The sequence below is a fragment of the Micropterus salmoides genome, unplaced genomic scaffold (assembly GCF_014851395.1).
Source record: "Micropterus salmoides isolate LMB-PRFRI ecotype aquatic unplaced genomic scaffold, ASM1485139v1 Ms_hic_scaffold_19, whole genome shotgun sequence".
Lineage (NCBI taxonomy): Eukaryota > Metazoa > Chordata > Actinopteri > Centrarchiformes > Centrarchidae > Micropterus > Micropterus salmoides.
In genome coordinates, this window is record NW_024041039.1 from 18,757,123 (window position 1) to 18,899,749 (window position 142,627).

General features: G+C 41.9%; 8 protein-coding genes across 15 annotated transcripts in view; 5 read left to right on the forward strand and 3 right to left on the reverse strand.

Moving 5' to 3' along the window:
* Positions 1-5,796: 5,796 nt before the first annotated feature.
* On the reverse strand, positions 5,797-27,535 carry aspg (asparaginase homolog (S. cerevisiae)). Of its 4 annotated transcripts, XM_038728445.1 has the most exons (18): positions 27,050-27,535; positions 24,590-24,716; positions 23,750-23,785; positions 21,813-21,924; positions 21,482-21,607; positions 21,288-21,371; positions 20,342-20,468; positions 20,143-20,255; positions 16,670-16,855; positions 16,466-16,579; positions 16,009-16,128; positions 12,265-12,360; positions 10,378-10,541; positions 8,925-9,011; positions 8,308-8,407; positions 8,159-8,224; positions 7,972-8,022; positions 5,797-7,045 (listed from the first exon to the last, which is right to left on the reverse strand). In XM_038728445.1, exons 1-18 carry the CDS (start codon positions 27,297-27,299, stop codon positions 7,001-7,003), a joined length of 2,004 nt encoding a protein of 667 aa, XP_038584373.1. In that variant the 5' UTR covers positions 27,300-27,535; the 3' UTR covers positions 5,797-7,000. The 4 variants fall into 4 exon arrangements, with proteins under 4 accessions (XP_038584373.1, XP_038584376.1, XP_038584374.1 ...); XM_038728448.1 differs by lacking the exon at positions 7,972-8,022; XM_038728446.1 differs by lacking the exon at positions 23,750-23,785 and having other exon boundaries at positions 5,797-7,047; positions 7,971-8,022; positions 27,050-27,534.
* Positions 27,536-33,443: 5,908 nt separating this feature from the next.
* arf6b (ADP-ribosylation factor 6b) lies at positions 33,444-36,060 on the forward strand. The gene is made up of 2 exons (XM_038728521.1): positions 33,444-33,586; positions 33,847-36,060. Exon 2 carries the CDS (start codon positions 34,518-34,520, stop codon positions 35,043-35,045), a length of 528 nt encoding a protein of 175 aa, XP_038584449.1. The 5' UTR covers positions 33,444-33,586; positions 33,847-34,517; the 3' UTR covers positions 35,046-36,060.
* A 7,561-nt stretch (positions 36,061-43,621) lies between these two features.
* Positions 43,622-45,911, reverse strand: vcpkmt (valosin containing protein lysine (K) methyltransferase). Its single transcript, XM_038728522.1, has 5 exons — positions 45,620-45,911; positions 45,318-45,431; positions 45,122-45,194; positions 44,862-44,981; positions 43,622-44,746 (listed from the first exon to the last, which is right to left on the reverse strand). Exons 1-5 carry the CDS (start codon positions 45,874-45,876, stop codon positions 44,645-44,647), a joined length of 666 nt encoding a protein of 221 aa, XP_038584450.1. The 5' UTR covers positions 45,877-45,911; the 3' UTR covers positions 43,622-44,644.
* A 369-nt stretch (positions 45,912-46,280) lies between these two features.
* On the forward strand, positions 46,281-53,314 carry msh4 (mutS homolog 4). 2 transcript variants are annotated; one of them, XM_038728519.1, is made up of 20 exons: positions 46,281-46,386; positions 47,270-47,425; positions 47,511-47,674; positions 47,793-47,903; positions 48,091-48,206; positions 48,293-48,466; positions 48,558-48,730; positions 48,839-48,906; positions 49,085-49,159; positions 49,259-49,323; positions 49,415-49,584; positions 49,667-49,803; positions 49,992-50,095; positions 50,664-50,788; positions 51,467-51,667; positions 51,764-51,882; positions 51,966-52,094; positions 52,316-52,490; positions 52,579-52,667; positions 52,957-53,314. In XM_038728519.1, the coding sequence occupies exons 1-20, from the start codon at positions 46,296-46,298 to the stop codon at positions 53,152-53,154; spliced, it is 2,640 nt and encodes an 879-aa protein (XP_038584447.1). In that variant the 5' UTR covers positions 46,281-46,295; the 3' UTR covers positions 53,155-53,314. The 2 variants fall into 2 exon arrangements, with proteins under 2 accessions (XP_038584447.1, XP_038584446.1); XM_038728518.1 differs by lacking the exon at positions 46,281-46,386 and adding an exon at positions 46,627-46,987.
* Positions 53,315-53,714: 400 nt separating this feature from the next.
* ktn1 (kinectin 1) lies at positions 53,715-73,922 on the forward strand. Of its 4 annotated transcripts, none has more exons than XM_038728523.1 (36): positions 53,715-53,871; positions 57,680-58,359; positions 58,481-58,639; positions 58,767-58,871; positions 58,956-59,086; positions 59,229-59,333; positions 59,466-59,606; positions 59,816-59,922; positions 61,948-62,092; positions 62,808-62,904; positions 63,031-63,215; positions 63,418-63,486; positions 63,592-63,629; positions 64,087-64,177; positions 64,475-64,543; positions 64,655-64,692; positions 64,815-64,905; positions 65,094-65,162; positions 65,262-65,299; positions 65,680-65,770; positions 65,892-66,004; positions 66,097-66,193; positions 66,940-66,980; positions 67,098-67,188; positions 67,979-68,065; positions 69,564-69,653; positions 69,784-69,870; positions 69,955-70,044; positions 70,136-70,228; positions 70,347-70,415; positions 70,511-70,594; positions 70,956-71,039; positions 72,024-72,107; positions 72,188-72,283; positions 72,668-72,778; positions 72,907-73,922. In XM_038728523.1, the coding sequence occupies exons 2-36, from the start codon at positions 57,681-57,683 to the stop codon at positions 72,934-72,936; spliced, it is 3,795 nt and encodes a 1,264-aa protein (XP_038584451.1). In that variant the 5' UTR covers positions 53,715-53,871; position 57,680; the 3' UTR covers positions 72,937-73,922. The 4 variants fall into 4 exon arrangements, with proteins under 4 accessions (XP_038584451.1, XP_038584452.1, XP_038584454.1 ...); XM_038728524.1 differs by having other exon boundaries at positions 66,943-66,980; XM_038728526.1 differs by lacking the exon at positions 67,979-68,065.
* A 3,024-nt stretch (positions 73,923-76,946) lies between these two features.
* peli2 (pellino E3 ubiquitin protein ligase family member 2) lies at positions 76,947-88,703 on the forward strand. Its single transcript, XM_038728253.1, has 6 exons — positions 76,947-77,267; positions 81,927-82,056; positions 84,196-84,297; positions 85,017-85,214; positions 85,421-85,609; positions 85,757-88,703. Exons 1-6 carry the CDS (start codon positions 77,164-77,166, stop codon positions 86,333-86,335), a joined length of 1,302 nt encoding a protein of 433 aa, XP_038584181.1. The 5' UTR covers positions 76,947-77,163; the 3' UTR covers positions 86,336-88,703.
* A 9,736-nt stretch (positions 88,704-98,439) lies between these two features.
* tmem260 (transmembrane protein 260) lies at positions 98,440-126,992 on the forward strand. The gene is made up of 16 exons (XM_038728252.1): positions 98,440-98,823; positions 102,273-102,304; positions 103,893-104,044; positions 113,320-113,497; positions 113,621-113,734; positions 114,179-114,358; positions 114,493-114,533; positions 116,244-116,330; positions 117,456-117,564; positions 117,921-118,093; positions 119,264-119,435; positions 120,175-120,314; positions 120,926-121,102; positions 122,303-122,356; positions 122,626-122,710; positions 122,886-126,992. Exons 1-16 carry the CDS (start codon positions 98,715-98,717, stop codon positions 123,144-123,146), a joined length of 2,064 nt encoding a protein of 687 aa, XP_038584180.1. The 5' UTR covers positions 98,440-98,714; the 3' UTR covers positions 123,147-126,992.
* Positions 126,993-141,098: 14,106 nt separating this feature from the next.
* otx2b (orthodenticle homeobox 2b) overlaps positions 141,099-142,627 on the reverse strand; it is a 7,388-nt gene continuing 5,859 nt past the window's right edge. The window contains exon 4 of the mRNA XM_038728105.1: positions 141,099-142,627. This exon is cut by the window's right edge and continues 1,806 nt beyond it. The gene's annotated coding sequence lies outside the window, so the exon portion shown is untranslated.

The window sequence follows — 142,627 nt, forward strand, 5'->3', positions numbered from 1 at the left end:
TACTCTTTTATTTACTTATGTAATGAAATGTATGAAATGAATTGTTCTTTTGTAATTCATTAGGAGCTTTGGCAATATTGTTGTTTCACATTCATCCCAATAAAGCTGAATTGAACTGACACGCAAATATGTAGGTTATGTTAGGAAACAGAAAACTAAGACATTAGCCATTATAAATTCTAGTCCGCAAACGATTCCACAATAAGTTATCAATCGCATTTATCGGCTATCGTGGGCGACTTCTAATTCATTTATGTAATTTCTGTCAAATCTTTAGGAGGTATTTTGGCCATTAGCACTACGCCGAGTAATAGGATAAGAGATTAAAAGTTAATCCGTGCCAAAGACACGTTAGTTTGCAGTTATGCAAAAGTGTTCAACAAGACAAACTGATGAAGAGTGAGATCCAAGGATGAAGTTTGAGAGCAAGAGATGGGATTGAAGATGCTGCGAGGTGCTGTTCAGGGTCCTGAATACCGGACAGGAGCCGTCACATCAGTTGTCTGCCTAGTCACTATTCACCATGTATTTTATACGTGAGAAGAACACAAGCATGATATCATCCATCAAATGTAAAGTTTAAATAACCTGTGTTCCATCCCTTCGTGACACTCTTACCTTTGTTTTTCTCTTTAGCAGGTGACTTGTAAACCCAAATATGATGTCGGAGTCAACGAGGATTGTACCCAGGTCTATGACGCTGGGGTTAGGCTTCCCAGCTCCGGGAGACCCCGATGAGTTTGGCAAAGCCATGTGGGCTGCGAGTGTAGCCTAGAAAAGATTCCACTCTTCGGGGCACCTATATGATTTGTATATCCATTTAATACTTTTTTCTCGTACCCTCCAAAAAGATCCACAAGGTTTTTTAATCCGGACATCCAGTGACTCACGGTGAGCGCTGACACGCGTGCGTAAAATAACCTCTCAGATTTCCAGTAGTCCGAGAAGACAATAAAGCAGTACAATCCATCAGGCGTGCAAAAAAAGGTTTACATCCAGAGAAATACTTTTTAAGCCACCATGAGGCTGCTTGTGCCAGATCTTTGAGCGCTGCAGATCTGAGAGTGAAGGAGCACCTTGTGCGTCTGCTGCTCTCTGTTCTCCAGCTCCCCCCCCCCCCTCTCCCATCTCTCTTTCTCTCTCAGTCACTCACTCGGTCATCCTCTCTCTCTCAGTCCCCCTGACAGTGATGACCCGCTCTCCCACCCGATTTACTGGTGCGTCTTTGTCAGTCCCCACACGAAGATGTAAAACACAATGACAATCCTGGTCATAACCCCCAACGACAGACCCCCTGTAATGTTCCTGTAATATTCATATAGGGACTTACACTGTATCTGTGGCACGCATTAATGACCTCATCATAGCTATGGCATTTCCTACGCCTATGTACTGCAGTACATTATGGTTATAGTGTTGCTGTACACTTTCATTGTATTTTCACAAAAGAAATAGGAGACACTTCATTTCTTAACTACTTGGTCCGATGATGGTCCGATGATGAAGCTCACCTGTGGTCTTTTTCTCTTCAAATTAAAGTAAAGCTAATTTGATTTTGATTTATTTTAATGGACTTTATTGCACACTGTATCAAAATCAAATCAATCAAAACATTTGCTTTGAAATAATCAACTAACACTGACAAAAACTCTGACATCTGAGCAAGTTATTTATTATTCGTGCTACTGATGCTAAATACATCTGCTGTCTAACATTAAGTAAGATCTCATGATCGCTAATCGATATTCAATGAAAGCCTTCACCATTTCTTGCAGGCTGAGGCTAGTTATCCTACAGATTGAATGGTTGAGGCAAGTAGGTGGTTGCATGTGATTCAGGGGGGCAATTAGGCTAGTCTGAGGTGCAGTATTAAAAAAATGTGAATAATGGTAAGACTCTGCTTTTAATGGGAAAACTCAAAATAAAACAGAATTCACAGAGCAGTTTGCCAGCTCAGTTTTAATTTATGTATTTGAAGCAGTTTCTCCGGAAGCCCAACTGCACAGAGACAGACTGTAGTGATGATGTCATCCACATGGAGCTGCTCCACAGACGGTGAACAGTGGGACATGGTATGACAGCACCCGTGGTGATTTTACTGAGACGTGGGTATATTTTCTGAGTCACAGCTGGAAGTTGCATTCAAATAAGGCTAATTTTAAACAGAAACGGTATGAATCAGTGTCTAGCTCGGTGTTTTTGGTTTTAAGGGGGTATTTCTGTGATTTAGTATTGCACTCTGATAATGTTGCAAGACTCCCAAGAGATTTTATAAAAACGGTCAAAATCTAGGCAGCAGATGCTGAGGTATACTGACTTTTAGTCCCTAGTTTGGGGTAAGCTGCAAAAATAAGGGATCCTGTATTCTCCACAGTGCAACAGGCTTCCCCTACTTATGGTGCTCCATTTGACATGGGAAATCGGAATTTCCGAGTTCTAAGTTATAAATTTGAACTGGAACGCCCGCTTACGTCGGGATTTCTGACTGGGAAAGTGGAGACAACCTCACCCACCCCTACCTCAAAATCCAAGATGGCTGCAACCAGAATAAACAGTGAAAGTTGTATTAATATACTGTTCATTGCACTTCTGTATAATTTGTGTCTCATTAAATCAATAATACACACAGTCCTGTCCAACTTATATCGGTAGACATGTTGCTAAGGTGTTGCATGTGCAAAATACCACATAAGGCGTTGTTATCAGCTGATATTTTTAACAATGGCCAGATGCATCAATCTTGGTTTTCCAACTTAAATCTGTTGTTACTGGAAAGTCATCCACTCGGGTGTGACATCATATCAAGTTACGAACTCAGACTTCCGAGGTAAATTAAAAACGCCATAATAGTGTATGTAATGTAGTAGCCCATATGACCACATATTTCAAACTCCATGCCATCCATTTGCAGGCTTTCTGTTTAAAAATATATGACCTCCTAGTCCAAACCAAGATAACCCAATGATATAACTATGACATATAAGTGTAGGCTCTTTTTTTTTTAGATTTTTAAAAAAAAAATGGCTCCAAAGTCACAGAAGACATTATATCCATCTGTCTTCACATGTTGACTTTTAGTAATTATGACGAGTAAGGTGATCTTGAAGTGTGAAATAAATGCTACTTTAAGTGAAGAAAATACAGTAGAATAGCACAAGGGAAATTATATTTGTGGTAGATTTTGCCTTGATTCTGATTCAGCCTGTTGGTTCAGAGGCTGATTCCAGATTGTTTTCAACAAAACTTTCAGATTTTGCTAAAATACTGTTTGCAGTAGGTGAGAGTGAGTAACATATTTAATCAGATCAATCTATCCTTCAAAGAAAATGTTTGGGGGGGCTTTCCCAAGTATTTTTTTTTATTATTCAGCAGGTCAGAGATGATTAAACATCAAGATTTAGACTCTCATGCAACAATGACGCTTTGACAGCTGCGCAGAGGGGGGTAAATAATAAATATTGTAGGGATGCATAAATTATTTTTGATCCAACAAATACCTCGCAAACTCCACACACACACGTTGTTGTTGTTGTTTGGCGGGGGTGTCATGGGGGGTGTCAGCAAACTGATAATTACAATCCATAGTAAAGATGATTTACCACGTCCGTCACACAGCTCTCCCCGCTGGAGGAGGTGTGGGTTGGGTCTCCCCCGGCCGCTGATGAAATTCCGAGGACTCGGTCCCCCTGGGACTGCGTGTGCTGCTACATCTGCTGCCCTTGCGCACGCACAGGGAAATCGCTCTGGGCTTCTCATTAATGCCTCTCCCATGTCTTATCCTTTCCAGCTTCTCCCGGTGCACGGACAGGCTTTGTGAGAAACGTTTAGCAAATATTGATAGTTCTTGGCGCTGGAAGGAGATCAAAGGGGAAAAGGAGAAAGGGGGCCGTCTAAAAGGAGAGGGGGGATAATCGGTGCACAGGGCTTTCAATGAATGATTTATGAAGTATAAAGTAGCACCTAGTACAGCCTACCTTGGGGAAAGGGCGTTCAGATTTTCTTGCTTGAGTTTTGCAGATTTGGACTCCCGAAAATAAAATATCTGAGTGTGTTTAGTATTTCAGTGATTTTAATCAGTGTAATAGACAAAACAAGTCCAGAGAATGTGTCATGAATCAAGTTAAAAGTTTAAAATAGGTGAAAGGTCATTTACCTTCACTGACCAAAAAAAAATAGTCACCATTCTTCTCTAGATTGGACTATTGGATGGAAAATGACAGCAGAAACGGTGCTTCCATCATATTTACCATAACAGCAAGTTTCAGTACTTTGGACAGCGACCATCCCTGTATCTCATGGCCCAGCATCCCATAAGGACTCAGCGGAGACAAATGACTCTTTATTGACTTGTTTTAATCAGTACTTCTGAGTAGTTGCAACAGTAAAAGCAGCAAAAAAACGGGCTTTACTGCAGCTGCAGAGCTGTTAAAACATTGTATGTGTGCCAGCAGAATGAAATCACTGAAGCCTGATGTTTTGTTTTTTTTACAGTCCCCTGCAGTTCCTGGACTTCAGTTGGCATTGCAACACAAGGGGGCACAATAGGAGCAGATGACAGAGAAGCAGAGGAAATCACACAGTTGTATTAAAAATCATTAAAAGTTGTGCCTTTTTAAAAGTTCCACTCAATGGCAGCATTTCCCAAGCTGACTGCATTTGTCTGACTGATCAAGTGGTCCTAAACATTTCACAATTTTCTCAAAGAACTGTTGAACTGTTGAGAACCACTTAATCAGAAAGACCACACACTTCTTCAGGGCAATGTCCTTCCTTCAAACAGTTGATTCCACTAGTGAAAGAAAAAAAACAGCAGATAGAATTACATTAATTCATTTAGCTGACACTTTTCTCCAAAGCGACTTACAATTGCTATACATGTCAGAGGTCGCACGCCTCTGGAGCAACGAGGGGTTAAGTGTCTTGCTCAGGCAAGATGGACACAATGGTGGATGGCTCACAGTTGGGGATTGAACCCCGGTCTCTCACACCAAAGGTATGTGTTTTACCCATTGCTCCATCACCATCAATTCAAGAATTAATTTCCTGAGGTGATCTGTCGGTCAAAAACACATCACTGCAACAGATTTCAGGCCTTACATGTTACAGGATATATCTACAAAAACAAACAGAAGGCTTCAGCCAAATACAAGCTCTGTCAGAGTACTTACCTGGAGAGGGTGAGCACTGTCCTTGCGATGGTGTTTCCTTGGTGTCATCCCTTCCTAGTCTGAATGACTGCAGTGAGGAGCTCTTTATATACTGTTTTGGGGCTAGGTTCATACAAGCCTCTCATTCAGAGAGGAATGAGGCCTGTGCTGGTCCAACCGGATGAGCTGGGTTCCACCAGCAAGGAGCACAACGGGGCAGCCGCCCTCAAGACAGAGACAGCAGATACCAGCCACTGCAGGTTGAGAAGTCACATGGACATATGGAATTTTATGTCATCTTTGTCCTCAAAGTTTTTTTAATTTGAGGTGAATTTAACTCGAGTCAGACAGTAAGGGCTCACACAGAAAGGTGTTAAGACGAGCTCCACGTTTGGGTTTCATGTAGTAATCCTCCTAAAGGCAATGAATGCAATTATTATTCAGGACACACTTTGCTAAAGAACACAAAGGAACTCAGCACACTAAGAGAAATGACCTCCGCCAATTGGTTAGACGTGCGCTAATTCATACAGAAAAGCATGTCAAATGGGAAATTGGAATCAGGAATCTTTAGCCAGGAGCAGCGCATGCAGGGTTTCATGTGTTTCAGGGTTTAGTGCAACACAGTTGCAATAACAGGAGACACTGCTTTGAAACAAGACATTTATTTCTGTTACTTCACCCCCACACAGAATAAAAGAGATCAAAGAATCATTTTCTCACACTTTTTGAACACAACAGTAAAACAGTAACAGCATTTGGAAAGAGCAGGACGCATTTTCAAGTCTTTTCAAATTTGTTTGCACTTTAAAGTCACATGTAATCACAGAAGATTTTCTTAACGATGATAACATTAAAGTGTAAAAAAAATGCTAGACTGGTTTGAAGTGTAAATTACATCAAACAAGAGCAGCAATGTTTAACACAATAGGTTTGTTGCACAAGAAAGATAAGTAAAGTACAACAGGTTATTTGTTGCAATCACGAACGCAAGAGCACATTCAAAATGCATACAAGAACCCAGAAACTACTGTAGTTAAAAGTCTTTATCTGGCTCACACTATAGTCTGAATTTCCCTTTTCCATTTCAAAAGGGAGATATGCAACTCTTCCAGCTCGACAATCCGCACACGGAACAGGCTGGATGAGTCTGAAAGGTGACTGCAGGTTTTCGTGCTTGTTTGAGCAGAAGGAAATTAAGCCCTTCTGCTACAGGCTCAGGTATATTTCAACCTAAACCAAAAAGTATTCCAGTTGAACATCCCTGATAATAAAAATACAACCTTGTTTTTCATTAGTTTACATGCTACTTTACAGCAGCTCACTGTAGAAATACGCATAAAAATAAAATCTGTGAATGTACCCTGCACTTCCAGACATCATGCTTATATTGCTATAGCAAAAAACAGCATTACTTTAAAAAGTAATGTCATCGTAGTCAGATGTCTTTCACTGTTGAGTGAGGAGTAATGGGAGGTTTCAGCGCTCTCCATGATTAAAACAGCTCAGTTGAAGATCACCCTTAGTAATAAAAAGTATTTGATTCAAACATTCATGATGATACTACGCTTCATACTGTGCAACAATCCAACATATACATTGAGTGTTTCCTTTTTGGGCTTTGTGCACTCACAGCAGTGGTTACACGAAGTTGTGCTATCAATGGCTTTGGGGGGAAAACTGTAAGCAGGGATGGCTTTAAAAACAGTATGCGATTATAAGCATGGTGCAGACATTCAAAGTGAAGAGCGAGCGTGAAATTCAACAGGACATTGGACGGCGTGTCGAGGATGGTTTGGCAGGAAGTGGACGCAAGCACAGGGTGGTTTCCTGTTGGATGAGGTAGCATTAGTTCACAGTCCTCTTGGGGTGGCGGTGAACTCGATCACTCCACCGTTCTGCCACAGAGACAAAAAAAGGACAGGATTAATATGGTACACAGGGGAGGTGAGAGGTGTTTCAGCACTACTGACTACTAGTGTGCACATATATGCACAAATACAGACACACACAGAGGTCAGGCTTGTACAGAGCAGGCAGCACCGGTTTGGCATTCACAGGCATTTGTGGGCAGGCACTAAAGGTGATTAGATTTTATCTGACAGATAAAAAACAGAAAGGTCTGAAGCATGCTTGTGTTCAATTCAAAAGGTAATTGTTGCTTCTCAGCAAAAAGGCTGGAACAAACAATTTATCAATTCATCTGTTGGTTGTATTTTTTGATTTGTTGACTAAAAGGTGAATCAATTAAACATCATAAGATAGTGAAAAATGCCAGTCCCAGTTTCCCAGAAATTGATTTACAATGCTATAAAACATAGGGACATCAGGAAATCCTCACATTTGAACAGCTGGAATGAGTGAATAAAAGATTATCAAAATTGTTTGTTTAATTTTCAGTCAGTAGGCTGATCAATAAATCACTTTAACTCTCCTTTTAAAAACTAGTCTATATATGTTTTTACTTTTAGAAATGTACTTTTCAATAACAAAAACAGTTTTTTTACTTTTTTACTGTCTTTCGCTCCAACCCCTGCAGGCCCACTGAGCCCTTTCTGTGTGGAGTTCTCCCACTGTCTGCATAAGTAATTCTAAACTGTCTGTAGGTATGAATGTGTTTGTGTATTTTAGTCCTGTGATGTGACCTGTCCAGGTGTGTAACCTGCCTCTTGCAGAATGCATGCTGGGATACCCACAACCTAGGATAAGCAGTTTATAACATGGATGCAGGGATGGATTAATACTAGGCACAAGTTGATGAACACAAAGATGAAGGGGGAACTCATGCTCATTATGGGACACACGTTCTCTTCATCTCATTTACCTCATCATCATCATCATCATCATCATATTCATTAAATTCCCCAAATACTCTCTGAAATGAAACAAGACAAACATGTAATTGAGAGAATTATACAAATCCGAATGTTTCACTAGCATGCAAATTAAGTTAAAGCTGTGCGTGCTGGCATGAAAGAAAGAGAGATATAAAGTAGCTATAATGGAGTTACCTTAGATTTATTGCTCATGAGTTTGACTAAAAATGCCACCACATCCTTTTTGTCAACAGCTTTGGCCTGTGACAGGTGAAGAATGAGAGAGAAGGGGTTTTACCATATGAATTTAAATAGAAATTTTAATGCTTGTGCCCACAACTCACCACTTGAATTGCTGTGTGTCCGTCATAGCCTGGTTTATTCAGATCTGCTCCGGCAAGGCTCCAGATTTCCAGGCCCTCCAGGTCACCACTGGCTGCCAAGCTGACACACAGGAAGTAATGAGTTGTTATGGCAAAGGGCTCCCAAAAAACACTCCCAAAAAACATGTATTATACCCACAAATAGACACTGGGTGAACCACAAGGTGTTGTGTAAAGCGACGTGCCAGAAACTGGGTAAGCACAAAGGGGGCAAATCATTGATGCTGGAATTCATGACTTAGATGTTCTCGTTTTGTATTTTAATAGTGACACAAGCCATGATCTTACAAAAGGTGTGTTTCTGAAACTGCAAATGTTACCGTCTTGACAAAACCTGTCAGGTGTCTCACGTAGATGAAAAACAGGGGCCAGTCAGTGTGTGGTATACTTGCCAGGAGAACAGATCCAAAGCTATGCTGTCAGGGGGCATTCTTACAGTTTGTGTAACAGTGGGACAACTGGTTGCACCTGTGTCAACTATGTAGGATAGGTCACTGCGGATGGCTCAGCGGCCGATAAATTTGAGACTGTACAGTATGTGTGCAATTGTGTGAAGACATGCTTGTTTTGTGGCTCACTTGCACAATTCGGTTCCTGCTTCCTCCAACTCGTCTCTGGAAAAGTGGGCCCCAGTCATCCTCAGCAGCTGCACAACCTTTTTGTGCCTAAAGTAGACAGAGGGCATGTAATAGAGCTATATATTTATGACTGTATGTATTATTTAAATACCATTAGCATATCACTCAGTTAAAAACAGTTGACACTGAAATCATCACCTGACAAATCCTGTTAAGAAGTAGAACCAATACATGATGTTGTTTTCAAACATTTTAACTTAATGCCGTCATTTCTAAATTTTAAAATCTGGACTTTCAGTGACAGAGTCAGTGTGGCAGTGATTGTAGTTTGGCGTGTAAGAACAAGTTCCTTATCCCCCGCAATGAACCGCCCACACAGGATTTTCCCGCAGTGGCAACGGTGGTGACAAGAGAATTACCTTTGAAGAAAAGACCAAAATCTTCTCACCCGAGTTTATAAATAAGAGTGGAGCGTGCTATGTAATAGAAGTTAAGTTACCCTACAGTCCAATTTAATGCTTTATTGTTTAGAGGTATGTAGAGCTACAGCCAAAGGAACTATTAGTTATGACTTATGACTTAGAAGACTTCCTGTAAAGCGTGAAGGAGCCGGTATCTCTCATCTGTGAAACTGGGAGCAGGTTGGTAGGACTGGTTCAGAGGACACTCCCCATATTTCTTCTTTAACCCTGCGCTCTCTGCCACTCCTTATATGGGCATCAGGCTGTAGTCAGTGACATTCAAAGTGTGTCAGACTTGCTGACATCCTGACAGCAACTCAAAAGTCTAGTTCTATTACTTAGTGTCATTTCATTAAATACAGTTTAGGAAGGGCAAAGGTGAGGTGTGTAGCAGAGGAAGTGTAACAACAGGCGTTTAGCGCTCCAATGCGTCCCTGAACCATTACAAAAGGAAACAAGTCCATACCTGCAGTGCCAACCGTTAAAATAGGACAAGAGCAATTTGGCACAGCTTCGACACATACAACGTTTTCACCCTGAGGCTCAACATAGCACTAAAACTGAAACATTAAGTGTGGCTTTTTTTCTGATAGACATTCACAGCAATGTCAGTGAATGACAAAAAAAATTGTTTTGGTAAAAATAAACACCGTCTAAACTGTCAGATGACAATTAGCCTAATTAGTTTATAATTATTGCCTGGCCTCCATTACGAGTTGCTCCCCTGGTTTTAACCCCCTCCCTCTGACAGCCGTGGCGCCCTTCCTGTCATTTAAGCAGAGCCAGATTCCCTACCTTGCAGCAGCTCATTTATTGAAGTCCTCTCTATAGCAGCTATTAACATATTTTCAGGGAACACTCAATGGTTGCTAATGGCCAAAAGGGGAATTTTAAATGTCGTGTTTGCAGCTTCATAAACGATATCATTACTTTAACAGATGGATAAAAACAAACACATCAGCCCTTACTGTTTAAAATGAAGCAAGTCTTACCTGAAGCGTACAGCATTGCATAGCGGTGTGTCCCCATAGCGATCTTTAGCATAGACTGTAGCTCCATGACTCAATAGGTACTTCACCAGTTCGAGGTGGCCCTCACAGGAGGCAACATGTAGGGGTGTACGTCCATCATAGTCACCCAGACACAAGTTGCTGCCCTGTGCCGAAGGAAAACATGAAATCATCAGTGTACTTCACCTGGTGGTTAAAGCATAGGCCTGGTGATATTCTATATTTTTGTCATTTTCAACAAATCAATAAAGTGAGCTTCTCAAAATTTAAGCTGTATTAATTGATGTGTTATGTATAAATCTTATACATCCAGCAGATGCAGGGCACAATTTGCATTTATTAACTTGCGGAATGATTTTAAAACACAATATCCTTTTCAGCCCATTTTCAGCTACTAAATGCTCCTTTATGTTCACGAATAAATCGCTAACATTGTCATTTCACTGCTTGGTGCTGGGCAGGTAGTGTACAGAGCTTTTTTTCCTCTGGAAACTCTGCCTGCTGCAGTTGAAAACTTTGTTAATGAGAAGAAGAACAAAGTCTCTATTGTACAATATATTTCAATCTTCAACCCGGCACTGTTTTGTGTATTATTTAATTATGTGTTGGGTGTTTACAGACGATTTCCACAACATTGTCTAATCATGACCTTTACAGAAATGTGCTTTGCAGTCAAATAAGGCTAAATTAAAATAGCTGGGCCCTGTTTAACAAACTCTAAGCATAACCCTGAGGTCTGAGTTGATTAAGCCTGAGACGGGAAACTTAAGAGTTTGATTCCTAAACAGTTGATCAGAATTAGTTCAATCAACTCACAGTATGTTCACTCTGAGCTATCATCAATGGATCTCCAATGCTATGATTCACCATGGCAACGGGTAAATAAAGAGCAGAGCCTCCATTTTAATACAGTGACGCTAGAAATTTGAATGTGTCAACGCGCAACATGACATTTATCTTAAAAACCAGGAGCGGAGTTACATTACAGTTGAAAATTTTGTTAATGAGTGGAGTTTTACGAAACAAAACAATATCATGAGCTAAAAAAATGCAAAAATGAAAAGCTCCATAAAATAAGGTAGTATTGTGAAACGGGGATAAATAAAAATTTTACTGAAAAAAATAAAAGGGTCAGAAATGTATTAAAAACAAACACTGAACATTTAATTGCCAAGCTTTTATCCGAGTATAAGGATTATATAGAAAGTACTTTAATGTATCCTTAGATTGAAGGGTAGTCCAAGCAGCGACTGCACACCAATCAAGCCAGATACAAACATGTACATGTGACCACTGAGGCAACTCCAGACTTGCCTTACCAGTCTGGCCTCATGTTTTGTTTGACTTTGAATACTGGAAGAGCAGCGTTTCCCATACATTAATTTATTTGTGGCGGCCCGCCACAATATCAACGCAATAGTTTAGTATAGCATACTAAATGTTCTTCGGCCAATATAATTATTTAAATATGTTCATTATGTTGTTATAGCCTACAGTTTAACCTACTGATTAATTTTAAAATATAGGAAATGTGACTGTTTTGCTTAATTTCATTACAGATTAACTGTAAAATTAATAAACACCATAACTGCCACACTGCTGTTGTCATCACTCAGTTTAAAAGTGCTCCCACACAGCTGAGGGCTTCATTTTGTTTTCCCTTTGATGTAAACTGGAGGTTACATTCACTGCTGTGTGCAGAGGGTCAGGCGCGAGAAAAAAAACCCCTCAACATTGGAATGTCATAAGTGAAAATCGAATGTGTCCCCAACAATCGAATATTCTGGTCCAGCCCTAGTTATTACATACAAAAACAGGTAATGATTTGCAACTGCACATATGTGTGGTAGAGATCGTTGGGTGGCTTACCATTTCCTTCAGGGCTTCTAAGGCCTCTATGTCTCCAAGCTTAGCAGCAGCACATGCCAATGGGGGAGTCAGGGCATCACGGATGGCTTCCAACTCCTACAGACACCACAGACATTCATGAAAAAACTGCTACTCTGAATTGAATCTTTTAAACAAGTTTTGGAATAGGCTTTTAACATTGTTGTGAAATAAAGTTATGAACCTGGTTTTATCATTTATTCATAACCATAAAACTTTCATGTGCTCTTCTCTGTTTAAATTAAGAAACAGTTTGAGTTTAGAATATCTGTCTCTGCCATATGCTGTTGTCCATTTGTGTTCCTGATACATACTGAGGCCCCACAAAGAACCTGAAAATACCATGAAATTGTACTTGTGTTACAGTTATGTCAGCGTAATTGTAGTATGTTATGTTCTTCTGATAGTACAGATAGACAGTAGATGGGCTGGCAGATGTCCAATCAGAATGAAGATTTTGTCCTGTTTGCTATAAAAAGTTTACTGTGTTGAGCAACAGAGAGACACACCCTGACTTTCTCTTGTGGTAAGAACAAAGTCTCTATTGTACAATATATTTCAATCTTCAACCCGGCACTGTTTTGTGTATTATTTAATTATGTGTTGGGTGTTTACAGACGATTTCCACAACATTGTCTAATCATGACCTTTACAGAAATGTGCTTTGCAGTCAAATAAGGCTAAATTAAAATAGCTGGGCCCTGTTTAACAAACTCTAAGCATAACCCTGAGGTCTGAGTTGATTAAGCCTGAGACGGGAAACTTAAGAGTTTGATTCCTAAACAGTTGATCAGAATTAGTTCAATCAACTCACAGTATGTTCACTCTGAGCTATCATCAATGGATCTCCAATGCTATGATTCACCATGGCAACGGGTAAATAAAGAGCAGAGCCTCCATTTTAATACAGTGACGCTAGAAATTTGAATGTGTGTCAACGCGCAACATGACATTTATCTTAAAAACCAGGAGCGGAGTTACATTTTATTCAGTATAGTCTCATTTGTCATTTAACAGATTAAGTGCTCAAATCCTGTACTATATGTTATATTTGATTTTTAAATATAGGCTATTTATTCAGCTGTAACCTGATAGGGACAAAATGCCGGTGGCAATAACTGAAGATGAAAATATGGATGAAACAGATAAGACACTCATGGACATATGTTTGCAAAGTCATAGTCCGACCCTGTAATAATTATTTTGGTGATTTGCAGCTGTGTCTAGGTTCTGACTGTAATTTTTTATACATTTCGTGGCCTCCACAACTGGCTCCAGGCCGCCTGCAGGGCTCACCGTGTGTGTTATGTGGATAATTTTAATATTTTCTGGCAAAGAATGTCTCTTTTTAAGACAGACGGACTTCACCCAAACAAACAGGGCTCAGAAATGTTAGCTGCTCACATACAGCATGTGGTGCGGTCCACACATGACTTACGTGAATGACTAATCATTCATGCAGCACACCTAGACACACCACCGCTCACTGAACAGATCACTGCCTCACTGCCACAAACAACTGTCTCCACCTGCTGGCATGTAAAGCAGTCTGCTCCCAGCGCTGTTCCAAAGACTTCTATTTCTGTCATCATCACGCATAGACCAGTAAACCGAAATGTGCACATCCCACACAGAAATAATAGTAATCTCTTAAGGATTAGGACAACTGCACCAACTCCAACACCCAGAACAAAGTCATTTAAAATGGCTCTCTTCAATATGAGATCACTTTCAAGTAAGATTGATTTATTAATTAACTACAATAACATGGTTAAGGATGCGAGAACACACTATTTTTTTCTGAACTCATTACTACACATAAACACAATCCCAGGTTTCTGTTTAAGACTGTGGATCAGCTGGTAAACCCAACCCCTCCTTGTGCCTCAGCTAGAAGTAATGATGACTGTGAATTGTTTTTATCTTATTTTACCAATAAGGTGGTGTCAATCAGAGCCTCTATTACCCCCGCGGCCTCTTACTCAGAGGTTCCTCACCAGCAACAAGAGAGTTTTAACCAGTTTTATCCCATCGACTTGTCTGAGCTTTTAAAAACAGTATCACAAATGAGAGTGTCCTCCAGCCCACTTGATGTAATGCCTACAAAGTTTTTACTGAAAGTAACAGATTCTGCTGGGCCCCATTTGATCTCTGTTTTCAACAGCTCCCTATCTACTGGTTGTGTCCCTGATTATTTTAAAACAGCTTACGTGAACCCACTTTTAAAGAAACCTGGTTTAGATCCCTCCCTCCCACATAATTTTAGACCAATTTCAAAACTGCCTTTTATTGCAAAGATTCCAGAAAGAAAATTGTGTCCAAACAGCTGCTCACTGTACTGGAAAATAAAATATTTGAAAAGTTTCAATCTATTTCAAAAGTTTCACGAAGTACCACAGCACTGAGACTGCCCTGCTTAAAGTCACCAATGACCTTTTAATGTCTGCTGATGAAGGTATGTGCTCAGTTCTGGTACTCCTGTACCTTAGCGCTGCTTTTGACACCATTGATCAAAACATCATGTTAGACAGACTGAGGCACTGGGTGGGGATCTCTGGTACTGCCCTAGAATGGTTTTCATCCTACCTGTCAAATCGGAAGTTTTGCGTGTCTGTAAACAACTATGTCTCCTCGTTCTGTCCAGTTAAATATGGTGTGCCTCAGGGGTCGGTCTTAGGACCCATTTTGTTTTCCTTGTATCTGCTTCCCCTTGGACATATTATCCATAAACATGGCATTTCTTTTCATATTTATGCTGATGACACACAAATATACTTGCCCGTCAGATCCACAGACCCTGGAATGCTGAGTTCACTTAACAACTGCCTTTGTGAAGTTAAAAAATGGATGGAAAATAATTTTCTCCAGCTGGTCATTGGGTCCCAGCAGATGGCAAAACAAATACTGCTATCTGCTGGTTCCCTAGTAAATCACATTAAGCCTGTGGCAAAGAACCTTGGTGTTTGGTTTGATAGTAATTTAAATTTCGAGCAGCACACCACAAAGCTTGTTCAATCATGTTTTTATCAATTTAGAAATATAGCAAAAATTCGATCTATGTTAACTTTTAAGGACACAGACCATTTTACACGCGTTCATCTCATCACGCCTGGATTATTGCAACGGCCTTTTCACCCGTTTAACCCAAAAATCTGTTGATCAACTCCAGACTGTCCAGAACTCAGCTGCCAGGCTTTTAACCAGAACAAAGAAATATGACCACATTACTCCTATTTTAGCTTCATTACACTGGCTCCCAGTATGTTTTAGAATTGACTTTAAAATCACAGCATCACAAATGATTGTTCATTAGTTACAGCTTCATATAGATGTTTGATTTTAACAGTGATTACTGCAGAAATGTAGCCCATGCTAAATGTTTCAGTGCAACTGTTGACAACCCGACAGCTGCCTTATTGTCCACAGAGTCACAGTGAAGGACAGTGTAGCCTGTAGATTTTGTTCTGTGCTGAAGAAGAATCCACACACACTACACAGAGACATAGATATATAGATAGATATTTGTTAATTTGACAAAAATACATGTATTGGATTAGAATCGTTTACCCCACATTTAACCCTCTTTCTGGAATGGTAAACCCAGAGTTTTCCTCATCTCAGGCTTCCCTAAACCCCCTTTCTGAAACAAGGCCCTGGTTTGTTAACTGTTTGGTGAAGCAACAGATGGCCACACTATTTAAGTCTGTGTATAGACGGTGCCCTCACCTCCTTGCAGCTGATGCTCAGAGACTTGGCAATGACCTGGATGAAACGGCTGTCGCTCAGACAGAGCTTGGCTCCTGCTAAGTCAGCACTCATCTCACCTCGCAGGTTCTGAGCCATCATCTGGATAGTGTCACATACAAACACAGCTGTTCACTTTTTTCTTATTTACATTTATTCATTTAGCTGAGGCTTTTATCCAAAGCAACTTACAATTGCCATATATGTCAGAGGTCGCATGCCTCTGGAGCAACTAGGGGTTAAGTGACGTGCTCAGGGACACATTGGTGTCTCACACCAAAGGCATGTGTCTTATCCACTGCTCCATCACCACACCCCATTGTTGTTGTTATTATCAGCATCATCATCATCATCTCTATTGATGTCCTGTTACTCTAAAAAGCCTCTCTATGGAGAATAAAAGAAAGTGTTTATCTCACTTCTGAACATAGACACAAACCTTTTTCTTGGCAGCTAGATCAAGCTCTTTCTTGGCCAATACGTAAGACAGCTTTGATAGGGCAGCCTCTGGAGTCATGTCTCCACCAGCTATCAGCCCTGCATCCATTAACACCTGAGAAGTCATAGGGAGTGGGTGATTTGATTGATTCTCAAAAGTCAAAAATGTCAAAATGTAGTAAAAGTGGGTCACGATTGGATGTACTTTGCCGGTGGCGTAAGATGCAGACACAGTCCCCCTCAGACACTGGGTGCAGTTGATGATGATGACCCCAGAGTCAGTGGCCTTCTTCAGCTCCTCTAACAGGTCAGGACGGTTATCAGGGGCATTTCCACTGCCGTAGGTCTCCAGGACCACACCCTGCATGGGCGGCTGGAGGAAAGCCCTCACCTGGACACAGATATACCAAGGACTCACATTACAAACTCCCAAAATGTATGGCCAACAGGCTGCTCAACTGTGTTTAATCAAACTGAGGAATTAGTATTCCATGTCATTTTTCCTGCAGCATCTTTTACTCCAATGCATGAGTCCATCCACTCTACTAAAAGCCCATCTGGTGCCATCTATGCAACCACTATCTCAGTCACTGGTTGGCTGGCACCAGTGGGGCCCTATACCACACCATTAGCCATGGCATATGATTAGAATGGCAGATGACTGAAATGGCAGGAAGGAGGGCAATTAATCCGAAGGTGTTAGCAAGCATAAAGTCACTTGGCAAGACCAAGGTCAGTTTCCATGAAATGTGAGAAGAAGGTGACATTAGAAGTGCCAAGTTCCGGCGCTATTTTTCTGATGTAATAAGCAGTTTGACAAGAAATGTTTGAAGCAGATTACCAGTGTAGCTATCATACAGCAGAGGCAGTGGGCACACGAGGGCCTGGTGCCTAATCAAAGTGGTGCCTCATAAAGGCAGTTAAACGCTGTAAGGAAGTCTTGATAGCCGAGCTGGGCAGTGGGAGCAGATTGAGACAGTAAAGTCACTCTCCCAGCTGCCTCTGCAGGGGGAGGTGCAGCTAAATGTTACAGTATCTATGCCAATCCTGCCTCTTTACAGGGTGATTGGTCATGGCCCATAACACTTTTTCATCTTCTCTGGGCTGAGCTTTGATGGCAGTTTACATGACCGGGAAGGTAATAGAAGATGGGTAACAGCACAATTAAATTAAAGTTAACTATATTTTATTGCAGTTAGACAAAACAGTTTTGAGGAGTCAGTTACCTTTGAAGAACATATATTTAATTACATATTAATCCACTGAGAACACACACCTGGGAAACATTCTTGACTTAAAGATTTGCACCATGTGGGTTACATTTTTCATCATTTGACTAAATATAATTTAGTGTTGAATCTGTATAATTACCCATAAATAATGGAATGACATCAGATTATACTTGTCAGATAAAATGAACCTTATGTTTATGCGAACACAGCACTGTACAGGAGTTGTTTCAAAACTAGACATGTGCATATATATTACATTTATCAGTTAAAGTACAATTTGAGTAAACAGAAAAAAAATCTAAATCAAAAGCAATATTCGTTGTGACCAGTCTTTGCCCTCAAAACAGCATCAGTTCCTCTAGGTACACTTGCACAAAGTCAGGGATTATGCATATCATCAGGTGTATGTAGAGCAGGGCGATATGGTCAAAAATGTTATCATGCTAAAATAAATTCATATCATTCGATGACGATAATTATCACAATAAATGTCAAATCATTATTTCTTTTCAGTTTAAAGGCTGATTTGTGCTCCTGAGTGAAATGTGAAAAAAACAGATGGTTAATTGTGGTTTTAAACTATTCTTTATAGTCAGAACATGTAACAAACACTTGATGCCAAACAGTGGATCACTTAACAAATCTAAAGGTAGAACATTCCAAACAATTAGGATAAAATCTTTTTTCAACAAATATGCATGAGTAAAATTAAGTAAAATCCGAATTCAGTCCCTTACCTCAACAAAATAAATATCTTAATAGAAACATTTCTAAAAGTTCTAATTTGTTTGCGATTTAAATGAATTACATCAAAACATTTATTATGTTGTTACTGAGGAAAAATATATTGTGATAATTATCAGTTTTATTGCCCAGCCCTAGGTGCTCATGATCACCAATTCAATATTTAGGTTGAAACACAATCATTAACTGAAACAGCAGCATAGGAGGTCTGTGAAGATTTGCAGGCGTCTAGGTCATAGTTATCCAAAGAAGGTTAAAATCAAGGGCAAGTAGACTTTGTTGAAGATACCTGAAGACATTTTGCGTCTTATCCGAGGGGTTTCTTCAGTTCTGACTGACTGACTGCTAGGGAATCTCAGCCATTTCACCTCTGTGAGGTCATTATCAAGGTGATGGCTACTGCTTGGTTCGTTAGCTTGGCTGTTGTAACGAGCGATGTGGTGCTCGTAACAAGGATAGCGGTTTAACCCGAGACAGCCTAAATTTTTGTGAATGGAAGCTGGAATAATCTTGGACTGAAACTGGACCCAGATGATGTGACCTCCATGTGCACATGTATCCCTACCATGGAGGCGGCAGAAAAGGACATGATTGCTACAAGACAACACCTTGAACACTCAGGCCAGACTGCTGGACCTCTGTCTGAACACCACCCATTTCCACTACAACGGGGGATTCTACATACAGAAGCATGGCTGTGCAATGAAAGCAGAGCCCTGAACTCCTTTAGAGAAACAGCACAGAGTCATGGGTACAGATATGTGGACAACACATAGGTTGAAATTAAAACCAAGGAAGTGCAAGCCCTCACAGAACATACAGTATCACCTCTGTGGACAGTAACATCAAGTTCACATGAGAGGATATCAGCAACAACAATTTGGCCTTCTTGGACTGTGCCGTACACATTAAAAGAGGACAGGAGCCTGCTTCACCCTAAAGACCGCACACCCAAACACAAGGAAAGCAGTCTAATGTATGCTGTCCAATGCAGTGAGAAATGCATTGACTAATATAACTTCAAATTTTAAATATTTGGCTGCATAAGGGCTAGACAGCGGTACAAGAATGAGTGTCTGCAGGCACCAGTGAAGCATGGTGGTGGAGGTTCCTTGCAAGTTTGGGGCTGCATTTCTGCAACCAGAGTTGGGGATTTGGTTAGATCTTCAATGCTGTGCAGGCAGATGCTTATTCAATCATGAAATAGCATCAGGAAGGCATCTGATTGGCCCAAACTTATTTCTGCAGCATGACAACAACCCAAACATACAGCAAAAGTCTATCTTCAGAGTAAAGAAGAACAAGGAGCCCTGGAAGTGATGGTATGGCCCCCACAGAGGCCTGATCTCAACACCATCAAGTCCGTTTGGGAATTCATGAAGAGAGAGGTGCCTAAATCAACAGAAGAACTATGGGTAGTTCCCCAGGATGTTTGGGCCAACCTACCTGCAGAGTTCCTTCAAAAACTATGTGCAAGTGTACCTAGAAGAATTGATGCTGTTTTGAAGGCAAATGGTGATTTGATTGAGATTTTTCTTCTGTCATTACCGAAATAATGAGCTGCTAAATTATTTTCCAAAAACAAAAAAACCCACCTATTAATTATTCTGTTGTATGTAACATCAACCAAAGAGGAAGGACCTCTGGACATTAGGTGACTATGACAAAGACAGAGGCTCTGCTCGGGGGCTGAGCGACTTACAGTAGCAGCAGTGATTCCTGGGAACAGCCTGAGCAGGCCTACGTTCCTGTTCAGCTCAGTGCTGACTTGAAACTTTGCTGTGGTGTTTGCCCTCCACACTGTATCCCAGTTGACTAAAGGAAAATATGGAGAAAACAGACATTTTAAAAGACTCTTCTGGACATTTGAAGAAAAGTGACAGATTACACTACTGGCTTACTTGTAATATCCACTTCAGCAGTGGCCAGAGGAGCCAAGTTAGGAGAGGAGAATGCGTTAAAACTCCCAGCATCCACCTTGGTCACACGGTTCCCTCTGTAGAGTTTGTTGTAGAAATACAGACACACCTGAATGGACACAAAGATTTATTTAATGCAGTTGCTCTTCTACTGAAACAAAATCCCTTTGACAGCGCAGAACTTAACATATACATGGATGGAAACCTGCATACACATCTAAAGATGGAATCGCTTTATCTGAACTCATTACTAAATGTCTGTCTGACAACATATACCTATGTCAACATAGACAGACGTAGACAGCGCTTTTCAGTGTTCTTCCTGTTCTGGTGTTGTTCAGTATTGCGAAACATTGTCGTTAGAAAGCATTCTCATCAGACAAGTCGTTCAGGAGAGCTTTTGTTAAACAGTGTTGACACCTGTTTTTTCAGATAACGGCGTGTTTACTCCACACATGAACAAATATACAGGTTTATAACATTATAGGGTTACTCATTTTCATGAAGTAGTTTACAATTAATTTGATCATTTATTAACACCACATATAACATCTTCATAATGATGACTCTGGTGATTATTTGTTTCCCCATTTAACTACTGGGAGCTGATGATGTTTTTGGTGATGGCTAAATATACTATAGATTTCATGTAGTCACTTGAGGTAATGCTATGTGTTTTATAATAAAATAATAATGTTTCATGTGTGACAAGTTTCCCCTTGAGGACAAAAGCACTGACGTAATAAAACAAAGCTCACAAAAGAAAGCCACTACTCTGATCATTTGGAGAGTCTCATAATTCCTTGGTCTCTCTCACATTCACAAATAGAGCGATGATTGACTTTAGTTATTTGAGGCTACAAAATTTCTCTGATTATCTAATATCATGTGGGTGAGTAGCATTTATGTCCAATCTCCATTTCCTCACCTCAGGAATGACAAACTGGCCAGCAATCAGCAGCGCTCCCAGCAGGTTGTCTCTGCCATCATTCCTCATCTCATAGATAGGCACCTGAAGACAGAACATCTTATCTAATGTCTTATCTTGAAATGGCAGTTAATACTTTAAAATGCTGCACACACATTTTGTCTTTTTGTTTGCTAGAGGACAGCAGCTCCTACCTGCGAGCCGGTGAGAATGATTGGTTTGCCCAAATGTTCACACATGAAGGACAGGGCAGAGGCTGTGTAAGCCATAGTGTCTGTGCCATGAAGGATCACAAAACCATCAAAGTCTTCGTAGTTTTTCTGGAGTCAGACAAGAAAAAAGGCCACATGATATGGATCATTTTAGATGGCAACATAAATACAACTATAATGTAATATTATGCATTGTAATTTATGAGCAATGGGAATATTATATCATTGCTTTTAAAAGCATAAATCATGTGATGTTTATTGAGGAATGGGGTCATCAACACCCTAACACTGAAATGGATCCAGAAGCAAGTACCTCAATGTCCATTCCAATTCTACCCCAGTCGTCTGTGGTCATATTGGAGGAGTCTAGCAAAGGGCTGTACTCTAATATTGTGTAGATTATCCTCTTATTGTCTTTACTCAGCCTGGGGACAGAGAGAAGTTCCTATGAGTCTGTCATTATACACACACACACACACACACACACACACACACGTAATTATCATACATACAAAAACCAAAACAGGACAAACAACCCAAAATGAATCACTGGTTTCATTAGCTTCGCTATGACAAATGATTGTTAGTCTTCATTTTGCTCATTTAACAAAGTTGGATCAAGTCCTGGTTAAATATGAAAAGTGAGTTTAAGGAAGGATAGGGGGAAATGCTAAAAACCAAGCTGACTTTATGAAGCGAGACAAAGTCTATTTCGCTGGGCCTTCTGTCTTGGCAGCAGGATGCCAAAACCTGTTTCAGACACAGAGAGAATATTCTGGAAGCGTAAAAGGGAGGGGCATGGTAGGCATACGGTTAGAGAGCAGCACTTTAAAATGAGCCATTTTTCCTTTCCACAGTAAATGTTCTGTGGAGCTTTACCACTGTGTAATGTAAATACAGGCAAAGTTGAGCGACATAAGGAGGGTGATTTGATATATCTTGAGGGTTAATTTGGTGAGTCATTCCAGGTTACAGCAAAAGTCTGTGTTTCTTTTTCATTCCAATTACAAGGGTGTAGCAAAGCCTGTATGTATACATATTTATGTCGCCTTGAAGTGGAGTTTAACGCAGGCGTCCCACCTGCGACGCCCCGCATAAGGCAGCGTGACTGGCTTAACAGCCATGGAAAGGTTTTTTTTTTTTTTAATCTTCCCTTTAAAGAAACAGAGTGGGACACCCCCCCACATTTCCATAGGGCTGCCTTATAACACAGAGATAGGAGCTGAATGGAACAGCAGGGAGAAGATCCAGCAAGCAAGCCCCAGTCCACCCAACCAGGGGTCCTACAGACACTCTTCTAATTAGCCTTAAGTCCACACACGACCCTAGAACATATGTTAGTGATAATCTTGAGGCCAAAGTGCCACAAGAAAACACTATTCAAATCACCAATTATTCATCTATCTGGCAGTGTACCCTAAGGTGTAGAAAGATCCACATTAGCATACCCATGCTAAGATAGCTTAAGAATAATAAATGTCTCTGTGTATATATGTATACATGTGTGCATGATTGAGGACTCAAGATGTGAAGAAGAGAAGGGCTGGAATTGGGGTGGCAACGGCCTTGTGGCGCTGCCTCTCAACATCACATGAATAAAGCTTTTCAATAAATCAATAAACTAATTCCCTACTTCAACACAGGCTGAGCATATCATCAACCGTATGCTCATTAGACTTGCATATGAGCCTCTTTCAGTTGAAATTAACACTATGCCGACTCAAGGATGAGCAAATATTAAAACGTAAATTGTGCTGAACACATAAAAAAAGGAAATTGAAAAAAGAACATGCTCACATATTCATGTTAAAACAAAATTTTAATATTATGTTAACAGATGTTTAATATTAGTCAAAACAAACTCATTGCTAATATTTAAGACATTTACCAAGCAGCTATTTAACTAACAGGGAGCTCTAGTGTAGTTGCTAAATGTGCGAGGTTGAAGACAGTAAAACTGAACAGCCTAACAAACAGATGCCAAACTGCTCACATACCCTCAACCTAAAGGCTTTCAAAAACCGCCTATCACCATCTGATGTACGGATCCCTTATCTAAACCATACATCCCGCTCCACCCTGCCACTCAGCAGACTTTCTGGTGCTTTTTTCTCGTATTGCCAAAGGCCATGTCGGCATGCATTTCCTGCCAGGCAAGCATGCCCTAACATTCAGTCTTACGGACAGCAGAGACATCAAACCAGTCCAAGCGCAGTGCAGACACAAACAATGCTACCAGTACTACAGCACCCGTGAAATAGATGGTCAGAATGGGCCGTTGGCTTCCTGCAACAAAAGGAGTTTGTCATGAACACCATTACTATTCTGTTACTATTCTGAGTGAGTGGTTTCCATTTAGTCTCTGCTTTTTCTGATATGAAATGTAGCTTGCCCTGTATGAAGCCTATAGCACCAACTGTATTCTAATATAATGATTAAATTACATGATTATAAAGGTGCAGTGTACATCTAACCTACCTTGCAAAAAGATCTGACAAGCATATATTTTATTATAATCCTCTCACAATGGAAACTATGTGATTCAGAACAATAACTTTACATTAGAAGAATTTTCTCACTTTGAAGATGTGTCGTCTTTAGGTTAAATGGAATTGACGGGCTTCCTTAGGTGTTCGGGTGATGGACTTTTTATTATGTTAGGCTTTATTATGCAATAATACAAGTATATGGAAAATGAAGAATACACTGCATGGAAATCTTAAAATTTATATAAGTGAACATCTTAAATTTGCAAATGACAATCACCTTTGTTGTTACTGTACATTGCTACCACTGACCTTACATGATGCTCACATGATAATTAAGTACCAGAAAATTACATTTTACTTTAAATATCAAGATGGATGTAAAACTGGTAAATACGGTTGATTTTAAGTGTAAACAAAAAGGTTTTTAAAGCATCTATAAGACTGCAAATATTGCACATTTAGTAAAGTGCTTGAATCCTTACACTCTGTGGACAAGAGCATGTGTGTTGAGTGTTGATGAGTGTGTAGGTTATTTAAATTCTTCTGAATAAAGTTATAGCTATGTGTTCACTGAGCAAGGAGGAATTCTGGGTGCACTTACGGCAGGACCAAGGTGTTCTCAGATGAATAGTAGTCATACAGGCTGGTGAGCTGGGCATACGTCTCATCGTGTAGGATAGGCAACTTGCACAAGCTCTTCCCGAAAGCATTGGCTTTTGGGGCAAGCACTGATGGTTTCCAAAATAGAAAAAAAACAAATTATTGAAATATTTCATAGCTTGCTCTCTGTGGGTTGACAGTTGACTGAATTGTATTGGGGTTTTCCAACACCATACGATAGGCCCATACTGAACCCTTGTGGTGAATGTAAGTAATGTAATTGTTGCACAGGCTGAAAAATCCATTTATAATATGATTTATAACATAAATGGCACTGAATTCATAGTTTTTAGTCTATTGAAATAGGTACATTTCTAAAATCTATTATAAAAAGTGCATAACTGAATATGCAGGGCACAGCACCAATGCTGCTGTAGAGCAGTGGTTCTTAAAATGGGTCTGGGGGCCCCCAGGGTCTTTGAGGGTGTTCCATGGGGTCTACAGCAAAAAGAGGAATCTTTTACTTACTATACTACTATAATTCAATCCACACGGTAACAACGACAGAATGTATGACTATTTTGGTCATTGGTTTCATTTAACAGCAAAACTCCCTTTAAATAGGGTTCTGTGGTGTAATTTGTGTCAGCTTAGGGGTCCTTGATGTGAAAAAGTTTGAGAACCACTGCTTTAGAGGAGCTGTGGCTCTGTGCACTCTAAATGAACAGCAGCAAAAATACTTCACAACAATTTAAATGAGAGACGACACGTGGCGGACGACAGCCACATGACCATCAGCTCTGAAGAAGTCAACAGTTGACAGAAAGATAGGAGGACTTTAATAAGAGTAACAATAAAGGGAGGAATGGCTGTGCAATCATAACCCTAGAGCACACAAAGTAAACAGGTCCAAAGTAGACTCAAGGCATGTTTCTGTAACTGGGACTTAGAATAGGTTTGGTCATGTATTTTAAAAATTCCAGGTTCCGCTGTTCAAGATATTTCACTCTGAACTCTGAGGTGTTAAACTGGAAGACTGAAGGACTGACTGACTGACACGATCATCCCTGGAAAGAAAATGGATGATCTCATCTTTAAACATCAAAATGTGAGACACCATGTGTGCAGATAGGCTAATGGACCTACATATCCACATTCACGCAGTGTAAAGTGTGAATTAGCCCCATTTAATCCAATTTAGTGACAAGCTATTTAATAACATTTTATTATATAGCATTGTCAAAGTAACGCTGCTTTATGGGGAGAGTTTCTAAGCAGAACCAAGAGGTATGATAACATCATACCTGTTTTAGCCTCTTATCATTGGCTTCTGGCCTGTTTTAGGATTGATTTTAAGATGTTATTGATTACTTTTAAGGCTCTCCATGACCTGGCTACAGATTATATTTTGGATCTTTTAATTTCTTATGAGCCTTAAGAAATCTTCAGGCATGGGTTTCCTGTCTCTCCCCGAGTCCAGAGCTTTTGCTGTCAGGGCCCCCGAGGCTCTGAATGACCTGCCCAACAAAATTAGGCTGTCAGAGTCGTTCTTTTAAGTATCATTTATCAAAAAGCATATCCCAATTTTTATCTGAGCCACCTATTCATTTTAATGTCTTACTTTCTAGTTTTAGCTCTTCCTTCTTCTGCATATATATTAATGTTTTTATTTTCATGTCATTATAATTATTTTATCATTTATTGTGGTATTTGATTTAATCCTTGTCCCTGCCAGCACTTTGTTTTGTTAAGTGCTCTATAAATAAATGTTTTTATTATTACTGATTCATGCTACAAAGTACATAAAATATATTTTAATACAGGAAGTGAAACATTGGTAGAAATATTTTGTCCTAGCTTGTACTTGTACTAGCTGGTAGGACCTTTGAATGTTATTTTGACTGTACATGCTCCAGTTCCCCAATGCCATGTCAACATCTAGTTATTCATTGAGAGAGAACCTCTGATGTTGCTCCAACTAACTTGCATTATGCGGGGGCAGCAGAACAGTAGTGCCTTTAGCATTGCCTCCCTCAGAAATTCACCAAAATTCATCAAACTTAAATTAATTTCAGCTGGTTGTCTCCAGTGTGGGTTTCTTATTAAAAAAGATAAATGTTCTGGTTCTGCTTATCACTGACATGACGGTCCGTTTAACATTTGGCTTCAGGTGTCAAGGAGAGTCAGCTGATGTGTAAGTTACACCAAACACAACGTTTCATTTAGCTTGCAAACGAATATAAGCTAGCTGTGGCTGTGTGCAGGACTATTTTAGGATGCACGTGTATGTTGTTGTCACGTGGGGCTCACGCCATGCCTCATGCGCACAGTAACATTAAAGCAACGTGCGCTAACATTTCTAAATCAAGCTACCTATCGTTAATTCTGCTGGCGAGCTGCCACGCTGCAGCTGCCCCAGGGGACCGGACAGGAAAAACAATTGCCAGTTAGCCATAGCTACCGTTGTCGTGAAGGGTCATCCCGATGGTTCCTCCGGTGTTAATAACCAGGACTCGCGCCTCGATGGCGGAAGGTGAAGTCGCCTGCTCAAGGGACTCAATTGAGGCGCAGCTCGTCAACTTTCTCCTTCGGCACGGATGAAGCTGAATACTTCGCGGAGGGCTGACATCATTACTTTCTATCTGATCCAGTTTTGATTGTGACAACGCACGGGCAAGGGATGTCAGGCTGTTGACGCTGGAGTCCGCCATGATGAAGTACCGCTGAGGCGGGGCTCTCTTAAAACCGTGTTTAAAACACGGTTGTCTTCAAGTGCTAACGTTATACGCTCCCTGAAACACAGAACCGTTTCCCCAGTCTTATATACAGAAAAGCAGCCGCCATTGTAACCACGTGATGCAGTACACGGAGAACAGAATCGTAGTTTTAATTAGAGTTTAACGTCACCTTCAGTACTTGACTCCTCCTCATTGAGGATGCCCTTCATAAATGTGTTCTTGGACTGCAGATGGATACTATCCAGTCTGACGTTAGTGATCTGGGTGTGGCCTCAAGTGCAGCAGACTTTATGGACAGTGTCACAGCAAATATCCCCTGCTGATTTACTTGTGGAAATATAATATTGTGTAGAATTCACGAGGTGGGGTTTCGAGTTCATGCATAGTGTTGAGGGGATTGAGGAGGCAGATGGGTCACTAGATTACACAGAAAAAATAAATAGGTTAGTTAAAGAAATGTGGCCAAATTCATGGTTAATGAAAGTCAAGTTTTCAGAATCGTAGAGAAAGAAAAATGTACTTTTAAATGCAAGAGAAGAGATGCATTAGCTATATGCAGATTGAGGTTTGGGCACTATGGGCTGAGGAGTGGGCTGGCTTTGATAGGTAAACATCCTGATGGAAATTGTTAATGTGGAGACAAAGAAACAGCAAAGCATGTACTAGTCCATTGCAAAAACTAGGTTACTCTCGTCAAAGGAGGATTTTGGAGCAACTGCCTTTAATCTACATATAGCTGGAACAAAATGTAGAAATTGATGGAATATCTACATAATACTGGACTATATAAGATAATGTAGACAGTTGACATTGACAAAGATGTGAACAGCAAAGAATGGAGGGCAGCAATATGTCGTAGATGCATCTAATCTGCCAAATAAAATTTGCACCATTGAATGCATGAATTATGAATTAGTTATCAATACTGTTAGGCCCTATATTTTAAAATTGGTCAAATGTATGGGGGGAGGGTTGATGCAATGTGAGTTCTTTATCTTTAAAAAAGTTTGGCCTCCAGAATCCAGAGAAAAAACTAAAGAGTAAAGTATCGACGAGAGTGAAGTTTATGAAACAAAACAATATGAGCTAAAAACAATGCTAAAATGAAAAGCTCCATAAAACAAGGTAAATTTATTCATCATATTACAACAGGGTTGTTAGTTTGTTGCTCCCTTTATGCTACAAAAACTATATACAAAAATTATAAGATGATAGACAGAAATAAATTCTTTTCATTTGTGCAGTCCTGAGGATGAATTTGAATTTCAACACTGAATTGATTGAAGTATTATCTGTGAGGCCAGAGCCCGATATAACTTTTCCCTCTGTGACATTGACCTCCATTATTTTTCAAAGTTGCACTGGGCAACATGTTTCTCCATTACAATGAGCCTGAGCACTCTAGTTCACAGTTCATCCTTCCCACATACATCTCCCTGCTGTTAGAAATACTCACTAGTGTAGGGAAGCACTGTGAGACGGACTTGCATTTTTTTATGGAATGTGTTGACAATAACAGAAATATTGAGTATCACTAGCCTTATCCTTTAATAAACAGTGTACTTTCTGCAGCCTTATTTATTACTGTTCGCCAGAACTTGTAGACCAGAGGCAAAAGCCAAAGAAATGAGAAGTACGGGGATAAATGAAAATTAAACTGGAAAAGACTTAATAAAAGGGTCAGGAAAAATGTATTAAACAACCACTGAGCCCAATTTAATTGCCAAGCTTTTATCTGAGTGTAAGGATTGTCAAGATAGTACTTTCAATGTGTCCTTAGAAACTGGAGGGTAGTCCAAGCAGCAACTGCACACAAGTCAAGCCAGATACAAACATGTACAAGTGACCGCTGAGGCAACTCCAGACCTGCCTTACCAGTCTGGCCTCATGTTTTGTTTGGTTTTGAATACTGGAAGATTGACCCTGGAAATGCTGGTGAACCATCAGAGTGAAAGGTTCACTTGTGTGCGCAGACCCCACATGACAAACATGATCAATATAAGCCCATAGAATATTTCCTTTATACAACATCTTTCCAGCAACAAACAATGATAATCCGAGGGGGTGAGTGTGACAGTGTATTACATTCAAAAACAGGTAATGATTAGCAACTGCACATATGTATGGTAGAGATTGTTGGGTGGCTTACCATTTCCTTCAGGGCTTCTAAGGCATCATTCAACTAAGGAATGTGGTGTAGGCTAGTGTGTGCAGTGTGTGCTGTGTGTTGTATGCGCGTGTGTGTGCTAGCAGTGTGCCCGACTGTTTGTGAATTAAACAGTATAAAATGGCGCAGCTGATCGACGTGTGGCGGGGGAAGAGCAACATTAACAAAAAACATTGAAACAAACAGAAAACAGAGGAAAATACACAACATTATCGGACAGTCTAGTCAGATAACCACAGTATGCTGTTGAGACGTGCACTGTATTTTATAACTATTAACCTGCCATATAGGGGGAAAGAATTATCGCATAGTGATACAGTTCATCTGTTGCAGACTTGTCTCAAATATCTTAACAGAGGAGGAAAAAATAGAAATGCTTAATTTACAAGAGAGCCTGGATAAAATGTATAAAAAAGAAGGCAGAAGGAGCTTTATAAGGTCTCGGAAACAGTGGTTAGATGAAGAGGAACAACATTGTTCATATATCTTCAAACAGGAAAAGTATCATGCAAATATGAATACCATTAATGAATTAAAAATTGGCAACTCTATAACTGAAAGGGATTTTGTGACCTCCCCTTATCCCTGGCAGAAGTCAGTGAGTGTTCAGAACTGTTGTAAGACAACAAGTCCCCTGGGAAAGATGGTTTTCATCTGAATTTTATAAATTGTATTCCCAGCAGATGGTGCCCTTCTTACTGCAGGTATTAAATGAAAGTGTAGCCAATACATTCCCTTGGAGTATGACTCAAGATTGGATTACTTTACTCCCTAAACAAGGATTTGCTTTATATTGATAATTGGCGTCCAAATAACCTCTTGAATAATGATTATAAAGTTTTGGCCTTGATCTTTGCTAGAAGAATAAAGTATTAGATTCTATAATTGATGAAACACAATCAGGCTTTATGCCAATAACATATCTCCAAAACATTAGACTAGTCTTGGATTTAGTTGAAGGGGACCCCTTGGGGACAATAGTGTTGAAGATGAAGTAATAAAGCAAAGCTCACAAAAGAGAGCCACTACTGGTGATCATCTGGAGAGTCTCATAATTCCTTGGTTTCTCTCTCACATTCACAAATAGAGCGATGATTGACTTTAGTTATTTGAGGCTACAAAATTTCTCTGATTATCTAAAATCATGTGGGTGAGTAGCATGTCCAATCTCCATTTCCTCACCTCAGGAATGACAAACTGGCCAGCAGTCAGCAGCGCTCCCAGTAGGTTGTCTCTGCCATCATTCAGATACACACTCAACTCACCTCATAGATAGGCACCTGAAGACAGAACATGTCTTATCTTGAAATGGCAGTTAATACTTTAAAATGCTGCATACACATTTTGTCTTTGTTTGCTAGAGGACAACAGCTCCTACCTGTGAGCCGGTGAGAATGATTGGTTTGCCCAAATGTTCACACATGAAGGACAGGGCAGAGGCTGTGTAAGCCATAGTGTCTGTGCCATGAAGGATCACCAAACCATCAAAGTTTTTCTGGGGTCAGACAAGAAAAAACGCCACATGATGTGGTTAATTTTAGATGGCAACATAAATACAAATGAGCTATACTAAATTTAAAAAAAATACTAAATGAGCAATGGGAATATTATATCATTGCTTTTAAAAGCATAAATCATGTGATGTTTGTTCGGGAATGGGGTCATCAACACCCTAACACTGAAATGGATCCAGCAGAAAGTACCTCAATGTCCATTCCAATTCTGTGGTCATATTGGAGGAGTCTAGCAAAGGGCTGTACTCTAATATTGTGTAGATTATCCTCTTATTGTCTTTACTCAACCTGGAGAGAGAATTTTCTATGAGTGTTTGTTCTACACACAAAAATGTAATTATCATAGCTACATACACAAAAACAAAACAGGGCAAACAACCCAAAACAAAACCCAACCCTCCAGAATCCAGAGAAAAAACTGAGTAAAGTTATATTATGTATGTTATATAATTATGTAGATAATATTGATGTGCAGTGGAAAAATATCGCTCCCAACAGCCAATCCCTATAGTTACAAAGCTTCAAGCTTATCTGGGTACTCATCAAACACAAGCTTGAAGCTCCTCACTGAAGGATGAAAAGAAGCACCTGGTGACTCTGTGTATCAGGGTCCATGGTAAAAAGTGGGCAAGTAGAAAAGTGGAGTTTCAGCTGCACATAAAGACAAAGTAAACAAGTCAATTGATAATCTAAAGTTTATTTTTCTAGTATTCAGTATCAAAAAATTTTTTATAAGTTGAGAAAACTCAATCCATTTTAATGTAAATAGTTTTATCCCGTGTGTTTATGACTTAAGAACAGATGAAAAAAGGTTTTACTCTTCCTAAGCTCCTTAATTAAATTTCTTCTGTGAAAAGGTTTTGTCAGGATCATTTTTGTTTGTTGTAATACCCATGTCTGCCACAAGAGGGTGAAGTGGATCATGTTCTGAAGAGGACTAAAATCATTCATGTTTTCTTCAAAGTGAGTTTTTATTCGTCTATGCACTCTAAACAAAAGGTACAAAAAAAATAGGTAGAAATGTGTCAGTAAGTTATGTAACATTACTTTCATTTTTTTCTTAAACATGGTTGCAATCTATAATCAGTGACATCATCAATACCATAAGGTACACAAGAGTAAGTTCCAAAAATGGCAATTTTAAAGGTAAAGGCTACAAAGAAATTGACAAATGTGCCTGCATTCATAGTTATTTCAAGAAATATAGCCTATAATAGGCCACTGGCTGAACATCAGAATAATATTATGAAATAAGATTAAGGCCCTACAAACCATGTTTGCCCACACATGTGCTTATACTTGTTTGGCTTGAATAAATATTTTCTCCAAACTGTGTGGGCGTGTACAGATAAAATGGAACACAGTCATCATTTACAGTATTTTTCCCTGTGCTTTTCCTGCTATGATGAGTCAAAGTCATTCCCTTTTAATGTGCTGATGATATCACGGATTGTAAAGTTGTGTGTGTATTAGTATTGTCCGGACAGCACGCAAAAAAATGGATCAATACCAACCTTACCTATGAACGACGTTTATATGGTTACTTTGTAGCAGTTTGGTGTTAATAGCACATGATTTCATCAAATGGCCATAGGTTCAACTGAAACAAATTGGTGTGTTTAAGGTAGTACTGATAAGAACCATCCAAATAAACATTCAGCTCAGGATGTATTACTAAAATTGTTGTGGCATTTTTGATGTTAGTATCTCGGGTGTGTGGGAAACTGAGATATACACTGCAGTTCATAGATGAAATTTACAGATAAAATAGCCTAATAGACTCTTCTATTTTTCACAGGGAAATATTGTACACTAGTCAATTAAAACTCATTGTTATACCCACCAGCTTTTATAGTGAATTAGTGTTTTCAGATAAAAAGCACAGACATTTAATGCCAGATAGTGCTTTTATCCACATGTATGCTGGCAACAAAACTGGCAATTTGTTAAATATGAGTTTAACAAAAGACAAGATTGTCTTCGTCGCCACAACAGAGAATTGTCAAGACAAATAAAAGGAAATGCACAAAATCATAGCGTACATGGGACTGACTTTAGGTGACCTGTAACTGCCACAAGGGGGTGATGTTATCCTTTACATAGCCTACACAGAGTCACTAGCCTTATCACATGAAAGAAAAATGAAATAGTGAAAATATTATCCATGTCATGTAGCCTATTCCCGTCATTTCATTTTCATGGTGGTCATTCCAAAATAACCTAAAAGAAAATACTAAAGTCGTAGAATAAAGCATAACGTTTCCTTCTAACATTACTTACTGTTAACGCTCAGTATAACGTTCATTAATACGTATATACATGATGTACCAAGTAGTAACGTTACATTTTATTTCATGCCAGTTTGGGTACTCTATTGTCTAACGTTGTCCTATGAGCAGTGGATGCCCCAGACAGTGAGAGCTGTACTAAGCAGGAGCAGCTGAATGAAGTAGACGGGAGGAAGTGGCGGTTAATGCAGCTCCACACCTTTCCGGTGTAGCAGCACTGCGACCAGCTCGACTTAAAGGAGAAAGGAGAGAGCTGGGTGTATTTATCGAGACAGGAGGGGGCGATAGGAGGTGAATTACTTTATATTTCAATTAAGTGTTTATGTCAGAAAGACGTGAGCCAAACATTTTGTCACTGTCAAACGTATTTTATATCCAGATATGACTAGTTTGCAACAGCTAACTGCCGTTATCTAGTTAGCTTAAGGCTAGCTTGCTAGGTAACAAGCTAGCTAATGTTAGCCTGCTAGCCTTCTTTAGCAGCCACGAGCGGTAACGTTAGCTTGCTAATTTGGCATGTCTGACCCTCCTCCTCCTAAATGTGTTTTCAGGGGGACGAGAAGAGGAGTTTCATGAGTGGATACATGTGTTGCTGAGTCACCGAGGGGGTTTCTTTGAAAAACGTCCCTTCCAGCACGGTGAAGTTACCCGGCGCGACGCTTGATGGACTAGCCGCAGAAAGCTGCTTTTCTCCTCCGGTAACCGTGAAGAGAACAAGGGCGCACCCGATGAGGAGGACCGCCAGACACAAGCACCAGAAGGAATTCATAAGTACCGCAGCTTTTTTCGGGGCCTTGTATACACGCTGTGTCTGCTCCCTGCAGTTTTTAATCGCCACGGCCTGTCTTTGTCACGCAGCTTAATGTTGTTTTGGGCAACAAAATGAACGTCCTGCAACAGCTGCTGCTAAGTTCTTAGTGTAACCGTGCCATGCTGTGTACAGGCCCTGCAAACATTGTGGTACTCTGAACGTAAATGTACTTCACAGGACGCACAGACTCAAGTAAAAAGTACTGTTTGATAGGATAGGGTTTAACATGAATGTGCATTTTTGAGTCCCCCCCCACACACACACACTCTCACACATATGCTCTTCACTGAGTCATGTTTTCACAAGTAAGCCCATGAACTGAAGCTATAGGCAAAGTGAATAATTATCTGCACGGTATCAGACATTTCTTTTTCTCGTTAGGAACAAAGTATTTATGCACAAGAGTTCAAAATGGGGAAAGTGCTCTCAAAAATATTTGGCAACAAGGAGATGAGAATATTAATGCTTGGACTTGACGCTGCTGGAAAGACAACAATTCTTTACAAACTGAAACTCGGACAGTCTGTCACCACAATCCCCACGGTCGGCTTCAATGTGGAGACTGTCACCTACAAAAATGTCAAGTTCAACGTCTGGGATGTTGGGGGCCAAGATAAGATTCGTCCTCTGTGGCGACACTACTACACGGGCACCCAAGGGTTAATTTTCGTGGTGGATTGCGCGGACAGAGATCGCATCGACGAGGCAAGGCAGGAACTTCACCGCATCATCAATGACCGGGAGATGAGGGATGCCATCATCTTGATATTCGCCAATAAGCAAGACCTTCCCGATGCCATGAAGCCACATGAAATCCAAGAGAAGCTCGGATTGACCCGCATCCGGGATAGGAATTGGTATGTTCAGCCCTCCTGTGCGACCACAGGTGATGGACTGTATGAGGGCTTGACATGGCTAACCTCAAATTACAAATCTTAATGATTGAGTGCAGACTGTTTTAGGTCAAAAATATAACATTGCAAGTAACAAATAACTTCTCAAAATGAGTATGGTTAAGAAAGTTGATTATCTCCCATTTATTTTTAATACTACGTTTTCCCCACAACTAATTTATCTCTTTAACTGGATTTGCTGGCTTAAAGTTTGCTTGTACTGTAGCAGGCCTATATATCCCATTCATTATTTTGGGGCTTGCTTGATGAATATTGAATTAATTGGTCCTAAAGCAACAGAGATCACCATGTTTGCCTATTCTTTTCCCTGTTTTGTATAATTTTTCTAATGAAGCTGACGTTTTTATCTTCATTCTTGGGCTAAAGTTTGTTTCAAGGTGCTTCAGTCTGTTGCATTGAGCTTGGATCTTTTTCTTTTCTTTTTTCTTCTGAGGTGGAATCTTTAATTTCATGTAGCCTACGTGAAGGACTTTGACATTTGTCTTAAAGTACTGTGCTGAAAAGTATTTCTTCTCAATGGTATTGACCAGAAATTTTCACCATTGCTTACATTTCATTGTCATCAGAGGGGGGAAAAAAAGACTAGACATGTTTTGTTACCCTTCGAAATCACCTTATGTGGACTATAGTTTACAGATTGACCTGATTTGTGTCAATTCCTGATACATAATTGTGCTGAATATTCAACAAATAGGCCTCCAGTAACTCTTTAACATGCTTGTCGGGGTGCATCTTTAATTTTGGGTAACACGCAGTCAGTAGACGCAATCTTTCCAAAGGAATGTCATTCAGCTCTGAGCTCTCTCAATCTGATACCACAGTTGATTAGTCTCAGTATTGGGACATTATATGATAGCCTATATCTGTAGCATGAGTACGAAAGTACAGTAACCCTACATCAGAGTCCATCTGTCGTGCAGTCAGAGGGAGCTGTGTTGAAAACACCCAGTGGTGCAGCTCTTACTCCTATTTTGACTGGGGGAACCATGTACAGAACAATGTCATTGTAATGTCTTATTAAAAAAGTGATTTTAAATCTGTTATGTCTGGGATTTTTCTTTAAGGATTAAAGGCAGTGTGCATGATTAGGCATGCAAGTAATCAAGCCATTTTATGTTAGGTGAAAGTTTTTTATTTATTTATAGCAGAGTTTAATATATTAATGCTGTTTTAAAAAAAAATGTTTCAAGAATGCTCATAGTTTAAAGTCTGCAGCGTTAAATTCTCCTGGGTTTTAGTGCTGTTGGGCAGATTCTTCATAAATGGTTTATGTCCACCCTCAGACGGAGTGGCTGGCCTCAGTTCCCTTGCCGGCAAATGGGGAAAATGTACAAAACAGGAAGTCCAACTGCTGGTCTTTTTGGGACAACAACAGAGCCACAGGATAGTTTGCATGAGAGTTGGAGGGGCAGCGGAGAGATGCAGCTGAATTGTGAATTCTTTTTGAATGTTGCGTGTTTGTTGTGGGCTACAGTTGAGTTGATGCTGAGCTGCCAGCTGTAACTTCCTGAATTTGCTTTTGGTTGGCAATGGTAAAAGCAAGTCTCAGTTCTTAAGTGGGAATCATGACTGTTCAAGTTGACTAATTCAGAGCTGGTGTTATTAAATGAGAAACATAAGTGAAAGTCCTCACTTGAGTGGTTTGTGATGGTTTAAGTGATGTGACAGTTTACCAGTAGGGTAACTTGTAAAGAGATCCCAGCTGCTAATCAGACCATCTGTGCAAGTAAATCACATTTTCATTGCAAAAAGAAAGTTGAGGTATTTGAGTAAAATATTCCTTTTAAAAGTTGAGTTGAATTTGTTAGCTCAACTGTTTACTATTGAGTCTGAGACAGACACCACTGTGGAGGAATGTTCTTATTTCCATTAAAGCTGATTAATGAGTGTTTTCACTCCCGACAAAGACAGGATTGATGGTGACAAATGGTGTGACTACCGCGTTGAGCGTTACAGAAGATTATTTAGTAGTATTCTGAGGATTCTGAAGGGTTTTTCCACTCAGCATACCGAAGGGCACTGTTATTGCTAGGGTTTTACACATCCACATAAAAACTGGCACTATGTACACTGTTCAAAAAGCACAGTTTGCATTATTCTAGTTTCATTTACAAGAATAGGATGCATGCTCTGTCTCACAAGGATATACAAGTAAAGTATTTGCAGCATTCACTGACAGACCCAAACATTTGGCTGTATAATCACGGTGGCATTTGCTGTGTGGAAAATCTGGTGCTCAGCAAGTTGCTGTAGGAGGCCTCAGGATGTTTGCTTTAGCACCACAGAGGTTTCCGTCAGACAGGTCAGGTGACACAGACAGATAGGACTCGGCTGGTACAGAAGATGTTTCACACAACCTACACACGTCTTGCAGTCATGATAACAATGCTCCATTAAAAAACAAAACAAAAAAAGGGCTCATAATTGATATTATCATTAAGAAACACTGCAAGTCAAGAGAGTATCCAGGCTACTGAGGGTATTTGTAAATACTTGCTTTCAGTAAGGGCTTTGTCAAGGGGCCTCCATTAGATGCTGATGGCAGTTTAATTGGGCTGTAATGGCCACTTTGCTTCCCACCACTTCATTACAACCATATGATCCTCACATCTTTATTGGTAACACCGGGGCCCCTGGGGCAAGGACAGAGACTGTAAGCAAGCTTTTATGACCTTTCCTCTGTAAAGATGAGAACCCCTGGCCTTTCTGTCAACTCCCTCTGTGCTCGGCTGGAATTCCTGAGAGGAAAGGTTAGGAATGGGTTTCAGGAATAGAAGGAAGCTCATTAGGATGTGCCTTTGTGGAAGAGGTCTCCTCCTTCTTGCTTATGAAGTGTTATACTGGTCAGCCTTTGCAAAGCTGGGGGTTGAATAATGATTGTGCACATTGCAGCCATAGACTGTATATAAAAAGATTGCAGCGTAGCAACAGCTTCTTGTAGCGTCCCACAAATGAAACTGACACGACTGATTCATAAGTCATTAGTGTCATCATTCGCAAAATGAGAAGCCGGATGAAAGTAAAATCTTATGAGACATATTTATCTTAGGCGGCCAGAATGCCTGTTTGTTGGGGCTGTTGCCGTAACAACGCCCTCTGCCAGTGTGGCCTGGTGGTTTTGGTATCACATAGGTGACTGATTGTGCTGCAAGTTTCCAGCCGGTTCCTCTATTCTACATGGAAAGAGGAAGAGTGGGAAGAAATCGAAAGAGAACCCACTCTCTATGAGCAAAATTCTGCAATATTGGAACCCACTGACTCGCCCCTTATTAGTCAACTTAACAGAGATTTAAAACTGCTCAGGAATAACCTGAAGACCTACAAACTGGGCCTGAACTGTTTGTGGTTTTTAAAGGTGTGGTTTGTCTTCCTCACTTGTCTTCACTTCCTGTTAACTATAGCTACAGAGCAACATTTGCACAGGTAGCACTAATATGATACAATTGTGAATGTAGTCATCGCTGGCTTAATGTTGGCCTACAGTTAAACAGCCACACCCAGCTGGATATTCACTGTAGGATTAGTTATGCACGCAGACACAGATATTCTGGCGAACACTGTCATTAAAGCGGTTTATTTATCTACCAAATGGCAGGAGGGAACACCTACTCTAAGCCACAGTTCACACAGCTTGGTTCAGTGGCTGTATATCCTCAAGGGCAGTATAACAGACTTTGGTTATGAAACGTCTGCCTGTCTCTCTGTCCCCTGGTTAAGTCCTCTGCACTTTTGGTAGCCTCTTCAAGTGAGCTGCTGAATAATGATCTCACACTCAGAAAACAGGTCCGGAAGTGGCTGGAAGTTGTTTCAGGTTTCCTGCTGAGGTTAACGTTTTCAAATGCCATGCTAAACGTAAACCCCTGGCCGCTTTTACACAGATGCACCCTGTTTATATTGTCAGTGTGACTTGAGTTTGTTTTGACTGCAGTTGTTTCAGTGCAGGTTTTACATATAAATGTGATGGTTTTAATAGGGGCTATGCTGTGGTATAGGCCAGCTAAATAAGGTTGAAAATGTGAGGCTGTGAAGTCCAAGGTGCACTCTGGGCATTGGTCCAAAATACATTCCATTCATATCTGCGACTCAAGGTTACTTGCTGTGGTGAAATTACGAATTCCGAGAACCAGAAAATTATTAAGAAGGGTTGGAAGTCCACATGACATAACCAATTTGTTTCTTAATGGATAGATAAAGTGCTCATACAAGCATTAACTACATAATTTAAGCCACTAACCGCACAGTTTTGTTGCTACAGTTTCACTGGCCTATAATCATGTTTGTTTTTTCACTTTAAAAACTATCCAATCTAAGTCCCATTACATTTTTTAAGCCTTGGGGCTTCTATTTATATTCTGTGATGTGAAAACCTGAAATTTGTCTACATGGTTCCTCTTGAGAATTGCAGGATGTTTAACACAGCTGTGTGAGAGTGTGGGCCTGTTTCTCCCTTGACTCCTATGCTGTGTTTTTCCAGCTGTAACACACGGAGTGTAAAGTGTGATCATAGCTGAGAGTTGACCATCTTGCCTTCAGATGTAAGCAGAGCTACAGTATAGGAGAAAGAGGGGCAGACATTATAGATTGTGCTGCAGTCTCTTGCCCACAAGGAACAGAAATCTGAGCATGTCAGTTTCTGAAACAAAATTAAATTAATTGGTTTTTGAGATTGCCCAAGGCCAGTGCACAGAGCGCAGACCTCTGCCATGTGGCGTTTGGCTTTACATAACCTCCTCAACACTCACAGAAACACCGACCAGCAAGTGTACAATAACATAGACAGGAGTCATTCACCCAGCAGCAGTATCCACCAGCCACATGTATTCACTCACGGCCTCCACAATCTTACTGACAGAATGATGAAGATCCATCCAAAGCAACCTCAAAGGCTTCCCTCAGCAGCTCGCCACCACACTGCCACGCTCCATGACTGACTAGATCTGTATATCTGACAAGATCGCTGTAATGGAGTCATTGTTTGGATTGACAGTGTGTCTGGATGAGACAACAGTTTGGGCTTGAGAGGAGAACTCAGATCTTTGGCAAGACAGGCGCTGCTGCTCACACACACACACAGTCCAGATTCCGACTACTGAGAGGTAATGACACAGGGAAACGCTACACTCACACATACACACACACATGCTGTTTCTATCCCCTCTGCAATTCTCCCCTTGGTGCGGGGCCGCCACACGTCCTAATGATGACAAATACATCATTGCACTAGAATGCCGTGGGGACAGCAGTCACAGGCAGTCAAGTCTCCACGAAACCTGTCGTCGTGTTTCAGGCAAGGGATCAATACAGTATTACATTTTTACTGATTGGAGTCAATCCCTCATTGACAGGCACACTGAACTATGTACAATACATATGTCACTGTCACTACACACAAAGTTTATTATAATGGTTTTAAACCCAATACCTACAAAGACTTATAGGAGTCATAAATGTTTGCGTTGTTTCATCGTCAAATGTTATTACTTTAACTACTTTTAATTTCCATGTACACAATCACTGGCATGTCATTGTGCTAACATTACTTAACAGGAATGGAAGAGGGGAGCAAGTGCACACAATGTTCTCTCAGTACTGGATTTGTGTCCCCTCTCAACTGCAGCACAGCTGTCTTAACAGCACCCCCGCCCTCCTCCTGTTCCCCTGCAGGGTGGCGAGGCGGGGTGGAGGTGGGTGGGGGTGGTGGTGGGGGGAGTTAGAGTTAGCATTGTGTTTCTAAAGGCTAGTTGTCCTTTCAGGCTCAGTTTCGCTGACACCGTACAACCTCTTGCTTTTAAATCCACTGAACAAGAGGGCCACAAATTATTAGCGTTGTTGCGCCTCATTATTTGAGATGGGAACAGAGAGCTGCAAAACAACACTAATCACACACTTTATTTTGGAAAGGAGCTCTGGCCTGTTGTCTCTTTGTGCAGCATAAAGTTCAAAGCTCCGTTTGTCATGTGAAAGAGTGAAGTGTGCTGTGTGTGTGGTTTTGGGGGGGGGATCAGGATCAGAGGAGTCACCCATTTGTACAGCCTTCTTCTATTTTTGATCAACCCAGTTTGATGTCTATTCTTGAGCCACTCCCTAATAGTTAGTGAGAAAATGAGTCTTCCTTTCTGGAACAGTGTCTCTTGGCTCCAGGCAGCGTGATGACGGTGACACAAAGGCTCTTCTGTGTCACTTGGCTGTGATGCAGCAGAGTGGAGCACACCACACAGGCTGCATGGGAGTCAGACTCTCCTCCGCCCATCTGGTTTTGGAGGGGCGCTGCACAGCTCCCTCATGTTTTCTCTTTTTTGAGACGACCGGGGAGGATGCGCGTGGATTACGGAGTCCATGCAGATGTTCTTCACTATGTTTTAATGTGTACAGAGTGCAGACTGGCCTGGGGTTGTATTGCGCATGTATCTTAGAGATAACTAATAACTAATCACACGCAAAACGACAAAACAGCCACAATTAATTTCATCATTATGGCATAATTAATAAATGACCTGTTAAAGTAGTGCACTCTGTGGCCTGTTCAGCTACTTTTTTAGTGTTTCTGTGTTGTTCTTACTGCAGATTTTTCCACACAGGTAAGAGTTATTCAACTAATAGCACCATCTGTTGGCAGAAAATTCCCCCATTCTGTCTTGGTGCATGCAGCATGTACGCCAAATATTCAAAACTGAATGTTTACGGTCACCAGAATCAACTGTACCTATATGATAGAACAGATTAGAGGCACCACTGCTTCACTGTGGGCTGTCCTCATTTACAGCGACTCTCCCTTTATTCCCCTGTAGTGCTAGCCTAATTAGCCAACCACAAGAAGACTATAACTACATTACTTAAATTATTTTTGGTTAACATTTAAGGAGGAGAGAGAACACCGGAGAGACTGGAAAATAGATTCTAAATGATTTGGCTGAGAGAGCTGTGGGTGGGCAGGGGGGATGAAATGTTGACACAGAACAGTGGAGCCCCTCTAATCTCCCCCAATAACCCCTCCAGGTCCTGTCCCTGCCACACTGGGGGACATGGACTTAATACCAGCTGTGAGTCCAATTAATTAGCAGAACATATTCTGGTCAAAGCCGAAGGAGACCTCATATCAGTAGTAGGATGATTCTGATTGTAGCAGTCCAGCTGCCCCAGGCAGAACTGAGAGGGCAGTTGAGGGCCACGGGGAGTGATTATCATAAATGATCCACTGTAGTAGCCTAATTTTAGTAACTGTAAAAAGGCAATTAACCTAACTCTATTCCTCTTGTGATAGGCCTTATCGTCGACCAAAGCCACAGGGATTCAGGGGTTAGACTATGATTCAACCCAACCACACCTCTGTCTTTCTCCACCATTTACACATTTCCAAACATTTATTAACATTGGTTATTAATCTATTAGTTAGGACAGGAAGGGCTGTGTTTGTACATGCACATGTGTTTTTCGATGTGCAGTTGACATTTGTTGTATTTGAACAACGATTTAGTGTTCACAAAGCTAAAGCATGTGCTAAAAATTGGATTATGAAGATATACTTGTTTCTGTTTAAATAAAGAATTGAACCATTAAACTCAGGAATATTCATGGACCTGAAGCACTGTGCCATCACAGATGTTCCTGCCTTACACAATCAGCAGATTTCAGGCAAGTAGGTTAACTTTGCACTCCTGGATCCCAAAAGAGAAACACCAGCATGAGTAACACAAGGAGCATCTTTTTAATGCATAATCAAACATGGTTCCTGTTGTATTCCTCTATAAAGTGATTTCATTCATTTCATTATTTAATGGGATCTTTGGTGTTAACCCCGTCAACTTCAGCATTAACATTGTTAATGCTGAAGGTTATTTGGAGTGTTGCTGCTCATTACACTACAGCTCCACAGTGTAAACAGAGAGCAGCATGAAAGGCTGTGAGGGGCCCCTGCATGCCTGTGGGAGTATGGGGCGTACTTCATGGTTTATGCTTGAAAAAGAGCCGTAATCTTCCAGCTAATCTATGGCTTGGAGTGGAATTCCCCTCGCATGGAGGGCAGAAGCTTTTAGGAGAGCTGTGCTATACTATGTTGGCTTCAGTGTGAAAAGCTACATAAAGATAAACATATGGATTCAGGATTTGAGTCATTTTGTCTCCACAATTTAAATTCATACTTAATTCTGCAAGAACCAGCTTGGCCCTCATATTAATCTGAGCTAAACTACTAACATTTACACATTTTTATTTTTATTTAATTTTAAGCAACTATTGCCCCCTAGTGCTCCAAATGTGCAATGACTTTATTTGTGCAATGAATTTACATAACTCATTCTCAATTACAATAAATCCAGTAAGTTGTAAGTGAACCCTCTCTGACCATTTTTGGCTGTCACTAATTGCTCAGTTATCCTACTGTAATAACCCACTGTGTGTTTTATCGTGAAATCAGAAAAAAGGACAGTGCTCAAGAGCAAAAGCACAGCAAGCCTCATGTTTGTGATTTCTTGCAGTTTACTGAGCTATAAGCACTCTTTCATTTCATCATGCATAAAAACAAAAAAAGAACAAACATTTGCAAACTAATGGTCAACCTAAAAAATCCAAACGAACACCAAGCAACGATTGTCCAGCCCCTTCCTTGTTGCTGTTTGTGACCCCTCCAGGTCAAACAACTCATTTTATTAAAGATGAGCACAGAAACAAAACAAACAAAAAACATCTAAAATCTTTTAGATAAATATAAAAAATCATTTTAATGTTACAGTATATCTTGCCTGCTCTTTTCCCCAAGAGACCAGACAATGAAAGTCATGATATTTTGTCTTCCTTAGTGACTGAAAAAGGTGATTTCTTTTGATATTCCTACAATGTAGTAGTCCATGTTTGACCATTTCTGGTCAGCTACAGTGTACATTTTCCATTGGGTGCTTGCCTATTTTATATGATGTATGGTTGAGACCTGTATGACCTATTCTCAGACGACTGATTATATTTTCTTCCCTTCGTTTCCAGCCGACCATCCTCCCAGCACCCCACATGTCTGTATATTATAAAGATTTCTTCCAGTTTCATCCCAATATTCCTGCCATACTGATGATGATGCATAATGTCCAAATTAATGTCTTTGCTTCAGCTTTGCTTAATGGAGTTTGTAGATCTTCATAATTGAGTGTTTGCTTGGCCAGAATATCCACCTGGTCAATCCCCTCCACACCTACATGAGCAGGAACCCAAAGGAAGCATGTAGATACACCATTCATTTCCATTCTGTACATTATAGGCAATATTTCATTGATTCTAAATGAGGATTTTCCTGATATTATGCTTGTTAGTGCTGAATAATTAGAAACTAATATTCCAAACTGCTCTGTGGTATATACTGACACATGGTCTGATACTCTTCTTAATATTTAACCCATTCACTGAACTATATACTGCTGCACCTGCACACCCTGTATCAGGATCTCTGGAAATTGTTATTTTTTGTGTTCAATCACACATCAAGACACTGTTTAGTGAAAATATTTTTCTTAATATTGTTTAAAAAAAGAGTGCAGTAATATTCCAGACATAATGGTATAGACTTTACATTTTCCATTTCACAGTCTGATATTTGGGTGGAGCAGTGATTACTGCGTGCGCAAATTTCACTACACAAACTCAGACTTTTCGGATGTGCAAGATGCGGATGTCTGGACTGCTAAACTCTGGGTCTTGCTTGTCTGAAGGAATCTCCTCACAACTGAAGTTTTGTTGCAGCAACTACAAGAGAACACAAAAGAACACAATGACCCAGTGACAGGTGATGCCAAATATCTCAACTGATTAACATGTATTTATTAGTATTTACAAATCAAACACACAGTTGGGTTCTCACCTCAAAAAACTTCCTTTCCACTTTTGGATTGATGCCCTCGGTGCGTTGCTCATAGCAGCAAATAATGCAGGTCTCTGGCCCGGCGAGCAGCTTCAGGCTCTCCACCAGTGGAACAACTGACTGTGCGGAAATAATTGATGAGTCACAAATGAGAAATACAGTGTTGCACTTCAAGTTTGTTCTGTTTTGCAATGATGGCTGCACAGTGCAATTTTGCACAGGGTCATGGAAAGTCCATGAAGAGAACTGTAGTAAATTACCTGCTCATAATAGATGCAATCTGCCATGAGGACATAATGGGGGGGAGGCAGGAAGGCAGACACATCTTCACCCCTTTAAGGAGAGTAGAAATCAAACATTTAGCCTTTGGACATGTCTTACACTATTGCTGAACATGCAACTTGGATATATGAATTAATTCAAGAATATAAAAAAAAATTAAATATAAGTACAAACCATTTCAGTACCTTGACAGTAATTGATCCACTAGTGATAAGTGCCTGGTTTTCCTGGATGTTCACCCTCAGGAGGGTCTGCAAATCCTCCAGGTCTGTCACAGTAACTTGAGCTCTAATGGATTCAATGCGCAATACATAAATATGTCATGAAAACTACCTTTTGGAGTTCTATGTTATTACTTTTAATCAATTTAGAATATCTGGAATATTGTCCACGTATCACGTTGGTGATACATATTTATGTATATTAATGTTTAAACGTAGTAAACGAGTAACACACAAACTAATCAGTTATCTCACCCCAGTGTTGCTGCCATCAGACCAACAACTCCTGTCCCAGCTCCCAACTCCACTACACTCCTGCCTGCCCAGACGTTCACTCCTGAGGACGGATCATAAAATTGCTTCGTCTCCAAATATTTTGCAAGAACTATGGCTGCGTCCCAAACAACACAGCCGACGTCTCCCAAGTAGCACTGCTTCACTTTTAAGGTACAACCGTCGTTTTTCTCAATGTCTCTCACAAAGTAATGACTCTCTTCTGCGTCAGCCTCCATGTTGGCCGCGACAGGAACAAGAAGAGCACTTCCGGTCTAATTTTACCAGGGTAAAAGAGAAGACTTCCGTTATACACAAGAACCAATTATTAAAAAGCAAAATGTAACTATTCATTCGATTGAATACTGTCTGTGGTAACTATTCTAATAAAGTCATGACTTGACTCAGCTGTAGGCTACTGTACAACTGTTTTGAGATATAAAGTTTTTTGTATTGATATGTCAAGTCAACAGTCATACTGGACTCCCCCACATCACACGTTCTTGGCTCTGTATTTTCGGAATAAAGTCTTGGCCATGAGAGATTCCTGAGGCTAGCCTGACATGTAATGGCGTTTAGCTCTTGTTTACCCTAGTTTACTCAGGATATTAGAGCAATTATTTCTCTTAATATCTTTCTTTTTTCCCTTAGTATTATTATGGCTTTGAGCAATAAGGTGGACGCTGCATTCCTGTGTGTAGCCTACTTGAGGGAAAGGAGTAACCTATCGACATGCACCATAGACAAAGGTAATGTTGGGGGCCCACAATCTATCAATCAACCTACCCACCCTCTATCGTTGAGCAGCGTTATTTTTCTGATAGGAATAGGATAGGAATCAATTAGAAATCATAAATAAAATATGTCCATAATGTCAATCAATCAGTCTTGATTTTGGTGTGCCTGACATGCGCAGATGCAAGCTGCTGCTGCTGAAACGGTGATGAGGGCCGCGCGCAATTTTGGCCAGTGCCTTCGGTGTGACAGTTTTTGGTAGTTAGCTTTACATGTGGGTCTTCTTTGCATTTCATAGAGGCCTCATTTTGTTGTTAACAGCATATTCACAGATTCACAGATTTTAGATGTACAAACGAGTCTGGTAATAAACGTCTATTAACCTGCCTTTTCGAGGTTTAAAAATGTTTCGCAGCAGCACAGAAGAGGTATCAACCGGCGGGGACACCTCAGAGTGTGGACAAACCGGGGGCGTGTCCTCTATGGACAGAAGCGGACTAAATGAAACTACCTCGTACGGTCCCGAATCAGCTTCCTCCGGTTCCTCCCACCAAAGTTTATATGAAGGCAGTAGCAGCTCCAGCCATGGTCCATCACTCCCCGTAATGGCCTCAGGTGACCTTATGGATAGCCAGAGCAGTTTAAGCTAATCTAGCGTCTTTGACTTTCTCCAGTAACGTTAGGGGTTCGGCAACTTTAAATGAGGTTAGAGGCAGTAAAATATAAGAATAAAGACATTTCCGATATTAAATTCTCAAATCTCTGGATTTGTTCTGATAGCAAATTATAGAAGGACAACGGGGGCATGTTTGTAAGACTAAAAACATTGTCTCTGAGCAGGGCACTGCGGTAATACACATGACACAGGTGCTCTCCTCATATTCTTTCCTGCCATAGGCCAGTTCCATTACAGCTTCCGGATGGACAAGACAATTTCATCACTCCATGCATATGCCTCGGACAACTCCCCCCTCCGCAGCCATAGAGAAACACCGAGACTAAGGAGGACCCTTGGGTCACACCCTTCAAGGACACCACTCACTGATCCCACTGGTACTTCAGCCATAGATCATTTTTCAAGTGGGTTTTCAATGTGACTGAAGCTGTGTTTCTAATTCTGATTTCTCTGTTTTTGCAGCAACAAGTTGCTCCTCTGCGACCACAACCTGTGGTGCCTCTGTGATTGTGGCAATGGTTGAAGGGCGAGGTTTGGCCAGGGGAGAGATTGGCATGGCCAGTCTCAACTTGAAATGTCCAGAGCTTGTACTCTCTCAGTTTGCAGACACTGGGACATACGCCAAGGTAACCCGTGCATTGTCTAATCCTACAGTCCACATGATTGTTTGACTGTTATTCACATAGACTCAGCAGGGGCTCTAAAATTGAGGGAACTCCTGTTTCTGTCCTATATTTTCTGAAGGTCATAACCAAGATTCACATCTTGGTGCCACTGGAAATACTGATGCCAGACACAGCCAGTGAGAAGGGGAAAGGGACAAAGCTGTTCAACCTCATCACAGGGAACTTCCCGGTACCAATGCAGAATAGGTGTTATGAGTAAAACACACAATTCATTCAAACAAATGCCAACTTTTAAAACAGAACGTAGCTCACTCATGCTCATTCATTCAGTCTTGGTTAGCACTACTGTGAATGTTGTGTTCTTGTTAGCTGTTAGTGTCAGGTAAACGTGCATTTTATTATGTTTTTTTTGACAGGGTGTAGCCTTCACTGCTATCCAAAGGAAGTATTTTAATGAGAGGAAAGGACTGGAGTACATTCAGCAGCTGTGTGCTCCAGAATTTGGCACAGTCCGCATGGAAGTGCAAGCTAAGTACGCCACTGAGTACAATAATGTTGAGAAATAGATATACTCTAACACTATATATTTTTTATGACCAAATGTCATGATTTGTTCAGGTATTATTGCCTGGCAGCAGCAGCTGCTTTGCTGAAATATTTAGAGTTCATCCAGAACTCTGTCTATGCTGCCAAGTCTCTCAAAGTGAGCTTTAAAGGGAGTGAACAGACGGCAATGATTGACTCAACATCTGCCTCCAACTTGGAGTTGGTGGTCAATAATAGAGACCACAGGTAAGCATTGGTGAGCATTATCTTCATCTGTGTAGTGCTTGTATAATCCCATAAGTGTTAAGTCCATCTGTCTCTGCTTATCTGTGTATAGGAGTGAGCAAAGTCTTTTAGGGGTGCTTAACCACACTAAAACACCTGGTGGTGCTAGAAGGTTGCGCTCCAATATTCTGGAGCCTCTGGTTGATGTGGACACCATCAACATACGTTTGGACACCATACAAGAGCTGCTCCAGGATGAGGAGCTTTTCTTCGGCCTGAAGACTGGTCAGGAACAAGCACAGTTTTTAATCACATAATAATGTGCATACTGAAGATGAGTGCATGACACAGTATATATCACCTAGTGAATATCTGTTCTTTTGCACTCCTCAGCCATAGGTAACTTCCTCGACATTGACCAGCTTCTCTCTGTTCTTGTCCAAATCCCAAAGCAAGAAACAGTATGTACAGTACTTTGATTGCCCATGATTGTATTTGTAGATTTTATTGTAATGGAATTCATGTGTGTGTTTTAAAATGCTTAACTAACTAACTAACTAAATACCACAAAATGCGTATGTGTGAAATATTGATTGGTCTTTCTCTTGTTGTGCACTTTTCACTGCTGTATTTCCACAGGTTCAAATTGCTGAAGCAAAAATTACACATGTCATTCAGCTGAAACACACATTGGATTTGGTGCCACGGTTAAGGGTCTGTGTCTGTTCACATGGAATAAGTTTAAAATCAGCCTACAGCCACAGATAGAATGAGAGAAAGGCTTTTTATTCACAGAATCCTTTTCATGAACAGATGGTGTTGAAGAACTGCAACACAGCTCTACTTAAGGCATACAGCACCTCATTGGAAGATAACAGGTACTAAGCCTTGTGGCTGTGTCAGATGTAAATGGACTATCGTGTAATGTCTACAGACTCCTTCCAATGTGTATCTCTGTGTCCACCTCAGGTTTGGCATGATCCTAGAGCAGATCAAGACAGTGATCAATGATGACACTACCTACCTGAAGGGAAGCCTGAACATGCGCACGCAGAAGTGTTATGCTGTCCGCCCCAACATCAATGAGTTCCTTGACATTGCTCGCAGAGCTTACACTGAGATAGTGGACGACATTGCAGGTGTTTATTCTGGCTGTTCAGTTTATATCTTTGGTTTATGTTTGTGTAACATATTTATATCACAGTGCTTTATTATGCACAGGACTAGTGAACCAGATTGGGGAGAAATATAGTTTGCCAATGCGTACCAGCTTCAGCACCGTTCGAGGTTTCTTCATCCAGATGAGGCTTGAAGGAGTGGTCTTACCTGAAGGGAAACTCCCCCCAGAGTTTATCAAGGTATAGTCCAGTAAAGGCAGAGAGAGTGACAACACTGACAGCTAGCAGACTAATTAAGGACAGAAAAAAGGATTACTCAACATCAGCTGTGAATGAAGGAAGCTAAATCGCCCCTCATGGGGACAATAAAGTTTGGATCATTGAATGAACATAAAAGCTGCGTGTGTTTCAAATTTTTTCCACCTCAGGTAACCAAGCACAAGAACAACTATGGCTTCACTACTGTGGACCTGGTGAAGATGAATGACCGCTGTGATGAGGCCCTGAGGGAGATCTTTCACATGTCCTATGTGTGAGGAGATCATGATCCTATGACTTACAAATGTGCTTGTAATTACACTGTACTGTATATTGAAAGAAAGAAAGATTACTTTGTACAAGGGCTGGGCTCGACTTAAGAATGCTTTAGCTGAGTAATCATGAGATTTCTTTGAGTAATTATTTGATTTATATCTGTCAAATTGTTTCTTTGGAATGGTTTTTGTTCCGCAGATGAATGTGATTATGCAGACGTGTGCTTAAATTCAAAGCTCATCTTTAAATATTGTTTTGATGCCAGAGACGTGACTATTTTATTTTATTTTATTTTATTTTTATTATTTTACTGTAATGACTGACTTAATCCCCAGATAAAAAAGCCTAAAAAATAATGTCCTAGTTGACAAATTAGTCAACGCATTAAGTAAAAGCAGGCAATACAAGCTTGTGCATTTCTCTATCTAGGCAAGTTCTCATCCCATTAACAGTTGATTTAGATCTGTTTGTTTTGTACAACTTTGCCTCCACTAGAGGGAGCCGTTTGTTAGATATTTTCCTCCGGTGCTTTGCCCCTGCTGCATCTAATCTGTCTCTTCACACAGGGTGATATGCCAGCTGCTGAGCACTGTCCATGAGCACATTCACTGCCTTTACAAGCTCTCTGATGCTGTTTCCATGCTGGACATGTTGCTGTCTCTGGCCAATGCATGTACCATCTCAGACTACGGTAAGTATGATTCCTTGTTAATTTCCAACCTCAGGTCAGCCCAACTGTCAAATTAACCTTGGAGAAGTCTGATCTGTTGTCTGAGGGAGTGGTGCTGTATGCACATAAGGCAGCACCCAGCCTACGTCACACATGACAGAAACTGCTCCACCAGGTTGGCAGCTCTGCTGGCCTCAGTTCTTTTTTGTGGGGGGTTGTGGGCAGCACCAGCCTGATCAGCTACGTGGGTGGTGAGCGCTGGCCCTCAGCTGTCTGAAAGTGTATCTCCATAGACATGTGCCTGCCCCCCTTCTATCCCAGCCAGCGTGTACTCAGATTACCCTTGTTACATAAGTCTGCACTGGTGTGCTGTATTCACCGAGACAAATCTCACCAGCAGAGGACCTAGCTGGCTGTAACCACTGCATGCAACCCTCTCAGAAATCTGTTTTTATTATATTGTGACACACCTTTCAGTTAACTAGACAGCAATTAATAATGTAAGTAACTGAATTATATAGATTAAATCATATCCCTTTCTTTTGATATGCAATGAACAACACATTGATAATCATCAAGATCACAGTTAATTCTTTTTGATCAGCCCATAGACACGCACAAAATAGAGTTATATAAACAAAATACCGACAGACAGAGGCATTTTTGATTGTTGCTCGTTATTTCTGCTGTGTCTGCCAGTGCGTCCAGAGTTCACAGACACACTGGCCATCAAGCAGGGTCGTCACCCCATTTTGGAGCGAATGGCTGGACAGCAGGCTGTATCGAACAATAGCTACATCTCCGAGGGCAACAACTTTGTCATCATCACCGGTCCCAACATGAGCGGCAAGTCCACCTACCTCAAACAGGTGGCGCTGTGTCAGATCATGGCTCAGATAGGTCAGCAGCAAGCCTTTCAGCCTCCCACGAATTTGGAATTCAATGCCGCTTGATTTGACTTGATTTCTGAGTAAAGCCTTTGCATTATTATTTCAGGCTCTTTTGTCCCTGCTGAGTATGCCTCTTTTCGTATTGCTGACCAGATTTTCACCAGAATTGGTGTGGATGACGATTTTGAAACTAACTCTTCCACCTTCATGTTGGAAATGAAGGAGGTATGTGCTTTTTTACATTAGGTCTGCTCACTCAATCAAAAAAATCATTAAATTATCATTGACTGCATCTTTCCTCCCCAAAGATCTCTTACATAATCCACAACATAAGTGACCGATCCCTAATCATCATAGATGAGTTGGGGCGTGGAACCAGTGCTGAGGAGGGCATCGGAATTTGTCACTCAGTTTGTGAGTTCCTCCTTAGCCTCAAGGTACAATATGCTCCAATACAGCCCTGCTCTGCCACTCCTTTCTCTAAAATGAAAACCAGATAAATAAGATTCCTGTACTTTATTTGAACCATTTAATTAGTAATAGTCTATTGTGGTACACCTCTTAGGTCAACAGTGAAGTAGTAAAATAAATACAGGAGTAGTCTAATTTTTCAGTGTTGTAATCTTAAAGGTGTGTGCTGTTTCCCTGCTGTTTGCAGGCGTTCACCCTGTTTGCCACACACTTTCTTGAGCTGTGCCAGCTAGAGGCTCTCTATCCCAACGTGGAGAACCAGCACATGGAGGTTCAGCACACACGCAGCGGTGACACTGGGGATGAGGGTGTGGTGTACACATACTTGCTTAATCGAGGATGCTCTGAAGAAAGACACTATGGTGCGGAGTCAGTGTCAATCTATGTATAGTACAACTCTGTTGAAATTGGTGAGGAGAGTAGTTACAGAGCTTGTTTTTGCTCTTCTAGGTCTGAAAGCAGCAGAAATGACTTCACTTCCTTCAAACATAATCCAAGAGGCAAAGACAATTGCCTCCAATGTTAGCCAGCAGCTTTTGGTATGGTTCATAAAGATAAGATTGCCTTTTTTTTACTACTGTCTTTGGTGTCTCAAACGGTGTACCTTTTATTTACAGAACATTTTAGCTGGTGCTTTTACAGCATGCCCCACATTGTGTGCAACAGTACATTAATTTACAAGAAACCAATGTGAGACCCTGAAAAAGTCAAGTACCACTTATTACAGATAGCACAAATATTGTTGTGTCCCAAAAATAATCATGTTTTATATCAGAGAAGTGCTGGATAAAGAGACAAGACCCATGGTGTGGTTTATTATCACTCTAGGCCAAACATCACAGTGATCCGGAAACACAGAGGCAGAGAGCTGTGTACCACCTGGCTACCCGCCTCCTGCAGACTGCCAAGAACTCCAGACTGGACCCAGACAGCTTGCGTATGTATCTAAAGGGCCTGAAGAAGCAGTATGAGGCGGACCTGCAGGCAGCAGGGCAGCCAGCGTCCAATGACACAGAGGAGGAATGACTGACTCAGCCTTACAGTGGGGAGGGGCAGTGATACAGTTAGAAAAATTTAAGATCAGTGTCTGATGATCATTTCTGGGCGTATTATGTTTATTATGCTTTTTTTGACAGGGTTGTTATATATGGGTTGTTTGATATTAAATTTACTTATTTAAACTTAAGTGTTAATGAGTTTCTTTTTGACCATACTATTAAAAGCAATATAATTTTACACCACAGGTTCATTTTGGAAATGTCATGGAAACTGTTGCAACATGTGTTCAATACCTAAAGAAACGCTCCTGATACCATAAGAAATTCCAATAACATAAGTGTTTGATAATTAGATACGATAGATGTACTGGATGTCCTTGTAGATATATTGAAGTACTATTTGTACCCATGTGTCTTATGGACTTTAGGGGGAAGTGCGGTGACCACTCCCCTCTTTTGCTTTGGTCGAGCGTAAGATTTATGTGCCAAGGCTGTCTCGAAAAGGCGGAGCTATCACTTGTTCTGCATTATGTACTGAGAGCTGCGGACGGTATTCGTGGAGTCACAAAACAAGCGTCCCTCAGCAGCCTGCCTATGACCCGCCCCCGCGAACCAGAAACAGGAGATAGGATAGCGCAGAAGAAAGCCAGGCTGGAGCTGCCCCGGGAAGTCAGGAGTCTGCCAGAGTCAACGCAAACAACGCCATTTCACCACTCGCTGAAGAAACAGCAAACTGAAGATACAGGTATGTCGTGAGCAGCTGTTTTCGGCGGTTTTGTGTTTATTTCTTGTCAAAGGGCCGTCCATCCCGGTCGTAGCGCAGCTAAGCTCTTTACCCAGGCCTGGGAACGGCCCTCAGGACTTGAACGGAAGAATGAAGCGGCAGACCGGGTCAGAGATTTCAGGCGAGAGGGAGGCTGGGTCACCAGCAAGATGAGGCCCGTGGGGGCAGATGTCCACGCCTCTGGACGGTCTAAGTGTTGGTGAAAGAGAAACAAACTTGGGTGTTTGTTTTAACAATGTAGCTTGTCAGTTTTATAGGACTTCCTCTGTACTAATAATGGGATTGGCCGGCTAACGTCAGTGCCTGGCTCATGGTAGTTGACGTTAGCTAGCTCATTCAGAGTGATAGGCTCTGGCAACTCAGTGAGACGAACTTGAGTGGAGACGAAGCTTTCCTGTGTGGATTTAACTATTATAGCAACTACTTGTAACCACGTCCAGGCCATTATTGAGAATCCACTGTTATAATGATTGTTTTGTTAGTCGTGTCGGTGAAGTGAGCCAGTCGTCGACAAATGTCCCTCTACTTTCTGTTTCGTGGGTGTTTAGTTATTATAACGTGTGACTAAGGAGCTAACGTTAGCTTGGGTAACTTAGCAGGAACGATTAACACTAAGTTAGGTCAGTTTTGCTTTTTCTGTGATTACAGGCTGTATCCACAAACAGCCTTTTCTTTGGTGTAAAAACAGCTGCCATAACGTCTCTTGGTTCAGCAGTCTGCACAAGGCCGACGATTAGACATGATCTAGCATGCTGGGGCATTTAGCACTCAACCATAGTTGCTGCCCTGGTTGAATGATGAAGATGCTTGCTATGTCAAAGACAAGTCGAGGTGTTGTAACTTATTTGTGGTACTTAAAATGAACGACAACCTTACTACATCTGCAATCAGGTGGCGAATAAAGACACGACGCACTGTACCCTGATGACTTATAGATCTATTTAGTTTAATAAACTTACTTTAATGCTAAGCGATCTAAAGTACTTTTATGAAGATCTTTGGAAATCCTTAAAGTGTTTGGCCACACTTTGCGGAACTTTGTCTTAGCCAGAAAGAGCAGACCAATACCTATTGGTTAATGTTTTCCACCATAACCAGGTGCTCCACTGTGTACTTTGCTACTTTCTGCGTAGTTTATGACCAGAATACTGATTGTGTCTTATCAGTTTGTGACACAGCAGAACTACTCAGACAGAACCATCTTCAATCTTTCACTCTACAAAGTTTCTTTGCTCTCCATTGATGTGCTTTTTAGTAAAGCGTTGTCATCTTAAAGATGTTAAGTGTAGAGTCCTGCATGACCTGGTTTTCAAATACTGTCTGAACTGCTTTTTGGGTCTGATAGTTATCAGAAGTTCCCTCTCGGGCCAGGCCTGCCAAATCAGGAGGCCTGGCCAGCCAAGTGGCTAGATTCCGGGGAGCCAACAGCCCGAGAGGGCTTTGTCCTCCGGGCTCATTTTAATGCTGGGACAAGGCTCAGGATGTACGGGGAAACACATGCACCTTCCACTCTGAGTACTGGGGCTGAAAAAAGCAAGCAGGCTTCACACTTTTACACCACCCATACGTAAAAAGCCAAGAACCAATGTTGCTTTAAGTTATGTCACAGTTTGATTTTTGTCTGACATGGAAGATTTCTAGAACATGTATTGAACTTGGCATAATGTAAATAACGTAAATACTGAAAATAGGTATTTAAAACCTTGTTTTCCCGTTCCCACATGGTGTGTATGTAGTACACACTGTACTATAGATTCTTTATGTCTTCTTTTATAGCTATAACTAGCAAAACGGTGAGAGTAGTTCGTGCACAGTGCTCTCTAAACCAACAGATATTTCAACAACATTTTTTATGAGTTTGCTGTCAACTGTAGCCTATGGAGCATGGAGGAATGCATGGCCTTTGACACAGATGCCATACAAACAAACCAGAGGAAATGAAGTGGATACGTGTTGAACGTGTATGGCAAACTTTTCTAATCAACGAGTAAGACCAGCCGATTGAATGTGTTCGTCGGAATCAAGGCTCTTCATAAAGTGTTATATAATATAAGCTGATAAATAGTTATATAATACTGAATAGTTTGGTGCTTGAAAGGCAAAAACATTTTTCAGCACTTTGTAACTTAGTTTTTAAAAGTGCTATACAAATAAAGTTATTATCATTATTTTTCAGAGTAAGATGAGTCAAATAATCATTAAAACAAACCTGGTACATTTTTGTGTGCTGTGGAAGATGTAATGAGAGGTTTTCGAGGTGGGCGTGAAACAGGGTCAACATTACACTATAGGGCTAAGCCTGCCAGTCCTCAGGAAGCCCTGCAGTGGAAAGTTATTCTTAAATGTATTATCATGGGTAATCTGCTTAATCCAAATTACTAAAGAGGTCTGCTCTACGACGCTGACTCCTACGCTATATTACTGCCACAGATCTTGGGTATAGGACTGGATTGCACTGCATGTCAAGTCACTCACCATTGGTGCCGCTATGTATTGTTGATGACACAATGCTGCTGTCGTCACCCAGGGCTTAACTTGTTCTCCGTTTTTAAAGCAGTGGTTTTATTTTTGTAATAACTGCGTATGTTTGCACAAGGCATTGCACTGCTGTGTGTTGGGTTGCAAGACATACTCTTCAATGTTTGAAATGAGATCTATTTCTGTTACCACCTTCGCGATTGTAACATCAAACATGTCATCTAGGGTGTTGTCAGATTGCTAAAACCGAAGAAAAAAAAATGTTCTTGTTGTTGAAAATGTTGGCAGTGTTTCTTCTTAATTTCTTTCACATGCATTGGCTGAGAAATTGCATTAATTGATATACTTATGTGTAAAATACATGAGTAATTATTGCTATGACAAATAAATCCACCTCATCTTAATAGTCATGTTGCAGGCATTTCCTCAGTGTCATTTATGCCAATACATGGAGCGTTAGTTGGTTTTAGTTGCATGTAGTGATAATAAAGTGTGTTGTGTCTCAAATGAATACTGCTTTATCCGCATTGATTCCACCCCAGCTCATTCTCGCTGCGTAGCCTTCAGGGGACAACATATAGTTCCTAAGAATATCTTTGGCAGATGCTAAACTGATGTAGTCTCAGGACCTCTTGACTCTGAACTTTGTCTGCGATGGAAGAAGAACCTCTTCTTCCTTGGCTTGAAGCAGGCAGGGGCCAAGCTGCAGCTGCAGCAGACCTCAGTGAGTGACACTTGCACGTGGATGTATTTTTGCCTCTTGCAAATCCATCCTGATATGAGTTTAGAATACCACCATGTCGTCCTTGTGGGGGCTGAAGGAGGGAAGTGACTAAATGAGACAGTGAGCTATCTTCTTTTTAGCCTAGTTGTCTCTCTGATGTTCTTGACCTATTTTGTCCCCCTTTAAGCCAGTGTGAGTGAAGTTGATGGCTTTCATTCTCCTCTATAACGGTCTTCTATCTGGCTCTTAACAGCCAGTGTTTCAAGTAGATATGCCTTATTCTCTATGAACTTATTAAAATGGAGGGCGGGTGTTAAGCTGTGTAGCTTGGTTATGGTTATCTAATTGGATCATATCGCTAAGAGAGGACAGGGTGTCAGTGAGAGTCCTCTCACTCGCTGCCTCTCAGCACTATTGATGTACTAACACCTCCTGTCCATTCCTTTGTTGCCATGATGTCTACAGATTTGCAGATGCATGTTGTGATGTGGAATGGAGCATGTCTGCTTTTTAACTGTTGGTGTGACCAAGCGGCCTAAACTAAACATCGTGTCTCCTTCTCTTCAGAATGGCGGTGGATATCTACGACTCTCAGTACCTGCTCATCCTGGCCCCTTCCCTGGTCATCGCCCTCATGTTCCTCTTCTTCTGGCTCTTCATGAAGGAAACCTCCTACGACGAGGTGCTGGCCAGGCAGAAACGTGACCTCAAGGTACCACCATCCAAGCCAGACACCCGGAAGAAGAATGAAAAGAAGAAGAGCAAGAAGAAGGAGAGTGCCAGCGGAAGTGGCGGTGGTGGAGGAGAGTCTGAAGAAGATCTTCGGGATTTTGACTTGACTGATGGTGCCACCGGCTCCGCTGTGGAGGTAGAGGAGGAGCCTGCACCAGTGGCTACACCAGATCCTGCTCCACCAACACCTACTCCCTATGTGCCTGTGTCAGTGTCACCAGAGTCCTCTGTCGGTCTGAGGGAGAGAAAAAAGAAGGAGAAAAAGGCAGCCAAGGCGGCTGCTGCTGCTGCCGCAGCTACAACCCGGTCTTCTGAGGAGCCAGAAGTGAATGGCTCAAAGCCAGTCGGTCGCAAGACTGAGCCACCTCTGACTGCAAGCAAACAGTCCAGCCCTCTTTCTGCTCAGCTTGAGGTTCAGGTCCAGGTCCAAACCACTCAGGCTCCTGTTCAGGGTCAGACACCACCCCAGATCTCCGGGAAGAAGAAGGAGAAGAAGAAACAAAAAGCAGAGCCTGGTGAGTAGCCAAGAGTACAGTCTTAGTTTTTTGGGGAAAACATGGAAATTGTTGACTTTAATTCGATAAATTCCTGAGATGAAACGTTGAGATTGACAGTATTCCTCCTTTCCCTTTCCAGTGGAAGATCAGCAGCCAGAGATCAAGGCCGAGCAGTGTCCAGTTCTGGTCAAGAAGGAAGCTCCTATTGTGGCTGAAACCAAAGTTTTGGACGGTGCAGCCCCAAGTGCTACCAGTGGCAAGAAGAAGAACTCTGCTAAGAAGCAGAAGACTGAGCATGGTAATGATGATACAGTGCCCTCACATGCTAAATTATATCTCAACTTCTTTTAAAATACCTGGCCATGTGCTCAAACCGAAGCCTGAACTTGTCGCCTTGTAATCAATTAGTTTTCCCCCAAATCCAGTAGATGAAGCCGACTCAGCAGCTCCTGCCAATCACCAGGCAGCCCATAATGACGATATTACATCCAAAGGGAGTGGCAAGAAACAGAAGAATGAGACTGACAAAGGTAGGAGGGGGAAAAAAAGTCTTATCCAGTCTTTGGTTCTTTTTGCTGTCGTGCTAAATTGCATCCCCTATCTTGTTTTAACAGAGAATACGGAGATGAAGCTGAAGGAGCTGCTGTCTGGTCTGTCCAGCCTGGCTCTGTCAGAAGCCGAGGCTGTCAGTGTGATTACTCTCCTCCGAGAGAAGAGCCCCAATGCCTTGGATGCCTGGCACAAAGTGAGAGATTAATAAGTGATAATTTGAATTAGTTGTCCTTGACAAGTGATATTTCACACTATGTGCATTTGGCAGGTGACCTGGTATTTGTAGTTGGACTTGTTATGCCTGCTTTTCTAACGTCATGTGTTTCACTAACCAGTCTGCAGCTAGGAATGACCCAGCTGCACAGGAACGGGAGAGACTTTTCACAACTCTGCAGGAGGAGGCCTCCATTGCTAAGGACAAAGTGAAACAGCTCAGCCAGGTCTAGCTTCCTATGTTCTGCTTAATGAATTATGAGATATGTTTAATTAATTAACTTATTCTTTGTATTGCAGGAATAATTCCATTTGTTTGAGTGAAGAGCTTCATGTGCTCTCTTTCCTCTATGCTTTAGGAGCTTCAGGTTGAGAAGCAAAAGACCGGCCGGGTGGAGGCCGTGATGAGAGAGCAACGTGCAGCCATGGAGAAAGAGCTGGGGAGCATGCAGGGCAAAGCACAAGGCAGCTGCCAGGAGCTCCAGACCATGCAGATTAAGGTGAGCTTTGGTTTCCTGCAAGTATGGAGATGCATTCACTTGTTTCCAATTTTGTTCATTTATCTGTACAGTTTATAAAATATATTATACAACACTATATCATCAGGACTGTGGGAAAAATCTGGAATTTAAAAAATGTGAAGGATCCCAGATCTTTTGGCATTCTTCTCAAGGCTGCATGGAAACTGAATCCTGTTGTTTGTATGTAGTTCCTGCAGGTGAGGGAGCAGCTGGAAAGCCAGATCACTCGACTGCAGCAGGAGAACGGCATCCTGAGGGACGCGGTCAGCACTGCCACCAACCAGATGGAGAGCAAGTCAGTGTTACACTACTATAGATAAGAACATACTGGTCATGCTCTGTAGAGCTTAATACATGTCTCATCTGCTCAGCTTGGTGAAACCATAGACTGTATAATAGAAGTGGACGCAGCCACTGTGCTGTCGTCCATTGGTTAGTGGACTACCCTTTTGAAACCTCGAGGTTATCATAGCCCTCACCATCTTTGCTTTTTGGAACCAGAAGTGACCCTATTTGCATCCATAATTCACGTTGACTGTGATATTAAAGCATATTCTGCTTTATCATCTATTTTCCTCTAAATGGGACCATAACTTGCAAAACTCAACATCGTGCTGTATTGAAGGAGACTTGAAACTAGCAATTAAAACCAAAACGCTGGACATTCCTGAAGTGTTCACATTCATAACGCGAATAAACACAACTCGCTATTACTACAGCTGTATGAACCCAAAGTAAACATTTAGCTGTGATTAAATAGCAATAAATGGATCAAACTGATGCCAAAATAACATGAACATGAATTCATGCTTTGTCAGGTCTGTCAGCAAGACAGCAGGACAACAACTTCTAAAATGTTTGTTGTCATAATCCAGTCCAACCACGGGTGTTTATTTGTCCAAAAGTCAGAGCGCTGCTCCCTGCTCCTCTACCCCAAGTTTATGCAGCTCTCAGCCGGCCTGCAGATTTTTAATCGCCCGCTCTGCCTGGCCCTCTCCACACAACGCTCTGAAGCTGTCTGTGACGTACGGACAATCTCAACGTTGACAGGCTATCGCGACTCAGTGTCATGCGAATTTCACACACGCGAGAAATTCCTTCCCTTCGCTTTGCGTCGCCGGAACCGCCCCTTTGTGTCGCTTTGCGCCGCTCGACTGGAAATCGTGGCTTTACGCGTCTTTGCATTGACTTTGTATGTAAACTCACTGCCCCGAACGCTCGCTTCGCTTTTGGTCTGAAAGCACCATTAGCGAAACAGAGTGACAAAGTGACCGTGATGGGCAGAGTGACAGAGCAGGAGGAGAGTGGAGGTGAAGCGGTAAGCATGGAGTAGCTCAGCCTGTAGGGAGGGAGGGTCATTTACACTGGGGACATGTAGCCACCACTTTTTTGAAAGCATTTGTTAAAAATGTTCAGAAAAATAGCTTGCACCAAGGAATGTTAATTAACAAATAAAAATGCTATGAAAATGGTTTATTTGTACTTAAGAAAACTTGCAATGCAAAGGCTCTGCATTGTTCAAAAAAATTAACTGAAAAAAAGGAGCTGATTACTGCATTATTTTTTTTATATTGTGAATTGTCCCCTGCCACCTGAATTTGAATGAATGAAGACATTTCCACCATAAATTGGTGCAGAAAATGCCTCCACAATGAAGGAAATTAAGTGTTTAATGCTAAAAATCTTCTGGGGGAGGACCCCCAGACCTACATAGGTCTATTACAATTTATTCATGTGTTGTAGTCATAGACACCAAATTTGTGCAATGTCACATCTCAGTGTTTCATCACACCCCTAATCTGACCCACTAAATGAAACTATTGTGGGGTGTCCGACTGATTTTGGTGGACCGCCTCGGCCAAAAATTTATTTATTTATTTTTTGTTCCAGCCCTGCTCGGAGGTTGCGGTTTAGGTGAAACACTCCTATGATTCATTGATAGATTTGTTTGCCATTTGCACAGGTACAAGACAGTACAGGTACATTGGAATTAATGTGCGAATCTGAGTCGGCTTTAAACTAAAAACACAAGTAAAGAGAGGCAATTTAAAAGCAGAATAAAAAATAATAAAGACACCCTATATACAAATAAATAAATAAATAAATACACACATTTTAGCTCAGACTTCCTATCTCAGAAATTTATTCTGCCTGTGTAGGTCTGTAGGTCACATTAAGGCAGAGCTCCATTTGCATGCACAGTTACACAATGTGAAATGCCCCATACAGGCTATTTGTAGTTTGATTAATCAGAAACATCCACACTAATGCCCCATCAACCGTTTTTGTTTTAAATTTGTGAATGTGTGCTGCTTTATAGGAATTCAGCAGAGCTGAACAAGTTACGTTCTGAGTACGCCAGTCTGATGAACGAGCTGGCAGAAAACAACGGCAAGCTGCAGCAGGAGGAGCACCAGAGGAAGTCACTGGAGGTCAGCTACAAGCAGAACGTGTCCCAGCTGGAGGTACTCTAACCCAGATGCACAATGTGTTTATTTAGCCTGTGCTTCAGTTTCCCCCAGCCGAGACAAAAGTGAACCGAGCTGTACAAAACCTGGGCGATGCTGCACAGCTTCTAATCTGGTTGGCGGGTGTGGTAGCATTGCCGGGGAAATGGGAGGAGGTCATATTGGAGAAGTCCTGGGGAGGGGTGTGGGAAATAGAACCTGGGTTGGGAGGATTGTGTTGGCTTTGGAAGCTGGAATGTTTGAGGCTTTGTGCTGTGTATAAACCACAATTTCCGGCTAGATACCCAAATCAGCCTTTCCTGTCTTTCCTGAGATTTTCATGACAGAAAACCTGGTGTTCTTTCTTGCACAGAGTAGAAAAATCGATTAAACAGTCTACAAGATGTTTTTGTAATTTGGACTATCCATTAACTGAGTTTGACAGATCCAGAGCTGTATTTGAATTTGAAAGAGACTGGAGGATCACAGGCTTTTAGAAATTCATGTAGTCTTGATGCAAATCAATCGCCGCAGTCATTGACTTTAAGTAGTGATCTTGAGAATGAAAGGAAAGGTGGATGGAAGTAATTTGTTATCTTACTGTGGCTGTACCCTCCCAGTCAACTTGATTCCCACTCAAGCCACCACTGCTAAAATGTTTAAAGCGCTTGTTTTCTAGTATAATGGTTGGGAGACAAGTGTTCACCAATCTGGATACATCTCTCATCCCCAGGCCCAACTGCAGGATGCTAAGCGACGTTGGGAAGAACTGCAGAATTTCCTCCACAATGTCAACGCTGAGAGAGAGAAACTTCAGGCCTCAAATCAAGGTGATTTAAAATCTGTCGCACTAAAAATGTGATCCTTCTTAGCTTTAGCTTGTTGCTTCTGCTATGTCAAAACTGAATTTTCAGTTTACATTCAGCAACTGAAAATCTGTGTATATGTGGGCGCAGAGCTCCACAGCCAGCTGCTGGCATTGGAGACGGAGATGAACAACAAGAACAAGGAGTTCCAGACCCTACATGGCAGCCTGACTGACGCCATGGTCTCAAAGGAGCGCCTGGAGCAGAGAGTGAGAGAGCTTATGGAGATGACCCAGCACAGTATGCCTGATGACTCACTGCAGGCCCGGGTTCAGGTGAGCCACCGCAACATCACATACAACAAATCCATTTTATAGTACATCTGTGCTTGATTCACTATATTGGATCAGATTATATGGAAGTTTATCAAATGGAGCCGTGGAATTGGATTACACTGATGGATTCTTAAGCATTGTGCAAATGTGTTGAATTAGATGCAGACTTTTTGCATGTACTAATACTGTCTGTGGTTAACAGGAGCTTATGAATGAAAACAAAAGTCTTCAGGTCCAGAATGAGAGCATGCAGGCCCAGATCTCTTCACAGGTATATTTGTCAACCTCATTTTTCTGAGTTTTGTCTATGTCTACTGGCATAACAGTGTATGTATGTAGTGTATGTGCTACTAAGATTTATTTTCTTCTCATTTAGGCCACCCATGTCGCCCACATTGAGGAGATACAGAAGCTGTAAGAAACTGTTTATTTTATTTGATGTTTTGCCTTTTCAGACTAGGGATACACCGATCCAACTCAATACCGAGTACCGATCCCATAACAGTGTAAAATTAACAAGCTGTATTTCTGACTGTGAGGAAGAGGCTGGAAATCATTATTTTATGTGTAAGGCAACATCAGGGCTTGACTTCAACATTGCCGCCTAACCTTGTAAAACAAAATGCTGTGTCAGCTCTCCTAGCAAAATGTTCGGGTCCACCTGCGTGCTGCTGATGCATTATGGAATACGTACGTAATTGACTCGAATAGATTGGCCCCCTTGTCACCAAATACCCGATCCAGCTATTTGAGTAACTATCAGGCCGATATCGGTATTGGATCAGTATGTACCAGTTTCAGACATACTAACTTTATTAAAAGTGATACCATTTTTCATGTGCTCTCCCAACTCTTCCCCTGTTCTGTTCAGATTGGCTGAAAAGGAGTTGCAGAGGAAGAGTCTGGAGGATTCTCTAAATGCTGAGCGGAGCAGCGGGGCCAGTAGAGAGACTAACATGCAGGTACATTCATCTACCAAATTCCTGCAGACTAATGAACCGATGCACTAGTTAGTGTAAGAATCTGTAGATATTGGTAAACGTCTTCTAGGCCTCTCACCGTGTTGAGGGGGAACATGGACGGAAGACCATGTACACCACGCTGCCTGAAAGAGGGCATGCTGGTTCACATTTTCAGATATTTTGGGTTAAACCTAAAAAGAATAATATGAATGCTGTGTCATTGTTCAAATTATTGTATTATCATGACATAATAAGTGTTGTCATCTCTTTCCTGTCCCGTGTCCTTTTCCTCTGCAGGCCTTGCACAATGAGAACATGTCACTGAAGGCAGAGATTCAGAATCTGCAGGCACAGATTTCCGATCAGGTCAGCTACATACCATGACTGTTTTTCCAAATTTAAAAGATCCCTAGGCATTTGCATTCTTCTGTTTGACACACCCTCTCTATCTATTGGCCTTGGACTCTCCTCCGGTAGACTGCCTCCCAGCTGGCTTTGGACCAGTTTCAGATAAGGTGTGTGAAAACTAGAACGTATCTTGAATACATCCGCTGTTTAGGTGTGTTACTGTGTCCATGAAACAAAAAAGCCATAATCATTATCTGAATGACCGTATAAAACATTGCTTCCTACCCAGTTGCCGGGAGAAGGAGGAGACCATAAAAACCGTACATGGCCTGCTGGAGAACAGGCTGATTGAGGTGGCCAACAAAGACGAAGAGCTCAAGGTGACCGTTTTCTTTTGTTCAGAAAGAGACGGCCCCAGGTAGCAAAGCCTTAAGAAACAACTGAAAACTTGCTGTCTCACCCCCACATTTGACTGCCATCAGCATACTTTAAGTGACTCTGTATTTTGCTGCGTGCCTTGCAATCACAATCCCTAATGGGCAAAAAGTAATGTCTTTTCCTGATGCAGGCTGTAAGAGAAGAGAAAGAGGCACTAAAACAAGAAATAGAGGCCATTAAGAGAAAGACAGAAGAGCAGGTGTGTTGTCTAAAAACTTATATTAAAAAGGTGTGTTTTTCCCCAACCCTTTTATTTCTGTATTCATTTGTTTGAAATTGTGTCTTCCCCTAATCACAGGCATCATCAGAGTTGACAGTGGAAGAACTCCGGAGCAAGTAAGTAACAGTGTAGCTGTACAATGTCTTATTCACCCATCCCCTGTCCAAAACACACAGATATTTAAGGTAATATTTAACTTTAGTTTCAGTGCCAACTAGCTGAGATGAAGAGTAGCTGATGCAAGTCATGATTACATGTTGTGAACCCAAAGGCTACTACTTACTCTTTTGTAAGCATATCAGAACTAATTCCTCCTGGCATTCCAGGCCAATGCCTAGACACACCCGCGATAGGAAGTCTTTTAACATCTGATTTCCACTTGCTGCTGTTAAATGTCCTCTTGTAGTGGATATCATTAAATAAGTAAATGGCAACAGATTCTGTTTGACTTGAAACTGTTCTGTGTGGTGAACCCTTCTTTCACTTCGCTTTATAGGATCCAAGAGAAAGACATGATGCTAAAATCAATGGAGGAGATGCTACAGGCAGCACAAGACAGCAGCTCGTTCAGAGAGAAGACAGTCGAGGTGTGGGCTTTTCTGTATCAATGAAATACTGGATTTCCATATTTCAAATGCTGCTCCTTCTGCTGTTCATGTTGTATTGTCCTAGTTTGAGCTCTTGTCTGAGGCGAGTTTTGTTTCACAGTCTCTGCAGCAGCAGTTGGCTGCCCTGCAGGCAGAGATAGAACAGCTGAGACAGAAGGAGCCGCCAGAAGAGCTGAGCAGTACTGTTGCCCAGCTCGAAGAAGTCCAGGCTCAGTAAGTTCAACACCCCCCCAACCATTTAACCATGCAGTCCTCCAGATTAGCCATTAGAAATCATACCAATGATGTGCACATATGACCGGCAGGCTATTGGTGAAGGATCAGGAGATCCAGATGTTGCAGGGTGAGCTTGAGGCGAGGACGAGCGAGCTGAGCGAGAAGATGGAGCAGATGCATCAACAGGTGAGGAATGCTCTCAAAACATTGCTCACTACAAAGTGCAAGTGTAACATGTTTTATGGTTTGAATCATAGACTGTATATAGAGATAAGATAAGACATTCCTTTATTAATCCCCTGCAGGGGAAATTCATGTTGGCAAGGCAGTACAAAGGAATGTAAAAAGAACAACAAAATACAATAAAAGAACTGCAGAATCGGTTAGCATTCTAAATTTAAATTACACACTATATACAGTTAAATATAATAACATGGACCATGTGTCTCCACTTTTTCCCCCAGTACCAAAGTAATGCCAAATTATACCACAAATGGGGGCTGTGTTGGTGAGCCAGAGTCTGCACAGTAGAGATCTGGGTTGTTGCCACGGTATCGAGGTCCCAGTTAACTCTGTTGCGAGCTCAGCTGTCAGTCATGACATAAAACCCCTCTTTATAGCATCAAATAACTAATTAAAAGCAAACTTACCAGAAACTTGAACATACAATTCATCAGTGTGTGACAAGAACTTCCTAAAATGAAAGAAACCTCTTTGGGGAAAAATCATCTGAGACAGGAGGATTTGTTAAGCTATAAAAGATTTTTACCAAGGAACCATTAAGTTGAAGGAAGGGGCTCTTTGACTAGGGATTCAGAAAAAAAACCTGTTCATGTTTGACTTGTCCTTAAAGTTTGAGCTCTCTGTCTTACAGTCATACAATTATAATCCAGTCCTATTTTTAATGGAGTCTTTTCCCCCACCTCGTATAGCAGTCCCACACAGCAGTGCCGAGCCCAGAGCTTCTTACAGCGTGAGTAATGTTTAATACATATGATGACAAACACATTTTTCACACACGTCTTCATTTTAAAGGAACCTTAACCACATAATAATGTTCATAATGAGTGGTTATGTTGTTTTCGATCAGGTTGTCAGAGAAGGACAAGCAGGTCTCAGATCTGCAGGGTGAGCTGGTTGAGCTGAGAGACTCCCTGGAGCTTCATAGAAAGAAGAACAACGTAGGTTTCCTACAGCAATGACCTGAACCATGCAATACCAGTATCTCCTCTGGTCTAAAGACATCGCACCCCCCCCCCCCTGTGTGGTTCCCCAACACACTACCCTCACACTGGAGTTGCACACTGCATACATTCATACCTCCTGTTGTCCACTGCCACTTAGTCTCGGTTGTTGTGCTTTTTGTTCTTTTTAAGCATTTTTTAAGCAAACACAAAGCTTTCTTTAGCCGAGGCCAGTGTTGTGTGCTCAACATGATCATACACATCAGTACAGATTTCTATTATGATTTGGATTGCTTAAGCTGAGCATTGCATAACAGGGCTTCCAGCCTACTCCTGTTATGCTTGCCTTTGGCCATGACTGTTTCAGCTAGCTTGTCTGTGCTTGTGGGTGATTCAGAGCTTTAGAAACTTGCCCACCTTTTATTTTCGAGAGAGGCATATTTGATTTGATATGTTTACGTGGACTTCTACCGAAAAAAATCTCTAGAAATGATTACTGACTTAATTTAAATAGAAAGCGCTCACAGAATATTGTTACTATACATATCTTGCGTACTGTGCATGTTGCTCTTCCCCACACAAGGTGCGAGACTGGGACTCCCGAGGCTATACGTTCATGCTTATTTTTAGTGGTTGGAGCGTGGGTGAAAAGCAGAGTGTAGGCATTTTTAAAATGAGAAATGCATTCGGTTTGTTGTGTTACTCTACCAGACTTTGAGGGTCACTGAATGCATTTTCCCCTGAGGCTGAACTGAAAGTAGTATCTCTCTGGAACTGACCAAAACAGGAGCTTCGGGAGAAAAACTGGAGTGCAATGGAAGCTCTGTCAGCCACCGAGTCCATGCTTCAAGGGAAACTCAGCAAAGCTGTCAAGGTTCGACACCACCACCTCAGTCTGCTTCACTCTAGTTCCAATCTGATGCATCCCCCCCCCCAAAGAAAATGCTGTTTTGTTTCCCATAATTGACCCAGTGAAATTTCTTTTCAAACATCTTCCATAACAAAGCTGCATACTCATTTGCTTCACTCTGGCCCCTCCCCTCTGTTGTTTGGTCAAGTTTTCAATTGGCTATGTTGAGCTGTTGAACTACTACTCCCCTTGGCAATCTCAGACTTTATTAACTTTCAACTTTTGAAAAGATTTCTCCCTGCCCAAGGAGCCCATGCTGATGCTTGGAAATGAGTGTGCAGTGACCCAGAAATGATTTCACTAGACGTCATTAGATTAATATTCTTGGCAATCATTTTGCAGCTTCCTGTCTTTGTCATTTGACTCATTTCTAGCATGTTTGTCTCCATTCCGCTTTGTGACATCCTTACTGTCAACAACACCAGTAAATCAGTCAATGAAAATCTGTTTAATTCACTTCAATTTTTTTATGCAGTTTATTCTTTTTAAATGATCCATTTAGTGAGTATGCAACAGTGCCCTGTGTTTCTCAATGCCCTGTACTCACAACTGAAACATGTTTGTTCTCCATCAGGACAAACAAGTGTAGCTAAATGTAAAGCAAATCTACAGTGTATTTCTGAGTGCTGCAGGTCTCTTGGTGTAGACATAGTGGGCTACCAGGTAGTCTATTAACAGTTGCAGTGACGTGTGTGTATTTTTGCTGTCCTCCCCCTACATTAGCCAAGGGTACATGCTGAACCATCAGGCCTGGCAGCTGCTCTCCTGCCATCTGAGTACAGTAGAAAGCACCTTCTCAGAGCTGAGCCAGGGAGTTCCTCGGCAGCTGTTATGTACTGTCAGTGCATGCTGGTTGCATTCGACTCTACACTCGTCTCAGGGCTGCCTTGTGACACAGTGTGTTAATGTGAATAGTGTTTAGAGTGCCAGCTGGCTAGTGCTTGGTGTAAGTTCCCCCTTCAGGCCTCAGAGTGACATGTGAATGATGCTAGCCCATTGTGGGAGGACTGATGGGTACCACTTTTTTTTATTAATTGAAGAGTTTCAAGGTACTTTGTAGAATTTCATGAAAGCAGATTGATGTATTTGTGGTTTGCAGGAGGACCGAAGCATGTGATGTGCTCTGAATTGGAGGTTGCTGACACTTGGTGTAGGTGTGGCCCTTTTTGAAAGATTTTTTTTCTCAGGGTAATTGGAAGTAGGAGCGAGACAGGGTTTATCCTAAAGTTCTAAAATGATCATTTAAGATGTTAAATGAATAATTCCTGTGACATTGATTGGAGTGGCTCAATGAATTACTTGATGATAATTAATAATGGAGAGTAGAATGAGGAAGAAGGAAAAGTGGTTGTCATCTGCTCTGATGACCACTGGCCCTTGTCTTCGAAGTGACAATTTCAACAGTTCGATGCTCAACCTCCACTCTTCTCTTTTCCTCTTTGCCCCTCCCATCGCCATGTAGGAGAACCAAACAGCACTTGAAGTGTGTCAGGCCGAGTGTCGAGAAGTTCTGCACAGACTTCTGCCCAATGTGCCTCTGCCCAGTGAGCAGGTATGGGTTTTTTATTTTTTTACAATGCATATTGTGATTTGAAGACCCTTCTTACTCCGTTGTGCTTCTCCTTCCTGTGTCGTTTCACAGAAGTTTCTCTTTTCTTTCTCTTATCCCCTCTTTCTACTAGAACCATCACGAGTGGCTCCACAGATTTCAGAGGGCAGTAGCTGAAAGCTTAGCTGAACAATCCACCCCTGCATCAGGGGACTCTAAGGTAAATAGAGTGGAAGAGAACATATTTTCTCTTAATCTGAAGATATCTTTAGCAGTCAGCAAATACTTCTCTCTCTCTTGTTAGGAATTGGCTGAGAAGCTGAAAGAAGCTGAGGAAACCCAAAGGATTCTACAGAAAGACTGTGAGACATACAAGAAGGTTTTGGCAGAGACGGTGAGATGAGGTTTTTTCGCTTTTTAACATTTTTGGTTCTTTAAGTGGTATCGCTCGCTACACTGAGCTGTCGTTCCTGCTGCATCCACAGGAGGGCATCCTGCAGCGCCTCCAGAGCAGCGTGGAGCAGGAGGAGTCTCGCTGGAAGGTGAAGCTGGAGCTATCGCAGAGAGAGCTCAGAGAGGTATTGTGTTTAGGTTTAGCAGGAGACCACTCCCAAGATTGAATATCAAATCGCTGAGGTGATGCATGCACCATGTGGTGCTTTTTATTGTATCATTCTTCTTCTCTAACCTTTTTAGATGAACCAAAAAGTCACAGCTCTGGAGCAAGAGATTGAGAGACTAACTGATGGAGCAGAGTTGGAAAATGTCAGTCTTGTCCTGACTTGTTGTAGTTCAAAAATTTTATCTTCTGCTGTTTGTTTCAGTCATAAGCATATGTGAACCTCTGTCGTGCTCTGCAGATGAGAAGAGAAAAGCAGCACTTGGAATCTGAGTTGGAGAGGGCGGAGTGCGAGAGTGCCACCTATGTGACAGAGGTCAGAGAGGTGAGCAGAAACTTGACTTCTTCATAGTCATGTCACAGCGTTCATCCTGCTGTGGCATAATGAGCTTTGCTGTGTGTCATATTTCATGTTCATGGTGTGTTTTTCTGTTTTGATATTTTTGTGACATCCTGTTTATTTGAGGAATATGACATCCACACAACAGACATTCAGCATTATTGAACTAAAAGTACACTGTACAGACTGGTGATTTACAGTCATGCAGGATCCTGTGCTTTATTTATGGTAACACGGCTCTGCTAGCTAACAGTTTGTATCACTGCGTGAACTGTGTGCTAGTAGTACTGGCCAGGACCGACTCCCACAGACCCATTAAACCCATTATCTTAAAACTTAATTTCAGCTCAAAGATCTGTTGACTGAATTGCAGACCAGACTTGATGGGTCATATACAGAAGCTTTCAGACAGAATGAGGAGCTGAATTTGGTAAGCGTTGCTCACCCTCTAGAGCTCCTTTCCAAACCTATCTCTTATTGCGCTCAGTGGTGGCTCTACACATTGACGGGACTGGGTGCTCCATCTTCAACTGTGGGTCATCATCATGCATAACCTCGGTGAACGTGCATACTCAACGCTTAACTTCAAGAATATTTTCTCTGATTTTTAGGAACCAAGAATGTGACTTTGTAGAGTAGGAAAAAAAAAAAAAATCAGAGGTTGAGAATGATGACTCACCTGCGCGTTACACTTACAAGACTAACTCTCCATTCTCTACACTGGCACTCCGCTTCATCTCACTTTGCCGTGTCAGGCATCTAACAAATGGCTTACTGTTCAACTTGCCTTCCTTCTGCAGAGTCCAAAAAAGGGTCCATTTTGTCAATCCTCATCTATAATTTTACTCCACAATTTAAACTGCAACATTATTCCCTCTTCAGCTTTCTTACAAACCTTGTCTGCCTGTTTTGTCCAATTGTCTTGTCATGATGTCACTGGACATTTTTCTTTGAAGTGTTTGCAGTCAGTAGTTCATTAACAATATATTGGCTGCGTTCAGACTGACGACAGCGTTATCAAAAATGGATCCTCCTAATTATTATGAGGACACTGGATCGTCAGACCTTTGCTGGGACGCATTGCTTGCTACATTGTTCGGCAACAATTGGGGACGCACAAGTGCATATTCCTGGTAGATTATTTTATAACGTGAATGATGTAATAATACCGTTTATCTTGAAACCATGGAGACACAGGAATAAATGAATACTATGCACACAACCATGCAGCCCCCTTGCACCTTGTTTTGGTTCGAACATGGCCTAAGTAGGACAAAAAAAAACCCTGTTTAATGTGTGTTGAGCACTTTAATGTACCCATTTAATGTAGGCAATGCAAGAGGCTCTGAATAAATACCACTGGGAAGCTACAATGTGCTGTAGAACATATGCTGAGTGTCTGTTTTGATTCCAGCTGAAAACCCAACTCACTGAGACGCTGTCCAAGCTGGAGACGGAAGAGAACGAGAGGCAAAAGGTGGCTGGTGACCTTTATAAGGTAAGAACAGTCATTTCGATTTTACACGGCTTATACGAGTTGTTGTTTGTTAATTTTTTAATTGTTATATTTTTATCCAGGCCCAGCAGTCTCTTGATCTGATCCAGGGGGAGCTATCAAAAGTGACAGACCACGCTGATGACCTGATAGAGAATAGCAGTCTGACGTCACAGACAGTAAGAGTCTGGTGGTGTATGTCAGGGGTTTTCAAAGTCTGAGACTGTGCGTTTTGCTCAATTCCTGGATGCCTGTGGGATCATGATTATGTTATTTGAACCCACAGACATTCAACAATTGAGTAAAGATAACCTAATTTCGCTGTTTGACATAACTTCAGACTATACCAAATACATTAAAAATTGTAAATTAACACTTGAACACACAGTACATCAGAGTGATAACTACCAAAAATGACAGAAACCATCAAAATTATTTGACATGTCTTTGATTTTACATGGAGGGGGTTGTTGAGATGTTTTGGTTTTACTTTTGGGTAATTGTCAAGTCGCCCATCTTTATATATAGTCTATGCTCTAAATCAGCTATTCTGTGTCTGACAGGAAGAGATTGACAGAAAGGAGAAAATGACAGCAGGACTGAACCAAACAGTCAGAGAACTGCAGCAGCTGCTACAAGCAGTCAGCCAGCAACTCGCCAAGCGACAGGAAGGGGTAAGGCCTGTTACTGCACTGTTCTTACCATCCAATAAAACATTACAGGATCACAGTCCTGTCTTTTCACTTGCAACAGTGTGTTTGAATGTGGAGTATGAACATTCTACATTTGTGATTTCCTGCAGGAGACTGACAAAGATCTGCCCATGGTTTAGTTAGAGGAGGAGAGACTCCAAGCAGTCATCCTGACTGCACTACAGAGACCACCTTTGACCTTCGGTCTCCTCATTACCAACATCACACCATACTATCACACCCAGCCACCCCCTTTCCTCAACCTCCGTCACCTCACCTGTACTGTAGGAAGCCTCCAAATGACTCTGGCCGAGGCATTGACAAACCATTCCCGGTCTCACTGTTGGCCGTAATGGAGCAGGAAGAGGTTACTGTTAATTCCAAACACTCCAGACACTGTACCAAAACACACTACTCCACTCCCACCACATTCCTCTTCTTTAGCAGCATCAACAATTAATTTTTAATCTAAACTTAAAAATGACATCCAGCATAATTTAAACTGTGTGGCAACCATTCCTCTGTTTAAAACACCTGTATTTTTCAATGAAATCCTTTTGAAGACTGCAGTAGCTGTTAATTTGTCAAGAGAGGGCAGTGATACAAATTTCCAACTTGACAAAACTATGGGTTTTCAGTCCTTTTTTTTTCTTAACTTAAAGACATGTATTGTTTAAATGTACCAGTTAGGACCTGCTGAAATACACTGTTGTTGATCTGTTTGCCTCCTGTCCAGAAACCTATCACAAACTGTGCATCGTGTGTTCATGAATTCATAGCTCCATGCATACCTTGGCTAGAAAACGGGTTGGAGAAGGGAAATCAGGAGGGGTCTCAGCATATCAGAAGTGTCACTACGTGACTAACTATGGAGATGCATGGACAAATTGTAGTCAAGTCTTTACTGCAGCTCCAGAAAGAAGGGGAGTCTGTGACCCTGGCTGTGGAAAGAGAAGGCCAGGTCAACAGTGTTAGGTTTTTAATCCTACTGCAACTATTCTAGGAATAAGCGTCCCATATCATCTGTAATCAACACTTGCTATATTGTTGCTAAGTTCATTAACACTGAAGATTTTGTTCTTTTTGTAACAGGTGATGTTAATAAAAGGGATGCTTGATAAATCTGTCCAGCGTCCTGTTTGGCTTCTTTTTCTTCCACTGCACTTCTTTCTCCATACCACTGTGGGGCAGCACACAACCTTAGTTACAATTTCAAATTGATTTGACTCATATCCTTGAAAAATCTGAATGTGCACAGGGAAATGACACAGCTTCTGCCTCATGAAGGTTATCCGGCCATCTGACTTCCCTGTACACAATAAACATGTTTTTCATGCAGCGGTGTTATTTTAGGCAAGTGTTTTGAGTGACAGTAGAGAAGCTGACACTATGTAGCTTCAATTATGGGACCTTTGGGGTGTGACCAGTTTCCTGTGATGCTGTATAATCCCTCAGAACAGGAGCGCGTTTGTTTTCTCAGCTCCTGCATTACAAAATATTTCCCATCAGTAAGAAGATGTGAAAGGAAGTCGGAATACAATAAAATAATCAAAAGCTTACAGAGGACGATATCTGACTGTAATGTTGACTGTGGTCACTTGTTGATGCTGTGAGTGGCTGCATTTGAATTCATTTTTAATCTTTTGATTTGTTTTATTGAAAGAGGTTCTGTGTGACTGGACTTGACTTGCACAGAAAGCTCTTGCACTCATCTTTTGCATGTTAAAAGGCCTTCAAAACAACAGGTCTGTTGTGCTAGCTAGGGGCGCGAGCAACATGGGATCAGCACATTCCTTGCATTCTTCCACACTGTCATGCTGCAGTCAGCTGATTGGACATATGGCTTTTACCTTCATGGAAACCTTGCAACAAAACAGGCGCCACTGTATCCTCAACATACTCATCATTAACTGGATAACACAGGGTGCGCCTTTCTCAGCTTGCTGCTGTTGTGTCATATGTAGTCAGTCCTCTACTGCATAGCTCATTCCTAATTAAACAGTCATGGGTTTAAATGTCTTGATTCCTCTGATTAATAAAATAAAGAAGTGCAGATTTTCTACAGTTCTGTCACTTTTAACCCATATCAAGTGTCTCTTAAGTTCTTTGGAAAGCCTGGCATGTCATCATATGTGGGTGAATGACAAAAGATTTAAAATTGGGGGAGGAACCAGTGATAAATCTGCCTGAGGTTATACTTAGTCAGACATTTACAGGTAGTCTCATGACTCCTATAGAAAGTGACGTGTAAAGCCTGACAGAAAGAATTGAGGAAGTAAATGGGGGCTATGCCTTTCTTATGTCATCATTGCTCACATTGTTAGTCAACTGTGCAATTGTGCTTGTTCCAGTAGGTCTCTGCTCTGCATGCTTCTTGCCTGGAAACATTTGACTCCTCCTAAACATAGATTTACACTCACACTATGCCAGCGCAACATCAGCAAAGCAGTCCCTGCATCTGCTCTCCATCAGTGTGGTATGTGCTAGAGAGCTTTTGATCCACCCCCCGCCCCCTTACTCTACTGTGTGTGCATGTGGGAGGGTGAGGCAGACAGACAGAGAAAAGACTGTAGTGCCCTTTTACACAGACAATGCCCAGTGGATGAAAGCAAGCGGAAAGAGACAGTGGCACAAAAGAGCTGTAAACATTCATTATACGTGCAGCTTTAAGGCCAGCCCCTAGGCCTGTAGTTAAAGGACTACTGTAGCTTGATCCTTGTGCATAACAGCTGAAGAAGCTGAAGTTTACTCCTCAGTACTAACAAGTCTGTGCACAGTATGAACAGAACCAACAAATGCCATGGATTAATCTGAGTTGTATTGCTTTTGGAAATGGAATAAGACATCAACATCTTACTGTGCCGCAGAGTTTAAGGGGAGGAAAGTACCTTTAAGAGCCCCAGTGACCCCCTGCTACCTTTTGTTTTTGTGTCAAGTGTTATTGCACTTTGAAACTGAACACCAGTTCAAACAGAAGGCCATAATTGCAGAGGCAATAGGACCACTGAAGGGGGGCAGAAGCAATAAAGGCACCTCCAGCCATACCGATTCTTGTGAAAACAAGACAGAGGCAGTAAAATGAGTTGATGAGACTGCCAGACAAAAGTGGAGAAGTGGTACATTCACAAGAAAGGCATGAGAACAACTAGACTTGTGGGATATTGGAGGTTGAGAAGTCCTTGACATCCTCACATTCGGTGTGGACATTTGGTTACATTAGTGAGACATTAGTAATGAGTCATTCTCAGAAGTCAAATTACTAGGCGTTGGTGGTATTATTATTAGACTGACTTGCATCTCCTTGCGTAGAGCCAGGTGACTAATAAGATATTATAGAAAGAAATAAGAATATACCTGTAAGTCTGCAACCAATGAAAAGAGGTCTGAAAATAGGACTCAAGACAACAAAATGAAATGATCAGGGGGATGTGAAAATGAAACTTCCAGGCATGCAGATAAATAGTGATGTCATTAGGTTACATAATTAATCACAAGCATTAGCCAACCACAATAAATTATTTCAAATAAAGTTCTGGAAAGGGCCCAAAGGGTCACCAATAAAATAAGCTAATCTGATTTCGCCATCCTTTCAATCTCTTCATGTTATCGCAGGCAGGAAATGTACCAGGATGATTATTTTCACTGCCCCACCTTCTGTGGGCTCACATAGGCTTGTGTAACTTCATACAAAAGTCATATCTAATAACATCATCTGATCCTTGATACATATGTACTGAATTAAGTCCTATGATGCCAATACTCACAACAAGGCATATTGACGAAAAGTGTGTAAACCCTTGTTCCCGTTATTTATGGGAAACGGGAAACTTTGCAAACATATCAGGAAAAGTATGATCTCTTTAAGAATTCCCAGATTGTACTCTTTGTTTACATAACACCGGGAGCGACCCATGGACCATGCCAGGTGGAACATGTAAAGACTTTTATTCAATCGTACAATAGCAATGTTTATCCAAGAATACATTAAATGCAAAATACTATCACTTATTGTAATTAATACTTTTGATAGCTATATACAGCACACATTGGTCCAAAACGCTAGTGTAAACACATATTTGGTCTGGTCCACCCCCCTACACAAAGTAAAGAACAAGGTAATGGTACGTCCCGGCCCTGCTCTTCGCTGTTTTTGTATCAGCTTCAGAGCGGATTGAACCGCCAAGTAAGTTACGTTTTGCAATGTCACACTAAAGAAGTTTTAGACCAGTTTATTTATAGAAAACTGGATTGGTGAGGGCACAGAGACATATGCCGCAGGATATAAGATCTGAAATGAAAGACTGTCGTGTTTTTTGAAGGGGATACCGGGTGATTTTTGAGCCGCTGGTATTATTACTGTAAAGCTAATGTTGCACAGCGAAGCCAGAAGCCTCATGTTTTCGTCAAGCCAAGAGGAGCACTGCGCCCCGTCCAAAGACCCAGTGAAATACGGGGAACTCGTGGTGCTGGGGTAAGTTTAAGCCTTGTTGGTGTATATTTTGGGACAACTGTACTCGATGGAGTCCCCTGAGTTAACGCGAAAGCGAGTAACGTTATTTATCTAGAGGAAGTTTCACAAGAGGGTGCTCACGGAGCTAACTTAGCGACGTGACTGTTAAGTTTTGAAAACGAGACGTGGACTTTAGTAATTGAGTTTTTGTTTTAGGCAAACGTCGACTTTTACACAGAGAAGTTAACTATACATGTATTCAGGAAAAACCAAACAAGCCTTGTTGAAATTCACTCTCACGTTACTCCACTAATCAGACACGTGCGCAATCAGAAATGTGTACGTTTTAGTTTTGCCAAGTTGGTGACGATGTTTCGCTCCCTAACAACGGGGACAGGCGCAACAGTCTTGCTACATTTGAACAAACCGGAGTCCGACAAATGGATAAGTTCAAGGCAGCTTTAGAAACCTGAGTAAAATGAATCTCATACTCAGCAAACACTGACCAGGCAGCTCATTCCTACCTTAAAGATGGGTTCATGAGGTTACAGGAATTCGGAAGCGGTGATGCGGTGATGGTCCCCCCCAGTCCCCAGGGTTCTTCCTATTTTCAATACTATCTATTGCTCAAACCGCACAACTTTAGATCTGCAAGGAAAATTATTTCTTTATCCGCACATGCATTACAAGGCCATGGGCTGTATTATTATAAGATTCATGAATTGGTCTACATATTATTGTTGCATTAAATAGTTTGGAAGCACACACCTTGCTCATCTCAATACACGCAGTTGATTTCTTTACATTCTCTTATGTCTGCATGGTCAGGTAGGGGCCCGAACTGTCCCACTAAAGACCAATATCAAAAATGGAAATGATGAAAAATGCCTGTTACAATTTCCTGAAGGCTAGAAGGACATCTTCAAGTAGCTTTATTTTGCCCGACCATCAGTCCACAATCCAAAGAAAGCAATTTAAAGACATTATGCACGTGTGAGTATGTATGTATGTATGTATGTACATATATAAAAAGATGGAACCAATGATTAGCATTTTTAATAGAAAAAACATATGTAAACCATTGATCACAGTGATTATCAAAAAAGATTAATTTTCTGTCAATCGACTAATCAATTAATCTATTGTTTGTTTCAGATCTACTATCAAGTACTTAAAGTTGACAACAAATGCCTAGTTAGATCTTGTGTTGTTGTTGTTGTTGTTATTATCAGATGAGATCAAACTGTTGCCCATTCTGTCACATACTGTAGAATTCTGTACATATTTTTACATAGGAAAGTTCTTACATTGAGTTTAGACAGCATATAACATACTTGGGCATCTTTTGTTAAATAAAATTTAAAAAGGCTTTTGTAGAAACAACAACCCATTTATTCTTCTCAATAAGGTTTTGGTAGTTTTGGCTCTGATACTGAAACTATCATTAGTATTGCACAATTTCAAACAATACCTGGCCCTAATCTGTTGATGTAAAAAACAAAACAAACACAAGGCAGTGGCATAAGTACACGTGTCTCATCCTGCCACTGAGTAAAAACTGGCGTGGCTTTTTCTTTGTTTATGTCAGAGCTATTTCAAAACCACTACTGTGGGTTTATTTTTCAGGAGAAACTGCAGTCAGTTATCATTCTTATGTTTATATTTTTAAACTGTCTCGGGCAGCAGCTGCCACAGATGATGGAAAACACCTGCTGTGTCATCAGCGCTTGGGAGTTTGGCCAATACTGCAACTCACATGAAAGTTATTAAAACACAAAATGCGCTTTGGGAATTACATGTACACAGCATTTGTTTGAAGCACTTAAACTGAGATGCTTTATAAAGGTTATACCCAGAGCATGCTAGAGTGTGGTTTTGTCCTTTGCCCATCCCCATACACTCACAGCCATACTGCTTATTTTAAGGGACAGAAACTGCTGACTGCTTATTACCCCAGGCTGAACATGTGGTATGCTTGAAGCTGATACGTTTGTTCTCTCTCCTGACATGAAGACACATATTTGAATCAGATGTGACGGGCGTATAATCACTGCCATGACATCACATCCCATTGATAAAACTGATGGTAGACAAGATAGCTGACAGCATGGAACAAAGCTTGTTTGAGCAGCAGTTCCCTCAGTGGTTTGTTGCCATGACCGTTGTGGCTCTTATTACTTGCATGGCTGCCCCCCCATCGCTGCCTGGGCGGATTGGCTTGGTGCTGGCCAGTGAGGAGGGAGGGCAGCTGAGTGGGTATCCTGGAAATGAAAGGATGGATTGATCAGGGCCCAGCCTTTGCCTCTCCTCAGCTTCCTCTGTCCATTGTGGCTGAGAGACAGGGCCTATTGATTGAACTTTGTACATTTCTCCCTAAAGAACCACTCTGTAAAGGAAGTGTACAAATCAACTTGGGGACATGTTTGGTACAAACTGGCACTGTTTGTCACCCATTTATCCAAGGAGGAGGAGAGTTATCCTTTTTGCATTCCTATCCTCCATAACACAGTCAGTGTAGGTGGAGTATGTGTGATGTCAGTGTCTTGTGCAAGATTATGTCAGTCAGATACTTGGAGCCATGGCTGCTTGAATCTGAGTCACTTGACTGATGGCTGCCTGCCATGTCGTGGTGATGTTATGTTGATGTATTTGTACAAAATAGATTGTCCTATTAGAAGCACTAATAGCCTGCAATCTTACTTTGCAGCATCATCTATCTTCTGTGACCCTTTAAGGCTCCCATGCCTCTGTGTCATGCTAATGAGGGTTATAACAACTCAGCATATCTCCTCCTCATTTTGCGAACACTAGCCTTTCATGTTAGCCTAAGAGGTAGGAGGTGCTGTTGGCTCCTTAGTGCAACCCTGGAGGATGGGTGATGCGCCAGAGTCTTCTAATCCCTGCTCCCAAAGTATTGGAAGGTAAATCCGCTGTCTGTCAGGCACAGGTCAAAACGTAAAGCGTTCACAATTAGTTGGAGCGTCTCTTTAAAGAGCCTGTCCTAGCTAATGTGATGGTGGCGCTTCCTAGCTGACAGAATATTGTTCCTCTGTGTAATGATGAATAATAGAAGGCATGTGTGGCATTTCTCAGAGAGCCAGGGTTATATTCTGCAGTTTGAATCCATCACGGCAAAAATGCTAAGCTGCGTATCCTATTGTGTCTTGAATGTGAGACATACAGATACAGGTATCCAGCAAATAGGCCCCCCTAACTAAATAGAAATCTGAACAATATATAGGCCTAGCTGCTCTTTATTTAGGTAGGGAGTTTCTAGGACAGGTCTGATGAAACTGGAGTATAGAGTCGGCACTCAGTTGGCTTCAAAAGTGTGTTTATTAATGAGATAATAATCAGTATTTTTGTCCCTTATGGATCTTCTTAGGATGAAGACCACACAGGATCAATATTTCTATAGTCTCTGATTAGTAAACATACCGTAGGAGCAAATTTACCAATTTTTTTTTTCTTTGATTTTGATGTTCTTTCTGTCTCATGCCTTGTAGCCAAGAGTGGGTGTCTTTTTAAAGCAACATGTAAAATAAAGCATTAGAAAATAAAAGCTGAAGAGTTTTTGCCATAGTGCACAGTGTAAACATTTTAAAACACTCATACAATTAAATGTCCACCATGATTTAGTCATTTTCCTCCTGCTATCACTGTATTAGTTGTAGTTTTGTCCACAGTATCATCCAGTGCCTCTGTAGCTCTCTGTGGGTGGCTTGTCCTACAGGCCAGCTTTGTGCACTGTGCTGACTGGGACCATGTGTTTCCATGCCTGGCCAGCCGTGTGGAGACATGGGACAGGTGGAACAGCTTTGGAGGGAGAACCAGAAAGAGGCTCTTGTTGCTACTGTTGCGTGTGTGTTGCACCAAAGAGGAGAGATGTCAGATTATGTAGCGGTTGGTTGGAGTTCATTTCCTCATGATACGCATTGTTATGCAAACTTTAAGAGAGATATTTCCGTTTGTGCAAAGTGCCTGTTCAGCACACCGTGGCTACATGCAAGTGTGTGACAGAAGGTCTGTGTGTTGGATGGGAGTAGAGCATGGGGTGTCCCAGCTGTAGGAACCAGCTGGTGGATGGGGGGAGGACCAGTCCTAGCGGAAGGGGCTTCTTCATTCTCAAGGAGCTGTCTAGGCTAGGTGCCTCACAGCAGACTGAAGGGGAAAAACTGGAATCTGGTATTGAAAAGTGAAAACAGACAATATGCGTAGATGCTGTTCCGGCCTTACCGATCTGTATTAGTTTGTAAAATTCAGCAATGAGAGAACGAGGTTCAGTTGTGTGAGCTAGTTCTCCACCCAGACTGTTTGTTCCCAGAGTGATAGCAAACCTGACATGCATCTTAAAACTTGCTCCTGCCTGGGACATGGAGCAAAACAACAGCTGCAGTTTACACAGAGTTGGCTCACTGAAATCACAAGTACCAGAGTGCATTATGTAATAAGAGACATTATCCAAGGTAACGCTTAGATTGCTAATAGGGTACATTAGATTGCCAGTGATGTAATGCATGGCAAAGCTCCTTTCCAAAATGCATGGATGTTTCTAATTCCTGTGTTTACTTGTTATGTGATTACCAGAATTTTTGTCTGTAAATCTCATCAGACATGTCTTTTTGCAGTCTCTTCATAAGAAATGTAATGTGTGAATTTGCTGCCCCCCCCTTGTGACAGGTACAATGGATCTCTGCCCAATGGAGATCGGGGTAGACGGAAAAGCAGATTTGCGCTATACAGGAGGACCAAAGCCAATGGTGTTAAGCCAAGCACTGTGCACATCCTCAACACACCCCAGGCCAGCAAGGTACAGAACGGATCAGAGGATGAATAAGTGATTCATTGAACTGACTCAGTGAGAATGAACAAATGTCTGCTTGTCTTTTGATGTATATTGTATACAAAAAAAAACGTATGTAAGCCTGCACTTGTATAACTGTGACAGAGCAGGATGAGTAATTTTGTCAATATATAAGGCATATTTCGACTTCATATTGTAATTGAACTCCGCAGATTAAAGTCAGAGGAGCAACAAACCAGAGCAGCAGAATGATTTGTCAGTGATTTCAGTAGCTTATGGAACTTTGAGTAACCTTCTTTACATTATTGTTGGCAGACGTTAATGTTGACATTTCCAGCACAATAAGTGTAGTTTCCGGCCGGGCCTCATAGCATTTACCTGCGCAGTGCCTGCCAGAAACTGCCCTGTCGAGTATAACATGTCTGCGTGCATTCTTAAGCAAAAACTGCTAAACAAGCTAGAGGACCTGCTTACCTCTGCAACTCTCAGAGGCCAATATTCCAGACATTTGTTGGGCCCTCTGCTTCAGGTTACACTCACCTTGTGGAACTTGACTCTTGATATCTGAGATTAGAGCTTTTTCTGTGACCGGGGCCTTTTCATTGCACAGATTGTGCATCATTCCATTCGAGTTTGAGCTGAATGTTGTGCTGCAATGGTCTATGAAATATGGCTAAATGTTTCTGCTGCTCCACACTGCAAGCTATTTCTCAGACTGCACAGCTCAACTGAGCAAAGAGTGGCATTTGCACATTTAGTCACGGACTGTTTCAGAGATGGAAACTGCTGTGAGCTTCTTCCCCTTTCAACGCTCTTCCTCTCTGCCACCCTGGTACCACGCCTGGCATTACGTGTGTGGGGTGAACTGAGGAGGAAACTGTTGCAGTTGCCTGACCCCGCGCTCCTGGCTATACGCAAGGTCAAAAATAGCCATTTCTTCGAGGAACAGTGTGGTGAGCTTGATTTGAGAAGAGCCTTCTTTGAGTGAGCCAAGCTGCCCACCCCTTTTTTTTCTATTAATGTCTTTTCTACAGCAGTCCCCCTCAACCTACTCGAGCTCCCTCACAGTGTAGCAGTCTCGTACGAATGAACTGAGAATGCTTTGTGGCTCAGAGGCTGTGAGGGAAAGCTCACGTGTCTGTGCACACTCTTGTGCTCATGACAGATAATGAGAAGCTCCCATGATGCCACTGCCAGCCTTATATTCAAATCCTGCCCGCTGATCTCAATTACCGCATTTGTACATGTGTGATTGTTTGCATTCGTCCTCCTTTTGGGGTTGCATGGCCCATGGCTGTGTTTTTGAGGGGGGTAGGGTGTTGTGCTTATAAAAATATACAGGTTTCTGTTTGGAGTGTGTATAAACTTGTTTTAGCTGTTGAACAGGTGGAGCACCATTTGTTTGTAGCGGCGCAGTCGAGACAAGACTGCATGTGATGATGACATTTGTCCCCGTCTGTCTCTGAGGTTACAGCAGAGTATGGTAGTGCTGATGACCCACTTTCTCTCTCTCTCTTGCACGTGATGGGGTTGGGGGGGGGGGGGGGGGTGCTGTTTGGGAAATGGAATTTGCAGATTATAGCTGGATGATAGTGGCATGTGGTAAAGTGTTGATGGGAGCTGGGCCTGAGTGGCTTTATCCCGCCCTCCGTCACTATACTGACTGAGGCAGTTCAGCTGGTGGGAGAGCTTGTGTTAACTGAGGCCAGTAGTCAGTTTATGGTCACTGTCATGGGAGTGTGACTTTACACTCTCTTCTCTGTTCTTGCCACAGATCTTTGGTTTTAGGTAATATAATGAAGGAATGTTATTGCTTTAATATCTACTGTAAAAACACAGTAATAATCCATTGTGGGGGGGGGGGAAGCCAGAGATTTTTTTTCAGTTGTAAGTAACAGGGTGAAAACGAGAACAAATGCATATTTTCTTCCAACAAGCACTACAGTTGTTGTTGATTCTTTGTTGTTTTGCCCTGATCTGTAATTTAACCTCAGCTGTGATGCAAAGACTACAGAAGGCATATGGTACACTCCTTTGTTCTAGGTGTGCTTATACTTAAATTGTTGAACTGTGTATTTGTTGTGTTTTTAATATGGTATCACAGTGGATAGCATGTTTTTATTGAGTTGTTTTGTTATATTTCAGGCCGTGAACTGTAAAGGTCAACACAGTATCTCCTACACACTGTCCCGAAACCAGACGGTAGTGGTGGAGTACTGCCATGATAAAGACACAGACATGTTTCAGGTAAAAATCCATTAAATGACACCGTTACCTGTTAAGCTTGTATGTATTATATTTTTGAATAACCTGTTGAATCATCTACATTTGACTATGGTACTATATATGTGAAGAAAGGCATCAAAACCTTATTTGAGAGAGCGTAATCAGTGAATGTTTGTTTTCTTGAAATGACTGGACTGGACTGAAACTGTAGCATTAATCTGAATGTACAGTAAAGAGACGATGACCAGAGGGTTAGTTAGCATTGCAGACTCGTGCTTTACATTCAGCCCTATTGTGTCCGTTTGTCTGTGAATAACACTATATATATATAATCACAGACAACTCCGGGGAAACTATAAAAAAAAAAACATGACTTTAGGACAATTACAGATGGGGGTGGGGGGGGGAGTGAAAGAGGGAAATGCTTATTTTTACATCTGCTTGTTCAGTTTGACAAATGCTGCTTGCCGAATGAAACTTCCAAACTGTGTCGTGTCGCAGCGTCTTTACCACACACACAAACACACACACACACACACACACACAGCAACATGATCTTGTGTGCCGTCGTTCAGATGTCAACCCGCTGCAAACGGCTGAAATGCTGGAAGGCAGAATAGTTTAGTTTAAATGTCTGCGGGGAACGAAAAATAAACTTCTTTTCATCCATACCATTAGGTTGACAAGAATCCATATAATATTATAGCATGAACATGATTAATTGCTGTGTTGTTTTGTAGATTGGGCGTTCCACTGAGAGTCCCATAGACTTTGTGGTGACTGACACAATAGCCGGAGGCCAGGATGGAGAGGAGACTCCCATCACGCAGAGCACCATCTCCCGTTTTGCCTGCCGAGTTGTCTGTGAGCGAAACCCGCCCTACACTGCTCGCATCTACGCGGCTGGTTTTGATTCTTCCAAAAACATCTTCCTCGGGGTAATTACTATTCAGTATACCATGGGAGAGATACGGTATCTCTGTTTACTGTCTGAATGGAAGGTCGGATGTTAAATGTGTGTCTTTTCAAACTACGAGTTCTAACCACAAATGCAATTCCTTTTTTTGGCAGTGCTGTCTAAAAAGGGGGACTGACACATAGCACATGAGTTTGCATAAAGATCTCTGTTCTGTCTTGCCTACAGGAAAAAGCCGCAAAGTGGAAGAACCCTGACGGTCACATGGATGGACTAACAACCAATGGCGTGCTGGTAATGCACCCTAAGGGTGGCTTCACGGAAGAGTCAAAGCCTGGCGTATGGAGAGAGATCTCTGTTTGTGGGGATGTTTACACACTAAGAGAGACCCGCTCAGCACAGACCCCAGGCAAACTGGTCAGTAGCTACATACATACAGTAATCGAATCGAGTATTACGCAGATGTTTCTCAATTCACAGATAGAATATAATTACATACAAAAGCATTCTTTATTGTTTTGCTAGGAGAAACTAAATTAGTTTCTGCTACATCACCCTTTGCAGGTGGAGATTGAGAGTAATATACTTCAGGACGGCTCCCTGGTGGATCTGTGTGGAGCCACTTTGCTGTGGCGTACTGCAGAAGGCCTCTTTCACACTCCCACCCAGAAGCATCTGGAGGCTCTCAGGCAGGAGATCAACGCAGCGCGGCCCCAGTGCCCCGTAGGTCTGAACACGCTCGCCTTCCCCAGCATGCAACGTAGCCGAGCCCTCTCCTCTCTGGAGGACAAGCAGCCTTGGGTCTACTTGGCCTGTGGCCACGTGCACGGTTACCACAACTGGGGCCACCGTTCAGAGCAGGAGCCCAACACTCAGCGAGAGTGTCCCATGTGCCGGGTGGTCGGGCCTTACGTACCACTGTGGCTGGGCTGTGAGCCAGCCTTCTACGTGGACACAGGTGCGCCCACGCATGCCTTCGTGCCATGTGGACACGTGTGTTCGGAGAAGTCGGTCAAGTACTGGGCCGAGATCCCTCTGCCCCACGGCACCCACGCCTTCCACGCTGCCTGCCCTTTCTGTGCCACCGAGCTCGGCCTCACTCAGGGCTGTTCCAAGCTAATCTTCCAGGGCCCGGTGGACTGAGCTGAAGGGTCCCACTCTGGCAGAGAAGATTAGACAGGAATGCCAACATGCTGTGAAACTGTTCAGATTATTTTGTGCTGTCTTTTGTTCATGTAAGCCAGCTGTGGAAAGGAGTGTCTTCTCAAGTTCTGGTCATATACTGTGGATTCTGCACAACAGAGAGCTATTACAGATTGTTCAGGGCCTCTTGACACTGTTTGGATGGCCACTATGGGATACAGAGATGCGGAGCACACTGAACCACCGATGCCTGGCTCCTCCAGAATGAAATACTGTCTCACCTACCGCTTTAAACAAGACTCCAGCGCTGGGCTGTTTTAAACTACAATGACTGCTGGTTTTCCATTAGAGGGCCATAGAATTTAAAGTTGTAGAATTTTATTCATGAACCAGATAACAGTTGTGTAGTTGGGTCTGTTGGGAATGAAAAGGGGGGCGGGGGTTATAGTTCAATTCCTGGTGGGTCTGAGACAAAGTTTTTACAGAGCCAGACAGCTGGACTGTTGGCTGGGAGAAAAGCCAGGAGAAACTTGGGGTCTAATGGCTGACTAGTTAAGTGCTCCCTGTCTCCCTCTCTTCCCTGAACCCCTGATGGCATCTAGATCATGTAGCTGTCCGGATTTGGCTTTCATTTGCTGAACACACTTTAAGGAGGGGGGAAATACTTTTTGTGTATAGAGATATAATCCAGTGCCTCAAATCCCATTTAAACTGTGGGAATATTTTTCATAAATGAGAAAAGATATTTTGTTGAGGGCAAAGGGAGAGAGATTTTTGCATACAGAAGACATAAGGAAATGATAGCCCACACGGATTCTTCTCCACATTTTTATCTGAAGAAGTATTTTATTACACTGGGGCCCTTGTACTGTTTTGTAATGTAAATGTTAATATATTTTTCTCCTGCATAAAGTGTGTGTGTGTGTGTGTGTGTGTGCGCGCGTGCGGGCTTTGTTTAAATCACCCTGCATCATTTCACCCCAATCCCCTTTCTATGATCTCGCCCACCACCCAAAAAACGCTACCGGAGAGAACACAGGAATTAAACCAATATCGCAGGGTTTGACAATGAATGTACTGAAATACATCGAATCCTCACTGGTGGTGCTTCAATTATACAACTTTCTCAGTGGCTGTTAAAGGTATAGGTATGCCTATTTGCAGTGAAAGACAACATTGGAGCTGTACTACCAATATGCATCAACCGTACCTGCTTCCTAGCTTGCTTGCTAGCTAGCTAGCTGTGTCCCTGCCCCACACACATGTACTGTATTCAATCTGCACTGTTGTTAGCTTTATCCCATGCTGGGTCTGATCCAATGATTTATACGCTGTCAAACCTGGGCACAGTCTCAGCAGCATCTAGAGATTATACCAAATATAAGAAGGAGCTGTTTTCTCTCCACATGCAAGATGTAACGACCACTCTCTCCAATCCAAAGTGTTTCTGTAAACAATCCTAAACCCAAACTGCTGCTATGGTGGAGTGTTGACAGCTCTGGATTACAGTCGAGGCTGTTCAGTTGCTCGCAACCAGCTCCATGGGAATAATGATATTATCGCACACCATGCCAAATTTGGAAAATTCTATTGTGTGTGTGTGTGTGTGTGTGGATGAGTCAAGCTGTCCAAAACAAAGTAGCAGATGAATTGAAACTAAAGAATCTGGGACGAATCTGTACTTTCTTCTGTGATGTTAGCTTATCAGACTGTGCCCATATGTAGAGTGTAGCTGAAGGCATTAATTCTGCCACTAATTCAAATACGATATTGAGCATTAAAATAACGAGATGTTGAGGGTTAACTGTCCTATTGTAGCCTTCAAATTTACTTCCACATTGCATTAGGATGAAATACAATCCAGGGGTGTAGCTGAGGGGCAAAATCCACCTTGATTAAGGGCTCCTGGACTTGACACAAACAAAAGACAAGATCTCAACCACAGTGGTGGACTGCCTGAGTATTTTTCTTTTTTGGTTCTCCAGACAAACATACCTGGCATTCTTAAAAGTATATGCAGCATTACGCTTCACTCAGACCACAGAGCATTTCTGAATGGCTCGATTTCTTCAGATTTTATGTAACTGCCAAGCAGGGTGAAGTATTAAGCCATGTACTGTACAGTAGCATTCCTTTCCAACACTTTCAGCTCAAACACTGTGCCCATTGCTTAAGACCGTGTTCTGTAACAGCTGCAGAGTAGCTGCCTCAAACATTCCTCCTTGGTAAACATGGGTGGGGCCCTCAGTTCACCCAAGGGCTTGTTCTATGATTTTTGTCTCCAACAGGAACTCTGTACACAAGCCATAGAACGCACTGATGCTCCCAATGCCTCCTTTGCAAATAATAAAATATTTAAAAAAAATAACTTAAAAAGTGAGTCGGTTGTCTCTGATAAAATCTGAAAGTCACGTAAAATACTCCTAGTTAAGGCTTGTGGTAATGGCTCCGTGATTTTAAAAAGGTATGTGCACATAATGGGGATTTGTTCTAGCTACTGCCTTTGAACTCCAGATGTCTCCGCTGTGTAGGCACAACATAGCAGTGATGGTTAATCACAGTTACATATGTGTTTCATCATTTCTCAGTATGAGCATTTCCCTGCTATCTTGGCCCCAAAATGGCCCTGGGTTTGATAGTTCTATCAAACATTTTTTTTTTTTTTTTTTTTTTTTTGAGATAAGGGATACATTTTTCTTGAAGTCTATATTTTATTCACATTTCGTGTTCTATCTTATCAGCCTCATCTTAATATTTACCATAGAAAATGACTGCACCAGCAAATTCCCTGGTGTTCAGTGCTGGGTGTAGTTTCCCTATGAAGCCACAAGAGGGCACTATTTCCACAACAATAGAGCTGTTGGCACTGAGCCCTCCAAGCCTGCGGCATCCAATAGCCAATAACACAGAGCAAAGAAATGAAAGTTTGATGTTTATTATGAAAGACTCTGTGTTAATACATCACAAATGTATCTGAAACCAGAGAAATTGAATTAACTAATATGGCATGCACATAAATGCCTGAAAATCCTCTATATGTGCAATTACGATACCAGAGGAGATGTATGTATGCTATATATTTAAAGTTGGACATTTACTGATTAGTCTTTAACATTCTGTATTCCTTTGCTTTTGCAAATGTTGCTAATTAATTATGCTGTTCTTAGATTTATTTCAGATTTGAATCCTGGCACCAGGCATGGCTGACACATACACACAGTTGTGAGCAATATTTAGTATTTATTTTTATGTGCATGCAAAAAGATTGCGCCATGATGATGATGACAATTTCCATCATTTGCATGTGGCTTCATCTCCTCTATAATAAGGGCACATGAAAGGGATTTAAATACATAACATGTCAGTTAAGCATTTGGAGAGGAATGGAGCCGTGGGATGCCTTGCTTCCTAATTAACATTTCTGCAGTAGATGTGAGATGGGTTCATATGTCTGCACACTTGCCTGTTTTTCTGAATGACAGAAGAGACACTGAAGGTGACAGCATGCTAATTTTGAGATCACTCAGTGGCTCCCCTGCCTTAAGCAGGGCAGGGTTATGCAAATAAAATGGAACGATACAATATTTTCCCCCCTGAATTAGCTTCCTGGATAAGAAAAGTAAGGTTCATGTGCTATACTGACGCTGGTCTTTGTAATATGACACAAACCTTGTTACTTCTATCATGACCTCTTTAAACCTGATTAACTTCCAGTACTTTTCACAGCCATGCAAGTCAATTTTACAGCATCATGTTTTCAGCTGCACCAGTTGCATTATAATTGTACTGAAAAATTCCTGTTTGGAGAAATAGCAGACATTTCTTTAACCAAATCCTCAGGGAGCAAAGCAACAGAGTCATTGCTTGTCCTTTTAAAACTCTACATCTTATCAGTTAATCATAAAAGTTTAGATGGTACATCACTAAATACAGTTAATAAACTCTGTATATTAAAGGGAAAATGTGTGTGAAGTACCATACAGTTGGGGGGCCAACAAGAGACTTTTTTGACTCTTAGGTCCTACAGAATGGGTAAAAATCCGAAAACAGAATCCTTCATTTCCCATAGTGCAACTCCATTGCGTCTTTGATTAGACATGTCCCTACTCCTCCTATGATGACATTGGGATTATTTTTTTTATCAACTTTGGCAAGTAATGCGTCTTTCACAAAATGAAAAGCATAGGAAGAGGAAACAGTTTCTTGCATAGTGGTAAGGGTACAATAATATTTCACACCAGGCATTACTTGCAATGCAGTGGCTTCAAAGTATTGTTTCTGCCCAGTCCAGTAGCTACTCTAACACTGCTGCCAGTCTGCTCTATGAGTTGAGAGACTTGCATTATAAACCCCAAAACATTTTAACAGCTATATATATATATATATATATATATATTTACAAATCCCCCTCTCACCCCTTGCGGGGTGTTATGTGTCATCCTCAAGCTCGCATCCTCTACCAGAGGCCTGGGAGTTAGAGGATTCTGCGCAGTATCTTAGCTGTTCCTAGGACTGCACTCTTCTGGACAGAGACCTCTGATGTTGTACCTGGAATCTGCTGTAGCCACTCTCCCAGTTTGGGGGTCACAGCCCCCAGTGCTCCGATCGCCACTGGCACCACTGTTGATCTTACTTTCCACATCTTTTCTAGCTCCTCTTTCAGCCCTCGGTATTTCTCAAGCTTCTCGTGTTCCTTCTTCTTGATGTTGCTGTCGCTTGGGATTGCCACATCTATCACTGCAGACTTCTTCTGCTGTTTGTCGATCAACACAATGTCTGGTTGGTTAGCCATCACCAGTTTGTCAGTCTGGATCCCACAGGATCTTAGCTTGGTCATTCTCAACTACCTTAGGAGGTGTCTTCCATTTTGACCTTGGGACTTCCAGCCCATACTCATGGCAGATGTTCCTATACGCTATGCCAGCTACCTGGTTATGGCGTTCCATATACGCACTTCCTGCTTGCATCTTACACCGTGCTGTTATGTGCTGTACTGTCTCAGGGGCATCCTTGCACAGTCTGCACCTGGGGAGTGCCTGTTCTTGTGCCGCTATGATTAGTGCTTCTGTGCTGTCCTTTAGTCTAGCCTTTTCCAGCCACTGGTAGGATTTCTTGATATCAGCCACTTCTTCTATTTGTCTGTGGTACATGCCGTGCAGCGGCTTGTCCCTCCATGAAGGTTCTTCATCTTCCTTGTCCTCACCCTCGGGTTTCTGCTGTCTGAGGTATTCACTAAGCCCTTTATCTTTGGGGGCCATCTTCCTGATGTACTCTTGGATCTTTGTTGTTTCATCCTGGACAGTGGTCTTGACACTCACTAGCCCTCGGCCTCCCTTGCTACGCTTGGTGTACAGTCTCAGGGTGCTGGATTTGGGTTGAAACCCTCCATGCATTGTGAGGAGCTTTCTTGTCATGATGTCAGTAGCCTTTATCTCCTCCTTTGGCCAGTTTATTATACCAGTAGGGTATCTGATGACTGGCAGGGCGTATGTGTAGATGGCTCGGATCTTGTTTTTCCCATTCAGCTGACTTTTCAGGACCTGCCTTACTCTCTGTAGGTATTTGGCTGTGGCGGACTTCCTTGCTGCCTCCTCATGGTATACTAACTAACTGCACTCCATGAACGCCTGGCAGCACAAATGAACCAACTGCTGATGGATGGGACCCACCAAGAATGGTTAACCCAAGGACGGACAGTCCTGATCATGAAGGATCCCCAGAAGGGAACAATCCCATCCAACTCCCGGCCAATAACCTGCCTCTGCACAACATGGAAGCTCCTGTCAGGCATCATAGAGGCTAAGATGAGTAGGCACATGGCTCAATACATGGACAGGGCCCAGAAGGGAATGGGCAGTAATACTAGGGGAGCCAAGCACCAGCTACTGGTTGATAGAGCAGTCACTCGACTGCAAGACCAGGCAGACCAATCTGTGTACCGCCTGGATTGACTACAAGAATGGAATATGGAATGAAAGTCTGAATATATGGAATGGAAGTCTGTATATATTGAATGAAAGTCTGAATATATTGAATGAAAGTCTGAATATATTGAATGAAAGTCTGTATATATTGAATGAAAGTCTGTATATATTGAATGAAAGTCTGAATATATGGAATGGAAGTCTGTATATATTGAATGAAAGTCTGAATATATTGAATGAAAGTCTGAATATATGGAATGGAAGTCTGTATATATTGAATGAAAGTCTGTATATATTGAATGAAAGTCTGAATATATTGAATGAAAGTCTGTATATATTGAATGAAAGTCTGAATATATGGAATGGAAGTCTGTATATATTGAATGAAAGTCTGAATATATTGAATGAAAGTCTGAATATATGGAATGGAAGTCTGTATATATTGAATGAAAGTCTGTATATATTGAATGAAAGTCTGAATATATTGAATGAAAGTCTGAATATATGGAATGGAAGTCTGTATATATTGAATGAAAGTCTGAATATATTGAATGAAAGTCTGAATATATGGAATGGAAGTCTGTATATATTGAATGAAAGTCTGAATATATTGAATGAAAGTCTGAATATATTGAATGAAAGTCTGAATATATGGAATGGAAGTCTGTATATATTGAATGAAAGTCTGAATATATGGAATGAAAGTCTGAATATATTGAATGAAATCAGACGTCATTACCACATTGGCGCCATCTTGTGTTTTCGGTGTGAAGTGTGACACTGTAACACTGACTGAATCAGCAAGAAATTTTGAGCAATGAAGAGATTATAAACACACTGGCGAATGCATGTACGAGCCAAAATACTGGACACCATATCCAGTACCTTTCTCCTGAATTTATTGTCTTTCATCGCGGAAGACCAAATGCAGGAAACCTCCCAGGGCAGGCAGTTCCCGTTTATCAGGCAAACGGAAATACGCCTTTAACCTCACAGGTGACCCGCACAACAGCCCCTATCTACAATCTTCGTCTGTCCACCCAAAAGGGCTCAGGACACAAACAGTAACAATAGAATTGAATGCATTTGAATTGTTGTTTAAAGAGTAAGATCCTGTGTTTAACCAGAATTAGCTGTTACATTGCTCTCTTCAAAACCACCAAACTCCATTGACAAAACAGTAATTTTAATGTTACCGCTGCCAGCTTATTGTGTGATTTAAGCTTTTTAAAGCTTTTTGTGTGACTTTGGTGTTTAAAAGATTAGTTCGGATCCTAAGTTGTGGCACCTGTGAGATACATATATATATATATATATATACACATGTATATGTTTGTGCAAATATATGTGCAACAACTGTCTGGCACCCAGCTGTCACATAGCAGAAGATGCCTTCAACTAGCTGTTTTAAAGGGTTCAGCTTCAGTTCTATGTGCTTCTTTGCACCCTGTTTGCCCCGAGACCCAACATGTGAAATACCACAGGTGGCTGCGGGCGGTGCGCCAAGCTATCAGCAGGACACCTTAGCTGGCAAGTTGAAGGCTGTGTGATATTTACCTCAATTACCCAGAAAGCAACTGAGGCAAATTATATGCAGATCATCATCTGTAAATAAGAGATAGTGCGTCTCACCCTCGTGTAAATTAAGTAACAGTACATACAACCCTCAGAAGCAAACAGAAGACACATTTGTCCCCCTGGTTTTTAATATAGTAAACTTGGCAGCCATTTTTTTTTACCTCACGGCAAATTGGACCCCCATGGCACGGTGGCACTATTTCTGTCTTGTGTGGTTAGTCACTATTTGTTACAGAGACTGTTTTCGACACTTACCAACACTGCATTGATATTTTCCTGTAAGTTGGGTTCACCTTTCTTTCTCCACGCCCAAGGTCAAACGCAATGTGAGCTTGTCAAACAAAATCAGCACTTTTTTGGGGTGTGTATTGTTTCTGCTTTAGCTTTCAGCAAGCTTTGCAGGGGCAAAGTTACACAATTCAAGCTGTATGCAGTGCAGTTTGAAGAGGATTATGATTATATCAGCCCTATTTACTATTTCATGTGGCTCTTGATGATACATTGTACTCAGCCTACTCAGCTTATTACTTTCTCAATGAATAACAAATGAGTTGTCAAATAAAAGGCAAATAAACACAGGCTAAAGAGAAGCTGATACACATATTTTATTAGAACATATGAGGGGAAAATAGGTTTGGAAAATGAAGCATTAAATTCAGACATTAAGAGTATCTGAGCCTCTGATGCCCTCTTTCTCTCTCATCTGCTCTTACAGAGGCACATGTGGCGTCTTGCCTACTCATCCAAACAAGGGGACAAATTACTTTAATTATAGAGTAATTGCAGTCTTGTGTTAATTAAATCTTTATCAGTTCAAGTAAGTGGATTTCTCCCCCCCTCCCCCTGCTCTGTCTAAATTTTCCACCACCACAGTCTGAGGCCATCTTTCATTCCCAGTCTTACCCGACTCTCCCTCTCTCTCACCCCTGGGTCTCACACAGACATGATTGGGATTAGCGTCATTCGTGGAAGGGGGTTGTTTTACCAACTCTGTCGGTAGCCAGCTGTTTCTTAAAAATACCATAACAAACATGATAGCACTGGCATGAGGGAGTGTCCTCCGCTGCAAAATGAGATACAAGATTTATCTTAGGTTCCTGGTGTTTGACAAAATTGAATCCTCTCATTTTAATTGCTCTCGACTAGGTGTGCTGCTCCGGGCGATTGAAGCAGGAGCTCTGTATGTTGTCCCTTGTTCTCTTCAGACTATTATGTTCCATTGTGCAAAATCCCGATTATGATTTGCTTTATCCTTGTCATCTATCTTATTTAGGATCATTTAGGTAGCCACATGTTACAAAGGAACAGCAGTGCACCCTGTTATTATGTGTGTTTGAGTCTCTTGCTTCTTGTAATGAAAACAGGATCACAGCGGAGAATTAATCTCTCTGAAGACTTCTTCACTGGTTCAAGGCCTCACTACATTTTATGGAAAATGCAGGGAATTTGACTTGTTTTGTTTGGCCAAGAATTTGATTCATAGTTTGGAATATTATTACAAATACTTGTCTTACAGTCAGAATATTGGTCCATAGTTTTCTCAGTAATAGAGAGGGGACCGTTTTGGATGATAGGAAGTAGTGGGTCACCAGAATGACTTTATTTAGCTCTGAATGAGGTGATGAATAACTAACTTTATTATCTATTATACATTTGTCATTAGTGCTAATAAATCAACATTTGCAAATCAAAATCATTATAGTATTGTCTGCCGTATCATATTTTGTGATTTGTTATATTTCTCATTACTGTAACTTTTTTCAACCTAGAAAGAGTCTATCTGGCAGTGCCTGCGTCACACTTGCCCAAATGCAAACACCACCATTTTTGAGCTTTTAACATATACAGTGTGTGGATTCTGGCTTGTGGACACTCTCTGCGAGCAACTGTTTAGTAGTGAGAATGTTTATGGGACGATGAATGGGTGTAATATGGCTGTGAAGCAGATTCAAAAGGGCTTAACTGGATTACACCTCATTTCAAGGATGCTTAAGGTAAGATTAAAACAGATATGTGGTAAGTGAGGAAAATACAAAATCAAATAGATTGAATTTCACTCAGCAGTTTCGTAAGCCACTTGCTCATGCATGTGTGTTTTTGTGAGGTTCCGAGTTTAAAAAAAAATCAACAACAATCAGGGACGCATTTCTATGCGAGACAATATGTGAGATTGTTAGTGTAAAAAGGATTCAGCAAACGGAAACATGCGCACATTTCAACAGTTTTGCTCTGTTGGACCGTCACAATTCACAATTAATGCCCTTTCTTATCTCATGCTACAAATCCCCAGAGCTGGAACATTAGAAGTCTCTAATCACGCACACTGGAAACACACTGACTGTGTGTCCATGCACTCTAACACACACACACATTCACACACACCTCACATACAATCTGAAAAGATAATGAATTTAATACCACTGCTATTACAGTCAACTAATGTTTGTTAATAGCTTGGTGCCATATGGAACAAGGGCCTCAACCATGTGGGTAATTCCTCTGTTTGGACAAGTTGTCAATGAAAAGGCCTTGCATTTTCTGGATGCATGGGGATCGGGCTAGGCGTGAGGTTGCTGGAGGATGTGCTTAATCCAGAGGGCTCTCTAATGATTCTTCTGTGCCTGGAATAGGAGTGACAGGCCTCTGTGAATATACTCACTGTGTGTTTTATCTTTCCTATCAGAGCTGAAATATGCGTTCATATTAACACTCCATTGAGCATTTGTGCATATGCTGTTCAATTTGGTTGGGTGCAAGACTTTGGTTCTCCATGTGGCGGGGGCTAATGGAAGTGGTGGTTTTAGAGACTTTATGACGTGCCTGATTACAACCCCCCCTCCCCTCCTGCACATCCCCCAAATTCACTCCATCTCCTCCCCATATCCCTCTGGCAGCACTGCAGCCCAGCGGATAACCAAGCGTGGATTAGCAGTGACATCACACTGAAGAGATGGCTGAGCCCAAGTGTGAGGAAGGGTGAGTGCTTGGGTGTGTGTGTCGGATGGGTGTGAGCGTCATGTGTGTGTTCAAGACTGATTAGACGATGAGGGTGGTGGTGAGAGGGAAGCGAGGATTAGAGAGCCATCCGAGAGTTGGCTAGGTGCTGACACCACTCCACCTCACCAAGGGCTCAATTTACTGAGGGATCAGACTCATTTATGGTGGGCTGGGATTATTATCAGTTCAATAGGGCAATTTCTTTATTACAGTCACCCTTCAACCTGTGAAATACGGACACTTGTGAGACATCTATGGGTGCATGTATCTTGTTTCAGTTATAATCTAGTGCTTTTCTGCGACACTTAATTTTGTATTAGCAGCCAAAACTAGTATGATCGTGTTCAAATGTAGTATTACTCTTACTACGAGACCCAGAGTCTGCTCGCTGCCAGTGCACCACAAAAAAAACTGTCTTTTCTTTGTTTTGAGAAAAGGCTGGCCACAATAAAACATGTAATCCATCTGTCGTACTTCAACTCCTGGGAGTTTAAAGAGCGCTACGGTGGAGCTTTTTCTTTTTTTAAAGGCTCCAAACCGGGTAAGACAGGCAGCTATGTTTGAGTTTGGGTTTACCTGGAATGTCAACAATCTTTCGCTGGCCCTCTGTATTGAACCGCTTGTAATGCATTGAGCGTCACCAAATTCTTCCACAGCACAGTCCACTGAGAAAACAGGTTTCGGCTGCATCTACAACAACAGAACAATAGCGAATAAAATGTAGGACAGGACACATTTAGTTGCAGCCAAATGTGAAGGAACAGAGGCTGCGCCATTGAGTCAGGTTTACTAACTTGAATAAGATCTATTAGCCACTTTCACACCTTATACACATAAGGTAGGCACAAAGACATAATCATGATTTATAATAAAGATTGGATGTTCAAATTTTGAAAGATCTTTTTAAAAAAATCTCACTACAAGTAGCTTTTATTTGTGGCTCCTGATTGTATCACATATCTTCTTCAGCAGATGGATTTGTCCACTTGTGAAAATGTGGATGTTAAAATTTCTATTCCTCTGTGGACCTTAAGGACTTGATGTTGTCCATAAAAGTTTAGATTTAGAGTTAATTCTTGACACTGAAAAAGCAGTTGGCAAAACTTATTATTTTATTATTAGTACATAATAATCATAATCACTGGGGCAGTGATGGAACCCCTCTGGGGTGGGAGACTGGCGTTCGAGTGCCAGCAATTTGGATAAAAGCGTCACCTAAATGAATGTAATCATTTCATATTTGACTGCCGATCCCTAGCACACATCTGTATTATACCTGAAAAAAACACAAGCACATTTATAAAGAATAAAATAAAGAAAGGCTAGTATTATTAATTATTTTAGTTATGTTCAGATGAATTTACACACAGTATCCTGTGTGGCCAACAGATGCAGACCCTCCCTCAGTCAGCCATGTGAACAGAAGCGATGAGAGAGATCTCAGCCTTTCATTCCAAGTCTCACAGTTTCACAGGCAACACGTCCGAGGAAAAACACTTGTCTTCCACCGCCACAATCAACGTTAATTGTTATATTATCCAGAGACAATATAAATCACAACTAGCTCGATGGCTACTGTAACTTTTAGGGATGGCGCTTCCGATAGTATCGCGAGTTTATCTCGTTGGCGAGAATCAGGCTGCCACTTCCCGGGAACAGAAACGGTTCAATTGAACCAACTGTCGAGCCTGCGCAAATAAAGTTAAGTTAAATATGTACTTGGTGTCATATTAACTATACTTCAGCTCTTGCTTAACATCGGTTATCAGGTTAACTTAGTTTACGGTTCTATTTAAATGTAATGTGTGGACGCTAACGTTTGCTAGCCCGCTAGTTAGTCGACATTAGCAGAACTCTCGGTATTTATCCAGAAAGAAAAAATGGCTGCGGAGGAGAGGACAAGCTGGATACTGACATGTGCTACGGTCGCTTTTGTCGCCGCTCTGTATGTGCCCTGTGTGCAGAGGACTGTCCCCGGTGGAGACTCAGGTTGGTGCTAGCCACCTAGCTAATGCTCATCTGGTCATGTGGTTTTGTTGTGTTGCGGGGCAGCCAATCGTGTGGCGCCTTGTTTGCGTCGCCGCTGCAATGAACGGGTGCTGTCCGTGGTACTGCAGGTACCTCAAACATGTGCCAACATGCTTGCTTGAGAATAACATACTTAAACAGTGATATGTTGATTTTAATATACACACTGATTGACTTACGAAATCTAAGACACCATCTTTCAAAAGGTCCACCATTAATAGTTTTAAATTCACCTGCAAGACTACCTGCAGTCTACTCTGTTGAATGGTTCAGCGTTAAGGTAGAATTGAATGTAAAAGCATTCGAGATAATGACTTTTGGAGGAACATTTCTAACAAATAAAAAGATCTCTAAGGTATTATGTGTATCATGTGCAATCAGTATAATAAAAAAAACAATGGTAAAGTTTCCCCATTATGTTGTATTCAATATTTTTTATTGTTTTTACTGTGTTCATGTGAGACAAAGACTGATTTCCTTCCCTGTTGAGACAACTCAGTTTATTTATTTTATTTTATGAATGAGCTTTGAAAAGGTCTTGAAAGTTCTTGCAGTGTATTTGATTTCATTTCATTTCTAGATAATGCTTTTAGAAGGAATTCAGTGTTACTTTTGACACTAGAAATGATCTGAGAAGAGAGGTTTCTTTTAAATCTAAAAATATTTTAATGATGGCAGTCAGGATCGAAAACAAATGTGGCCCAATGCATTAACATGAGTTTATTCTATGATCATTATCACAATATTAACTTTGCCCATTTGACCCACTCCTAATTTCCATTACCTGCACTGAAATAAATGTAAATACTCCGTATTTGTATAGCGCCTTTCTAGTCTTTTCATTCACCATTCATACACTGGCGGAACAGCCGCCAAAGGCAATTTGGGGTTCAGTATCTTGCCCAAGGACACTTCGACATGCAGCTTGGAGGTGCTGGGGATTGAACCGCCGACCTTCCGATTAACGGGCAACCCACTCTCACTCCTGAGCCACAGCAGTTATTCATAAAGTTATTAATAGATTATTATTTATTAAATAAAAAATGTCATCCTTTTACCTATATGCAATCATTCTCCTTTTGCTTTGTGTCTTCAGAAGCCAAGAGAAAAAAAATTGTAGAACAACCAAGGCGGGCAATACCGACACCATTTGTAATGACAAAGTATTTTTTACAGCCACTGACTTTATAAAATAGTATGTGGTGTTTGTTTAAATTAAATAACGTGTGTGTGCATACCTTTAATTTGCACTCTTCTGTAACAAGGTTTAACAGTGGACCCACATGTATTTCACTCAGTACCTTCCTATGTTGTAGGCCAATGTGTATTCCAACATTCTTGTAATGCAGTTTATGAAGGACTGCCTTGTACAATTACAAACAGTGTTTAGAAGTGATAGCTAGGTTACAAACTTGTAAATGTGGCGTGAAGGCTCTGCTTGTTATGTTTGCACTGCTCTGGCATACACGCTGCTGTGGTGGTGGAATGCACATTTTGCAAAATGAAAGCATATGAAAAGCTTGGCCAGATATGAGCGAGCAGAGACGAGGAGAGAGCAGGCAATTGGAGCGCTGAGTAGCCCTGCTGGTTGTGCTGCTGTCTAGCGAACGGGGCCTTTGAAAAAATGGCCAGCCCCTTCTCCACAGTGTTTAGGGACGGTGCAGGATGCCCGCTCTGATAGTGCCAGCTGAACACCCTTCCGAATTCTCCAGGTCTCCGTCTCTGTGTCCTAATCTCTTTAGGTGTGATGTGCCCTGGAGAGGCTTGAGCACAGCCCCGCGGGTACGCTGTTGTTTAGGAATGTGGAGTGTGGAAATGATGGGGATTATGGGAAGACTGGTGTGGGTGCCCATGCTCCACTATCACAAAGACTCTTGGCACCCATGCTGCTACCCGGTTGAGTCAATATTTTCCCTTTTTAGTACTGGGGCTGCAGAACTGCGTCTCTGTGGCACTGAGATGGATTTTTTTGGCTCAATATTAGTTTGAGTTTTTCTGCGTTGAATGGTGTAAAAGTGTGCCACTACTGAGGGAAAATGAGTGAAATTGAGAAACCGATGAGGGATGAGAAAGTGTGATGTAAAAATGATGGCAGGTAGCTGGCGGCTCATGCCAGGTGAAATAGAGCTGTGAAAACATTTAAGCTGTGCAGGTGGAGGAGTTCTGACTTCATGGTCCATTAGACTGATAAGAGTTGGGGCTCCTCATGTGGCAGAAATTTAGGCATAATAATTCACTGTATCGGCAAGGTTGCAAAATTCGTGATGTAGCCAATGCCATCTGAAATACAGCTGTTCTGTTCCATAATGGTTGGTGCTGCAATGGGGCCCATGTTCTTGCTCTTTAAATGTTTATTTTGAATATGTAAAAACACTTAAATAACCAGCCATACTCTGTTGCCATTTTTAATGTTTGCTTAAAAAATAATTAAAAACCCCTTTACCTTTTAATGTGATTTGTTTCCTCGGCTATATTTATGGATCTATCAGGCATCCTACATAGCTTGTATGCAGGTGAAGTAATAGACTAATTATTCTTTCAGTGCTGGTGCAGGAAACAAGGTCACTGCTGTTAATTTGCTTTTTTCGGATGGAGGAGTTGACTACCTAAATGGTACCAGTAGAGGGAGCTGTCTTGAACCCAAAACATTTATCACTGTCATTTAATCTGAACCAAATTTCAATTTTCATGAGTGGGAGATGCAAACATTGGGTGAGAAATCAGTATAATTTGAAACGCTCTGGGTGTATTCTGGCACAAATGGGTTTGTGCCCAGATACATTAAAGCTTCCTCAAATAGCTTTTAGGGGTTTTCTTTTCACTTTGTGCTGCGCCTCACACAGAGCTTGTCAAAAAATTGTGCAGCCGGCTCTTATTTTTACAGCTTACCTCATTCTGTGACTGTCACCAACGTTGCCTTTCTGTTTGTGCCCAACGGACTAAAGGAGACATTGAGACACTGGGAGTGTGGGAGCAGGAAAGAGGCATGTAGAGCGGCAGAAGAAAGAGGAAGGGAAAGGACCCTGGTGCATGGGGAGGATGGGACTGGAAGCATTATTCTCAGATCAGCATATGTGTGTCTTTGTGTGACAGAGCGTTGGAGAAGGAGTCTAATGGTGTGTGTGTGTGTGTGTGTGTGTGTGTGTGTGTGTGTGTGTGTGTGTGTGTTTATATCTATGTGTATGTGCTGGAGGAAAGGAGGTAGGCATCAGGGGAGAAGCGAGAGATGAAGAGAATGAGCATGCCGCTTAGGAAATGTCACACTGGGAAGATTTGTAGGTTTTGATCCTGGCAAATTAATGCAAAACCCCAGTGCAAGTATTTGATTTGGGAAAACTTTGGGAGCAGACTTGTCTCTTAATAATAATTATTGGGTTTACATTAATTTCCTCCCCTATTCTCTTCCACAGGAGAGCTGATCACCACTGCTTGTGAGCTGGGGGTAAGTATTAGCTGTATTGTTTAATCAATTCACTCATTAACTCTTATAAGCATTAAGGAAGTTTAATTAAGCATGGGCAGAAAGCAGATTAATTTACTTTCAGTCCACAGGTTTTCCCCCCTCTGTTCTATACACTTATTTTACTAAGTTGCAAGTAGAGAATGCTATAATTTGCAACCCGTTTTTCAAATCCAATTAAAGTCAATGGTAAGGCGATGGCTTTTGTAGGCTTTGCCTTATGTACGGTATAAGGCTTATTATATCCACCCCTCTTTTTTTGTGTGTGTGTAAGCCGCGAAGAATGAACTAAATCGGGTTAACAGTTATAATAAGTTTTATTATTTAATAAAGTTTATTACGCCGCTGTGATCCTTTTAGGGAGGCTGTGTCGGTGTCACTATGCCAGTAATCCTGCCGTTAGTGCTGCAGTCCGTGTGGCCTGCCTCTCTGCCTTTCAGGCCTCCCCAGGGCCTTGCAGGCCGTCCCTGGGCCCCAGGCTGCCTGCCCCCCCTTTCTGATCCCCAGAGCTCTAGAGTTCTGCTTTGCCATGGTCCCTGTGGCCTTTGTCCCTCAGCTGTCCTCTTGCTGCACGTCTGTCCACTCCAGTCGGCCACACAGTCCTTCTCCACGTGCTCCACATCCTCTTAAGTGATGCTCATTTTGGTGGGATACCTACCTGTCTGGTGCTAACTTAGTTCAACAAGCTGTCCGCTGAGTCGCTGTCTGTTTCTTTCTTCATTCTTTACTTTGCTTCTTCTCTTTTGCCCCTTTGACTTCTCTTGACCTACATGCTCCATCCTCAACCCGTCCTATGGGTGAAGTTGTTTCTGTGTGAACATAACCAAGGAGTTGCTGTGTCTGAGTTGACCGCTGAGGTAGTTACACTCTCACCTTTCAGTTCTGTGTTCTTTTGAAGAGCTGCCCCTTCTCCCTGCCTGCATGGCTGGTGTTATCAGTGCCAGGGAATGAGCCTGTGTTTAATGACTGAGCCCTTATCTGGGTGGAGGAGACTTAGCGGCTAATTGCTGTGATTGCCGAGATCCCCCAGGCGAGAATGACTGCGGCTCGGAGGTGGTTTGGGGGCCAGGGCTGGCGAGCACCACGTGCTCTACCACGGGCTCCGGGGAGATGCACTGTCCTTGGGAAGAGGCCAGAGGAACAGAAAAGGGAGGAAGAGAGGGAGAGGAGGGCCCTGGTATCATAGCAGAGTCAGTTTGCGGTCATGCCTGGCAGGATCTGTCTGCTTCTTCCATCACTGCAGCTCTACAGTGAACCACTGCTTGGATCTACTGAGGGCAGAAGAGCAACTAGATTTCCCCACTCAGTCAGAAGGGGCTTGTAACTACTAACACATTCATAATGCTCCTTAACACCATCTGCTTTACTATTGCTTAGTGGTCACCTCCTATATTCTCTCTAGCTTTTGAATTTGTGCTTTTTTTTCTCCAGTTATTTTTAAAACAAAGTAAATCTTTGCTATCACCATCTTAGCCTGCTATCCACTCAAATACATCTTGAATTAAGCAATACCTTGTTTTATGTGCTCTAGATTTGGATTTCATACTTTTTCATGTCATTTTGTTTGTAGGTGGCCCATCCTCCAGGATACCCTCTCTTCACCTTACTAGCTCGTCTGGCTATGTGTCTTTTGCCTTCACTGTCTCCAGCCCACAGCGTCAACCTGATGAGTAGTATGCTGGGGGCTGCAGCCTGTGGTGCCCTCTGTATTTCTGTTTGCAGGTAAGCATATGAAATATGCGTTTATTATGTCATTTCCCACAATTTATTGATGTTTTTGTGTTATTCCTCTGTTCTGCAATTACTGTGCTTTGAGTTTACTACTTTACTGTTTCAGTAAAAAATAATGCAGGGCAGTTTTAGTGGTCTAGTTTTCTCTCATAATTGTCATCTACACAAGATGCCACAAAAATGTGCTTGTATGCATGTCTCAAACTTAGATTTCAGGAAAGCACAGAGAAGCCCTTCCCCCTTCAGCAAATCTGACAACAGCCTTGTAGTGACAAACTTTGCACATTCATCAATTTGTATAGAAAAAGTCAAACATCCAAAGGAAGTAATAACAAAAGCCCCATCCACTTTTTTAAGTGGATGGGGTCTTAAACATTCCACTACTACTACTTTTTTGCATCTTGATTCTGTCTAGAACAGACCCCAATATTTTTGGGTCCTGACAGACTGGCAGTGTCGTTCCTGATCCTCTGTTCAGTATTCAGGAGCAGAGCTCAGTCACCCTCCTCCTTCCCACCACCCTGGCCTGCCTGTTTACCCATCAGCCACCCGTTGTGACTGTGCGTGTGTATGTATATCACAATTATCGTGCCCTCCATCCGCCACCAGACATCCCTGTTCTCCTGCCCCCCCCCACCCCACTGCCCAGCATGCTCCCAATCCTGACATGGCACGATTTCTTATCTCCCCTTTCTTGCCTCCTGGCTCTCAGGGGGACAGGATCACTAACTCTGCTCCTCCCTCTCCTCTCTCTTCAACCATCTCCCCCCTCGCTCAGTCATGGCCACAGTTTACGGTCTCTGCATTGCCATCTACTACCCTGCAGTTTCTCCTGCTGCTGACCCTATAATGTAAGGAGTATTTTCCCCTTTTCCCCTTTGTGTGTGATTATCTCCCATGGTTGGTCGGACTACCTTACATCACCCTTTTGCTGATCTTAGTAATTTTCCACATAGCATTGTTGGTGGCAGCTTAGTGTCAACATTTTTCCTTTTTGTCACTGTTTATGCATACTGGGGCATTTCCAAGCATGGCATATACTTCTAATTTACTCATCCAGATTAGGAATTGTTGAATATGATGTAATTTCTTCCTGCTGTACAGTGAAAGCAGGTGAAAATGAAGTTTTGTGTGTTCCCAGTACTTCCTTTGTGCTTGGCCAGTGTGTGCTAGGTGGTAGGTGGTCCAGAGTAGGTCAAGGTACAGGGTCAACTCTGCTGCAGTAGGGCAGGGGCTAGTGAGGAAGTTCTCCCTAGGGGGCTGGCCATAAGGCCAGACTGCATCAGCCTTAGACCCTGCTAGGGCTATACATATCGATTATTTTTCAAGTCAATTAATCTAATGATTATTTTTTCGATTAGTCGATTAATCTAATGACTAATTTTGTTTATTCTAAAGAAAGAAAAGTTGCCTATTACTCGATTAACATACCAATTTATCCAAAATAAATATCAAAAACATGTCTAATCAATAAATCTATATTTTATTCAATCATCCTGATGAAGCACATTAGAATAATGACAACAGCAGCAAATCTTAAAATGAATCAAATTTCCACGTCACTGATGTGTTATGATAATAACAATAACAGACATTAATTAGGCTACTTTACTTAAAACTTTAAATGTTTCTGCCATGGATTCATTTCAATATTAAGTAATGCAGTATGATAATCAAATGTATTTCTGCATCAGTGAACATCTGAAAGGACTCAGACTGTCCAGACAGTCACAGATTGTCTGTAATTAGATTCAGCTGTTTTCTCGCTGATACGTAGCCGTTAAATAAACAGAAAATATGAAACAGCCGATCGTTACACGACTGTAACGTTACGTTACCATGACAGCAGCGGGGCAGAAATTACTTTTAACATGAAGGCAATGAAGAAATACTACGTGTCCTCGTGCTGATAATGTGCCGTGCTTGTGTGGCAACAGAAAGTAATCACGATTTGCGGTGCTGCTGTCTAGACAAAGTGCTCCGGGATACTTTAGTTTCACGTGTTCGTGCTGCTTCACGTATTCGTGGACAGCAGTTGTGCTGCAGTGAAGCTGTTTCCAGTTCAGAGAGCTCACCGAGCAGCACGTTGTTGAGTGTCTGTCTGAAATACTCCAAACTTTAGACGGTCAAAGGCGCGGTCTTGTAGCTGGAGCTTGTCCGGAATAATCCCACACCGGATGCAGCGAGGCGTCGACGTATTTACGTAATCGATTACGTCGACGAATCGCCCCAGCCCTAGACCCTGCCCCACCTTACTGTGTCTCAGAGGTGAATCAAAACCTCCCTGCTTCAACCACTCTGCCCAGGACAGGATAGGGGATAGGAAAAGTATAAAGAAAGAACAAAAAAAGGGAAAGAACACTGCACTCCTTTGGGGGTTTTCTGGCTTTCAATCTTTACTACTCCCACAGTCTTAATGCATTTAATGAGTTACCTGTCAAATGGACGATTGGACTCTTGGCCAGACATTTACAGACAGTTATTTTGAGGCCAGAAAATATCCATGCAGTCTGGGTGATATTTGGCTAACAGTGTACATGTTAACTGTAGCCTTGTTTGTAATCTCTGGGGCTTTAGATCACATTTTGGATTATGGTCAAGTAAAAAGTCCAACCTCCAACCCTCCCAACCCCCTAACAAGGGATGATGCATAGTGAGGACCTCAGCCAGAGCACACAGTCACACCATATAAGCTCTAAAGTATGAACGTATAATCTACGCTTTCAATTTGAAAAATAAGCATAAAAGGTTTTAGTCATTATCTGCTCAAGGCCTAGTTGGGGATGAGCCTGTGGCCGTGAATCAGCTGGCACACCTCGCCTGGTGAGTGGTTACTGGAGAGGGCAAAAGATGAGGAGGGTGAGGGTTTTTGGATGGTCAAGACTTCGCTCTCGGTTCTGGCATAGATCGAATTGGGTGCTTTGACCATACCAGCAACATTGGCATAGATTTGATGCCACATCCCTGCGGGGATTCTCTGGCCATGCCTTTTCCCTCAGATGAAATGCCAAAACTGACCAGTTGACACCCGTTCATACCTGCTCTGTCCTTGCAGTGACACCACTTTGCTGTGTCTTTTCCCAACGTAATTAAGTTCTGTAATGTATTTAGTTGTTTGTCCCTTTGAGGCCCTTATAAACTTTTTCACTACTTTTTATTTTTAGGTTTGCGTCAACTGAGAAGTAGACTTTTCCCCCCAAACAAATCATCGCTTTGTGTGATTATATTCAAATGGCAAAATATATTGAAGTTAATACGGCTACTTGAAGGCAGTTTCTCTGAAATAGTAAATTGTAAGACCTTGAAATTCATCTGGAGTATACCCAACATGGCAAGCCTTTGATGTATCAATTTAAATTAGTCGGCCAGATTGCCGTGTTTAATGTGGGGGAATGTAAGTTGATAGGCTTGGAAGCCACTTCTCTCTCTCACATAAGTTTAAATGTAGCACTTAGCCTCCCTTTGATTTGTCAATTACAGTTCTCTTGGCTTGATCATATGGTTTGATGGCCAAATTGCATGTCTTGTTATGTTTTCACACCATGGCCTGACAAGCCTTTGAGGATGGTGGACGTAATGATAATTACTATCGATTGCACTTGGAGGTTCACAGAAAGAAGCATTTGGACCATGGAATGCTAAAGGCCTCAGCCACGAGTCTCTAGAGGAATGCACCCTTCATAGCGGGATAATCCAGATAGCTCGGTATTCTGTGCTCTCTCGTTTCAAAGTTTATCTGCTAAAGCTGCTCTGAATCTCTGCTACCTGGGAGGAATCTCTCTCCATTCCCGAGCTTATCCTGAGAAACCAGAAGCATACACGCTAGCGTGCTGACAGCCATCAGAGCAGAAAAACAACCTCACAATGTTCAGTCATCAGCACTTTTTGTTTGATCACATGATTACATAACAGGACCGTTGAGGCACACCAAACGTGTCTGGCCTCCCCTTTCCCTGGCGGTCCTCTAAACAAAATGCACACCTGCGAGAGGCTCTCCCGCCAAGAGCTGGCCCATGTGGCACAGCTGATACCTCAGTGGACTAGAGGGTGGGCGTAGTGCCATCCCCAGCTCCTTATAAGGACCTCCACCATATGGTCCTGATGGCGCTTTCCCTCCTCTCTCAGGTGGGTTGTTTTTCTACAGGGTTGGGGTTGCGTGTATCTTGTTTGGGGTCATGTCAAGAGCAATGTGTGTGGGTTGATTGTTGTTTTACAGCTTTTTGCGTAGTTTTGTTTTTTCTAGATGTCATGAGTGTGTGTTGCAGTATCTTGGAAACAGCTGAATAGAGTTGGGGGTTTTTTTGGATAATGTTCTCACCTCTCCTTGCAGGTGGTAAGGCTGTCCCTCCCTCTCACATCTGCTATGGTCGGATAAAATCTTCATCCCAAGTGGCGATAGAGAATACACATATTCCTGTTTTCTTCTGAAAATGCAAGACATTTTTAGGTTTGTCTATTTAAAAGGCCCAATCTCTGGACCTTTTGTACCATTTCTGCAGTATCTCATCCGTCATATTGTAGTCCAACAGACCTCTTTTACTCCCCCCATCCTCAGCATGACCAATGGTTCCCCCAGGACTCATCCTCTAATACAGTTAAACAGATGTCTAATGAAGATGTTATTTCCTCATTACTGGCTATGGGATGGGGATAGAGAGGAGGAGGGAGGAGGGCTAGATAGACAGCAGAATACAGTACCAGTTTAATATTCCTTTCGCCCGTGGGCCCGAGATTGTGTCTGCCTCGGACGTCAATATTACATTCCTCACCCACCACAGGCGGTCTTAATAAGGCACCAGGCACGGAGACGGATCAGACTCGGCAATTACAATTCACCCAGAATTAGTTAATGGAATCTATACAGCAACATTTATGTATCACTGGTGTGTGCCTAATGACTTTGTTGGAAAAAGCAGCAATAAAATGGTATTCAATGAATTGCATAAACACAGGATTTTTGTAAATTGTTTTTTTGCCCTCTTCCTGTAATTTTTGTGTGTTGGGTGGAGATTAAGATGGCATTCTGGGAGAAATTGTCATGTCAGTGGCTGCATTGTTTGAGCAGAATTGTGGTGATTAATTTTACACGCACTTGGAGCTCTGGAGCGCTCTCCTGGAGGAGGGGTGTCTGAGCGGCAGAGCCGGGACCCTTATTTATCCTCCTCTCTGTTCGAGCAGACAGCCTCCTCTTTGCTCACCGGAAGAGGCAGGAAAGACATGGAAATGCCTTGTTTGGTGACTGGCTGAAAATTAGGCTGCGGCATATATTGTTTGAAATTCTGTTAGATAAAAAGGATCAGGGCTGTGCAATACTGAAAGAATCAAATAATATATATTTGTTACCTAAGGGAAATTTTTGTGATGACAATGCTTATGGAAGATAATTTCATACCAAATCATTTAGAAAAAAATATATGATACAAACAAGTGAAGGAGCAGGATAGCAAGTTCATATTATCACACTGATGATATCAATATTATATCTGTTAAAAGGCTGGAATCAATATCATGGTATTGGTAAGAAATGTTTTCTGATATCAATAAGTATCATGATATGGCCAATTTATGCTCTTCACACTTAAAATAAAAACCATAATAATATAGTATAATTTTATAATACTATTATTTATTTATGACACTCCAGTGATTTAGTGTTGCACTTACAAAAAGTTAGGGGACACAGAGAGATACAGTAAAGTCAAAACAAAAGACAAAACCTGGAGAGACTGAGATATCTTGACATTTGGTATAAAGTATAGTTCAAATTGCCAACCCACTTTTCACATAATGCAAATCAGTAGCATATTTAATCCCCCTCCCCACCCCCCACCCCACCGGAAAGCTCGTCCAAAGCCACAGAAGGCATCCTACATCTGCTTACACAGGTTGACTATTGCTCTGTTGACAAGTAAGCTTGGGTAAACTGGAGGAGCACCCCTTTACAAAAAACAAAAACAACAATATTATAATATTGTAATGATATAGTTTCACTGAAAGGGAATAAATGATAATACTGAAATATTGTTCAGCCGTAATAAATACACTGACTGACTTTAAAACACTTCGTAGTATTTTATTTTCGAACACGTATACATAACGTATGATTTAAATGCCCGGATTTGTATATGAATTGCTGTTAGGCTTTGAAATTTCAAAGCAATGCATCAGACACTTACCACTGCCATATAATAGCTACTAAGTACCCTGCCTGGTGTCCTGCCTAGAGGAGAGCCCTGGGGTGTCATTGAGGGCCAGCTGGAAACCTCCGCCTCAGCCCGAGCTGGCCACCTCCTCTCTCGGACTCTCTACCCTCTTCAGGAATGTATGATTCTTTTCCAGCACTGCTTCCCCAAACCACCACTTGGTTAGAGAACAGTGCAGTGCTGATCCGCGATGGCACAGCTGTGGTATTGTCTGTTCCCCACGGTGGTGTGTGACAGTGGGTCCCATGGCCAGCAGCATTGTGAAGCTTCATTCAGTGCAGAGTGCTGGTGTAGGCTTTTTGTGTGCTGTTATTTAGCACAGACGACTGGTGCTGGCACGTCTCTGGCCCATACTGTAGAACTGAGGGGGTGAATGAGGCAGGTCCCTTTTTGACACTTCAAAGTATTTTATTGAGGTTTTCTTGTGTCCTTGAAGGGGACATTGCCATTGTCGTCATTCGTTTTTCATTTACCTTTTGATCTTTCCATTTGAATTGTATTATATTTTTTATAAGAATTTTCTCATTTTTCCTATTTCATCATTTTATTCCTTTTTTAAATAATTTTTTTGCAAAAATATACATTTAAAAGCAAATTTTTTTTCAAACCACTTACATTATATCCAAGTTCCAAGGATTTTTTGATTGTATTTGTCAGTCAGTTAATTACCCAAGTACACAGACATTTTGGCAGGCTGGATCAGTTCAGGGTAGAATAGTCTTGTTGTCAGCCGTGTTATTCTCCCGCCACGTCTCAACCAGGCCATTGTCACTGAGCCACAACATTTCAGCACTGCAGAATCCTGCACAGCATTGAGTCTTGATAACAGGGAACACGGCCACACTGGTGTCAGAATGTGTCCTGCTTTATCTGTGCGCCCTGGGAGCAGCCAGCCTGGAGAATGAGCTGTGGAGAGGCTGACTGGGACCCAGGTGGTCCCGCGCAGACAGACAGGTCATTTACAGCCTGCACTGTACACACATCACTGGGCTCTTGCGGACTGACAAGCTCTAACAGAGAGATTTGTCAGGCACTCAGGGAGAATAAAGAAGTTGAAGAACAGGAATGTGTGTGTTTGTGTGTGCATGTTTGTGTGTGTCTCTGCATATGTGACGAGTGCAGGAACATACTGGTGTAATAACCTCGTCTGTGGACCCCCACGACTGTTCTGTACCCAGTGCTACCCCAAAATCAGCCCCCCTGCTAGGTGTAAGAGCTCTGGGTTAATTGTCATGCAGGGAGGTAAAATTATGGGTGCGGGGGGTCTCTGCACCTCAACAAAAAGTCCCCATGTGCCCCCCCCCCCCATCCTTCTTCATCCTTCCTTCAAGTTACAACTAATTCCTGGAGCGGTGCAGCAAGAAAGACGCTGCTATCTCTTATTAAGACCCACTCCTAGACACCCCATCAACACAGTCCACCCCCTTTCAAGTGCACACACACACACACACACACATATGCATACTCATTCACCATGCTCGCCTTACAGTGAACACAGAGGAAAAATAGTGGAGAGAGAAAACCCAAGAAAAAAAGGGGACGTAGTCAGCAAGCAAGAGGGTTTTTTTCCCTACCATCCTCTCGCTCTCCCTCTTTTTTTTCCTGATTTACCGCGCTTTCCTCAGAAAGCTCCATTGTTCCCCTAGCCTAAGTCTCATCAGGCCTTTTGTGGCTGACTATCACAGCGGCAGGCAGAGAGCTGGAAATGTATAAATGGTATCATGCCTTGTGATTAATGGCGGTGCTTATGAGTCAGGTCTGATAACAGGCCTGCTCTCTACTCAATTTCAGATACCGTTAATGGAATCTGTCTTCTGCGATTGTAATGTGAGAGCGCCTAATTTGCTATGGAGCTTGAAGCTGTCACCGGCAAGGGATTGTGGGGTCATAAGGGACCTGGCAGCCGTTTGGCCTGCAGCTTGTATCTGCGGTGCTGAATAGAGCAGCTCTCTGCCTGTCAGTTAGCTGATAGGCTGATGAGGACTCTAAGCCACTCCACACAATGGCGGAAAGGGCCATACTGCCTGACTTCCCTAATTGTCGAGCCTGCTCATATTTCAGAGCCAGCATGCCGGGGACTGGGCTGCGTTTTTTTTTTCTTCATTTTTTCCCCTTCTCTCTTCTTGAACTTTTTTTCTTCCTTTTTCTTTATTTCATCCTTTATCCTGCACACTGTCTCACCCTTTTAACACACACTTCTCTGCACTATTTTTCTTTTCTTTCCCTTCTCCTCATCATTTGTCGCCTCTCTCTCTCTCTCTCTCTCCCCCTCTCCCCCTCTGCCTCTCATTTTAGTAAGTGGTGGGTCTTAGCGTATGACAGATTATCCCAAGTTTGCTTCAATTACCGCAAAGGAGATGGAGACAGTACAGGAGAGGAGGAAGGGAAAACTTTTGTGCACACATTATATTTAAGAAGCTGAGGATAAAGTACTATCTCTACCACGGTGGGTTCTGTGCCAGTCTGCTCCAGATCAACCTCATGCTAGGGAGGGAGTTGTCATGATATGTGAATGGCCCAATTCACTGTTTTTCAAGGTCTTGTCCGAGAATCAAACTTGGGTCGAAGGAAGATTATAATGGGTCCCCAAATTTGTCTGGGGGAAGTGTTGGCTTTTTTCAACTGCATAATTAAAATTTTGCGTGAAGCTGCTGACATTGTTGTCCTGCCTTTTTTGTGTCAGTGCAGTAACTTTAGTCAAATAAAATACTGCCAAAAACAGTAGAAGTTCTGCAGCTTTTAGAAATGACTTAAGAGCTAAAAGTCGCTCTAGGATTGGTATATTTAAACATTTTAAAAGATGATTTTCTGATTCCTTTTAGTCCAAAGATTTTCAATGATTGCAGTGACCCTATAGTGAAAAATAATTATCAAATAAACAAAACAGCATTTTAGTTGATCTATCAGTGTATGACTCCTCCTGATGGCTGTCTGATTACTCAGTTTGGTTAGAACTGTGTGGGATTTTAAATAAACATAAATTATTTCTGGGTCTGTGTGGAAAGTCACAGATCTTTCTAAAGTTGTGTATAAAAATGAAGTGCCCTCCTCCCTCACTGTCAGGTTGACAGGTCCTGGTCCTGGAGCAGTACTGGCTGGAGGGCTGTTTGCTGTGTCCAGGCTGAGCTGGCAGTGGTCCATGGTGGCAGAGGTCTTCACCCTCAACAACCTTTTTGTCGGTCTACTGTTCTTCTTGACTGCTAGCTTTCACTGTGCTGAAAACACCACCCAGAGGAGGAAGGTAACTCTGTGTAGCACACCTCACTGGTGTCTTTCAGTGTCCTCTGATCATTCCTTAGATGGCATGTTAAGATAGCTTGAAATTGAACTCATGGTGCTGTACTAAAATGCTCAACCTTGTCAGATTGCACATTTGGGAGCGCTCTGCTGTGGCTTGGGCCTCTGTAACCAGCACACCCTGGTGCTGTATGTACTGGTCATCATTCCCTGGGTCCTTCACCGACTTTACTCTTGCAGGGTATGTTCTGGAGTCTTGTTTATAAAAGCTCATAGAACAGATTCTAAAATTGTGTTTAAGAAACCCCAAGACAGGCAAGAGAATTGATATATCAGTTGTATGTACAGCTGTGTACAGTCAACAATTATAGATCCAATAATTACATTCTACAGAAGTAGAAAAAGAGATAAAATGGAATGTTGCTGAGAAAAATGTTCCTGTCTTTTCTTCATTAACCAAAGTAGGATCAGGAAACCATTCAGAGAGATCAGAGATGCTTCACCAGGTTCCCAACAAACTTCAGAATAGTTTAATGTTGAGAGATGATTGTGAACTTTAGTATTATTATTATTCTCCACAGTTTTGTTGCCATCCCATTTAAATTGGATTTTTTAGGATGCTGCTTTTTTGAATGTGTGTTTACATACCTTTTGGAGAACATCTTTTTCCATATGATCTCGACAGGAGCTGTCTTTGCGTGGCTTTGTGTCCCTAGGAGTGTGTTTCCTCGCTGGCTTTCTGCCGTACATCTACCTGCCCATCTCCTCCTACCTCAACACAGCCCGCTGGAGCTGGGGGGATCAGACCACCCTGTCAGGCCTGCTGACCCACCTGCTGAGGGCTGAATATGGCACCTTCAATCTGGTATGTGTTGCTTGCCCTGCTACAAACAAAGTAGTCTAGATTTTTTTATCATGTGCCATTAGTCAATGTATGTGCTCTGACATTTTTATCTTGTATACCAATGGTTTTCATTGTTTTCCTTTTTGTGTTTGCAGGCAAAGACAGAGAGCTCTGTAAATTTGACCACAATGCTAAAGTGAGTCTGCTTGGCATTTTTTTTCACCTTTTTGTCTTTCTTTTGACTAAATTGTTCACACAGGTATTATTATTTTAAATCTTGATTAAACTGGTTAACTGTATGCTGTATGTTATCTGAGTTCATACATATTCACAGTATGTATTGGTTAATCCTAGCTCTTTAAAATGACATGACCTCTTGACATCTTATGTTGCTTATGCAGTGCCTGGGTATGCCACATTGCATTTTAGTGTAAGATTGTCTTTTAAGAATACAACTACTTACTTTACTTTTATTATCAAAATAATATACAGACTATTGTATTGATTATTTATTCAAGTTATTGTAATAATTAGTTAATCATTTAGTCAATAAAAACATAATAAAAAATGCCCATCATAGTCTTCCAGAGCCCAAAGTGACGTCCTGAAATTGCTTGTTTTGTCTGACCAACAGTCCAAAACCCAAAGCTATTCAATTTACAATGATATAGTTATATAGTGGGTGGGGTAGGGGGTGATCATCGGTTTAGAAATGGTCGGACACGGCCTGCCAATCTGGTGTTGGAAAGGTATGGGTGGAGGGATTTCCTAAGATGTTCGACCATCCAACAAGCATACTGGCCCATTTACTGTGTGTCTTTACAACCTTTGTGTTCTGTTTTTACTTATACAGTAGATTCTAAGATGGAGAAGGAAAGCAAACTCTAGAGATTTGATGTGAGGCTCAGTGAGGGCACACGCGATCGTTCTAGAGATGGAGGACCCAACCTCTTTCTGCACTGGTTCTGATGTTTTACACAGGTTTAACCACAGACACTCCAATCTGTTCTGAGAGCCCAGAGTCATTTCCGCAGCCCATCTCTCTCCCGCTTTCTTCTCCCCAGCAGCTTTTGTTCTTCCCATTCCACTCTCTCCCCATCAAAGCAGAACTGAACCTGCTTAGAGGGCCAAATCGCTGTGTTCTGTTTCTCCAGCAGTTTGAAATGATCACTCAGCTCTGGTGTTTAAGCGTGACAAGCTGTGATGACAGACACTGCAATAGAGCTGGAGAAATTGTATTTTTCCACTCCAGAACCCCCCACCTCCTCCACCCGATTCTCTCCCTTTCTCCCCTGTTACCACCACCACCACAGCAGTCATCCCACTCGTGGTATCTTCCTCCAGCTGATGGGAAGGAGGGGGGTGTACATGTGAGTCTTAAGACCCCCCACTACCAGCCCCCCCTCTGCCAGGAACCCACCCCTTCCCATCACCCCTGTTGCTTGATGGACAAGCACACCTTCAAGATGGGGAAGAGAGGCGAACATGACAGGCATGTCGCACTGGAGACGTAAACCCACTGGAGGAGCTGACACACACACACACCCACAAACACACACTGGTGAGCACATTCACACATAGTGTACATTGGGAGATATAGAGACTCAATAAGCTGTCAAATAGAGATGGGTATTAAGGAAGAGGCAGGAAACTATCTCTCTGCTCTGAGCAAGCGTTCTGTGACTGACAGGCGCTGTGAGGAGAGGATGGGGCAGCGGGGGGCGGATGACACAGTCATTCGTATCTGTCAATCCGATTGAAAGGAGGAGTGCACAGTCCAAGGAGTTTGTTTTGATAGAGGATGGAGGGCGTTTAATAACTGCTGTCCTTGAGTTCAGTAGCAGGGAGGGTAATTGAGTTTGTCTTTGGTGTCCATCATATATATTATATGTGTGTTTGTGTGCAGGGCCCAGTTGGACCACTGCCTGGCAGACCTTTCGCTTCCTGTTGTGGTGCTGGCAGGAACAGGCCTCCTCCTATCCTCATGGGACAGGTAGGATGAGCGAGACGCCGGCATACAAAACACCAAACTCTGTCACACACATCTCAGCAGCCGCTTCAACCAAAAATCTAATCCCCCCGAGTAAAAGACAGGGAACAAAACCACTGACAAAATGCTGATCTTAGAAAAAAAGAATACAAAAAAACACTGAGGCACCTAACTGTCAAGCTGTCGCAACGCTCCACATTCAAATCAAGAGAGGTTGATGTGTATTTTGGATTTTCAAAAAAAACTGTTTGCGTGTGGAAGTAAATCACTGCTTGTATGTATAGTATCTGCATGTGGCAGTGTGGTGGCGTGATCCAGTAATTCATAACAGCAGTGCCTTTTCTGGGGTCTGTGGGGTGGAGCTGATAAAGCCTAGTGAAGCCCCGGGGGTCTGTAGGGCACCAGCCACCCCTTGCTTCTCCCTCTCCTGGGCTGCACTTTGAGAAACTTGGCTGCATGCACACAGAGATGAAAAAGAGCAAGGTCATTTCATAGGGTGCCAAAGGGAAACCATGCAAATGCTAATTTACCTAATGTTAAAATATTGAGTGCAACTGTTTGTATGTAAAGAACATCAGGACATTTAATAACAAAACAGTCTTTTTTTACCTGTTTTGAATAATGTGAAGGCAAAACAAAAACAAAATATTTACAGTATGTGTTAGTGGCCAGTGGAACCATCAGAGCAATATGTCAACAGGAAAACTAAAAGTCATTTTCTCCGGCTTCAAAGTGTATCATCAGGTTCAGATGATGATTTGTTAATGCCATAAGGGTAACATGTTTTCTTTTTAGTGTATAAGTACATTTTACAGCTGTACTGTAATGGGTATGTGATTCAGCGGTTGGCAGCAGCTCATTATGACTCAGTCTGCATTAGAAAATCAATCATGCACCTCTTAGCTGGCTGGCGTATACATTTGCTCTCGGGCTTGTGATCTCCATCCATGCGTTAATATTTTGACAGACTTATTCAAAATGAGTATATTTTTACAGAGTAAACAGAAAATGATATATTAGACTAGATATAAGGAAAAGACAGTACAGGAGTATTTAGTACTATTCATGAAGTGATGATGACAAATGTGAACAATATTTGTGTACTGAATAATTAGTGGCCTGTCCTAGGACGTGTCGCTCAGTGTCCTGGCTGTTGACCGCCATGCTGGTGGTCTACTCAATGTTTTTTGCTTGGAGAGCTAACCTGGAAATCAGCAGACCCCTACTGCTTGGAGTGGTGAGCTATGAGATTTAAACTCATGTTGACATCATCTCTAAAAGTGTTTTTATTGTCTTCATTTACCTGCAGTGGTGTAAAAAGTGTTTATACATTGGGTTACAATTGTAATTCAGTTTTCAGTGTATGAGAAATCTATATAGGCAGTACACACATCCTGAAATAAAAGCACTGAAACAGCAGTATATATTATGATGCTGATCCTGGAATGTGTCCATGAGTAAACCCAGGACAGGACTGAGTACCAAAAAACCAGGAACAGGAAACACTGGTGTGTGTGTGTGTGTGTGTGTGTGTGTGTGTGTGAGAGAGAGAGAGTTTGTGTCTGAGTACATGTGTACTCTCACTTCCTGCAGGTTGAGCGTTTCTGGCTCCAGAGTGATGCTGCAGTGTGTGTTCTGGCAGGGCTCGGCTTGAGCCGGACACACACCGAGCTGGAGAGGAGGCTGGGTCGTGGGGGGGTGTGGAAGACCACAGGCTGGGTCTTCACCATAGCTCTACTGGCACATATGGTACACACCAATCACAGGTGAGCATTGCGCTTAGTTACAATAACAAACTCCCTGTTGGGTGTGTTGAAAACCTACAATGCAGTCCATAAATATTGGAACAATATTGTTATGTGTTTGTCATTATTTGGGACTATAACAGTACGTTGGGTTTCAAAAGAAGGGGTGGTGTTGACATACATTTTGGGTGAACAGTGTAGTCCTTCATGCCCTTGGGTGAGCATTTTATTGCATTGTGAACACCCTCAAAACAAAGCTAAGAATCAGTGTTTTAACATTATTCTCACTGTTTCATAACAAATCTAATGCTCTGGAGTACATCAGTTAAACCTTCCTTCCATAATTTTTGTAGCTGCTTTGTATTGTACTTTTACAGGTTGTTTCTGATTCAAAGCTCTAATAGTGTTTTTATTTCAAGCAGCACTTAATGTAGGTTTTCTTTTGGTTGTCCTCATCTCACAAGACAGTCAGATTCTGTACAATCTGTGTGCATTTATCTGTGGAATCAGTTACTTTGCAGTATTCCTGTTGCAATAACTACACTTGAAACCAAATCTGACCTAAGTAATTTGAAATACTTCTATTTAGTAAAGTTAAAGTGAAATAAAAACTCCCCTCTCATTCTAGTTCCTTCTAAAATCCCCATGCATAAGTTTTTCCCTGAGTCAACCTGATTTGTTTCTCCTCTGCGCTTCATACCGCAGGTCTGAACTCCACATGTCAGGTTTTTCTCTGCTCACCCCATGGTATGGGCTAAAGAGAGGCACGGTTAGCACATAGATTCCACTCACAGAGCTCAGCCTGAGATGTTAGCTGTCCGAGAAGGCAGATTACACCAGCGTAGTGCTTGGGAGTGCCAGACAGCCATCACTGAGCGGCTTTGATCAAGGGGAGAGCATGGCCTGTGCTGTCAGACCCATCACACCTGTCTCACTACGATTAGATAGGCAGCCAGAGCACTCTGCAGAGGGGAAGGGGTGGGGGCACTGACAACTTACCCTCAGAGCACCTTGAAAGCATACCTACAAACAGGGACTCACACACACACACACATACACAGTTGTATACATCACACATGCTTCTAAGCAGGGGTAAAGATGCACTCAACCTCTTTTTTTAAATTCAAGTAAACACAACTTGTGTTTTGATGATGTTATACAGTCTGACGGTGTATGTGTTTATGATCCTAGCGAGTGTGATCAGAGCAGAAACAGTGTGGTAGAGAGGTTCGGCAGGGAGCTGCTGGCCTCTGTCCCAAGAGATTCAATCATCCTGACCAGAGGAGATCTGCCTGGAAACTCACTGCGCTACATATACTACTGCCAAGGTGTACGGCCCGATGTACGTCTGGTGGACCAGGAGGTCAGAGCTTTGATTTCTCAACTGTCTTTGTTGAGTCTTAAACGGTTCTCGTTGAAGTTGTGATATTTGTTGAAAATCAACAATGCAATATTAAATTTAGTTTAGTTAATTTCAGAACCAAAAACCAACTGAAAGCAAAGTTAAGTTCAAGTAGAATTTCAAATAAAGGCATAAAAATAGGAAGACTAAGAGGCTAACCAGAAGAGCACAGAGTTAAACATTATTGTATTGTGCGTTCATGCTATAAGCTGAGAGAAGTTATTTCTTTTGGTTGTCTAGTATGCAAGATGAGATTCAGAAAAGGAAGAAAAAAAGAAGAATTTGTGAAGTAAAGGAAGATTTGATAACTGAAATTCATTCAAAATACATAAATTACAGCCTTACATCCAGAAGTCTCTTGCAGGCCTTCTGATTTGGGTACATAGTCAATATGTACATAATTTTAATGTTTGTGTATCTCTTCAACATCACAGTTATAAAAGGCTTCAAGACAGTGAATGAAAATATAATATAATAATATGAAAATAAGAAGTGAAAGCAGGAGCCTCTAAATTTAGACTGTTAAGTAAGGAAAGACATCCCCTTTTGATAACCTCAAATATGGACAAAAGCCACCGAAACACTCAATAAATCCTTTTCTTTAGGTGAATTCTGTACTCAATGGTAATTTAGCTAGTAATTTAATCACACTTGATACAAAGAATTGAAAAGAGTTGGTGGTACTCTTTCTTCTTTCTAGATGATGACATACATGTGGTATGTGGCCAAGCTGGCGCAGCACCACCCTGGGGTCCACTTTCCCGGCCGCTGGTGGGACCCTGTCCACCCTGAGGAGAAAGACACCTTCAATCTGGAGCAGTTTCTGTCCCACAACACACAGTAAGTCACTGAGACACAGGGAGAGAAGAAGAAAAGGATGGTCTGAACAGATAAATAGAAGTCTGTAACATGGAGAAAGAGAGAGAGAGAGTGAATTGGGAGGGAAACAATAGGCCAAATGAACAAGTGGGCGATCTAATGAGGCAGAGATCAGTGGGATGGTCCACACAGCGGTGAGTGCAGGGAGGAGATAAGCCCATAGAACTGTTGAGACCATAAAAGGAGTTTGATGAACTACGGAAGTCGACTAATCTACTTGATTTGGTTAAACAGTCTCCCTGCTCTCATCACTCACTCCTCCAGGAGGATTTGAGACCCAGAAACTGGCTGGAGACCTGTTAATACCAAGCCCACCAGGGGGCAGTATTTGCCAGGCCAACATGTCTGTCTCTTGGTGGGGCAACACTGACCTGTGGGATTAACCCTCAGGGCCAGAGCCTTTGGGGAGCAGCACGAGGCTGGAGGCAAGCTAGCAGGTGTTTTGTGAGGAAATGTTTTGTCTACATAGTGGTCCTGTGCGCCTCATCATCTGCAGTTACCTGGGAGGAGAAAAAGGGGTTGTTTTACATGGATATTAATTGTGGATATTGAGCAAGCTTCTTTTTCTGCAGTAGGAATGTGTTCGCCTGCATTGGGCTTCCTGACGGAGACCCAAGTTGGGAACGCAGTTTCTCTCGTTGGCCCCTGGGCGTGTGTGACTATTTGGTGCCAGCTCAGACGCAGTTTCACCCTAAGGAATGGGCCCTTCGAACTCGCAGCATCTACAACTGGAGTGAGCCACACAACAGGTGCATACGCAAACATACAAACTCATGTGTATGTGTTTAACATACAGTGTTCCCCATTTTCCTCCTCTCATGTAGCTTTAAGGTTGAAAAATAAATTGCCTTATTATACACTGTTTGATAATGTAGGTACTCTGTATCAGCTTGTTCACTGAGGCTATATGATGTTTACACTGAATGATATATTGTTACGGCAGCATCATTCTATCAAATGTATACACATTTCTCCACAGTTCAGTCTGGCATATTTCTTATCTTTGGAAACGTTGGGAGCTTGACTAGAATTTAAAATGAAAGAAAAAAAAAAGTTCTGTGGGTTTGAGCAATGTTTAGCTCCATAGTGTGATTTTATAAAGACTGGGCCAGTGCCAAGTCATTGAGGTTTAAGGTGCTTAATTGTCACAATGTAATTTCAGGGAGGCCTGCTATAAGAAATCTTTTGCGTATTGTTTAAAACAACTCATTATCTGTAGATGAAACTAGAAATATTAAATCAGAAAGTTAATAAACCCCAACTAATGAATCCTCACCATATATTTCATCGGCAACATCTCCTCGCCCCCTCGTCTCTCTGTGGTCTTCAGTCATTCTTCCACAGAGCTTCCCTCGGTGAGGTTGTCCTCTGTTCTTCATGCTGTGATCCAGCTCTTTGTGAATTCAACCAGAGCAAGACATTAGGCCCTCAGCCACTTGAAATGAGTCTGAAGATGAAAAATAATGAGTTTCTTATTGCATTTTGTCAATAACTGTGTCAAAAGTGGAATTAGTCAAAGCTCCGTATTCTGTTGCCGTTGCCAGCAGCCCTTCATTCAGTCAGATATCCACGGCTGAATACTGTGACATTATTTCCCGCACCCTCACGACAAGCGTGTCCGCTGATGCCCGCAAGCCAAATATTAACTCGGGAACCCTGCTAAAATATTCTTTTGAAGAAGAGGTCAAGTGTTTACAGTCAACAAAGTGAAAAGAGGGAGATGTGGGTTTACTCCATGTCTAATGTGCAAGCTGGTATTGTTGCTCAGTCATTTAATGTTTATGCAGCAAACATTGATGTTTAGTGTATCAAAACCTGCACAGTTGAGTGGAACAATATATTCACATAAATAATAATTTATAGTTAGTGGAACTGTGCACAAGTCAACGCCTGAAGCTGTTTAGATAAAGAAATGCTTTTTTATTTTTATTTTTTTCATGTGTGAACAGTTTCCATCCTGCATCCTGGGAGCATGTCGCTAATGAGGAGATGTGGCAAGCCAGGTACAGTAAACTCTTTACAAAAGACGCTGGTTTCCTCTTTGGAGAGGTTGTATACTTTAGTGTGCAGATAAAAAGCTGCGTCACGATTCATACTAGCCCGCCAGAACATCTCCATAAACCAGTCTTGTGTAGTAGAGCATCTACATGTACATTCTATTTGGTATTGGCATCTACATAAATCACTCCATTGGAGTGGTGCGTCTGTGAGTGTGGATCTGCATGGCTCATCCATCCAGCACTTAGCCCTGAGCCTGCATGCTTTGTTTCAGGATGAAGACGGCTTTCTTTCTGTTTGACCTGGCAGAAAGGATGCAGGGAGAGGGGAAAGCTCGCCTCTTTGAGCTGTCTTACACTGTGAGTCTGACCTCAACAAACAAGCAGCAATACTGTTACCATAGTGGGGCAGTTTTAAGTGCCACACAAGGAAAAGTATGACACATTCAGGGGCGTTATTTGCAGTAACATCTGCTGTGTGTGTGTGTGTGTGTGTGTGTGTGTGTGTGTGTGTGTGTGTGTGTGTTTGCTGCAGCTGTATAAGGAGATTGTGGAGGCCTACTCAGACTACCCGCCAAACTGGGACAAGAACTTGGCACTGGCCTGCGAGAGGCTGCTCCGCTCAGGTCACCGGGGCTACAGTCCACACAGCCTGCTGACCTGCGGCATCCAGCATTTCAGTCTGTACTTAGAGAAGGAACCCACAGATCCCCAGGAGCCCGCCATACGCTCAGCCATCACTCACCTGCTCAAAGAGAGAGATGGGCTCCGGCAGAGCCGGAGGCAAACACCATAAGAAGATCTAGACAGACCTACATGGAGCTGGGGCACAGAGTGTGCTGCGAGCCCAGTTGTAGTACAAGGCACCGAGGATGAGGTCTGACTGAGAAAGATAGAATGATGTATTGGTATTTAGTTAAGGTTTTGGCTAAATTGACTTGGGAGTTAAGAGGAATGCTGATGCAGAAGTACCATTGTGTAGTTATCAAACAGAACTCAACAAAGGACAGAGACCTGCTACTCAGCCATGCTTCATTTGATGAACGTTTACAGTTGACCAGAGACAGAGCTTGACTTCAGGAAGCCTTGACTGACCCCAATCAAGCTGCGCGTGCTCCCCTGAAACTCAGCCATTCGATTGCTTTATCGTTACATCTTGTTCTCTCTTTTTTCTCTCCTCTTCGGCTCTCACAGTTTTTAACATGCTGATTATTTTTCCTCAGCCACTGCTCTACTTCTCTTTTTCTCACATTAGAACGGCAAGGTCGAGATTGAGGGAAAACCAATTTGGGGGCAGAAATGGGGGATTAGAGCAGCTGTTTAATCTAGGACAGACTTGTGCAGTGCCACACAGTAGTCACTCCACATAACCAGCACCACCCACCCCTCTATGCACCCGTCTATCCTTCCATCAGTCTATCTTAGATGGTCCTTTAAATGTTTAAAACTAATGGATTCAATGAGTGTTTTTTTCCCCTCCCTAATGGGAGGGCTGTAATCCCTCATGGATTTAAATGAAATGTGAAATGTCACAATGCCAGGGACCCTTTTAGACGTGCATTTCTGTGTGCATGTGTGTTGATTTGTGTTTGCATGTTGACATGCGTGTGGCTGAACATGCTTAAATCTTCGCCCAAGCCTTTTCCCTACCGGAAACCTCATATAAACATAGTCCATAAACAGATTGGCACACTGGAAAGAGAGAGAAGCACAAAGTCATACAAACTTCAGGGACATACGTAGACGCACAAGACCACCAGCTTCCCAGCTCCCAGTAAAATGAACTTTTAGCCCTGTGAGGGTTGCTGGAGGGACTATGTGCCATGCAAACACTGCGCGTAGACCAGAGTATCTTGTCTTTTGATGTGTTCTCAGGGTCCAAAACCGCAGTTACACACTGTTTTTGTAAATGCTGGAGTTGATGTTAATGAACTTTGTGCCATGAAATTTGTCACGCAGGGGTCAAACCAGTGTATTGCCATAAGCTTTATAAAACACTGCTGAAGGAGCCTGCTGTTTGAGATACCACTAGAAAGCGGCGGACAGTGAGTGCATGTGTAGTTTTCTCAGAATGTAATCTGCCCTCTCTGTTCCCAGGCCTGGTTAGCGGCTGTCAGCTGGCTGGATGATGAGATTCGACCTGCTGTAGCACAGATGGTTTAGTTTCTCATAAAAAAAGGGAAAACTGTCACTCTGCTTTCTACAGATTAAACTATTTCAACAAAGATTCTGTTTATTTTATTAGATTTTGGAACCTTTTTTCCACAGTAGACTAATATTTACCATTTTTAACTTTTTAACCATACTTACATATTAATGTTTGTTTTTGTTTACATCACAATCATTTGCCGCCTCGTCTCATGCCCTCTTGTTATTTTTACTTTACTTTCTTCCTGTCCTTGCCTTTGTCATCCCTCTCCTGTCTCCCGCCCTCTCCTCCCCTCTCACCCTGTCTTCCCCTAACCCCTCTGTTCCTCTCCTCTCCCCTGTCTCTGAGAGTCAGTTGCCCACCCTAAATCAGCAAGCTGCCGAGGATTGTGGGAACCCATGGAATCGCCGTGACCAGGGATGCAGGCAGGGAGCCACAGCAACGCTGGAATGTGGGGCGTCTGAGGAGATAAGAGCTGTGAGCCCAGCCAGGGAGAGGGGAGGGATGCAGCGAGAGAGGAGCGAGGAGGGGGGAGGAGGACGAGGCAGAGCGAGGAGGGTGAGACGGAAACAGGGAGAGCAGCAAGTCTGTGAATGGGGAGACAGAAACACAACACCATAAACAGCCCAGAGAGCAAGACAGAGTGAGACAGTGAAAGAGGGGCGGAGGACTTAGGGGGGCACACACTGGAGATGGGAAGCCAGCCTTATTCCTCTTTGCATTTCATTTACATCCCTGGCCGTATCGACCAATCGGATTGGGAGCAAAGCCCAGGGCTTAGGAGGGGAATAAAAAGACAAAATGCCTTTGCTGCTCTCATCCCTCCCTGATAATACCCCTTCTGTTTTTCTTTTCTCTTTTTCTCCCGTCTATAAGTAGATACTGTCCGAAATGCCAGCGGAAAAGCGACACCTCCGCTTGCTGTGTATCTCAGATAGACCAAGCGGGAACAGGGGCTGAAAAGACAGCTTTAGCAACTGGGCCTATCTCCTCTCCTCTCCACTCCTCTCCTCTCCTCTCTCTGGCTGGATGGAAGCTTGGAGTGGAGGGAGGCGGAGGGCCGGGGTGTGTTGGTTCGTGTTTGGGAAGAGAATAGAGGGTGTGAGAGCCATGATATACTGAGCTGGCCGTAGATTTTGCAGAATCTCACACTCTGAAAAACTTTGCCTGCAGATCCCCTTTCTAAGCATGAGAAACCTGTTTCAAGGATGTTTCCGTGGTGCCACCCATCTTTGTGAAGGTTGCCAATGCCTGCTACTGAACTCCACACATATTTTTAGCTTGGGATTGTTGCTATTCTAGTGTTCTAAATTGCAGGTTTATCCGAAATGGCAACTCTTGTCAGTTGGTTGACTTTATTGTCTTATATAACTGTAGATTTTAAACCTTAGCTTTAAAAATATCTTAACATATTTAAAGATATCGTTAATTAGGCTAAATTAAATATTTTCCTAGAAAATCATATATGTGTATTCGGTAAGATTAGGCCCATTAACGTCAGTCTGTGTTGACATGATGTCATGATTGACCCTCTCAGGGTTTTTTGTTTGCTGCCACTCTTTGTGTGTGTTTTTCTCAGTGTTTGGTAGACAATGCTGTCAGGTACAGTATGTTTGCAGGTTTACTGAGTTTATTTGTCCAGGTGTTTGTAGTGCTCTCCATTGTGTTCCTGTCTATGTTTGGGTTGCTTTGCGTCTGTTGTGTCAAAATGGAAAGTGTTTTTGCTGTTTCTAAGTGTCTTTTCTAAATTTAAAGGTCTATGCCATTGTCTTGGTGCTCATGTCTTTGTGTAGGTGCACCCAGACTATTGTACTGCCAGTGGACCCAGTGCTGGCATCACCGATGATATAGAGCTTATTGAAAGTGATTGTTGTTGCACGGATGAGAGTTCATCTCAGTAGGGGTCTGCGGCAAAGCATTCAGACATAGAGAAGGTCCTTTACCTGCTTCCGCCATACGCATGTGAGAGATAAGGTTACCTTAGGACCCTGTCTGGACCCCCTCCACCTTCACAGCATCCTCATCCTCCTCAGTCCGCACAACCTCACCCCTCTAGTAAAACAAACCAAACAATAGAGGCAGATATGTGAGGGATTAGAGGTCAGAGGGTTGGGGAACGCGACATCTCCATTTCCAGGATCAATCTTCCACCGCTTGGTAATCTCTGGCCCCAGGCCTCACATACCTCCAGTGGTCTCTCTGGCTGAGAGCTGGCATTGCCAGGTCGTGTGAGCTGGTACTCCTGCTGGGTGTGGGGTGCTGATAGGATAGTGGGGGGTGGCGTTATAACCTGACAGAGTGGATGGATGGAAGAGCAGAGGGATGAGTAACAAAGGGTCCTCGCTTTATATCCACAACCCTCCTAAATCCTCGATGTGTAAATGCGCGCGTGTTTGCCCATGTATGACACACGCACAATAATTATTTGTTATATGTTAATGCGTGTCTGTTTACTTTGCGTGCACACGTTCATAAAGTTTGTTTTAATCTGTACATTTGTAAATGTGAAATAACTTTGAGTTCTTCAGAGCGAACTGAATATTATCCCCAAGTTCCCGTTGTTATCTTGTGTACACACATTTGTTTATTTGATACAGCCCCTCTCCACTACTGCACTTCTGTATATCAAAGACAGCAGTGCAGAGCGCAATAGAAAATGGCTACCGTGGAGAAAGGTCTCTCTCTGCTTTGACTGCGAAGAGGCAGAAAAAGCCCCATTCTCCGCTCCCTTCTTAGATCTATTTAAATAATTGAGGAGTAAACTGACAAATTAGGCACCTTTATAGATGCCCCTGGGCTCTCTCTTGGGTCCTTCAGTTTCCCCAATACAAGAGAGTGCCACGAGCCACAGGATAATATCTCTCTGTGCTTTGAGAGGGGGTGGGGGGGGTAGTGGACCAGGAGGGGTTTCGCCAATCAAGCGGGCCACACTTCCTCCCCCAGGTTCTAATTTTGTGCCACATTAAAGAGCTCGGCCTCCATTTAGGACACAGAGAGGCATTTTCATAATTTGCCGGGTCTCTCGGCTAGCTCGGGGTGCCTTTTTTCTTCTCTTTCCTCCCTCTCGCTCTCACTCCGTGTCTGAATGGAAGGCCTGGGGAGGAAGAGTGGTAGGCTAATTCATTCGCCTCCTTTCAACCAACCGGCTTCAGTTCTGCATAATGTTGCTGCTAGGTGTGTATAGCAGCTAATATTTATCTTTATAATAATTCTCTATTAAACCTGAATATTATTTGCCGTATAAAAGCTAACACTGTACAAAAATTGTCATTCACGTATTATTGATACATTAAGGCTAATTCACATACCTGTATTTAGCATTCTGAGAAGAGTTAAAGACCACAGTGGATTTAATCTGAGACCATGCAGCCATACAACTGTGATGCTGGCATTGATCAAATCTGGGATGTAGTAAACATACAGTACATAATCTAGGTTAAAGTTGTTTAATTTCCTCTTGCTGACACCATCCATTCATGCACTGCAGCATGCGTAAGCATTGATTCATATGTGATTGGTCACATAATACACTGTCTCAGGGGGCATTTCATCGCTGACAGACAAGCTAATCTAAAATCCCCCAATTTACAAATGAAAATCCCACCATCCAATTGAGCTAATAGAGGGACTTGAATGGGATAATAAGATGTGGTGTAATACTGTGTAAAAAGCCTGTAATGTTGTGTTGGTGTAAGAGCCTGTGTGACTGGATGTTTGACTGTTTGCAGTGATTACAGGGGCCTGCGGGCCTGGCGGCGGCTCCGTGACTGGGACAGGGAGCTTCTCCCTGGGCAAGGAGATACGCCTGTCTGCCCCTTCTGCTGGAGCTACAGGGACCAGGATGTCAGGAGGGAGAGTGCTCCCAGTGAGCTCTCTTTCTCCCTCTCTCTCTCTCTCACTGTCTCTTTCTGTCTGTCTCTGCCTCTCGTTCCCGGTCTCGCTGTGTCTGTACTATTGCAGTGCTTGCAGATGTGCACAAACAAGGGAGGATTAAAGCAAAACGAATCTAAACAGACAAATGGAATTAGAGTGATGGGTGTCGGTGGGCTGGTTCACAGTGATAAACATAATGACGCTCTGTATGTATGTGTGTGTGAGTGTGTTCCTGTGTCTAGGGGATTATCAGTGGTTAGGTGTGTGGTGTGTATGGCTGGGTGACTGCTTCTGGGTGTCTTTGTGTGTTTGCCTATCTGTCTGTGTTTTTGTAATTATGTGTGTGTATATTTACTCGGTCTCTACTTGTGTGTGTGATAAATGTGTTATTCTACATCGCCTCGCAAAAACAATTCTGCGCCCTCTGCATGTGTGTGGATATGTTTCACTGTGTTTTCCCGTTGGTCAGGGTCATATTTTCTTCTTGTCTTTCATACTGTCTGTTTGTATTTCCGTATCAGAATCACTACCTAAGCCTGTATGTCTCTACTGGACATCAAAACTCTTCACCCAATATTGACATATGCCTAGAAAGATGAGAGAGGGTTTGTTAAATATGAAGGTCTCATAAACTAATCTTGCATAGTGCCAGGCAGTTCATGTGCTGATGTTGTGTGTAGACTTGTTTTCTTGTGGCAGGGGTCTGTGTGTTTATGCGCTGAGGGAGGTCAGGAGTGTGGAGGAGCCAGCAGGGGGGCAGTGATCAACAGCCCATGGGCTCCCCTGCCGAGGGGCTCTGGGATTAGGGTTAAACCCTGCCCTGCCAGATGGGCACAACACATCCCCAGCATCTCACACCAGCATCAGCACCTTTAGGACCGCTCTAGCCCTTCCCCCTTCTTCTGTGGAAACTAGGTGACTGGAACCACGGTGATACTCACTGTTACTCTTCTCAACGGACTCACAGGTCAATAAATGTGCACTGAAATGATCACAATAAATTCTACATGAAGTATACCCAGTATAACGCAATTGAAAGGAACCCTTAATCTCAATATAATAATAATAATCTCAATATTAATATGTATTGGTTAACTAAAGACATGTTTGTTCATAGTAGCCATGTTGGTGAATGTATCATCAATCATCTCTTCTTAGGAACGCACAGAATGGCGACAGGAGAGACGACTGAGATGAGGTACTCTTCAAAGTGTCAGCTAGTGGACAGTATGGCCAGTCAGCAGGTTCAAGGGTATCGGAAATGAAACTTACAGGTTGTTTTGATGTGCTGTATTTCAGAGCCAAAGGCAACACTGAAATGAAGTGTGTGTCTGCGTATGTGCAGTTATGTGGGTGTGTGCGGATAGATTGGTGGCTCAGGAATCAGCAGTGTGTTGATTGCTCCCTGCTTGACTTTTATCGCACACAATTGGCACGAAATTGTCTCCAGTTGTTCAGGAATCACTAGATTTGTCTATTTTTTTCTTAGTTTATTTATGCGTTCTTTTATGATCTCTTAAAGACCTTCATCTTGTTCAATCACCCTTCATTTGCTATTACAGGGATATAAACTGAGATTTTATAATTGCTAAAAGGTCACTTTGGTAACATGTTGCTGTAGATGGTTTCAGGTTAGCTAATGTTGTAATAACCAAAAGCCCTGAAAGCATCCTATAGAGGGTGTGCTGCTTCTTGTTCATACAAAAATCATTAAACTAAACTATCAACATTTCCATGCTTAGAGTTCCACGCTCTAGCTAGCAGGCCTATTTTACAAAAATATGTACATGTTAAAGTAGTATGCAGTGTAAACCTGCGCTAAGTCTCTGTGATACTGCCCCACCTGGATCTGTTGTCCACGCATTTCCCGGCATGACTTAGAAAATCGTCTCTGTATTAGTAGAAAGCAGATTACATGAGTAAAGTGTACAAACAAATAAAAGATTACAGGCTGTGAACATGTTTCAGTCTAATGCCCTTTCAACAAGCAGTGCTCAGCACAATGCTTTTCTCTCCCCAAGCTAAATTTGGATTTCCCCTCTGATGTGAAGGCCTGCTGGCCGGCCATGTCTTCCACCAAGAGCACAACCTCTGTAATGACAGTGTTCCACATGACTGGCCTCTCTTCTCCGCTGGTATTAGTTAGGCTTTGGAGTTCAAGTGACTACGGGGTTTAAACACGGATTTTTTTTTTTTAAGAAGGGGGGGGGGGACTCACTGTTGTTCTTGAAAAGCTGTGTTTATCCAGGATTAGAGACACCAACATGTTAATAATTGTTTCTCACAGAACTGCAAAGAAGCACTTTCCTGTAATCCCCTAATCAGGCATTACACCTCTGAGCGAAGCCACAACGCAGGCGCGTGGTGTATGTGACGCAGCACGCCCACACTGTGTAATGCAGCCACGTCTTCCTCAACACCAAACCCACTATATACAACAGCACCTGTTCTATTCATTGCCTTTTCTAAATCTACTTTCCCGTACCCACTACATCCATTCACAACCAAAGAGCAATAATAATAATATTTTTTTCTATAGTGCTGTTTTTTGATGATGTGAAATCCTTGCAAGCATATTGTCATTAGCTTTCAATCTAGTGCATTTTAGTGTTATCACATAACAACATGTTGATGTGTACAAAGGTAGATACAGGCGAGGTTTGTTAAACTTTTCTGTACCCCAGAAGTAGTAGAAGTAATAGTGTACAAATCGAGTTTTCCTTTCCTCTTCATGGTCACTTGGTTTGTTTTGGATGATGATTTGATGGCCTGTTTATGGTCTCTTTCAGAATAATAGCCTATAAAAAAATAAAGATGTTATTCGCAGACCAATTTGACAGTTTCTGCGCCCTGCATTCGGTGGGGATGTGGAATGTATCAAATCTTTTGATGCTGCCAAGGTCACATAGTTTGCTAGCTGTTTGGTCAGCATGTCAGCTGTCCTCTGTAGTACAGTGGCACAGGGTCAGACGTAAGTGCTGTAAATGCTGAGATGATTACAGGTCCAGGGGCTAGTCCTGGGAATGGGAGGGCACAGTCACACAGGTTGTCAGCAGTAGTTCGTTAGCTTTAATAAGTCTAAACATTTAAGAAATGTGGCAGAAGCATTGTTTTACTTTACATTTATTCCAAAACGTTTCACATCATCTGCATGGATGACATAGGATGAAGATGAATTATGATCATGATGGAGCATGAAATTTTTGCTTGGTATTCATATGTGCACATGTTTATTTGGCGATGCTACTGCGTCCTGCATCATACAGATGCTTGTTTGTCAACATATTTGCTTGTTTAAACCATCCACACCCCAGTGTTTCAGACATTTCATTTCAACATTCAACCTTTTTTTTTTTTTGCTTTTTGCTTTTGAATTTTTTTCATGCCCATTGTTAGTGTTGAGTGTTTGTTTGATGTTCCCCCAGTCTCTGCCCCCGTCTCCTTGCAGGGCCTGGTGGGAGAGTGCGATGAGGGGATCGGCAGGGATTAACCTGGGGAATTTAATTAATAGAGCTGTCGTCCCTGCCCTTAACATTTCAATCTCCTGACGGTGCCGGAGCTGGACCTGTGATGGCCAGCAGCTGGGGAGGGGAGGGAGGCAAAGGGGGATGTAGGGTGCAGAGGCAAGACACGTTTTGACAAACAGATTAGTCTAGCACCCTGATGGAGTTCCTGGTGGGGGGAGGTGATGGAGAAGGGAGAAGGAGAGAAGGGCTGAAAAAGCATAAAGTCTGTATTAGAAGGAACATTATTAGAAGTGTACTACAACTTTTAGAAATCGTAATAACCAGCTATGGCCATCAGAGGGAGCACATCATGGTTTTTTTGTCACATAGACTCAGCGACTGATAATCATAGCTAAGATGTCGGTTTCAGTATTTCTTAACAAAAGAACTTATAATACCTTTTGGTATTGTGGAAAAACAGGTTGGTACGGTGGTGCAGTGGTTAGCACTGTTGCCTCACAGCAAGAAGTTTGTGGGTTCAAACCCCGGTTGTCCCGGCCTTTCTGTGTGGAGTTTGCATGTTGTCTGCGTGGGTTCTCTCCGGGTGCCCTCCCACTGTCCAAAAACATGCGGACTAGGTTAATTGGTGACCCTAAATTGTCCTTAGGTGTGAGTGGTTATTTGTCTATGTATGGAGTGGCGACCTGTCCAGGGTGTACCCCGCCTTTTGCCAGCTGGGATTGGCTCCAGCCCCCCCCTGCGACCCTGTACGCAGGATAAGTGGTTGACGATGGATGGATGGAAATATACCTATGCAATTAGAATATAGGTTTTTTTTGTGAGGTTTTCGGTCATATTTTGGTCAGTATAATCTTATTTATTTGTACATCTAACCACGCCCTGTCTTGTTGGCCCAGCGGTGGTATTAGTGAGCAGTAGAAGGGGGTAGCCAATGTGAGCTTGGGGTAATAACTACTCTATCCAAAGCCACACTGTCGCATTGTAATCCTGATGCTAAACTCCCAATTAACCCATCTGGGACCCTACAACAGCCCCCCTGCCCCCCGCACCTCGCGAACACACACACACATCCACATTCAAATTGACTGTGGCTGTATGTTAGAAGTGTTGTCTGTTCTGTGTGCCTGCTGGGGGGGGGGTCATGTCCAGCAAATTAAAAAAGGCGCTGTAGGAATGTCACCAAGTCCCACAGGACCAACCAGCACCCGTCCCTCTTCCAGCGCTGACCCACTGGTCACTGGTGAATCCCCTGTTTGTATTCCACACACACCTCGGGCTCTGGGGAGCAGTCCCAGAAGCCTCCTGTGGGACTACTGATAATTTAAGTCAAACATTATGTCCCTGCTTGTTTGACACCCATTTAAAGCTTTTCAATCACACGTGTTTGCTACAGTCCATTGCCTAGCCCTGGAGAAGTATCCATGTCACACCCTTTCAAAGACCTAATCAATTTTGTTTGATCAAGTTCCTCATGTCAAAACAATTGATTTTCTAGCAATCCAATTGGTTGACTGATAATTCCAAATAGGTTAGATGTCCTATTTGATTTTTTAACAAGCTATATTTTTCTAACAGTGAAACCAACAGGGGGCTTATAAATCCCCTCCCCCTGTGTGCCCCCCCCCCATCTTCCCAGCATGCCCCTCCTGGTGCATGGCTGGCCAGTGTCAGTGTGCCACTAATTAAGGACTCTAAGAGCTATGGAGCACACTCATTAATGAACTGTAGCATCTTTACTGTCCATGGAGTGAGAGAAGAGGCGAGGGAGGGGCTGATTCAGTTTGAGGGTCTGCTGGTCTCGTGGCCCGCGGTTCAGTTGGTGTCCAGAAGGTCAGGGACGACCCACTGAGATGAAAAATGTTAATACATGTTGGGTGATTGTAAGTGTAGTATTTTTGACAGGAGGTTTCCAGAATACAGTTTTTTTAAATTAGTTTGACTTTCTTTCTTTTTTTTTTTTTTTACAAAATTAACCAACTCAGGCTTATTCTTATGTGTGTTTACAATTTTTGTTTTCAATTTATTTCTTAAATTATTATTTATTAATTGTATTCACAAGTATGATATTCCCCACCCCATACACCCCCCCAAAAATCACAACAACAAAAAACCCAACTGTCCCCCTCCCTGCCATTTGTTTATTCCATTTTCATGGAAATGCAAAACAAAACAAATGGCTGTGTTTGTCTTTATGAAAGTAGGCCAAACAACCGCTGACAAACAAGAGGGGGAGTTGTAGGTCAGGGCGCCACAAGCCATGTGTAACCGTGCCTGACGAGAGAGCATGACATGATGTAGTAAGCCACAATAGACACAATAACATACAAACACCCCTGCCAGAATGATGTAACGTTGTCTAGACTAAACAAAACACATGCATGAATAAATGAGTTTCCAGAGCAGGCATACAGGGATTGGACAAAATAACAGGAACGCTGCATTATAAGCTGTTAAAATAGTAACTAATGCAGCTATTAATAAAATTCTGCCTCATCTTACTTATAAGAAAGCAGCATTGAGCATCTAACAAACGTGGCTCTCCACTGGTGTTAAATAAATCACACAGCAGCACAATCACCTGGGAACTGATGGGAACGGCTAATCAGTGCTTTTTTAAGCTGATCAGTTTTATTGATCTGTTGTGATACAAGGGCGAAACGGCTACTGTATAACATTAGTTCTAACATTAGTTATATAGTAGTACATATAGTGACTATAATTTATTTATGTTGGTATATATAGTTTAAACTCCACAAGTGACTGTAAAGGGAAGTTAATGTTTTGACCTGCTTTCTAAAAGTTGTATAAAACATTTCACTACAGATTTGGACCAGCTTGTAGAATATTGACATTTTGCAATGGAGTTCTGAATGGTTTTAGGGCTTTTATTTGTACTCTTCTTCCACATTACAGTCACTCTCAAGTGCATCATTGTTCATTATAAGGCTCAGCCAGGATGTTTTGAATACTGAGTAGTTCTTGCATGTTAAAATCAGTTAAAGCATACATTGTGAATCACAACTTTGTAAGTACATCAATATGAATTTCATTAGCAGCAGAAGTTGACCTGTTATTAGTTAGTCTATTCAAGTGTGGACCTCATTTAATTATAATAGATGCAATTGTTTTTAAGTACCCCCCTTTGCCTCTCACACACACACAAAAATGCACACACACGTCATCGTCTTTGTCTCCTGCCCCCAAGTCTGGCATAATACCTCAGGTTAGACACACGCATATGCACACACACACACACACGCAACAGATGCCCCCTGACGCTCATTCACATAAAGCGGGCATGTGATCGACGGGCCCTGAGTCCAGAGGCCTGCCAGCCTCATGGCATTGTGTTCCCCTTGGGCAGGCAGCCGGCCTCCCTAAATACCCTTTTGTCTTGGGTGGGATAATAAGGCAGTGGCCAAGCCGCTGGTGTGGCACGCGCACAGGCACTCATCCCCCTGGTCTGTGACCTAAACAGGTGGATCGGAGGGAAGAGCTGGTCGTGGCGGGTGCACGGAGAGGGGGACGGGGAAGGGGGGGGGGAGGGGATAGAAGAAGCTGCATCTGTCCCCACACTCAACGACTCCCTGGGTCAGCCACTGCTCCATATGCTCTCAGGAGAGAGGGAGGCACGCATACAAACCCAGACTAACAGGTGGAGGGGGGAGGGGGAGGGGGGGTGGGGATTAAGAGAGGTAAAATGTATCAGAGACAGATAGAGGGATTTTGAAACTGTCAAATTAGCTGTATAAGAAGAAAGAGAGATCTGACTATCCCCAGAATATTTTAACCCTTAAACCATATTAAATGTTTGGCTTGCATTATGAAAAGCACTTTTTGTCTCTGCCTAACGACCATATTGGCTCTCAGGCCCTAAAGCATCATCTCTTCAACAGGCAACTGTTGCTGTGTTTGTGTTCATGTGTCCATGTGATGCTTTCTTAATTAATAGCCTCATAGTAAGTTGTGTTTTATGCACTTTCTCCAAGATGTCAGCTATGTTATAATTTATTGTTCTGGGATCTTCTGCGGAGACAGAAAAGAGCGACTCATCTTTGGGCTGTTATTGGGCATTTATGAGCAGTTACATGGTAAACCAACAGTCACATATGGTAGTAGAGGACTGATGGATAGGAGATAATTATAATTTTGACTTTGTATATAAATGTCATTAATGATAGCTCAGTTCCATCAAGTGCCCCAGTAAGCCCTGCCAGTGAGCCAGCACGCACAATAGCAGAACCCTGGAACTAGCTCACCTAATTAAATGCAGTCGTTTTTAATGTTGCTGTGCCTTTTCTGCTATGGAATGCCAAAATATCTCCTGTTAAAAAGATCTGTTGTGTCTGGCGTGTGGTTTAAAGTTGTTCTTCACATTGTCCCACTATTCAGTACACAACAGAAATGGAGGAGCTACTTGCAGCTAGAAAAATGACAAGTGTTTGCCTTTACTACAGATAGTGGAGACAGAGAAAACCAATGGAGAGAAAGAGGTGTATGACACACATAATCAAAGAGATAAAAAAAATTTTTTGTGTCTCTCAGACATTTAATATATTTAACCTCAATGAAAAGTAAAGTTCCTGTGCTGCCCGGAGAAAAGTGGCTCAGTCTTGTGGATGTGGTGCTTCTAGAAGTTGAAGTATGTTTTGAACTTGTGTGACAGAGATGCCTGCTTTCATGTATTCAGGGCACGTTGGATGAAGGCATACACTTGCGGCCCACGAATTCCAAAGGCTTAGCTTCTGCGCGATGACACCCTGAAACAGTTCATTGATGTATAACACTCAATGAAATATTGAAATAAGCAAAGAGGAGATTCTGCCTTTGGTCTGATTTTCCTTTCCTCCCCTCTCTATAGTCTAACTACTGTCCATTTGTGGGAGAAGGGGTGGGTGGGTGTCTCTGAGCGCTAATCTGTTGGATGCAGCTAATTAATTTTTGGTTCCTCCTATAGGCCTACTAAACAAGAGAACAGTGTTTGCACAAGATTAAGAGATAGAGTGTTTGTTAGAATGGTGTATATTATCAGTGAGGCCTCATCACATGCACCTGTGTTAATCATTACAATGAAGAGTCTTGTGGGCTCAGCGGCCTGGTGAGGAGGAGAGAAGTGGGTCTTTCACAGGTAAAAATATAGTATAATGTGGCTCAGTAGAAACAGGGAAATTACATGTACTATAGTTTAGATATTCGCCATTATTGTTGTATTATATTGCTGGTAATTGTGAATTACACACAGAGAAAGCCTTTTATGAATTAGTTAACTGACATTGCTGAATTCATGCGGCCAGGGTTTAATGTGAAATTAGTAAATGATATTGTTACTTTTTTCTTTTGCGATGCACTGTAGCTGTTTTTGATATACCGTGTAGCCTGTGGTGAGAATACTGGCAGAATGGAGAGAAATTGGCTCCGTTCACCATGAAGTCATTAAATTTGTAAGCTATTTGTGATCAAAAGGTGTGTTTGAGGCCATTAACTATGGAGTTTGATCATGGCTTACATGCGGTGTCAAATGTCAGTTGTTCCTGCTATTTCCCCCAATTTCAGTTGAAAGTAAGTATTAAGCCAGAAGAGAATATCAAAAGCTTACTATGTAAATGTTGTTAAATACCACTACTGAAGTTTGTTATATACTATATTGTTTCTGACTCACATTTGATGCCCAGAATCCTCACTTTGCTTCAGCTCAGTGGGATTACAGTGGGGTATGTCCGTCAGTTCTTTGGCTCAGACCACACGCCCTGATGTTGTAACTTTAATGTACTAAACCATGTGGAAATATTTTGAGTTTGAAGGTTCATTCTTGACCTTAGAAACAGCAGCTTGAAAAAAAATCCTGACATAATGTCTGTCTTTAATTATTTACTTGTTTTACGGAGCTTTCAACCACATTTCTTCGCCTACCTTCAACTGAATTTTGGGGGGAATAGCAGGAACGACTGACATGACATCTTGATGACAACTGAGGCCCTCCATCCACTGAAGAAGGCCACGAGGTGTGGTTCAAAATTTCAGAAACCAAAAGGAAGTTGGACAATTTGTTGAGGATTTCTTTTTCAACATGGAAGCACATTTTGAGGTGTAAAATGTTTTATTTTTTTGCAGCAGTAATAGTTTCTTTCTCTACATATTTCCATTGCCGAAATAACGTTTATTGTAGGTCAAGGGAATGATTGAAATGAAATGTTTTCTAACCGTAGCTTGCAGTGGTTGGCACCATACCACATGAAACAACAATGAGAACTATCCTTTTACGTTGAGGCTTAAAATGGTTCCATTTAATATTGAGTGGCCAAATTGTCTGTTTGAGCTCTAGGACAGCATTATTAATGACCATTAGTCATTTAGGGGCGATTATACTTGTAATATGTCACCCCTTTACACTTTACCATCATGCTGTGTGTGGGGACATTGCCATTAGGTTGATGCATAATCCACTATGAAAACATTTTCATTTGTCTCATAAGGAGATTTTTATTAATGGCTGGGGACTATTTAATCCAAGGAGTTTTGAAAGCAAGTTTAAAGTACATTACCGCTAAATTTCAACATTTAAATGCGTTATTACTTTCACCAAGCATAAATTTACTGACTATATTTGTTATTTTTGCTTTAACATTCGCAAAAAAGATTTTTACTGAGTGCATTGTCCTAAACTCTCAAAACAAACAAAAGAATTTAAGCATAAATGTCCTAATGGACAGCCTCTTTGGTACTGACTATGTGAGCTTTAACCAACTAGGTATTAACTCGACCCAAAGCATAGTAATAATGTGTTTTTTAACATATGCTGAGATCTCGTAATCTTCTTATGGGTTTGAGGTTTTTTTTCTGTGCCCCTGAATAGCTCAACAAAATATGCTTCAGTAATGGATGGTTGTATCCTCATCCATCGCCCTCCTCCCACCTACTATAACTTGAAATAGGCCATCAAGTGGCTAATGAACTGATAAGCCTTCTGTGTCCTGTGGGGCTTATGAACATCATAAGCCAAATGTTTAGGCATATTTGGTGAGACAGTTTTTTTTAAAGAGCACTTATGTGGGAAAGAAATAAAGTCCTTACAGTTGGAACAGTATAAGAATGTGTTTTCATGTGTTTTCTACAGGAGGTAATAAATCACTGCAGGTAATGAAGGAACCGGTGAAGTATTTTGAGTGTTTTTAAGGTTATCTTACAGACTCAGCGACGCTTACTTGTGTGGAAAGAATGTGTGGCCCTTTGCTTCATCAGACCTCCATCTAGTCAAGCTGCTATGTATCATTATCAGTTTTGGATCTCTGTAAATCCATGGATTTGTGTGAGCAGTCTGAGAAATTAAAATAACATGCTTTTTACTGCGCTTACTTCAAATCTCTTTAGACTTCATTTTTTAAAACATCTAAATCTGTTATTATGTAGGCTATACAAAACCCTTTTAATTTAATCTTTGACAAGATTATCAAATTCACTGATGATGTCAGAAACTTAAATAATTTCAGAAAATGTCGACTAAGCCTGGATAAGCACTTTCAAGGGGATACTGTTGGATTAGCTTAAAAATATATTATTTATTTTTGTTTGTTTTTTATTAGTTGTTGGCACATTTTCCACATCATTATGTTATTGCCTTTATTTTTATTGTCATTACAATGTCTTGCAATAAATACACATACATATACTGAATATCAAGCAGCTATCAAACAAGTTGTAAGATCTAAAAGCAATGTGGTGATTATTTTTAATTTAGAGCAATAAATTAATTTCTACAATTTAAATAAACTGTTCCACATTTCTGGGCAGTTTTAATAATCTCTTTTTCTTTTTCTCAGTAATAGACTAGCTTTCTTTGCCTTTTCATCATCAATAGTTAACGCCTTATGTTCATTTAAAGTTCCCCTGCAAGATTGTATTTTGACTTGGATTAGTTGGTTTTGGGGGAAAACACCTTCAGACTTTTACAGGGAAAACCTTGAGGGAGTCATGCTCTCGTTATCGCTACATCCTAACTATACCAGCCTGTTTTTTTTGTGAGATTTGTAAATAAGATCTCTTCTTCAATCTGCTCTCATATCATTTTCATAACTGATTATCGGACCACGTACTCGGGGAATAATCCCCCACTCCCCCTGCAGGCGTTGCGGCCTTAACCACCAGCTTTGCAACAGGCCGATGTTTGCGGAGGATCAGTTTGTGACCGACCGGACAGCAACCAGACCAGGGGACAAGGGGCGCTGCGCAGCCCGCTGTTAGACAAAAACCAAGAGGGATTAACGCAGCGTCTGTTGAGCCCATATGCGCCTTAGCACTGCTTTGCTCTTGATTAAAACTCATTGTACGTATGAAGTATTGTGGAGGCCGGATGTCTAATCCTCCTCATGACTTGTGCACTTGGAAGACACGAGGCCCCAAGGTTACAATAACAAGCTGGGTGAAGCCATTGTGTGTCAGTTGGTATTGGCTATCAGGGACCATTGATTAGGGTGAAATGTTGTTTAGAGTGGACATTTAAAATGACAGGGACTGTGGCCCTTTGTTTTTAAACCAGTCGCCTATAAGTAAGAGGGACCTTAAACATATTAACTATTGTTTAATCAGCATTTTACATTGAGCTTAACATTACTTTTAATTTGTGATTACACTAATACTGAGAGGCACGTGTTTGTATGAGCCATTGTTCTTTTTCTTGGAGGTAGGCTATTCGAAGCATTAATGGCATTTTCAATAATGATGTTTTTCAGTCGGGCATGTTCATTCAGATAAAGATAGGCCTAAGTGTATTGAGGAGGCAGATCCAGCTCTTCCCGTCTTCAAAGTGTTCTCATGCTTCTCCCTCGCTTCAGTCACTTGGTGCGCCTCTCTCAGTCGTTAGAAATAGGAGGGGGGTTTTTTTCACAGCTGACATTTGAAAGTGACCTTTTTCCGCTTTTGCTGCAGCAGTCTGGCTGGAGGAGTTGTTGACACTCAAGAGGAGACGCGTCTCATGAATATTCAGCTTTCTGTCACCCTAAGCTATTGTTTCCAAGTTCAATTGTTGCATTGTTTACCGTCATAACGATGTATATGCGTGTTGCTAAACTTGGCGTTACATTGGTGCAGCAGTGTTATAATTGATTCTTGAACATTATAACGCTAACATCGGTCTGTGTGAGAAATTAAACGAACACAGGCACCGGCAGGACCCGGATATAAACAGCTACTTCTATTTCACCCTTGAATAAGTTATGGATATGGCCTATTGCATGATTACGTCTTTCACACACACACACACACACACACACACACACACACACACACACACACACACACACACCTATTTTCTGTCCACGCAGGAGTGGAATCAAAGTCGCTCTTCTCTTTAACGCTTCGATTATTTCAAGCAACGCTTTTAATTAGTGTGCTCCTTTAGCGGAGACTCCAATGAAAGAGAGATTATTGGCAATGTCAAGGATCCTAATTGAATGTTGGACTTCTAACAATTAGCCCGCTGCAGAGCCATGTCGACTCATTACAGATCTCATAGCCGCTCTGACTTTATTGTCTCGTGCCGTCCAAGCTGACAGCAGCGTTGGACTTGAAAAAAAAAAAGTAAATGCAAACAAACCTTCTGACTCCTCAAATGTAGTTTAAGAAGTTGTAGCCGCGCTTGTGCACTTCAATGGAGTTAAGGAACAACTTAATTACCGTTAAGAGAAATTAAAAATATTAAAAAATCAGAAGGGTGCTTTTGCAAATAAACCCCATTAGCCTACCTTGTGCAGCAAATATGTGAAAAGGTTATGATGCAGTTTACAGAATATACAAGTAACTTGATAGCCCATATTATGGTGATTTTTCTTGAGGTTAAAAAATACAACACACAATGTTGCTTTAAGCAGTAACTTTTTAGGTTTTAGTGCCGGGTTTCTGCAGGTTTATACCTTGGATTACTTATTTTTATTCACGACACAGCAGGGTATTAACACAGCCTAAATCATCACCTATGCCAGCTACTAAAAAGCATCAACAAAATTATACTCAGCAGTGATTTTAGTCCTTTTTTCTGTTTAAATATCCCTATGAAGTTAAAGCTTTGCTGAAGTGTTCATACATAACATGCAATTCAGTTTCTCCATAGATGAATTGAACATCAACATGCGTTTACGTTTTGTCTTGTTACATGAAATATTAGCCTTCGTATTAGAGCGCACATTTGGGGATCAGGCATGTAAACCCATGCGGTGGGCTTTGAATTGGACCACTGCTGCCCATGAGTCCCAGAGAAACCCCCGCCGGTAGAATATTGGGATTAACATCTCTTGGAGGCCGGGATTAAACACTGCTTTCTCAAGCCGCACACTCTCTTTGTTGAGACTATCCGAACTGAACTGCCGGAAACTAAGAAAGGAACAAACCTGAGCAGAGCTAGAATAAATTATAACCCCATATTAATTTTTTATGACAACATTTGTCAAATTCGGCAATTTTTCGTTAACAGAGCTTGAACAGAATTTTTGGATGTATCCTCCCACATTACAGTGAGCATCGGGTGGGTTTAAAAATAAGAATTACAAAACGGAAGGTATGAGCAAGGTCATTTAAATCCATGGTGTGTTATGTCACATAAGTTGGAGTAACTATGCATGAAGAAACTGAGTTTGGTCGCCAGTGAAACGGCAATTATTGGCCCAATTACCACCTGCAAAACTGCCTCCACTAGCCTATGTGAAAATATGCCACCTTGTTTTCATTAAATGCATGGATCTTTTTTTTTTATTTCCCCCCAAATATATATTTAAATAGTATTTTTAAAGTGAGGCCTGT

Bases quoted from the DNA above. Each gene is read 5' to 3' on its own strand.
- aspg (XM_038728445.1), bottom strand. From the start codon at position 27,299: ATGGCGGACTCCAGCGTCAACAGCCTGACATCCCTTGCCCGTGCGTTG. The intron at 16,580-16,669 runs GTACATCCAATC...ATGACTTCTCAG, and splicing joins CATCTTACGCCACCGGCAAA to GTGTTAATGGATGCAGGGCT. The intron at 7,046-7,971 runs GTAAATGAGATG...TCTCTGTGGCAG, and splicing joins ATGATGATGATGATGATGAG to AACGGTGGAGTGATCGAGTT.
- arf6b (XM_038728521.1), top strand. From the start codon at position 34,518: ATGGGGAAAGTGCTCTCAAAAATATTTGGCAACAAGGAGATGAGAATA.
- vcpkmt (XM_038728522.1), bottom strand. From the start codon at position 45,876: ATGGAGGCTGACGCAGAAGAGAGTCATTACTTTGTGAGAGACATTGAG. The intron at 45,432-45,619 runs GTGAGATAACTG...TGAATCCATTAG, and splicing joins CTGATGGCAGCAACACTGGG to AGCTCAAGTTACTGTGACAG. The intron at 44,982-45,121 runs GTAATTTACTAC...ATTTCCGCACAG, and splicing joins ATTGCATCTATTATGAGCAG to TCAGTTGTTCCACTGGTGGA.
- msh4 (XM_038728518.1), top strand. From the start codon at position 46,777: ATGTTTCGCAGCAGCACAGAAGAGGTATCAACCGGCGGGGACACCTCA. The intron at 48,731-48,838 runs GTCAGGAACAAG...TGCACTCCTCAG, and splicing joins TTTCTTCGGCCTGAAGACTG to CCATAGGTAACTTCCTCGAC. The intron at 52,095-52,315 runs GTACAATATGCT...TGCTGTTTGCAG, and splicing joins AGTTCCTCCTTAGCCTCAAG to GCGTTCACCCTGTTTGCCAC.
- ktn1 (XM_038728523.1), top strand. From the start codon at position 57,681: ATGGCGGTGGATATCTACGACTCTCAGTACCTGCTCATCCTGGCCCCT. The intron at 59,334-59,465 runs GTCTAGCTTCCT...TCTATGCTTTAG, and splicing joins AAGTGAAACAGCTCAGCCAG to GAGCTTCAGGTTGAGAAGCA. The intron at 65,771-65,891 runs GTGTGGGCTTTT...TTTGTTTCACAG, and splicing joins TCAGAGAGAAGACAGTCGAG to TCTCTGCAGCAGCAGTTGGC.
- peli2 (XM_038728253.1), top strand. From the start codon at position 77,164: ATGTTGCACAGCGAAGCCAGAAGCCTCATGTTTTCGTCAAGCCAAGAG. The intron at 77,268-81,926 runs GTAAGTTTAAGC...CCCTTGTGACAG, and splicing joins GGGGAACTCGTGGTGCTGGG to GTACAATGGATCTCTGCCCA. The intron at 85,610-85,756 runs GTCAGTAGCTAC...CACCCTTTGCAG, and splicing joins CACAGACCCCAGGCAAACTG to GTGGAGATTGAGAGTAATAT.
- tmem260 (XM_038728252.1), top strand. From the start codon at position 98,715: ATGGCTGCGGAGGAGAGGACAAGCTGGATACTGACATGTGCTACGGTC. The intron at 119,436-120,174 runs GTCAGAGCTTTG...TCTTCTTTCTAG, and splicing joins TACGTCTGGTGGACCAGGAG to ATGATGACATACATGTGGTA. The intron at 121,103-122,302 runs GTGCATACGCAA...ATGTGTGAACAG, and splicing joins TGGAGTGAGCCACACAACAG to TTTCCATCCTGCATCCTGGG.